General features: G+C 43.0%; 1 long non-coding RNA gene across 1 annotated transcript; it reads left to right on the forward strand.

The window, feature by feature from the left end:
• The first annotated feature begins 830 nt into the window (after positions 1-830).
• Positions 831-73,558, forward strand: LOC127578957 (uncharacterized). Its single transcript, XR_007957604.1, has 3 exons — positions 831-875; positions 4,513-4,570; positions 73,512-73,558. It is a non-coding gene; the product is annotated as an uncharacterized LOC127578957 (long non-coding RNA).
• Positions 73,559-144,179: the final 70,621 nt, after the last annotated feature.

Raw genomic sequence — 144,179 nt, forward strand, 5'->3', positions numbered from 1 at the left:
CTTGTTGGTTTTTTGTCACCTTTACTAGCTGCAAGCAGTGCTGGCTTTCTTTGACTGACACTAGCCAGTTATGATACTGGACTCTTGTTGAAGTGTAGAACAAATGAACTGCACAGTTCGTGCAGACTACTGTCAATGATTGTTGTAATACAGGGGCAGTGTGGAGTCGCTGCTATTTGAATTGTAGTCATTGGGCAATGGTTAAAGCCACATTTTGATCCTCACCTTTGCACTCAGGATATGTACAAATTATCTCCTGCAGGTATTAATCCATAATGGTTTTTCTCACTGTCATTTCTGCATCATGCCTGGCATGGGGGAAGAATATTTGTCACTTCCTCAAAAGATGTTTCAACTTCATGTTTGATATCCTCGTGATCTTAGCCTTAAGAAAAATATAACAGTTACTTTTCCATGTTTCACAGAGAATTTATATTATCTCATGAACTTAGATGTAAGGAAGGGAGCAGTGAGTCCAGCAAAATTCTGTTCAAATTGCTTAACTTCAAAAGCTGTTGATGTAGAATTAACTATTTGTTGAATAGATTGTGAGTTGTTCTCCTATATGTACTGTAATTTATTCAGAGGGAGAGGGATTGGGAACAGTCTTTTTTATTGAGCCATCTCTTATGTATGTGTCAGAACTCACTGTAGACTAATTATTCTAAGTGGATCACGTCCAAAGAAGAATAGAGCCAGTAATGAAAGGCAGCAGACTATAAGGGCTTCCATTGAAATGAGGCAAAGTCACACACTAAGGATTTAAGCAGTTATTTGCAACTGAATGACATGCCTTAAGTAGAAGTGAGAGACAACTGTTATTAAAGATCTGAGCTTTGCTTCAAATATAGATGGAAAGTTATAAGCACAAAGAGGTAAGCATTTCAATGTGTTAATTCTGTAAATGTGACATTCACTGTTAGTATTTTATACAATGCCATTTAGCTGCTGTACTGCTTGAATGAATTTAGCAACAATTATTCCGACGAAATAATATATTTTAACATGTCCAAAGGTGCTTCAGAGAAAAAGTGTTCAGGCAAAAATATCATAATGAGTCAAAGAAAGAAACTTTAGGATGGGTGATTAAGCACTGAGAAAAGTGATTATTTACAAGGTTTAGGGAGAGACTTCCAGAGTGTGGGACAAAAAGTGTTAGATGCATAAACCTCTGTCTTATTTATCTCTAACAATTTGAATTATTATCAAAATACCCATGTGAATTTGCAGTAGTACTTCCATTAGCTTCCATGGTGCATCCAACTGGCAACAGGCCAACACAAAATCATATAACAGTCACTGTTTCAAGATGGCATGGAATTTTGAACTTTGAAGACAATGTTCATTTCTCTGTCTTTTTGGCAATGATTATTGTTTCTGTTCTTCCAGCTATTCAAAGTATTCTGCAAAAATATTCCTGCTTCACATGGATAAATGTGCAATCATTCTGAGTGCTTCTGTGGACTTTTTTCATGACGGAATAACTCATACAGCAAGCAGTACAGGTTCTATGAAAATTACTTGTATGCCATTGCTATTCTTTCTTCTTCCTGATGGCTGTTTTGAATGACAATTGTAAGTGTAGCTGGAGATTAGTTAACCCATCTCAAAGAAAGAGAGCTTGATTTAGTAATTATCTTGTTAGATTTATGTAGATAACACTGTGCATGGCTTGATCAGGGTTTCCACACCACATCCCTCAGCACTCTTTACATGCTTCTTAATATTTTGATTATATTCATTTAAGAGCCTTCTACTTTTTCCGTGGCTGGTCAAACCAGGTTAGTTAGAAATTAAATATTTATTCCAGACTTTGGTTCCACTTCGTCCAGGTCACAATTATGATCATCAGTAAAACTCTGATAATCTGCTTTCTGATTGTTTGGAAGTCTCGATGATTTGGCTTCTGGCATATCAATTGCTGATTCCTATTGTCCCTTCAATGTACTAGGCCTCAGTTCCTGCACTCCCTTTAAACTCAGCAGCGCCCCATCTCCCGAGCTCCACTTAATCTCACTGGGACCCCATTTCCCGTGCTACTGGGTTTGCTGGTTTATTATACTATTGTGTTACATCTAAAACAAGTGATTTTAAAAAGTGTTGGAGAATTAATTGGAATAACATGTAATAGTCTGGAAAATCAAGTAATCTGGCACCACCAAAGTCCTGAGCATGGTGGATTAACAGTGTTACTGTGTAAAAAAAAGTTACTATGTTAACCAACCAAGGACTAAAGTAAATAAATTACATTTTAAAATTCATGTTCTCACTTTGAATGGAATGCAGTGGGGTAATTTTAATATGTCTCTCTCACTATCCCATGCCCTCCCCCAATAAAAAGGTTGGTTTGGGTTGTGTGGGAAAAGGAAATGCTAAAAATTTCAAATCTAAATACAAGTGAACTTGAACCTGCCCACAGTTTTAATGAAGGCTGGATAGAAGGCTTTGAAGAAGATTGACACCTCCATTTTAATGGGGCTTCTATTTTTCACATTTGACTCATAATTTAACCCCTTCAGCAGAGCAACACCCTCAGGAGGGAAAAAGAGTTGGGAAAGATCACCAGTGTAACAGAAAGCAAAGCCCGCTGGGTCTGTGCTGACCATCAAGCACCCATTTACACTAACCCCTTTATATTCTCCCCAATCCCCATCAGTTCTTTCCACAGTTCTACTGAGGAAGTAAAGGGTTAAGAAACTGCGACTGACTGTAACTATACATATAGCTGATGGAAAAATAACTTGCAAGCAAGAGCACGCAAGCTGCTGACTCATGGATAAGCGATAATTACTGTATCTGGAGCCTTGGTTGCAGACCAGTTATGCTGGACAATAAACAATAAAGCAATAAACAACGAGTGGGAAGCTTGTCCAAACAATGAGGGTGAGACCTGTCTTTGAATCTCTTGATTCAATTAGGTTGGACAATAGGTGCGATGTCTGTCTTTGGATCTCTGAGGCCTGACCGAAACTTGCGGCGCTGCATTCATTAAGTGTGCATGACGATATCTATATAAATTTCTGTCTGCTCCTTTGTACAAGAGAGACCTTGGGAAACGACTCTCAAGTACACCACTAATAGTGTACTCAAGTACACTATTCGCAGTACACCGCGAAGGAGACATCTCTTCAGCACTCTCCTTAGCAGTGTACTGCTAGTAAACGCGTTTTATCGAATCAACCTTGTGGCACTATGTTACTTTGCAGCGGACAGAAGTGGGAACTTAAATTCGAGACAACACTACAACTCATCTATGCACTGGGAACATGTCCAATTAACCTACCAAACTGCACGTCTTTGGGGTGTGGGAGGAAACACACACAGTGAAAAGGACAACTTCAAACTCCACACAGTCAGCACGCGAGTCCAGGATTGAACCTGGATTGAACCCAATCTCAAGAGCTGTGAGGCAAACATGTTGAAAAGAAGGTGAACTTTGTTTATGCTGTGAGTTTGCTTCAATTTGTGAAGCACTTCCTGAGTTGGTGATAGAAAAATAAATTTCAAAAGGGAATTGGATTTGTACTTTAAAAGGGGAAAAACTTGTAAAGCTCTGATGAGGAATTGGGACTTATTCAGATAATTCTTATGAAGAGTCATTTCGAGCACAAATGTCCTCCTGTTTTCCATGGCAAATGAAATTTGAATTTGATTAACACATTTCATCAGAATGAAAATTTCCCCCAAATACTCTTGTGGTCCAAAAATTCAGAAAATGTTCCCTGAACTGCATCCCATTCGGCATAATCCATGTAAATGTTACTAAGGGACACATCCACATAAGTAAAGGTTCAACAGATTCACACACTTTAACATAAAAGTATGAATCTGCTGCAAAGGCTGTGGAGGCAGGAAATGGTGTCTGTGATAACTGATAGCATCCAACTTCTTGATGATCTATAAAGTGAAGAGTGGTGTGAGGTAGTTTGATTTGAATGGCACTCTGGGCACTTTGTAAAAGACAGTGCTGCAATGCATTTGGCAAGAGGTAATTGTAGAGCGTTTGTATATTATTATGTAAATAAGTTGTGTGGTCAAAGGAAGTAGTAATGTCACTGCGGAACAGCATCAGTCACTCTTAAAGCTGGACCAACAGATTTTTGAAGTAAAATTAAGGCAAGGAAGATGGTGTAAGCTTACCATTAGTGGAGAAAATTGGGAATAAAATAGGAAACACAGGAGGCTTGAGCACTGTGAGACTACCTGGGGAGGAAAAAGAAGTAAATCATCACTCAGACGCAAAATGGCTTCATAGGCAGACTGGAATCAAAGGATGTGAATCACTTGCTTCTTCGCTGGGATGATGGGATCTTCATTGGGATGATGAAAGTGTGTTTCATGGCTAGTAATATTTCTGAGCTTAAAGGCCATGCTGAGAATATTAATGCTATAATGAGGGAAAGCGAGAAAGCAACATTACTTATGGAATCTGGCCCAAAGCATGTCACACACTTACTAAATTGGTAGTTCCAGAAAAAATCTAAATCTGCCTTGTTTCTCGATGTGTTTCAGTTTGGAGAGAATGATTCAATCCACAGCATTTGAGGCAGCATACAAAGTCAAACTATGAGTGAGTACAATGTCTTATTCAAAGACCTTTCAAGGTAGTGTAACTGTGAAGAATTTTTGGGCTGTGCACTTAGAGGCAGGTTTTCGACACTCTGGGAGATAAAGGGATCCACTTGAAGCTGTCAGACACAAAACGCCCCAAGTTTAATTTGGTGAGTAACGTTGTGATTTTCAGGGAGATGGCAGTCAAGAATGCCAGGGAATTCTCTGCTTTTCTTGCCATAAATACAACAGCTGTCTATAATCAAAGGACAACTCCCAAAGCTTTAGTCCAGAAACCACAACAGCATTATGTGACCACAATGGCATTACTCACTGTTTTAGTTTACTGGCAGTCATCTGCTAAATAACAGTTCTTTTAAAGAGTATAAGCGCTAATGTCAGAAAATAGAATCTATCCAGCAATAGCTTGTAAAACAGAATGTAAAGCAGGCATCATTTTCTTGTATTTATCAATGTGCAGTCAAACTTGTGGGCACTTGTATGATGTTGGAATATACCACTGAAGAGTTGAGGTGGGTCTTTGCTACATGTGGACCAGCAACCTCTGATGACAGGTCACAAGTTACTTCATATTTATTTGAATATTATGCAGTTTTTTGGCATTGAACATCCATTGACTTCTCTGTATCATCCTCTTTCCATTGGGACGGCAGAGAGCAGAGAGTGGGGCAGCATACATGTGTTAAAAGAAGCCTTGAAGAAACCATTGCTCCAAGATTACAGTAGTGTTTACTGCAAGGAATACCACGTGACAAGGACAGCATTGTCGATTGACTAGCTCTGTGTTTAGATACAGTGTGACTCCACACTCTACTCCTGGCTTTAGCAAGGCTATTTATGCTAATGAACTTGGTGTGGCCTAACAGAGAAGGGAGAATAGAGAGCAATGGAACCAGAAGGCAATAATCCATGGAAAAGAAAAGTAATTACCAACTGCGAGAAAGGCTTGGAGTCGCCTGATTGGTTAGCAAGTATGAGACTCAACAGTGCGATCTCGGTGAAGTAGTTCAAACTTACAAGAGGTACTTAGTCTGTACTGGAAATCACTGGATTCTAAATAAACATTTTTTTAGGAGAAAGAAGTGTTTTTGTTTTATGTTGATCTTCGTGAACCCAGCAAAACTGACATGGGTGTTGCCTCTGTGTCCGAGGATCTCATGATTTAGAAAGAGTAAGCACTATAGATCCCAGTAAAAAACAACTTTAATGTTTGTAGCCACAGTTATATTGGGGTCTCAACTATGTTGCTTTCAAGAGACTATATCTTTCACACTTGAGGTCGAGAGCCAGAATATTTAGTGGAATGGACGGAGACTGGTGAGGCATCAATACCACATTACGAAAAGCCTTGTAAATAACCTCAATCTCTTTATTTGCCAAGGTTCACTATGGTATTTGTAGGTCTCATTCCACAGAACCAGAAAGTCTTGTTAAATATTCAGCAGTCTGGTACATGAGCAGCCTGCTGAGACCGAGTAAAGTGTTACTTTCATGGCAAAGCTCACCCAGTGGATCCAAGGGGCGGATCGTCTGTGTATGACACTTGGTACATTTTTATCATCCAGCACTGTCTGTCATTTCGTTAAACTGATGATGGTGTGATAATCAAATTCACTGCTCTTACCAAACCCACCCGACATACTCCTTTATCTACATTAGTCACTTCTTTGTATCAGCAGTTTCGAAAACTAAAAGTGACTTCCTTTAACAAGAAATGATCCTTCTACATATAATATTTCTTTTTTTGCCTATTGTTTTTCTGACATAAATGTTTCACGCTTTGAAATTACAGGCCTGTATTTTATGTTATGCTTGTGTTTTAAACTGGAGAACGTTGACTGATAAGGCAACCAGTCAAGAGAAAGTTAACAAAGAAGATTTGTTTTTAGTTTGGTATTGATGATCTAATAGTACCAGCAAGGATATGGTAACCTTACAACAATTTTCCTGCAGCCAATTTTCATGTGTATGGTTCCCAACCACCCACTGTACAACCCACTATTCTCACCCCCTTTTTGAACTGAAAGCAGTCAGTCAGAATACAGAAACAGAAGGTTTTGGAAATACTCAGTCAGCATCTATGGTGAGTGCAGACCAAATAACCTTTCAGGTAAAAGTCCTCGTTCGACTGGAAAATATTACAAAGGACCAATGTCTCAGCTGAAATGAAGAGGTGGAGAAAACTGTTGTTTGCTACAATTTTTACACAGTTGCGATGAAGGGTGTTAATCTGAAGATTAATTTGTTTAAATATTTCATATGATCAACATTTGCAGTTTATGTGCTAGATTTGTAATTTCATCTTCTCTTGGAAAAACCCTGAGATATTTATATATGTTGTTGGTTTATAGGTTTCTTCTTCTTTGTTATTTTAGAGCTTGTGTCATTCCTACTACATTTTCAGAGGCTATGGGCAATCCATTTGTCTCTGGATGACCTCATTATCCTGAAAATCTCTTTGGTAACAGTAACATTTTGTATACAAAAGTATAGAGAACTCGGGGAAATGTTCTCAACTAATTGTACAAAGAACCACAAGTGGTGAAAGTAGTGATGCAAGCAGCTGATAACAATGTGAGCTGTGAGATGGAAGATTGTGGACTGAGGCACCTTTACTGACCAGCACATAATCTAGGCTGGCATTTACTGGTTGTGCAACCTTACTGTACAACTGACCTCTACCTCTGCGCACAGTCCATTGGTGGCTCTTGAGTTTCCTGAGAGGAGATAAGATGTAAAAGAAATGCTAATTCTTGGTTTAATACATTGTGAAGTAGTTTCCTCCAAGGTTATTAACATACCCAGAGCTCAAAAAGAACATTATTTCCACCTGTGAATCAAACTATTTTGACTCACCTTTCCTCAGTCCTTGTGACTCCTACTCCCTCTGTTATCTGCATCTGAGTAAATTGAAATTTTGATACATGGCTTCTCCGGGTTATGGGAGACGTAACTTATGGAAATCTGACTTTACCCAAATTCTCCCATTAATTTTTAAAGAATTTTTCAAGATAGCATTAATAATAATTATTAATAGATTTTTATAATTTTAATTTTATAATTATTAATATAATAATAAATAACATTTAAAAAATAGATACATTTTTGTGGTATTCATTAACAACTGGATAGACCATATGTTCCATTAATAGGTAGTGTTCTGGTGAATATGAAAGATATTCAATGAAAGAATTACAGGAGATGTATGCAGAGCCATACAATATGGGTAGCAATCGAAAATGGACATTTCTGACTTAGTGAAAAATCGGTTTATGAATGGTTCTCAGGAATGGAACTTATGTAACCATCTGTACTTGGTCTTCTGCATGTACTGGTGAAAGGCTTAATATCAGGAGGTGTGCCAGAGTAGCTCAGAGAAAACACCTCCTGTGAGAAAGTAACTGGTCTCTATTCTTTGGAGAAGTGTGTGGTGGATTTGAGGTGAATCTTCATATCATCATTCTGTTGCTCTCTACACAAAGTCACCATCAACCACTGTACACCTTTCATTCATTGCATTTGTGAACTACAGTCAAGCTCTGCTAATTCAGCGCACTGGGGATATTGGCAGTGTTGGACTAACAGATCTTCCAGACTGTTGGATGTTACTCTATTAATACCCAAACACACCTTTATTTCATGTTTTTATATGTGGCACTGTGAGATGATATATCTTCCAGTGAGCCCCTGAATTTAAAGAGAATGGGAAATATACAACACTCTAGATCCTCACCCCAACCACAAAGCTACACACTGGTGTTCTGGATCCTACCCCTGGCTCTGGCCCACACTCTGCTCTTCTGACTCTGGCCACATGCCCCCTGTATTCTGGACTCCTGGCCACATTCCAGACTAATGACTGAGCCAGATGCTGACCGTCAGGATTTCTGATCAATTGATACTGGATTATCGGAGTTTTACTGTACCTTTGTTCATTACCACTTTACCATCTTATCACACCTTCTACTATCATCACCAAAGCCCCAATGTATGTCTGCTACTCATAAATGACTGCCAGTTAAATCCCAAATTCACTGGTCCTGCTTGTGGATCCAAAAAAGCAAATTAAAAAGTCTTTAAGTTAAAAATATCTCCTTTTTCAGGAAACATGACTGCCCTTTCACTGTGATTAAATGCCCTTTCTTGCATTTCCGCCATTTCTCAGACCTCTGCAGACTAAGCAACCGGTTTGCAGAGCATCTGTGCTCTGTCTGCAATGGCCATCCCGAGCATCTGGATTCATGCCATTTTACCTCCCCTTCCCACTCCCACACCGACCTGTCTGTTCTCAGCTTTCTCCGCTGCCAGGGTGAGGCCCAGTGCAAACTAGAAGAACAACACCTCATATTCCACCTGGGTAGTCAACAACGCAATGGTATGAATATTGCATTTTCCAATGTTCCTGGTTCCATCCACCCAGGGTATCTCCCCTGCCGCCCCCCCGCCTCCCCCCCCCCACCACCATCTGGTTTCATCAGCCCTTCATCTCTCCCTTAATGGTTCCCATTATTAAAGTATCAGATTCCAGCACTTGTAGCCTTTGTGTTCTCGTTTATCGCCCTCCAGTCCCTGTCTCCACCTTCACCCTCCCACCTGGCTCCATCTACCAGTTTTTGTATTTGTCTGCTTCCACACATCAGCTGCCTGTCTCTGTCTCCTAACTCCACCCATCCCGGTCCCCCACCTGGCTCCTTCTGCCCATCATCCCTTATTGGTTCACCTATCGGACCCTGTCTCACCCCTCCTCCGCCCCTCTTCATACAGCTATTTTTTCTCTCCACCCTTGGTCCTCTTGACCCAAAACATCGACAATTTCTCTCCCCCCCCCCCCACCACAGATGCTGCTCGACTCGCTGAGTTCCTCCAGCAGATTGTTTGTTGCTCCAGATTCCAGCATCTGTAGTCTCTTATGACTCCAAATTAAAGAGTTTGTTCATAATTGACACCTTGAGACTGGATACCAACAAATATTAAGTTTACTCCCAGAATAAGAGATTATTTTGGAATAACTATCAGATTTTAACTTATAGGCTTCACAATCCTTTCTACCAAATAAAATGGTCCAAGGTTGAAAATGTTCCATGGCCTGGGTAAAGATAGTTGTAAACTCCAATGTTTGGCCTCCATGTTAATGATTAAACATCAATGATTAGTAAAATGGACACATCATCTTAGCCACTGCACAGGCTCACAACATATACAGAATGTTCTTAGAAGGGAAATGTGTTGCATTCTTAAAGTGGATATAATATTGTAACATAATAATACTGTTGTTGGGAATCAGTTTTGCAGGAAAATGCAGTGAGGTTAGATAAATAGAAAAATAGGGGCTATGTGGGAGAGAAGGGTTAGATAGATCTTAGAACAGGATAAAATGTTGGCACAGCATTGTGGGCCAAAGGGCCTGTACTGTGCTGTAGTGTTCTATGTTCTATGAAACCAAGGATTTGCTGTGATCTTAATTATGAGGGACATAGAGATGTTGAACAGTAAGGAACTATTTTTTTGCAGAGGGTGTAGATTTAAGGTAAGAGGTAGAAGATTTCAATGGGAATTGAGGAAGAGTTTTTTCACCAGAGGGTGGTTGAAATCTGGAATGCACTTCCTGCAGAGATGGTGAGGCAGATTCTCTTGTAACATCTAAGAAGTATTAAGATGAGCACTTGATATGTCATGATAGAGAAAATTGTGTGCTGGATGTTAGAAAATAGGATTATTATAATTAAGTACTTGGAGACACAAGAGACTGCAGATGCTGGAATCTGGAGCATAAAACAAGATTTCTGGAGGAATTCAATGGACCAGGCAGCATCTATAGAACTATAGAACCATAGAACAATACAGGCCCTTTGGCTCACCATGTTGTGCCGCCCTTCAAACCATACCTAAGACTATCTAACCCCTTCCTCCCACATATCCCTCTATCTTAAATTGCTCCATATGCTTATCTAACAATCTCTTGAACTTGTCCAATGTATCAGCCTCCACCACCACCCCAGGCAGCACATTCCATGCACCAACCACTCTCTGGGTGAAAACCTCCCTCTGACATCTCCCTTGAACTTCCCACCCATGACCTTAAAGCCATCTCCTCTTGTTTTGAGCATTGGTGCCCTGGGAAAGAGGCACTGGCTGTTCACTCTATCTATTCCTCTCAATATCTTGTATACCTCTATCATGTCTCCCCTCATCCTCCTTCCCTCCAATGAGAACAGCCCTAGCTCCTTTAGTATCTCCTCATAATCCATACTCTCTAATCTGTTGATGGAAATGGACAGTCAACGTTTCGAGTAGAGACCCTTCATCTGGACTTGGGTACTTGATGACTGGCATGGACAGTGTGTGTCAAAAGGCCTGTTCCTGTGTTGAATGGTGGTATTTGGGAAATCATGGCCCTGACCTCCTGATTTTTCATGGGGTATGTCACAAAAACAGTGAGGAGGTCTCTAGATGAAAGGTAATGTAGAGAAGTGTGAATGGATCCATTTGGGGTTGGAGAAAGAGGTTGAGGCAATATGATGTACAGGGTGCAAATTTAAAGGAGATGCATTTTAATATAAGAAACAGAAGCAGAAGTAGAGCATTCAGTGCTCTATTGCCTGCAACACCATTGAACAGACCCAGAATGCATGTACACAGACTTCTGGAAGGGGAGGACAAGTCAGAAAGCTGTTAAAATCACATATCAGATTTTGAGTTTCATTAATGGAGACATAGAGTACAAATGCAAGGAAGTTCTGCTGAACAGTTATGAAATACAGGATAGGCTTCAGCTTTGTCTCCCATTCTGGCCATCACACTTTGTGGCACCAAGAGCTCGGACAGGGTGCACAGGAATTTTTACTGAAATGGTTCCAGGGATTCCGTTATGAGAAACTGGAGAAGCCGAGGTCCTCAGAACAAAGGAGCTTGATAGAGGTCTTCATGAAAATTTTTGATAAAAAAGGGAAGCTGCTTGAAGTTCCAGAGAGGCTGATAACCAGAGGACATGGATTCAATGAGTAAGGAACCAGAGGCAACACAGCCATTCCTTGATTTCCAAAAGGATCATGATCCTGAGACACGATACCTTAGAAGGCTCTTCAACATCTCGTTAAGTAAATTTTTGTAAATTGCAAAGGTGAAAAGCATTATGGGCATTGGGATCATCTATTCATATGAGCAGAGAGAGGTGTGCTATTGGCTGTCATGAAAAGTAGGTTCATATGTTGAAGACGTGCACTCCAAAGAGTCAATGACATTATTGGCAAAACTTGTGAAGCAAGCATCTTTAAATTGAAGAAACACATGTGGAGAACAAATGATTTACACAATGTGATGTTATGAGCAGAATGCACTGCCTGAAACAGTAATTGAAGCAGATTCATCAGTTGATGTGGAAAGGGGAATGTACTTGCAGGGGAAGTTTTTCAGAGTCCTGTGGAAAGAGCAGGGGAGTGGCTTATTGATGGAGGTCTCCTGAAGAGCCGTGACAGGATCTTTCTGTGCTTTAACATCAGTTCCAGTACATAGGATATCTAGTAAGAAGAAACAATGAAAACAGGAAGGGAAAGGTCTAAAAATTCTACTGTAACATTTTTGTGCAATATACAATTTTTTTCCCAAAACCCTGTTGCTAAATATAGAGGAAGGGTGAACAGCCAATGGTTGTGGATCACATTAGTACAAACAACATGGGTAAGGATGGGAATGAGGTCCTGCAACGTGAATTTAGGGAGCTAGGTCACAGATTAAAGAGCAGGATCTCGAAGGCTGTCATCTTTGTACTTCTTCTGGTGACACATCCTAGTGAGTATAGGAGTTGGAGGAGTGTAGTAGGGAGGGTGTGTTTTTTGTGGATCACTGGGAGTGCTTCAGAGGAAAATGGAACCTGTGCCAGCTGGAAGGATTGCACTTGAACTGGAATGGGACTAGCATCCTTGCAGGAAGATTTGCCAGTGCTGTTGGGGAGGATTTAATTTGGCAGGGAAATTGGGCACAGAATAGATGAACTGTAGGAGAGAGCTATAGTCAAATAGAGAAGTAAAATTATGTTAGTCTAATAAGCAGAGCAGACAGGGGTGTGATAAAACACATGAGAGAAATTCAAGGCTAAATTGCATCTATTCTAATGCAGATGAACTTAGAGTGTTGATTAACACGTGGGAATATGATATTGTTGCCATCACAAAGATGTTTGAGAAAAGGACAAGACTGGTAATTCAACATTGCAGGGTACAGACTTTTCACTCTTAGTGGGGGAGGGAGGCTATAATAAAGGAAGTGGCATTGCAATATTGATTAAGGAGTCCTTTCTACAATAACAATATTTAATTATTGCAACAAAATAATTAAATTCCAAAGTATTTGATAAATATTTTAAGGGCAAGAAGGTAAAAGAGGAAAAGAGTGGGGCCCAAAAAGTAAATAAATGGCAGATGCTTGAAATCTGAGTCAAAACCAAAATATGACGGAAATATTCAGCAGGTTAGACAGCATCTATGGAAAGAGAAACAGTTGATGTTTCGTATCTCGGATCCTTCGCCAGAACTGGGAAAGAGAGAAAAGCAAGTTTGTTTAGGTAGCAGAGAATGTGGGGCTCTATGGGTGGACAAAGGAAATATTTTGATGGTGAGACCAAACAGATTAATGAGGGCAAATAGAGTAACAGTGAAGCGCATTGTGCCTCTTTGCCTGTGTATTGCTTTGTTAGCAGCAAGGCTGTGGGACAAACCCAACAGTTCTGACAATACTAATGGAAAAGGAAAACTGAGCCAAAATGATAGCATACAGATGGGATCTTGAGTTGCAGAGTGACCACATCCTGAAATGTGCTCTCAGTGAAACACTCGGTCTGGTGGATAGGTGGCAGTGACATCAGCTATTGCTCAAGCTGTGTTTCAAGTTTATACCAGCCAGAATAGATAACAAATTATATTTTGATATATTTCAATGTACATTGCAATTTGGGTGAAATTATCTTGTAAACTGCTCAATGTTTGTTGCACCTTCAGTGAAGTTATTCATCCACAGCAAAAGAAGTAAATGGCTGGAGGAATTCAGTGGGTCAGGCATCAGCTGTGGAAGCAAAGGGATGGTCAACATTTCAGATCGAGACCCTGCCTCAGGTTGATCCTCGGTTATTTAAGTAGTGATTGAAACTGGTCGGGAGACTTGGGCAATGGTTTTATTTATGAGAAACATATTGCGGGAAAATGTTCTGATGGGAGTTTGGACCTTTGGCTTAAGGCGCATAATTATTATGTAAATTCACTTATGCCAATACCACAGAACAACCTTGTTCTGTGGCCTGGGCTGCATCATGATAAGACAAAGTATTTTTATTATTCCAGTAGGAATTTAAATGGGTTATTTGCACCTCCGTCTGCTTGTCAGCACACAATATAAATGCTGTCCAGTTGTTCAGAAGGTTATGCAGCTTATTTGACAAGCCACTAAATAATGCTGTCATTATAGACCCCAATGCCTTTGTTGGCAGTAATGCACTGCAAGGAAATTATACATTTGTATCGTGTTCGCTTATTTTAACTTTTGAAAAAGGATGTCAGCTGAATCATTGACTATCTGGAGGCGACAGTGTGGGTGGAGGTGCTGGTGGAGGCAGCTAACAACAAGGATGATAACGTTAATAACAACAGGAACCAAGAGTTTATGGGGAAAGAATTGTCTGATTCCACCCATGAGAAATAGAAATCATATGAGACTGATCGACTAAAGCATGTAATTCAGGAACTAATGACTAATCTAGTGCTGCTGTTGTGGTGGCTGACTTCCTTTCATCCGGGTTAATATTTAAATAATCTAAAAGTAAATAATTCTTTACATCTGTTCAGGCAACGCATTACATTTTGTTGTTTTTACTACTTCGCACAGAAACTTCCACATAGCACCATTCCAATATTTGTGCTGACTACAGAACTAGTCACTTACTTTCTGGACTCGCACAGTTTTAGAAAATAAATGCTTACTTCACCAAACTTTTGATGATTCATATACTTTACAGTGTGCAGTCCAGCTTCACTGAGTGCACCAGTAAAGATTTGTGGTGCATGATAAGGCAGCATCACATCAAATAAAGTCTAAGGCCAAAAACTAGCTAACTTGAAAAATGTACCTAACTATTTTACAGTATAAAATGATCCATTTTCAATCAAGATCCATAATGTGTTGTGACCCTAATTTTGAAATGCACGTCCAGGTTTGTGTGGAAATTTAACATGCTTGGTTCTGAGGTCTCTGAGTAAGGCTATTAATCTAACTCATATTACTTTTTTGCAGAAGGTGATTCAAAGTTGTGAGATAATGTCAATTGCTAAGCATCACTAATTTTTGTGTAATATTGGCAATTGATGGCTTAGAGGGCACTCTCAGAATGTGCACTTCAAACATTCAGTCACCTCAAATTCTTTTGAACCTTCTACTTGATAAAGTATTGATTAGGGAAGACCCTTACAATTTTCTTAGTTTCCCCTGCAAAATCTAAAGTCAAGCAATGGCGAAAGTGATCGATTGACAAATTACAGAACTATTAAATCCAGTCTGGTGATAAGCTCTGTATGTACACATCCTTAAGTTTCTGGCTGATTCTGAGCTGATTTTTAAAATGTATGAAAATACCAAGAGTCTTTTATTGTGTTCCAGTGACTGGCATTAGTACAAAGCATTTGGTTCTTGGGGATAGAAATTCAACGTTGTTCACAAGCACAAAATGGGTAAAATAACACAATGTGTGGCAATTGGCTTCTGAAAAGCAGCTTCATTGACTTCAATGAAATGAGCACAATTTGCAGTTATTATTTCTATGTTCATTTTAAGTTACAGGCAGATGATGATTGTTGTTTCACTCCACGACACATCTAGTTTCCCAGAACACTGAGGGAAACCAATGAATCATAACTGATTAAACTGGGATTTAACTCAGTAAACCACAGTTAATCCAGCATAATTTTTTCATTTTTGAGTTGCCAGATGTGTGTCTGAGTCATTAGTTATGAGCTGTGTAGCTGCCATGTCAGCTTTTTTGAAACTATAGAAATCCTCTTATTTTGATTTATGTGAAGAAGTTTCTGTTAATTTTTATGCTTGGGATAAATACAGTGAACTGTGGTGACAACATTTCTAGAGAAACCTTGGAAACATAAGAAACAGGAGCAAGAGTAGGAGTAGGAAAATTGGCCCATTGAGCCTGCTTCACAATCGTTTAGGTCACAGCTGATCCTTAACACACTTTCCCGTTCATTTCCCCATACTCCTCGACTCCTTTGTGGTTCAAACATCTATCAGTCTCCACCCTGAACATATGTAACAATTTCACCTTTGGAGATCTTTGGGGTAGAGAATTCCAAAGGATTATGATTCTCTGACAGAAGAAACTTCTCTTCACCTTCATCCTGTAATGGAGATGGCTATAATGTCTGGATTGTTGGATACTTTTCTGAATTGTCAAATTTATTTCTAATAGGAGGAAGTACAATTTAATAGGAGGCTGTTACATACGCTGTATCATCTTAAGCATGATACTTCTTCAACAGGTCGGGCAACATTAAAGAGAAGGAAGGAGCGAATATTTCAGATCAAAAACCTATCATTGGGCTGTTAATGACCTGAAACGTTAACTCTGCTTCTACCTCCACGGATACTGCCTGAGCACGGAGTATTTCCAGCATGTTATAGTTTTATCTCAGATTTCCAGCATCCACATTATGATACTTCTTCACCCTGGCTGTTCCATACGCTATAAAATGCTGGAAATACTCGGTGCTCAGGCAGTATCCGTGGAGATAGAAGCAGAGTTAACGTTTCAGGTCAGTAACAGCCCATTGATAGGTTTTTGATCTGAAATACTCGCTCCTTCCTTCTCTTCAATGTTGCCCGACCTGTTGAAGAAGTACCATGCTTAAGATGACACTTAAATTTGCACTGCTCATGGATCATGAGTATTTTGTGTGTGATCCTGGAAGTTCATATATTCTGTGCAAACAAACTCACTAATCACATCAAATCAGCCTGATAATTTTGTTGTTGTGATGAATTTCATCACCTCATTTAGAAAATTCAATTTTTTCCAGGTGAAATGAATAATATTTTATTACCTATCCTATCTGAGATATGGTGCTCAGAGGTGAGCTATCCTGTTAAGTTCTTATTTTTCCTTTCATCCTTTAACCCAATGAGCAGGAGACAGTATTCCAACATAAGTGAGAAGAGCACCACGAGCTATATCTGACAATCTACTTCCTCTTGTCTGACTGCTCAATTCCTCATTGGGTCAATTGCTTTGAATAATTTCACATTTTTCAGCATTAAACCAGGCCTTAAAATTCTGTTCACAGTCAATAGGAACTCAATAGTTATCCAGAAATGAATGGAACCTGGTTCTGCAAGGAAAATGGCAAGTGAGCCAGGGAAAAAACATCATACGCTCATTGGCAACCACATTTCAGTTCTCCAATGACCTGTCCCTCCCTTACATCTCATGGCAACAGCAACAAATGCAATGAATTTTTGCTAAGGACCTTACTAATGGCCTAAAACTCACCATTAATTTCAGAGAGTCATGGAGTCATGCAGCATGGAAACAGGCCCTTTGCCAACCAGGTCAGAACTGGATATCAAGCACTCATTTGACCACTCCCATATTCATTCTCCACTCATTCCCCTGATTCTACCACTCACTAACACATTGAGGACAATTTACAGTGGACAATTAACCTACCATTTTGCATGTTTTTAGGATATGAGAGGAAACTAGAACACCTGGAGTTGGCTGGGCGGCCTCACCCGGGAGATCACGAGAGGACAGCAGCTCTACTGTACTGTCCATGTTACTTATTCTTGACACACCTTTATCCTTTTACCAAATAGTTCACTTTTGGAGCTGGATATTTACAAGCTGCCACTGTACTTAATGTGTGGAGAACTTGGTGATTCCTGACGGACTACTGGGCAAAAATGGCTGTCGGTGGCTTTAGCTTCTCATGGTGGATTTGGGAGACTACATTGAAACATTCATGCTGGCAGTGGTAGCAGAGCCTGATCATGCAAATAGACCCATCCATGTAATCTGGGACAGGGTTAGTGTGGAAAGGAAGCAGATTGGCACTTAAAAGAAATAAACATCAGAGTTACAGGGATTGGGTGAAGGATCACAAGATCACAAGACAAAGGAGCAGAAGTAGGCCATTTGGCCCATTGAGTCTGCTCCATGAGCTAAACTAATACTATTCCTATCTAGCCCAAATTTCCGGCCTTATCCCCATATCTCTTGATACCTTGACTAATTAGATACCTATCTATCTCCCCCTTAAATGCCTCCAATGATCGGGCCTCCACAGCTGTATGTGGCAAAGAATTCCATAACTTCACTACCCTCTGGCTAAAGAAATTTCTCCTCATCTCTGTTTTAAACCTATACCCTCTAATTCTAAGATTGAAGGAATGGGATTGAATGGATTGTGCTTCGGATGGCTGGCTGGCCAGTGATCATATGGCCTCCTTCCGTGCTGTAATGGTTCTTTGACTCTACATCTCTAATGGGGTTATGTAATTCTGGTGGTAAATATGAGATGTGAAATTAATGGAAGTCAACAAGTCAACAAATCAATGAGATTTTAAAAAAATTGGTGCCAGTGAAAGCCAATGGATGGAGTGCACTTGGCGTGGCTTCTGACAGGAGGATAGTGACCAAATGAGATGCCTCCTTTCCAATAAATCCAATACCATGGTCTGCCAGGTGATGCACTGGGGCTGATTAGCCCATGGAGCACCAGGTGACATCATCTGCAGACTTTGGGTTGCATTGAGTGGGTGCTTGAAGATTTCCCTGAAGTTTTGGGGAAGGGGTTTGTGGGTGTTAGAGCAAGGCAACAAGGCCATGGGCTGGTTTTGGGGGTGGGCGTGGTTCTAGGTTGGGGTGGCCTCACCCTGGGATAGCAGAAGTGGGTGGTGGCTGGAATATTGGAGGAAGGCCAGATGGGGGTTATGGTAGAAGGAGAACAGGAGTTGGGAGAGGAAAAGGAAGGCTCAAAGCACTGGACAAAGACCTCACTCTGTCAAGCCTGTTTGAGAGCTGGTGTGCAATGTCTATCTATGTTACAAGAAATCATGCACAGTTATCTTCCACTCCCCAGAATTGGAGTGGAAACAAGTCATCCTTGACCCTGAGAAGATAAGTCCCTGGAAGTAGGTAGCTGGCAAGCCCTACTTTTCTAAGCTCTGACAGCAGACCTGATTTCTCAGTTTAGGGTCCCCACCTCTGAGTGAATTTGATACGAATCATCTCTCTGGAGGTTGTACACATGAGGACTTTAAGCATGGAGGTTTACATTTGGTGGGATTTTCAGTTCATTAATATTAATTGCAACAGGAAAACAGTTCTTATCCATCAAGGGTTCTTCCGAACTAACCTTTGTTTATTGTTCAGTGAATTTTTGTTGAGCCTGAACTTGTTGACAGTTTCTTACTAGGTGGAGAGAAGTGAGGAACAATTGTAGAAGCAATCTGGGTTATGTAGTTAGGTTAATGTCTGATCTCAGCTATGGGAAACAATTAGGAGTGTGTTTCTGCGCCTGTTTAGGACGGAAGTTCAAGACTGATTGTTCAGCCATCTGGCGCACTCAGGCCTGTGAAAAAAAGCAAATTATAAGATTTAAAACAGACACTTGGCACATGGCCTATAAATCCACATCCACCACCACAATGGGCACTTTGCTTACGAATTTTTATTCCACCAGTGAAATAATTCAATTGCTTTATTTTAATGGTGGTATTGAAATAAGTGTGCATCTCATCTCTGCGTTTAATAATGTGTAAACTATAATGTGTAGACTGCTGGACTTTGGTCGTATTCTTTGGTTTTGACTGTTCCTCTTTTACTTCCTCTGGGTTGGTGTCCTGAACAAACTTATTGAACTGCAGCATAAGTAGTTTTTTCTCATTTTAATTTCTAAAAGCAGCGCTGTGGGGTGCATATTGTGCTTTGTATCCGACTTTGAACATGCTACCATAAATGACTTCTGGAAGGCAATCCATCTAAGTGCCACAGGTAGATTTTGTACTTTGCTAGGAAGCCAACAAGATGGCTCTGTGTCAGTCAAAAGTCTCTGCTGTAGGTTAGAACACTCGCCATAATTACACTGGACCTCCACTGAGACTCATGCACACACCAGACCATGCTACATTAAGCTTTAGACCATGTATTTGTCCCATCACTAAATCTACCTGCTTTGTCTCTGGAACACTGCTAGACTACCTCAGTTCATCTGTTGCCTAAAATCTTATCTTTCTTAACTATCTCCAGACTAGGCAATTTCACTCTGGTTCAGGTTGGCTTCCCTCTTTCTACCTGCCAAAAACCTAATATCTGGGTCTCTCATCCTGCCCACTTTGACAATTCTCAGAGACTGGCTACAACCCACCTGCCCCTCCAAATCTCCAGTATCCAAAACTCTTTCTCTGACTTCCTACCCCCCACAACTTAAAACAGCAGTCACTGGATGATTTCTACATTCCACAATGGTGGAGAGCTGAAGCAAAGTCCTTTCAGTGCATGAGGCCCATTTGGTAGCATGCGGACCTCAGACCTCAGGTACAACTGGGTTTTGTTGCAGTTAGCCATATGTAAATCATTCATTTTGCTGGCCTTACACCATCCTATTAAATTTTCTTTTCCAACACTATTTAACTCCTGGGCCTGTGCCTTGCCATTGATGTGAATTCGTGCACTCATCTAAAAGAAAAACCTTTTTATTTTCTCCTAGATCATCTCCTAGGCTGCTTGAAGAAGAACTTGCATTTATAAAACCAACTAACATAACTTCAGGATTCACAAGGCATCTCTTAGCCTCTGAAGTATAATCGAAATATAGCCATTATTGTACTGAATAAGTTATGGCAGACCACATAACGATGTTCCAGAAACAGCAATGAAATAATAACCAAATAAGTTTCCTTCCAGGTTGTGGCATTATTGTGATACAATGGACAATGAAATTTACTATAACTGTAAATGATTTCCCGGAAGTTACCAGCTTCAACTTAATGCAAATGTTTGTTCTCATAAGCAGCGGGCTGAAGGTACCAGTTCACTTTCAGCCAGATATTGCAACGAGGGCTTACTCAGATCCAAAGCCTTAATTGAGTAAGTTCATTTGCCATCATATTTCTGCCTTGCAACAAAAAATAAATGTTATTTCTCATGTCACACATTACTCCTACTTCTGAAGTGTAATATCTTCTGCATCATGAATTAATTTTAAAGGATAAATACTTCATGGCTTGAAGCTCTTTCCATTTACAAACCTTACAAGTCCTCATCCAATGACCCAGTTAAGAATACGCAGTCAAATATACCAATGGATATTTAGGATCAGAACAATATTAAGTGGGGTCAGAAGGGCACTTAATAACCTCTTCTTGATTCAATGGAATATTTAAGCAGCTGCTGCAAATAGTTGCGTATCACTTGATTGAGATATTCACTCCATCTGAAATTGAGACCATATCTCTAACAATACAGCCGACTTGGCATTCTGTTCCTTTACAGACCTAACTTCAGAGCTTGACATCCACACTCAGGCCCTTTTTCTCTCATGATACAGCTACAAAAGAAACTCAACACTGCAGCCGTGTAGCAATGTGCTTCAAATAGATACCCCAAGCTCCCCACCTCTGTGATTCATCAAACAACAATGGATTTCCAATGACAGATATTCTTCGAAGACATGGGAGTGACCTAGCCACGTTTGGTATCTGTCAGTGTAATCACTGAATTGAGATCATCCTCACACTTCCAAAGATCTCTGTTTATTGGCTATTGACTCTGTCAATGGGTTTGCACTCGTTATGCCATTACTTGGTACTTCAGACAAATTCTGAGGAACCCTGCATCTACTGTATAAGCTTTTGAATCTTTTTGCATGATTCCACAATTATTGCAAACATGAACTTATCATGTTGTGAGTAAACCAACAGTAGCTGTCTGCCATTGGCAGCATTGGCCAGACCTCATAAAGCAACCTGGGTGATGCATCTGGCCTGATAACATGGCAGTGTAGACTGCCACCATACAGTGAGTCTCACTGTCCTGTCCTTTCAATAACCACATGAAGCTTATCAGAGGAATGGACACGTATCAACCAAGATAGGGACTTCACACTCTTTCAGCATGTGACGATCCTGTGTGCACTGAAGCTACAGCTGCACAGTCACTTCAATGCCTTTGACTGAGTTTCTCTGGTTAGGTAAGAGTGAGGAACAGAGAGATGAAAATCTGGAGCAGCATCTGCAGTCAGTTACTTTCAATACATTAAAAGGCTCCACTCAGCAGAAGCTGCACAAATGGAGAAAGTACTCTAATGGAACAAAGTATCTGGTTGTGAAGGAAGCTAGTCAAAACAATGAATCAAAGTGTATTTACCGCCAGCCACTTGTGCCTCTTAGTGTTTGTGATTTTCCACGTAGGCTTGAAAACCCACCCCTGCATCATGGGGCATCCCCTGTGGTTGCTGTCTGACTACTGAAAGGTATCTCTCTTGACAATGCGATACAGATATTGACTCAGAATGCCCACAGTGAGCCCATGTCCTTACCAGGCCAGCTCCAGACTGCCCAGTAGCAACTGCGCGCCTGCAGTGTGGGGACGCACTGGCGAGGACAGTGTCTGGGAGCCAGTGGCTGCAGGGTAGATCCTGAGAGAGGGCAGAGTTAAAGAATCACAGAGCTATACAGCATGGAAACAGGCCCTTCGGCCCAACTCATTCACACTGACCAGGTTGTCTCACTGAGCTAGTCTCACTTGTCTGTGGTTGGTCCATATCCCTCTGAACCTTTCCTATCCATGTACCTGTCGAAATGTCTTGTAAATGTCGTAATTGTACCCACCTCTACGACTTCCTCTGGCAGCTTGTTCCATAAACCCACCATCCCCTGTGTGAAAAAGTTGTCCTTTGGGTCCCTTTTAAATCTTTTCCCTTTCACTTTAAATCTATGTCCTCTAGTTTGGCCTCCTACCCTGGGGAAAAGGTTGTGGTTATTCACATTACCTATGCCTCTCATGATTTTACAGACCTCAGAAAGTTAATCCCTCAGCATCCTACGCTCCAGGGAAAAACGTTCCAGCCTATCTAGCCTCTCCTTATAACTCAAACTCTCCAATCCTGGTAACCCCCTCGTAAATCTTTTTTGGACCCTTACCAGTTTAATGACAATTTCAGTTGAAGGAGTCTCAGTGCCTGCACTGCCAACTAGGTTCTCTCAGCACCAGATGGACAATAGAGCGTGTGTCCGCTGTTGCTCAGGTTGTATGAATGTCAGAGTAGACTTGGGAACTCTATCAAGAGCAGCAAAGTAATCCTGGAACCTGGAACCTGGAACACAACTGGCACCTCACTGATAGTAGCGCCAATGTCCTGCTGAGCGGCAAGCTGGTGTCCCTGGGACTGGGTCAGGTAAACAAAGTCCTGTTGGATTGGGGCTGTATGGGGAGAAACCTACTCTCTCAGCCGCCCTGTTTCCTCAGCATTGCCATTGCCTGACAAGGAAGAGCTAATCACTTTCAAGGTCAAAAGTGTGATCCTGTACCAACTCCTGAGAGAATGTTAACATGTTATCCTCCACAGTCCTAGTCACATCATGAAGGCCAGTCTGACAGGGTGTCTACCCAAGGGCCTCCTGAGATGTGCCCCTTGCATCTAATCTCTTTCTTCCTGGTTATAGTATCGAAGATTCTGAACAGTGAATTTTCCAATTTCAGGTAACCATCTCCCCCTGTGTTCATTTCCCATTCCCACCAGTCCGTCCAGGGACTCTGTCTCTTTGTTCACCTTTCCCATTCCTCACCCTCCCATTACCTCACCCTCCTCCACCTGGATCCATCTGCCCATCATCTCCTCCCCTCCCCCAATCTGCTTCCACCTATCACCTTCCAGCCTCTATCTCACCCCTCGCAATTATTTCTATTTATCGGCCATCTTCCCTCCAACTCTCAGTCCTGATGCAGGGTCTTGGCTTGAAATATTGAGCAACCCTTTGCTCCAGATTCCAGCATCTGTGGTCCCTTGTGCCTCATATCCGAACTTCTGCTCTGAGGATACAAGGCAGTTGAGAAAATGACACAGGATTAGCTGACACAATGGGGCGTGTTTGTAAGAGATGAGTTTTTAATGAAGGTTGGACTTACTTGTGAAGATCCAACATTTTGAGAATCCAACTGGTCAAATTGCAGCGGTATGAGGAGCTCTCACAATGCAGAGTCTTACATAGTGTGCCATAACCATCTATCGCTTACTTGGGAGTGCTTTCTAAGTATGTGCTCAGAGCTGCTGAGTGTATTAACGATGTTTATCTTGAACTGTATGTACATAAAAGTGTGTATCGACGTAAGATCCAGGAATGTGTTATTGCCAACTTCAGGTGAAAGCAATGCCAATAATTGGACTAGCTCCACTTCTCTTGCTGCTTGACACTCACCTCCCCACCACTCATCAGGTCCACAGTAGGAAGTGTCTAGGTAAGGTGATGGAATTGGAATTGGAATTGATTTATTATTGTCACATGTACCGAGGTACCGTGAAAAACTTGTCTTGTATACCATTCATACAGGTCAATTCATTACACAGTGCATCGAGGTAGTACAAGGTAAAACAATAACAGAATGCAGAATAAATTGTCACAGAGTGCAGTGCAGGCCATACAAGGTGCAAGGTAGATTGTGACTTCAAGAGTCCATCTCATCATACTAGGGAACGGTCCAATAGTCTAATAACAGTAGGATAGAAGCTGTCCTTGAACCTGGTGGCATGTGCTTTCAGGCTTTTGTATCTTCTGCCCGATGGCAGAGGGGAGAAGGGAAAATGTCCAGGGTGGGTGGGTTCTTTGATTATGCTGGCTGCTTTACCGAGGCAGCGAGAAGTATAGACAGAGTCCATGGAGGGGAGACTGGTTTCCATGACGTGCTGAGCTGTGTCCACACACCCAGCAGTTTTCTTGCAGAGCAGTTGCCGTACCAAGCCATGATGTCTCCAGATAGGATGCTTTCTATGGTGAATTGGTGAACATGTCAATGTGGCCTTGGATGACTCTAGGTGAATCATACAATGGAATTCATGCAGCAAAGATTAAAGTGTACTGCTGAGTCAGTGTATATGAGCAAGCTGGTGCAGTGATAAAGCCATGTCAATGAGTGTGCTTGAGACAGAATGTGATTGCAATAAGGGTGGGGTACAAAAATGTGTATTTGTCAGAGAGAGAAAAGCAAACATGCGGGCAGACAAACAGACGGAGAGAGAAAGACCATTGGATATGTTTGAACCATTGATTAATTGTGTCAGAGTAACGGAGTGATGAGTTCTTGCTGAAGGTCATGACCCAGGATTCCAGCCAGTGAGGAGTGGCTCAGGGTAGGAGTGGAGATTTGAGGCTTTGGCTCAAGAGGCTTCGGCGAGCAGAGGCTGAGGAGGAGCTTGCTCCCAGAGAGGTAAGGCCGGGTAAGTTCCTTTAATCAATTTAATTAACTTAGGAGTGGGTAATGAAGGCAGCAATTAGGGCAGTCGTGTGCTCCGTATGCAGTATGTGGGAAGTCAGGGACAGCACACTTGTCCCTGATGACTACACCTGTAAAAGGTGCATCCAGCTGCAGCTCCTGACAAAGCGAGTTAGGGAACTGGAGTAGGAGCTGGATGAACGTTGGATCATTCGTGTGGCAGAATTTCAGGGAGATAGTCACCACTAAAAGTCATGAGGCAGGTAGCTGGGTGACTGTCAGGAAAGGGAAGGGGTATAGACAGACAGAGCAGAGCACCCATGTGGCCATTCCCATCAACAATAAGTATACCGTTTTGGATACTGCTGGTGAGGACGACCTACCAGGGACAAGTTGTAGTGGTCGCGTCTCTGGCACTGAGACTGGACCCTCAGCTCAGAAAGGAAGGAAGGAAAAGAGGAGAGCAGTAGTGATAGGGGATTCAATAGTTAGGGGGACAGATAGGAGGTTCTGTGGGAGAGATCGAGAATCCCGGATGGCCTGTTGCCTCCCTGGTGCCAGGGTCCGCGATATCTCAGATCGAGTTATCGATATTCTCAGGAGGGAGGGTGAGCAGCCAGATGTCATGGTCCATGTAGGGACCAATGACGTGGATAGGAAGGAGGAGGAGGTCCTGCAAAGAGAGTTTAGAGAATTAGGTGCAAAGTTGAAGAACAGGACCTCCAAGGTTGCAATCTCAGGGTTGCTACCTGTGCCACGTGCTAGTGAGGCTAGAAACAGAAGGATAATGCAGCTAAATATGTGGCTAAGGAGATGGTGCAGGAGGGAGGGCTTCTTGTTTCTGGACAATTGGGCTTTGTTCTAGGGAAGGTGGGACCTGTTCCGATGGGACGTTTTGCACCTGAACTGGAGGGGGACTAACATACTTGTGGGTAGGTTTGCTAGTGCTGCTCCAGGGGGTTGAAACTAGATTCAGCAATCTCCTCCCTCGTCTCACGAAGCAGCCTGGGGAATATTCCGTCAGAACAGCTCCAACACATCCTCTCTCTTAATATCTACATACTCCAGAACATTACCTCACACTGCCCTCAGCATCATCAAGACCCCTCTCCTTGGTGAGTACTGAAGAGAAGTATTCATTGAGAACCTCACCCACTTCCACAGCTTCCAGGCACATCTTCCCACCTTTGTCTTTAATCGGACCTACTTTTACCCTCGCCATCCTTCTGCTCTTCACGTACGAGAAAAAAGCCTTGGGATTCTCCTTAACCTTACTCGCCAAAGCCTTTTCATGTCCCCTTCTCGCTCTCCTCAGCCCTTTCTTAAGTTCCTTCCTTGCTACTCTATATTCCTCATGAGCCCTGTTTGATCCTTGCTGCTTACACCTTATGTATGCTGCCTTCTTCTTCCTAACCAGTTGTTCCACCTCTCTCGTCACCCATGGTTCCTTCACCCTGCCATTCCTTATCTGCCTCACCAGGACAAATTTATCCCTAACATCCTGCAAAAGATCCCTGAACATTGACCACATCTCCATAGTACATTTCCTTTCAAAAATGTCATCCAAATTTACACTCCCAAGTTCTCGCCTTATGGCCTCATAATTCGCCTTTCCCCAATTAAATATCTTCCCGTCCTCTTTGCTCCTATCCCTGTCCATGACAATTCTAAAGGTTATGGAGCAATGGTCACTGTCCCCCAAATGCTCAACCACCGATAGATCTGTCACCTGACCTGGTTCATTACCTAAAACTAGATCTAAGATGGCATTCCCTCTAGTCGGCCTGTCAACATACTGCGTCAGGAATCCGTCCTGGATATACTTAACAAACTGCGCCCCGTCTAAACCTTTGGCACTAAGCAGGTGCCAATCAATATTTGGATAGTTGAAGTCTCCCATTATAATAATCCTGTTATTTTCGCATCTCTCCAAAAACTGCCTCCCAATCTGCTCCTCAGTATCCCTACTGCTACCGGGGGCCTATAGAATACTCCCAGGAGGGTAACTGCTCCTTTCTTATTCCTAACATCCACCCATATTGACTTTAGAGAGGATCCTTCTACATTATCCACCCTTTCTGCAGCTGTAACCATGTCCCTGACCAGTATCGCCGCCCCTCCTCCTCTTCTCCCCACCTCCCTATCCCTTTTAAAACACTGAAAATCAGGAATATTCAATATCTATTCCTGCCCTGATGTCAGCCATGTCTCTGTAATAGCCACAATATCATAGTCCCATGTACTTATCCAAGCTCTGAGTTGACCTCCCTTATTCCTGATGCTTCTCGCATTCAGGTAAATGCACTTTAGCCCATTCACCTTACTACTTTTGTAGCCTGTACTCTGCTTCTCCTTCCTCAAAGCCTCTCTACCTGTCAAATCTGATTTTTCCCCATCCCCTTCTTCCTCTGACCTACTCCTCTGGTTCCCTTCCCCCTCGCGATCTAGTTTAAACCCTCCTGAACCACCCCAGCAAACCTGGCCGCAAGGATATTGGCCCCCCTCAGGTTCGGGTGTAATCCATCCTCTTTGTACAGGTCCCACATTCCCCAGAAGAGATCCCAATGATCCAAAAATCTAAAACCCTCCCTCCTGCACCAACTTCTCAGCCACGCATTTATCTGCCATCTCCTCCTATTCCTACCTTCACTATCGCGTGGCACTGGCAGCAATCTTGGGATCGCTACCCTCGAGGTCCTGTCCTTCAGCCTTCTGCCTAGCTCCCCAAACTCACTTTTCAGGACCTCATCCCTCTTCCCACCTATGTCGTTGGTACCAACATGAATCACGACTTCTGGCTGTTCTCCCTCCCGCTCTAGAATCCTGTGGACCCGATCAGAGACATCCTGGACCCTGGCACCTGGGAGGCAACATACCATCCGGGATTCATGCTCACTGCCACAGAACCTCCTATCTGTTTCCCTATCGAGTCCCCTATCATTACTGCCTTCCTCTTCTCCTCCCTTCCCTTCTGAGGAACAGGACTGGTCCCAATGCCACAGACCTGGCTACTGCTGCTCGGCCCCGGCAGCTCATCTCCCTCAACAGCTTCCAAAGTGGAAAACCTGTTACTGCAGGGAACAGCTTCTGGGGTCCTCTGTTCTATCTACCTGTTCGTTTTCTTTTTCCTTTTCCCTCCCCTGACAGTCACCCCTCTATCTACTTCCTGGACTCCAGAATTACCTGCTCTAAGGGGGGTGACCGTCGCCTTATATACAGTATCTACAAAGGTAATCATCTGATGAGTAGGCTCTTTCCACCTACATTAAGAGGGATAAGTATGAGAGGACATGGCTTTAGGGTGAAAGGGGAAAGGTTTAGGGGGAACGTAGGGGGATCCACACTCAGAGGGTGGTGGGCGTGTGGAACGGGCTGCCATCTGATGTAGTAAATGCGGGCTCACTCTTAAGTTTTAAGAATAAATTGGATAGATACATGGATGGGAGAGGTCTGGAGGGTTATGGACTGGGTGCAGGTCAATGGGACTAGTGGAATAAAGTTTCGGCACAGACTAGAAGGGCCGAATGGCCTGTTTTCTGTGCTGTGGTGTTCTATGGTTCTATGGTTCCAGAACTGGCTGATGTGTTTGCAGGAGTCAAGTGTTTTCACTGAAGGCTGAAACTGCCTGTAACGAGCTAACAACATGTTCCCGATCATAAGTTTTGCCTATGGTACAGCCATAGTAAATCCCTCACAATGTGGAGCTTTGCACAGAGTGTCACAAACATCCAAGTGTGAGACTACCGTGTGTCCTTTGATAGAAGTATTGTCTCTATGTGCAGGGGACAGGTCCTGTGACCTCATCGTTCCAGCAAGTCCAAGAGCAAAGAAAGCAATGGTGTGGATGGGAGAGGGATATAGAGAGGGAGATATAGGGAAAATGATTGACATGGAGAGGCACAAATGGAGAGGGGGAAAGGCAGAGGCACACAATGTGGAAGAGGAGAGTAGCAGGGAAGGGAAAACCGTCAACTGGATCTTTCCATGAATGTACTGTTTCTGGAACACTGTGGTATTGCACAAGGGAGTCCAGCAATGAGGATTTTTAAACTGAGCTGTGGAATATCCTGATCTTTCTTGAGCTTTTTGACAGTGTTGGGGAGACAGACAATACTGGTTTAACACTGAAAAACTGCTGGTCTGCACTTTGTGTCAAATTGATCTATATCTGTCACAGGAGTGAAGACTTGGGCAGAAACACGAAGCAGGCAGAATTAGAATTGCCAAGGAAGACACGGTCCAAAAGAAGCCCATGAAATTGAATATGGGGCCCAGAATAAAACAGATAGCCATTGTTTGGTGAATCGCCCCGGACCCCAGATATTACCATACTTCATGTGCACAGCAGATTCCAAGTAGCCATGAGACACCAGCTAATCTAAAGTTTGGTGAGGGAGTTGAGAGAAATCAGTTAATGAAGACTTTGAGAGAACTCAATGCTACTTGAAAATTTTAAACTCTTTTTTTAAGTTTTTAACTCTTCCTGTTAAATGGTGAGGATGCTAATCCTGGTGCAAGTTTACAATTTTTATGCAATTTTATTGAATTTGTGTCTTTAAGTAATTAGACTCTCAATGAAAGTGCTTTAGAATCTGCTTTTGGACAATACATCCTGCATATCAATACAGCAAACAGATGCCTTTCTGCACAATACACAATAATCAGCCTGGCTCGTTGCCTTCCGAATTTCAAGAACCTGCTTAGAATGCCACCTTGTGGCAGCAGAAGGTTGCATTCCAGCTTGACTTTGGGTTAGAGCTATTGCAATAGTATCAGAGCATCATTTTCATCATAAAAGGCTTTTATAACATAAGAACCCCTGTACATGTAAGGGAATTTAGTTGCTCTTTATAGATCTGTTCATTAACAGTAAATGATCAATTATATTGATTGGTGTTTAAATACATGTAATGAAAATATAAACACATTTGTGTTCCATTTAATTCTTTCACTGTTCAAGACTTTCCCTGTGGTGTACAGAATGGTCAGAACTCCAATACAGTGACAAAGTCAAGCAGGTTCCAAAGAATTTCAGAACTCTTGTTGTAGCTGGGGGAGCCCTGTCCACAACCACTCAGTCTGAGGAAGCTGGGCCATGACTCTTGACATCACCTTGTAGAGTTGCCAGAGAGCCAGAGCCTGCAGGTGAGTGAGCAAATAGGCCGTCCTCCGACTCCTATCTGATGCACATCGTTGCTAGGCACCACTGATATTAAATGGATGCAGCACGAAAACAGGCCCTTCAGCCCACAGAATCCACACTGTCCATCAACACCCTATTACACATTGATCCCATTTTATTCTCTCCACACTCCCATCAACCACCAATCACCTACACACTTGAGGCAATTTAGAGTGGCACATTCTTCCCGGGTGTTCCATTTCCTCCCACATCCAAGGACAACATTTACAAAGCATTAGGTGTGCACTTGAATTTTCCAAGGCAGAGTAGGTAACATAACCAAGTGCTGGTAATTGGGATTAGTGGAGAAAGTACTCGATGATCTGCATGCTTATGTATTGTGTGCCTCTACGACTCAATGCTCTAATTTTCTTCACCAAGAGGCTGGTGAGTCTTTGGAATTTGTTACTCAGGAAGGCTTTGGAGGTTTGCTATGGAGATTGGAGATAACGGGTTAGTGCGGGAGAGTTGTGCTGAGGTAAGAAAAATCAGCTGTGATTTTATTGAATGGCTGAGCAGACACAAAGAGCCAAAAGGCCAGTCCTGCTTCCATTTCCTGTGTTCTTATGTTACTTTGTCTACAATCCTCTCTCTTCTGAAAATAGAGAGCCATCTCTTCCATTCACTTCAGTAAACTTTCCTTCTGCATCCCCAGGGATCCCATCCTTTCTTGACCAACTCCTTGCTTTTGATAACCATTATTATTGCTCTTCGATGACATTCTCTTGGTATCTCTTCCAACCCCTACTCTTTTTTTTCTCAATCTCCCATATGCTTTTGCTAATCCTTGCCTTAATTTTAGAATTTATCAAATCTTGAAATATATTTGTCTCTACATCACCTTATAATTTGTGGATGTCAGTCCTTTTATTCTTTGAACCTTTTCAGTGATCACTCTACCTATCTTGTAATTGAACTTTTCCCACTGTTGATATTCTGTTCTGCCAACTTTTCTATGTAAGTAAACAGAGAGTGCTGGAAACAGAGATAAAGAGAAATAGTTCCAGTTTACACGGGGGTCAAAAGCAGAGGATAGGGATTAAATATGATCAGCAAAAGAAGCAATGCAGACATTGGGAAGTGAGTGATTATGATATGGAATGTACTATCTGAAAGGGAATTAGATGCAGAAGCAATTGTGGTTTTTGTAAAGGGAATTGGATAAGTTCTCAAAGGGAAAATAATGATGAGCCACAGGGAAAGAACTGAGGAACAGAACTAATGGCTGTGCTCTTCTGAAAAGCCAGCATGCTCTTGACTTTGTGTCAAGGGGAACAAATTTTATCTGCAAATCCAGTTGATCCACTCCAGGTCCTCAAAGTCTGCCCAGAAGAAATCACTTACCTTCCAGTCCAGGTGAATCCACTCCAGGTCTTCCAGGTCTGTCCCTAAGCAATCACTTACCAGGTGGTTCTACTCCAGGACTTCCAAGACCGACAAGTCACAGCCACTTACCTCAGGAGCGTATGGTATTACCCAGTCTCTCACCATTTAAAAAATGCTCTGCTTTTCTGTTTCTTGCACCAAAGCGAATAACTCCACATTTTTCATATTATAATCCATCTGCCAAGCTCTTGCTCACTCACTCAGCTTATCTCTTTCCCCTTATAGACTCTTTACATCCTCCTCCCTACTCATAACCCCACCGAAGTATCATAGGCTAATTTGGCAATATGACTTTTGCTCCCCTCAACCAAATTATGAATTGTTGGGGACCAAGCATTGAACATTGCAGTACCCCGCCAGTCACAGTACGCCAGTCTGAGAACGGTCTGTTTATTCTGACTCTTTACTTTCTGAACAATAAACAATTCTCAGAATATAACCGTATATTACCCCAGTTCTTTGTGCTCTAACCTAGCTGACCAGCCTTCTGTGTGAGTTCCTTATGGAGGATGTGATAGACAATCTGGTAATGTGCTACAGGCAACAAAGCAGATTTGACAACTGGATTCTTATCAGGATTGGCAAAGAATAAAGGTGTACTCAGTTTTAAGAATTGTACACAAACGGGGAGGGGAGGAAAAGACAAGGGTAAGTTATGTGATAAGTAAAACTTTAATCCATTTTGGAGTCCCCGCTGCTTAATTAATCTCTTAACCTGGTCAGTGATCTGCCTTCAATTCTTGAGCTCTAGTGTCAGCTGACTTTCTTAAATGCAATTTTATTGTGCTATATTAAAGCTCATATCATCTGTAAACAACCAATGCCCTGCCTATTACTTTTCCTACCTCAGTAAATTGGATCATATTAATGTCACTGGTACTCCCCCCAGTTCTGAAGATAGTCCTTCAGAATAGGACTCCATTGCTGACTATAATCAGAGAAGAGTAATTATGTTTTAGTTTGTTTAGTGTGGCCAGGTGGAGTGGAGTGCAGGCTCAAAACTCCTGAGCTGCCTCTCCCTTGTGCATCTCCATCATTCCCATGAAGCTATCTTCTTCCATGCCAAAGACTGGCCACAACATTCAACTTTGTGGTGAATCTGAGAGATTCTAGGCCTTTCCAGAACTGTAGGCCCATCAAAGAAAACTCTGAAGGAAAATGTACTGTTAGATTTGTGTTTCCAAGGATAAAAAAATGCTAAGTGATTCCCAGACTGCGCTAAAAATCCTGAACATCATTGCTTCATAGAATTATACAGTGCAACAGGAGGGCATTCAGATGGTGCCTCTTTGGAAGATTAATCCCACAACGTTCACCCTTCCCCATGATCCTGCAAATTTTTTTTCTTTTCAAGTATACATCTAACTTCTCTTTGAAAGTCTCTTGCTCTTACCTGTTTAAGATCAGAGGAGGAAAGTTTAGGGGAGGTGTCAGAGGTAGGGTTTTTACACAGAGAGTGGTGGGTGCCTGGAACGCACTGCCAGGGCTGGTAGTAGAGGCTGATACAATAGGGACATTTCAAAAGCATATGGATGTAAGAAAAATGGCGGGTTATGGGCTGTGTAGGAGGGAAAGATTAGATTGATCAAAGAGTAGGTTTATATAGGTTGGCACAGCATGGTGGGCCGAAGGGCCATTCTGTGCTGTACTGTTCTCTGTTCTGTAATTCATTTTCAAGCTGTGCTCTTGGTCTTTATTCACAACTGTCTTCCAGATTTGTTTTCCGAACCATCTGTTTGTGTTAACAGTTTTTCAGTGTTTTATAATATGGTCTGTAAGTAGGGCTGCAGACAAATATCATTTGAAATAATGAAATACGAACAAAACTTGGCAATAGCTAACAACAAGCTGAAACCAATTGAAGAGGAATGTTGAAAATATTACACAGTACCAAAAATACTAAAGTACATTACTTCAGACAGCAAATTATTTTAGGATACACAAGAGACTGCAGATGTCGACTGCCCGTTTCCCTCCATAGACACTGCCTGACCCACTGACTTCCTCCAGCTTTTTGTGTATTGAACAATTGCAAAGGAAAACAGAGCTGAATTGAATTTGAATAACCAGCAGATGGTAGCAGAAACCAAATGATTCTTTATCAGTCTTCATAGTGATATTTGTTCTAAAGTACCAGAGCGATGGGATCTGGGATGTGGGTTTAGTCCACAGATTGTTCTCTTAATAGCTTGTTTCAAATCTTCACGGTGTCAAGTGTTTTTTGTAATGCCAGGCTGAGGCCAAGTACTTCCCTGCAGAGAAGGAAGGAAAGCCAGAGGCAACCTGTGGAAATCTTGTGGATGGAACAAGGGGATGCAGTGGTGATCCATCTATTCTCTTAACAAGGAAATGTCTCTAAAAATGTTCTGGGACGTCTACTTTTTGTGATATTTATTAATGACTTAGATGAGGGGGTGGAAAGGTGGGTTAGCAAGTTTGCAGATGACACAAAGATCGGTGGTGTTGTGGATAGTGTGGAGGGCTGTCGAAGCTTACAGAGGGATATTGATAGGATGCATAGCTGGGCTGACAAGTGGCAGATGGAGTTCAATCCAGAGAAGAGTGAGGTGGTACACTTTGGAAGGATAAACTCCAAGGCAGAATACAAGGTAAATGGCAGGATTCTGGGCAGTGTAGAGGAGCAGAGGGATCTGGGGTTCATATCCACAGATCACTGAAAGTTGCCACAGAGGTGGATAGGGTAGTTAAGAAAGCTTATAGGATGTTAGCTTTCATAAGTCGTGGGATCGAGTTTAAGAGCCATGAAGTAATGATGCAGCTTTACAAAACTCTGGTTAGACCACACTTAGAGTACTGTGTCCAGTTCTGGTCACCTCATTATAGGAAGGATGTGGAGGTGTTGGAAAGGGTGCAGAGGATATTTACTAGGATGCTCCCTGGATTAGAGAGTATGGATTATGAGGAGAGACTAAAGGAGCTCGGGCTTTACTCATTGGAGAGAAGGAGGATGGGGGAGAAATGATAGAGGTATACAAGACATTAAGAGGAATAGATAGAGTGGACAGCCAGTGCCTCTTTCCCAGGGCACCAATGCTCAATACAAGAGGGCATGGCTTTAAGGTAATGAGGGGGGGGGGGGGGACGTTCAAGGGAGATGTCAGAGTGAGATTTTTCACCCAGAGAGTGGTTGGTGCATGGAATGCACTGCCTGGGGTGGTGGTGGTGGCTGATACTTTGGTCAAGTTCAAGAGATTGTTAGATAAGCATATGGAGGAATTTAAGATAGAGGGATATGTGGGAGGAAGGGGTTAGATAGTCTTAGGTGTGGTTTGAAGGTCAGCACAACATGGTGGGCTGAAGGCCCTGTATTGTGCTGTGTTGTTCTATGGTTCTATGGTTTAAATGTGCAAAGCCAGAGACAGGCTGAGGTGTACTTTGCATGGTCAGGCTGCTTATCTAACATTAAGGTTGTTTGAGGAACATTTGATTTCAAATCTGAACTGAGCTTTAGCCCCAGATCTTATCATTTGACAAGACTGAAGATTTCCACCTGCACCACATCACTTGCTTCTGCTCCCACCTCAGCTCTCACAGGAGAATCTAAAACCAGGGGGCTCAGCTTCTGAATAAGAAGTTGTTTACATACGACAGAGGTGAGGAGGCATTCCTTCTCCCAGGGTTGACAATCCTTGGAATTCTTGACCCCAGAGAAGTGTGAATGCTGAATCATTGAATGTATTCAAGGATGACATAGGAGGTTCTTGAACTATAGAGGTATCAAAGATAATGGGGAACACACATGAAGGTGCAGCTGAGGCCAAGATCTTAGTGAATGCTGGACCAGGCTTGGAACCCATATGTCCAACTTCTGCTCCTATTTACTTGGTTCTGTAAATTCTTTTTCCAGGATCTGGGCCACACTGGCAAGGCCAGGATTTATTACCATCTCCAATTGCCCTGGAGGAAGTGGTGATGAGTCATATTCTTGAACTGCTGCATGCCAGGGCAGGGCGACGCGTTGCAGATCTACTCATTATCCTTACTATAATCGTTCTACACTTTTAAATTTAAACTCTATGTCACTAACTATTACTAATAATGTTCTTTTACTCTGTACTGTTATTGTTTTTACCTGTACTACATCAATACACTCTGTACTACCTCAATGCACTCTGTACTACCTCAATGTAACTGCACTGTGTAATGAATTGATCTGTACGATTGGTGTGCAAAACAAGTTTTTCACTGTACCTCGGTACAAGTGACAATAATAAACTAATACCAATATTACTGTTGGGTAGGGAAGCAGAATTTAGACCCAGTGGTAATGAAGAAACAGAGATATATTTCCAAGACAGCATGGTATATGTGTGGAAGGGAAAGCTGAAGGAGATGGTATTCCCATACACTTGCTACCCTTGTGCTTCTTGATGGTAGAAATCATGGGTTTGGAAGGTGCTGTCAACCACAATGTAGATGGGTCACACTTCAGCCTGTGTACCAGTCATGGGAGGAATGAATGTTTAGGGTGGTGGATGGACTGCTTTGTCTTGGATGGTGTTAAGTTTCTTGAGAGTCATTGGAGCTGCATTCATCCAGGCGTGAAGGGAGTATTCCATCAGTCTCCTGCCCTGAGCTTTAGAGATAGTGAAAAAGTTTAGGGATATCAGGAGGTGAATTACTTGCCATAGTTTACCAAGTCTCTGACCTGCCCTTGTTGCTTAGTATTAATGTGCTTGGTCTAGTTTCTGATCAACATTGACCCCAGTACATTGGTGGTGGGAGCCTGGATGATTCTAATGGCTGCTGAATGTCAAGGGAAGGTAGTTTACACTCTCCTGTTGGAGATGGTCAACTATTGTGGCAGAAGTGCTACTTGGCACTTCTTAGCCCATGCCCAGGTGTCATTTGGGTCTTACTACATGTAGGTGTGGACTGGTTCATTTGCTGAAAAGTTGCAAATGGAATTGAACATCAGTGATTATTCCCCACTTATTCCTTTATGATGGAAGGAAGGTCATTGATGAAGCAGCTGAAGATGGTTCAGCCCAGGACATTATAATTTATATAGTTAAAATTTATATAATTCACTGTCCTGAGGCCCTTATATTTGTCACTTGCAGACAGAATCATTCTAATTCTCTTCTTGCGCATCCTGTAAGAATGACATAAGCACCGTGCTTTCTTCTTGTCGATGGTACTCTCTCTGTGCTGCTGACTGGATGAAAGGAAACCTACAATTCACAAGAAATCTTGGAGGTAAGTAATGTGTGTTCCCCTCTAATATTTAAATTTGCCTGTTCGTTATAAGGAGTTAATCCTTGAAGGAAGTGCTTTATAATCTTCAAAGCTTCATAAACACAGGAGTGATTCCATTATCTGGACTGAGTGTCCTTGTAAAGTATTATTGTCCTTGTAAAGTAAGATGCCACACGAAGCCAGAGATGCCGAAGTGCATTGCAGGAGAACATTGGATCCTCCAAGCTTCAGTGCACTTGAGAAGAAAGTCTTGCTGCTCACTGAGAGACGTAGCAGGTGAAGTGGAGATGGGGAAGTAGAACATGATGTGCCCAGAGAAGTTTGATGAGGGTATGGCAAAGCACCTCTGTTAGTTCTAGTTACACATGGGTAACAAAAGCACTTCAGCAGGCATTAGCAAGCTATGGAATTCCAGATTTGTTCTCTCCAACTCCATCACTGCAACTGATCACACCAGAGGCTGAGCAGGAAGTATTGTCCAAAGGGAATTCACATCATCACGCACCTAGCACTCTAGAAAACACAGTAGGGAGTAAACTGTCTCTCTATGGCTGGAGAGTAAATGCTGTTCCATTGTTGACCACAATACAAATGCAGAGAATACTTTGCTATAGTATATATGGAGAAGGTAATCCGTGATGAAAATACATTAGGCTAGAAAGTGATCCACCAGCTCACCTCTGGGACATGGGAGGAAACCGGAGAACCCAGAGAAAACCCACACCTTCACAAGGTGAATGTGAAACTCCACACAGATAACACCAGCGGTCAGAATCAAACCCAGGTCACTGGAGCAGGGAGACAGCTGCACTGTTACAGTGCCAGAATGTCACCTACGCAGTACCTCCGTGTTCCATCAGTTGCTAACAATCTACATCTTTAGTTGATTAAATTATAAGCTCTGGAAATCTTTCTTAAATCTTTCTACCTTACCATCACTCTATCCTTCTTCAGAAAACTTCTTAAAGCTGACCAATTCTGAGCAACTTTTGGTCGCTTATCCTTTGTTTATCTTATTATCTTCCTGCTGAGGTGTATTATGTTAAAGGGGCTGTATAAATATAATTGGTCGTCAAAAATTCCAAAATGCAAGGACAGCATGGCAAGCTTCCAAAACTATTTTTTGAAACAATCATTTTATTAATGAGGGGAATAGGTTGTAGGAATTTTCTTCCCCTTAGCAGAGGTGTAAAAAACCAGAGGGCATAGGGGCTGTGAGGGGACCTGAGGGGGAGACATTTTTCACCTGGAAGATGATTGGAATCTGGAATGCACTGCCTGAGTGGATGGTGGAGTCAGGTACTCTCCCAGTGTTTAGCTGAGCCTTGAAAGTGCTGGTAAATAGGATTGGTATGGATGGGTAATTGATGGCCAGCATGGAAATGGGAAGCCAAAAGCCTGCTTCTATGCTATATATTTGTATGATTCTAGGAGTCTACTATTAATTAAGGAGTCTACTACTACTGAAACAATTTTGGTTATCTATACATTCAAGTATCTGATTCAAGTGTGACTATCAGCATGATTTGGTTTTATGAAAAATATCAGTGGTATTAAATTTAAATCTCACTTGACATTAGCAGAGCAGATAAAAAAATTGCTTTGAAGCTCATTAGATTTGGTTCTATAAATGGAGATAAGCAGACAGATCATGTGTAAGATTGGCGCAATTCATTAGATTTCACAATATGGATGTTTTTCTTTTTTGCTAGGAGTTTTCATTGCTTCCTCACCCATCTTTCTCTTTCTTTTTATTGTCCTCTCCCAAAGACACCAGCTGTACCGACAGTCTGCTGACAGCTTTCACAGCAGCAAGTGGCAATGGTGAGATCATCCTGAGAGATTACAGCTGGTTCACTCCTTCCCCTTCACCAGCAGTCCACCTCAACTTGCACTCATGCAATTCTACCACTCAGTTGGAGATCAGTTTGGAGGACTGCTTTAACCACTCAGAGAAGATTGGCATGCAGAGCTCTAATGACAGCTGTCAAATTTTCACTGGAGCCCTCAGAAGGTTAGAGACTCCTGCTTGTGCTGCAGTCAAAACTGAGATATTGATCAACAGACCGCAGATCTGCAATTAAGAAAAGTTCTCTGGAATTTTAGAGCTGGATTCACCTTGCTCCTTGATATCTTTCTGACAGGTCTAGTACACAAGTCACCTGCATGTTTTCACTCACTTTAGCTGTGTGTATTAGATCAACAAACTTTTTGTCTTTAGACTGTATGACCTTTATTCACCTTTATCCCTGTCAGCACCTCAGTATGTTCTTGGAGGGTGCCTTGACTATCACATTTACAGGATCTTTTTTCTTACTCTCCATTTGAGTTGATTAAAATCTCCATTGCTACATCAGACTATTGGTATCTCTGTGCTCTACCACAATTACTCATGATTCAACAGTTTTCAGTTTCACTTTCAACTGCTCAGGCAATGCAGAACTCCACCCCTGTATGGTACAAGGTCAAGGTAACATTTAAGCTATAGCAAATGCCAACTAATGACAATCTTCAATAAATGAGATACTAATTATTTTTCCCAGGTGTTCAAATGCATTACCATTGCTGAGACCTCAGGTTTACCATTGACCAGAATCTTGACTGGACCAGCTACCTAATGACTGTGGTTATAAAAACACATCACTGGATAGGTATCTTAATATCCTAAAGTCCTTGTACCATCAATGTATTTCAAGGCTAAAAATAATAAGAAACTCAACACCATCCAGGACAAAGACACATCCTTGACTGACATCCTACTCGCTGCCCGAAATCTTCACTCCCTTCACCATTGGTATACTGTGGTTGCATTATACACATCTATGAAATGCACTGCCCACTACTTGGCAAGGCTTCTTTGATCAAACCTCTCAACATCAATTACCTAGAAGGACAAGAGGTTTGGAAATGCCACCTCCTGTAAATTCCTGCCAAGTTAAACATTATTCTGATGCCTGCATCCAGTAAAATGAATAACAAAAACTCTTTCAGTAAGCTGCAAACCCCTCTGGAATAACTTCCACTCCTGGTTCCAGCTACAAAGCATCTCCTCTTCAAAGGTGTAGTCTATCTTTAATCAGAAGAAGCTAGCTTAGCAGGTGATAGCCTCTTAGTCACTGATGATGTACTAAGGTAATCACCAGTGCTGTCGGCATTGTCTGAATGCTGAAATCATATTAAAGAGCGCAATGTCCAGTATTAGTCACACATCATGACTTTGTCATATTTTTCAACACTATCCACTTTAACCAGCTCCAATCTACTCTGATCTTGACAACCCAACAGCAATTTTGACACTCGACAAATTGATCTGAAAGACTGTTTCTTTTTCTGCAATTGCTGCCTGACCTGCTGTGTGTTTCTAGCACTTTCTGTTTTTAATACCAGTCCAGCAGTTCATAAGCTCTCATATATATATCACCAAACTTCAACAGCTTGACATCTCTGGGAGTTACAAACTTAATGCTAATGCTATTTGATTGGTTTAATCGTCTGGTAAGAGGAGGAAAAGGATGAAAATAGTAAGAAGCCAGAGGAGCACGTAGTTGTACAGAAGACCATGTTTGTACCAAAGTTATATCCAAGAAGAAGCATAGATTGCAGCACTTTATGTCATGACATCTTCATCAGCAATGTCAGCAAGCAATGTATTGATATATTTAAAATAAAAACGGGAAATGCTGGAGACACCCAACAGTTAAGGCAGCATCAATGGATAGAGAAGTAGGTTAATAACGTCTTAACAGGACATGTATTGACTTACATACTCTACAAATCAAATCACAAAAATATTTACTTATTTGCACATTTTAGATCAATTGCCCAGGCAAAAGAAATCAGTTGCAGCAACCACATGATCTAAATCCACATCAACAAAAAGCCAGTGTTAACCATTCTTTGTCAGCAGAAAAACATCCTGACTTTATCTCATATTTATTTTAAAACCATTTAAATGTGTTGAATAGAAATTCATCCCTGTTCTATGCACTTCATACAGACCAAAGTAGCACATACACTTCTCAAAGTTGCTTCACTTAAACATAGAACCATAGAAAAATACGGCACGATACAGGCCCTTCGGCCCACCATGTTGTGCCAACCTTTAAACCACACCTAAGACTATCTAACCCCTTCCTCCCACATATCCCCCTATTTTAAATTCCTCCATATGCTTATCTAATAATCTCTTGAACTTGACCAACGTACCTGCCTCCACCACTACCCTAGGCAGCGCATTCCATGCACCAACCACTCTCTGGGTGAAAAACCTCCCTCTGATATCTCCCTTGAACTTCCCACCCATTACTTTAAAGCCATGCCCTCTTGTATTGAGCATTGGTGCCCTGGGAAAGGGGCACTGGCTCTCCACTCTATCTATTCCTCTTAATATTTTGTATACCTCTATCATGTCTCCCCTCGTCCTCCTTCTCTCCAAAGAGTAAAGCCCGAGCTCCCTTAGTCTCTACTCATAATCCATACTCTCCAAACAAGGCAGCATCCTGGTAAATCTCCTCTGCATCCTTTCCAATGCTTCCACATCCTTCCTACAATGAATTGATTACAATGAAACTAAATTTAAATCACTGCTTCATTGGTTTAGAGCAGTGGTTTTCAACCTTTTTCATGCTGCGGCCCCCCAGAACATGTCCTTGTTAGATGGCGGACCCCCAAAGCCCTCAAAGTCAAACAATCAATAATTCATGCATACAACACTTAAAGTACTGCACATAGGCCCTATTGAAATAGTGACTATTTCAATCACTGATAATTACCAGCAGTGTCTTACAGTGTTCAGTTCAATGTGAAGGTTGTGCCTGTTTTGCACTGCAGGGTTTGTCCAAGCGTGGTGGTATGTGTGACAAACATACATGTACGTCATCCTCAATATTCAGTTTTGATCTGTATTTGGTTTTCATGGCAGTGACTGCAGAAAATGCTATTGCGCAGAAGTAAGTGGTTGCAAATGGTAACAGAACATTGACGGCTTTGCCGGACAGCAGTGGATACTCCTGGGAACATGCGAGCATAAGAACGACAACAGTGACATTCGGCTGAACTGCAAGCGCAAAGTCCTGTCAGGTAACAGTTCAGCCAATTCTTCTTGTTCTCGTCCAGTTAAATCAGTAAGCATGCATTCAAAGAGATTTTGAATCCAATCAAACATGCTCCTGTCATCGTCGCCGAAATACTCATGGAAGTAATGTGACAGCTGTTGAATATGGTTCAAAATGGTGCTCGCAATGGCCTCTGTCTTAGTCTTGTTCACTGTCAGAAAGTCAGCCAGCAACAGAAACATATCATAGATGCCTTGCTCACATCTTCCCTTCCAGATACGGAGTTTTTTCTGGAAGGCATTGATTTTGTCATGCGCTTTCAGAACATTTGAGCCAGGTCCTTGCAATGATAGATTTAAGCTGTTCAAAATGTTGAAAATATCTTCAAGATAAGCTAATCAGGCAACCCATGTCTCATCTGTCAAGAACTGTGCCAATGATCCGTTATGCTCATTTAGAAAAATGACCAGTTCATCTTGCAATTCATATACACACTGCACAATGTGGCCTCGTGACAGCCATCTGACTTCTGTATGTAGCAACAAATGCTTATGCTCGGCTTCTACTTCACGGCATATGTTTTCAAACAAACAATGACTGAGCGGCCTGGCTTTTGATAAAGTTAACGATTTTAATGCACGTGGAAAACACATCCACAAGATTTTCATCCATATCCTTTGCAGCCAAAGCCTCATGGTGAATCACTCAGTGGGTTGCTGCTATATGTGGAGCTACTTCTTTCACTCGTGTGACTAGACCTGACTTCTGTCGCGTCATTGCGGCAGCACCATCCGTGCGTACTCCAATACATTGTGTCCTCGCCAATGTCGATTGTACAAAAAAAGTGTCAAGCACACGGAAAAGTTCTTCACCGGTTGTATGCCCTGGGAGCGCCTTGCAAAACAAAAAGTCTTCCAAAGCCTCTCCTTCCCTGCAATATTGAACATAAACCAACAACTGCGCAGCACTGTTCAATGCCGATGAATCAGTACTTTCATCGGGCTGAATCGCAAATCTGACTTGCTGAAGGCATGCTATCAGCTGGCTCTGTATATCTTCCGCCATATCGCCAATTCTTCTGCTTACTGTGTTATCAGACAGTGGAATGGCTTTCAGTTTTTGACTGGATTCTTTTCCCAGTACAACTTCGCACATATCTACTGCTGCAGGCAGTATAAGCTCTTCTCCAATTGTGTGAGGCTTTCTGGAACGTGCTATTCGTAATGCTACCAAAGATGATGCACGAAGACCCTTCTCATTTACAGTGGCGCAGGCTGTCATTTTGCCTTTCTGCTTGAGGTACAGCTCCTTTTGCCGCTCAAAATATTCCTTCGGCTTACTGGCAATATCTGGATGCACTGTTGTTAAATGGCACTTCAATTTCGCTGGTTTCATTGCATCGTTGGACAGTGTTTGCAAACACACAACACAGAGAGGTTGGTCCGCATTTGTCCCCACTGCGATGAAGCCATATGAAATGTATTCTGGATCGTACTTGCGTTGTTTCTCTTTCGGTCACCCTTATCCCCTTCGTCATCAGAATCTTCTGGTTTCTGATCAGCTTTTCCCTGCAGAAGTTTCTCCATATTCGGCAATACACGCTGGACAGTTTAATTACTATTACTGAAAAACAAAATTATCAAAACTAATCTAAAATTTACACGCTTGTGCACTTTTCGTTTAACAGTGACGTCACTGTGGCGTAAGCAATATTATTAAGGCACACCAACAACGTCACTCAGTCTCGCTAACACTGCAGTGCACAACAGAATAGTAGTGAGTAGTGAACACTACTGACTACTCTGACTACACAAATCAAATATTAAGTGGCAGCTTACCAGAAGCGAACACCGTCTAAGTCTCTAAGATTGTCACCTATAACAGATAGAATAGATATGGCCAATTTTCTGAATAGTGGAAAACTGGAGCAAGCAAGCAAGCAAGTCTTTGTAACAGGTCACTTTTCCATTTTTTTCTTGGCTTGCTCGCGGACCCCCTGGCAACCCGCCGCAGACCCCCAGGGGTCTGTGGACCACAGGTTGAAAACCTCTGGTTTAGAGCATATAATGGAGGACAAAAATCCACCCTGTTATTCCAATCCTTTTGCCAAGATTTGCCTTGGAGTATTGTTCTGGTTTCTCCATACCATTTTTTAAAATCACAATAAAAAAACAAAGGCTGACATTAATATAGCGTTTTTCACAAACTCAGAACAGAAAATGTCTGTAAGGATAAGGAGAAAATGACAACATGGCAGGAAGTGGTGGGTGACAATATTGCAGTAATTTTTTCTTTATTGTGGAATTGACTCCCTCCATTTTCTTTCCAATCCTTTTGCACACCTTCAGTCACAAATACTATTTTTTCATACCCTCACTCTCAACAGGGTAATTTCTCTGTCTCCTCACCAATTTGCAACATGATTTATGGGCATTTAGAGAGGCATAGGCTAATTAGGGACAGTCAGCATGGCTTTGTGAGGGGCAGGTCGTGCCTCACAAGCCTGATTGAATTCGTTAAGGATGTGGTGTACATGGATTTTAGTAAGACGTTTGATCAGGTTCCTCATGGAAGGCTCATTCAGAAAGTCAGAAGGCATAGGATCCAGGGAAGCTTGGCTGTGTGGATTCAGAATTGGCTCACCCATAGAATACAGAGGGTGGTTGTAGATGGAGCCTATTCTGCCTGGAGGTCGGTGACCAGTGTTCCACAGGGATCTGTTCTGGGACCCCTGCTCTTTGTGATTCTTATAAATGACTTGGATGAGAATGTGGAACGGTGGGTTAGTAATTTTGCTGATGTCACGAAGGTTGGTGGTGTTGTGGATAGTGTGGAAGGTTGCTGTAGATTGCAACAGGATGTTGATAGGATGCAGACCTGGGCTGAGAAGTGGCAGATGGAGTTCAATCTGGAAAACTGTGAACTGATTCACTTTGGAAGATCGAATTTGAAGGCAGAATGCAAGGTTAGTAGCAGGACTCTTAGCAGTGTGGAGGAACAGAAGGATCTTGGGGTCCATGTCCATAGATCCCTCAAGGTTGCCACACAGGTCGATAGGTTGTTAAGAAGGCTTATGGTGTGTTGGCCTTCATTAGTCGGGGTATTGAGTTCAGGAGCCGCAAGATAATGTTGCAGCTCTATAGAACTCTGGTTAGACCACACTTGGAGTATTGTGTTCAGTTCTGGTCGCCTCATTATAGGAAGGATGTGGAAGCTTTAAAGAGAGTGCAGAGAAGATTTACGAGGATGCTGCCTGGATTGGAGAACACGTCTTATGAGGATAGGTTGAGTGAGTTAGGGCTTTCTCTTTGGAGAGAAGGAGGATGAGAGGTGACTTGATAGAGGTGTACAAGATGATAAGAGGCATAGATTGAGTGGGCAGTCAAAGACTTTTTCTCAGGGTGAAAATGGCTAACACGAGGGGGCATAAATTTGAGGTGATTGGAGGAAGGTATAAGCGGGATGTCAGAGGTAAATTTTTTACAGAGAGGGTGGTGGATGCATGGAACACACTGCCTGAAGAGGTTGTGGGGGCAGATACATTAGGGACATTTAAGAGACTCTTAGATGGACACATGAATGATAGAGAATTGGGAGGGAAGGGTTAACATATGGGAGGGAAGGGTTAGGTTGATATTAGAGCAGGATAAAATGAAGGCACAACATTGTGGGTCGAAGGGCCTGTACTGTGCTGTAGTGTTCTATGTTCTATGATTGCATGGGAATGTTGGAACATTGACAGACCAGTGGCTAAATCTTAGTGACATCGATTTTTTCCAATTGCATCCGTGTAACACTGCAGGAACCCGGCATGCAAAGCACGTGACCAGCTAGATAAACTCAGACAAACTAGATAACCTTAAAGGCAATACTCAGTTCAAGAGAAAGTAATGGTTGTATATGTAAGTTTATCAGTGCAACCGTTACTCACATAGTGCAAAGCATGAATATGAATATGAATATGCAAAGCAAGGGAGGAGTGAGCACATTTCACATGAACTAATAAGGAAGTAAAGATTATGCAGGGTAGGAGGGAGCAGATGATCCCAGAGAGAATAAGCCAATTGGGTAATAAATCACAAGACCTCAAAATTTTGAATAAGTATAAGAACACTAGAAAATGTTTTATAGTGGTAACATAGGCCATAGTATGAAGGTGCCGTTAACAAGGGTAATGCAATCGATATGGGCTAACTTTAATTGACATATAGACTGGGTAAAAAAACAATTTACTGCCAGATTATGGTGGAGGAATCCATGGAACATATAAGATATGGATTTCTAGAAACCAACAAGGGAATGGGCAATTTCTGATCTGGTCTTCATTCCTAGGATAGTTTGACATATAGAATTATGGAACAATACAGCACAGGCCCTTCAGCCCAACAAATCCATGCCGACCACAGTGGCCACCCAGCTCGTCCCAATTTCCTGTGTTTGGCCCATATCCCTCCAGGCCCTGCCCCTGCTTGTACCTGTCCAAGTGCTTCTTAGATGATACTGTTGTACCTGCCTCCACCACTTCCTCTGGCAGCTCGTTCCATATACTCACCACCCTCTGCGTGAAAAAGTTGCCCCTCAGGTACCTTTAAAATTTTTCCCCCTTTACCCTAAATATATGCCCCCTAGTTCTGGACTCTCCTACTCTGGGGAAAAGAGTGTTACTGTCCACCTTATCTATGCCTCTCATAATTTTAGTAATTTCCATAAGGTCGCCCCTCATTCTCCTACATTCCAATGAGTGATGAAACTTTCTACGTTGGCACATTTTCCCCCAGGGGAGGGGAGGGGGGATGGGGGAGTCCAAGGCTAGAGGGCAGAGGTTTAAGATGAGAGGGGAAAGACTTAAAGGGGACCTGAGGGGCATGTTTTTCCATGGAGGGCGGTGGGTATGTGGAAGGAACTGCCAGAGGAAGTGGTCGAGGTGGGTACAATTACAATGTTTAAAAGACATTTGGACAGGAGAGGTTTAGAAGGACATGGGCCAAATGCAGGCAAATGGGACTAGCTTAGATGGGTATCTTGCTCGGCATGGATGAGTTGGGTTGAAGGGCCTGTTTCCGTGCTGTATGACCCTTGCTCTATGACCTATGACCTGGCAGGTTCTCTTCCTCCAATGAATAAAGACCTGGCCTGGCCAACCTCTCCTTATAACTCAGGCCCTCTTGTCCAGGCAACATCCTCATAAATCTTTTCTGCACTATTTCCAGGTTAACCATGTCTTTCCTATAACAGGGTGACCAAAACTGTTCACAGTACTCCAAGTGCGGCCTCACCAACAACTTATACAATTGCAACATAATGTCCCAACTCCTATACTCAGTGTCCTGACTGATGAAGGCCAGTATGCTAAATGCTTTTTTCACCACTCTGTCAACCTGTGACACCACTTCGTACTCCTTGGTCCCTCTGTTCCATTACACTCTCTAGTGCCCCACCATTCATTGTATAAGTCTTATGCTGGTTCCACTTTCCAAAATGCATCACCTCACACTTCTCTGTATTGAAATCCAGTTGACACTCCTCAGCCCACTCTCCTAACTGATCAAGATCCCCCAGTAATCTACGATAACCTTCTTCACTATCAACAACACCTCCTAATTTCGTGTCATTCACCAACTCACTGATAAAGCCCTGTGCTTTCGTATCCAAATCATTCATATAAATAATGAATAACCAGGGTCCCAGCGCCGAACCCTGTGGCACACCACTAGTCACCGGCCTCCATTCTGAGGAACAACCTTTAATCACCACCCTCTGCTTCCTACCTCCCAGCCAATTTTGAATCCACCTGACCAGCTCTCCCTGGATTCCATGGGACCTAACCTTAAAGACCAGACTACCATGTGGGACCTTGTCAAAGGCCTTGCTAAAGTCCAAATAGACAACATCCACTGCCCTACCCTCATCTACCTTTTTGGTTACCACTTCAAAAATCTCAAAAAAATTCATCAAGCACGACTTTCCACGCACAAAGCCATGCTGACTCCTCTGTCTATCCAAATGCTGGTAGATCCTGTCCCTCAGAATTCCCTCCAGTTACTTCCCCATTACTAGTGTCCTTGCTACCTTTCTTAAACAATAGAATGACATTAGCCACCTTCCAGTCTTTGGGAACTTCATCAGTGACTAACGATGAAGCAAATATCTCTGCAAGGGCCTCCGCAGTTTCTTCTCTAGCCTCCCACTTGGTCAGGCCCTGGGGATTTATCCACCTTAATGCACTGTAAGGCTGCAAATACCTCCTCCCTGGTAATACAAACATCCTCCAAAACATCTCTACTTGTTTCCCTTAACTCTTAAGCAACAATGATTTTCTCCTTAGTAAACACTGAGGAGAAATATTTGTTAAAAATTCCACCCATCTCCTGTGGCTTGAGACATAGGCGGCGCTGCTGATCTCCAAGGGGACCTACTCTCTCCTTAGCCACCCATTTTACCCTCAATGTATCTATAGAACCTCTTGGGATTTTCCTTAATCTTACCTGCCAGATCCATCTCATACACTCTCTTTGCCCTCCTGATTTCCCTTTTAAGAATATTCTTAATTTTTTTATAGTCATCAAGGGATTCACTTGTCCCCAATCTCCTAAACCCAATGTATGCTTCCTTTTTCTTGACCAGAGCCTCAATGTCCCTCATCAGCCAAGGTTCCCTAAACTTGTGGCACGGTAGCGTAGCGGTTAGCGCGACGCTATTACAGCGCCAGCGATCGGGGTTCAATTCCTGTCACTGTCTGTAAGGAGTTTGTACATTCTCCCGTGTCTGCGTGGGTTTCCTCCGGGTGCTCCGGTTTCCTCCCACATTCAAAAGACATACGGGTAGGTTAATTTGGGGGATTAAAATGGGCGGCACAGACTCGTTGGGCCGAAAGGGCCTGTTACCACGCTGTAAATACAATTTAAACTTAAATTTAAAAAACTTGCCAGGTTTACCCTTCACCCCAACAGGAACATGCTGCTCCTGGACTCTTGATATCACACTGTTAAAAGCCTCCCACTTGCCATTCATTCCTTTTCCTTCAAACAGATTCACCCAATCAACCTGCTAGATCCTGTTTAATTCCCCCAAAATTAGCCCTGCTCTAGTTTGGGACCCTAACCTGTGGACCTGTCCTATCCTTTTCAATCACTATCTTAAAACTAATAGAATTATGGTCACTGGAGCCAAAGTGCTCCCTGACTGCCACTTCAGTTACTTGCCTTGCCTTGTTCTCTGAAAGAAGGTCCAGTATTGCACCCTCCCAAGTAGGGTCCTCTATAGATTGACTCAGGAAACTTTCCTGGACACATTTCACAAATTCCACCCCACCCAGGCCCTTAACACTCTGGATAGTCCAGTCAATATTGGGGTAATTAGAATCTCCCACTAATACAACCCTATTATTCTTACAATTATGAGCAATTTCTTTACATGCTCCTGAAGGTCCCACTGACTACTGGGACGGGGGACGGGGGGGGGGGGGGTGGTTTGTGGGTGGTGTGTCTATGATACAGGCCCACTGGAGTCACCCTTCCCTTCTTGTTTCTAAGTTCTACCCATATGGCCTCACTGGATGATCCCCCAAGAATGTCATCTCTGTACTGCTGTTACGTCCCCCCTTATCAAATAGGAATCACCCCTCCTCGCTTACCTGTACCTCGGTCACACCTGTAGCAGATGTATCCTGAAACATTGAGCTGATGGTCCTGCCCTTCTCTCAGCCATGTTTCTGTTATGGCTATAACATCCCAGTCCTCAGAGCCAATCCACACTGAATTTGCCTGCCTTACCTGTTAAACCTTGTGTATTGAAATAAATGCAGTTTAACTGAATATTCCTTCCTCTGCCTTTACTTGTGCCCATGGCTATCCTGATTACTAAACTTGCTCTCGCTGGTTACTGTTTTATCCCATGACTTGCTGCTGCTTAGAGGAGAGTAGAGAGGACCTAGATTAAACAATAGAAGGACCTAGATTGAGTTTAGAAGAATGAAAGGTGTAGTCAAATTCTTTAGAGAGGTGAAATACAAATTCTTACGAGGTTTGACAGGGTAGATGCTGGGATGATGTGTCCCGTGACTGGACCAAAGAGCCTGAGTCTCAACATTAGGGGTTGGCCATTTAGGACTGAGATAAGAAGAAATTTCTTCACCCACAAGACAGTGAACCTTTGGAATTCTCAACCTAAGAGCATTACACAAGCTCAGTTACTGGGAATATTCAAGACAGGGACTGATAGAATTTTAGATATTAGGGGAATTGAAGGTTCAGGATTATTGAAGTGGTGCTGAGGCAAAAAAATCCCCCATGGACTTAGTGAACGAAAGAGCTGAAGGGAGGGGCAGAATGACCTATTTCTGCTTTTACTTCTTGTGTTTTTACATTCAAATCTATTCTTAAGCTTCAGAGGCATCTTTGGAGGGATAAACATTGGGTTAATCTGTCTGAAAAAGGGTCATTGTTGAGTTATTGCAAGAATGAATAGGGACCTATATTGTTATGGTCACAAGTATATTGTATTGCTCATGAGTACACTATATTCAAATGTGGGAAACATTCATTAAACCTATTGGCAGCACATGGCCTGTAGTCTGAAGACAAACATTGTGTGCACCATAGAGCTGAATCATAGTGAGTTGAATCATGTAGAGAAGAAGCCTTGATCTGGGGATAACAGAATGCAATAGTCATCAGGTTGATATGTTGCCTATCTGCTCCTCTCACCAGGGATGTTGCCTGTACAGCTGAGTGACTGCAATTTTTTGTTGCTTCATGAACGACCATTGAAATCTTTTCAAGTTGGTTGCCATGGTTTTAGGTTGAAGCTTGCAAGTGAAGAAGATGACTAACATACTCAGCAACTTAGAAATGATTTCTTAAAATCTTGAACCAAAATTCCATGTGAGAATTGAACATCTCCTCATGTTGTCATGTGGCGTAGCATTTAGCGTGACGTTATTACAATGCCAGCGATCGGGGTTCAATTCCCGCCGCTGTCTATAAGGAGTTTGTACGTTCTGCCTGTGACTGTGTGTGTTTCCTTCAGGTGCTCCAGTGTCCTCCCACATTCCAAAGATGTACGGCTTAGTAGGTTAACATGGGTGTAATTAGGCAGCATGGGCTCATTGGGCCAGAAGGGCCTGTTACCGTACTGTAGAAATAAAATGTTTAAAAAATAATAATAAAAGTTTAAGAATGAAACAGTGAGAAAAGAGGCTCGTAGATCATAAGCATTTTAAAATTGTCCTCAGCTCCAAAGTCGGCTTTTGATATCTTTTGCAGTTCCACCAGCAGCTCGCTTGACAGCAGTCTCAGTTGCTGCCTCACAAATTCTGGAGCCTTTACTTCGAGTCTAGATTGTACAGTTCAAGTCCTTGATGTTCAACCTCATGTCCAGCTTTGAACATATGCCAGTTGATTCACATTCTAGGAAACACACTGCTTTTCTCTGGATGCTTGTTAGATCACAGCTGCAAAAGATTAGGTTCAAAAGAAGAAATATCTAAGCCCAGGTGTCTGTTATGTGGCAATGTAGATGGTAGATTTTCACCTAAGCCAATTTTCTCACAGGTCTGGACTTGAAAACGGAGGTCCCATGAATATTAGAAATAGGTCATGAGAACGAGTATGCAGAGTACAGTGAACATTCAGTGGTTGTCATATCTCAAGGGGAAGGGCAGGGAGGTGGAAGGAGTACTGAGGAACCAGTGTTCCATGTTAAATCCCCTGGCTTTCTCCCTGACACCTGCAGATTGGGCTGCATTTATATCTAGACAAACTGAACATGGCAGCTCAGTATGATACTTCAGTCGTTCCTGTCCAGTGTTTTGTAAGGGACCTCAAATAGATGTTGTCCCCCACATTAGTCTCCACAAGAAGCCAATACAATATACAATATAGTGTACTTGTGCCAAGAAAAAGATAGGACTGTTAAAGTTTACAAGTTAAAGTCCTAAATTGGGGCAAAGCAAATTTTGAAGACATTGGACGGGAAATTGCAAAATTTGGTTGGGAGAGGCTGTTTGTAGATAAAAGGGATATCTGGCAAGTGGGAGGCTTTGAAGAGTGAGATGGAATTCAAGGACGGCATGTTCCTACTAGAGTGAAGTGTAATTCTGGCAGGATCAGGGAACCCCAGCTGACTCAGGATATTGAGGAACTGGTCAGGAAAAAGAAGGAGGCGTATGTCAGTTATAGGCAGCTGGGATCAAGCAAAGATGTACGGGTAGGTTAATTTGGGTTTAAAATGGGCAGCACGGACTCGTTGGTCCGGAAGGGCCTGTTACCACGCTGTAAATAAAATTTAAATTTAATTTAAATCCTTTGAGGAGTATCTGAGATGTAAAAGTATACTTAAGATGGGAATCAGGAGGACAAAAAGAGGACATTAAAGCTGTGGCAGATAAGGTAAAGGAGAATCTGCAAGAATATTAAGAGCAAAAGGGTAACCAGGAAGATGGAGCCACAGGAGCCACAGGAGATGGGCAGGTGTTAAATTAATATTTCTCCTCTGTACTTACCACGGAGAAGGTCAAAGAGGCTGAGGAATTAAGGGAAATGAATAGTGATGTACTGGAACATATCCACATTACAGAAGAGGTGCTGGCAGTGTTAAAGCAGATTAAGGTGGATAAATTCCTGGGGTCTGATCAATTGTATCCTAGGACATTGTGGGAAGCTAGGAAAGAAATTGCTGGGGCCCCAGAGATACTTGCGTCATCTTTAGCCAAAGATAAGGTACTGGAGAATTGGAAGGTGGCTAATGTTGTGCTTTTATTTAAGAAGGGCAGCAAGGACAAGCCAAGGAACTACAGGCCAGTGAGCCAACATCAGTGGTGGGAAAATTACTGGAGGGAATTCTGAGGGAGAGGACTTCTGGAAAGACAGGGACTGATTAGGAATAGTCAGCATAGCTTTGTGTGTGGGAAATCATATCTCACAAATTTGATTGAGTTTTTGAAGCGGCGATGAGGAGGATTGATGAGGGCCAAGTAGTAGACGTTGTCTACATAGATTTTAGCAAGGCCTTTGACAAGGTATCGCATGGTAGGCTAGTCTGGAAGGTTAGATCACATGGGATCCAGGGTGAGCAAGCCAATTTGATACAACATTGGCCTAGCAGAAGGAGTCAGAGGGTGGTAGTGAAGGGCTGTTATTCAGACTGGAGGCCTGTGACCAGTGGAGTGCCACAGGGATCAGTGCTGGGTCCACAGTTGTCTGTCATCTATATTAACGACTTGGTTGACTATGTAGTTAACATGGTTAGTAAGTTTATGGTGGTGTAGTGGACAGTGAAGAAGGTTATTTAAGATTACAAATGGATCTGGATGAACTGGGAAAAAGGGCCAAGGGGTAGCAAATGGAATTTTATTCAGGCAAGTGTGAGTCATTGCACTTTGGTCAGTTAAACCAGGGCAGGACGTACACAGTAAATGACGGGCTGTGGAGAGTGTTGTAGAATAGAGAGACCCAGGAGTACAGGTACATAATTCACTGAAAGTGGAAACACCAATAGACAGTGTAGTGAAGAAGGCATTTTGGCATGCTTGCCTTCTTCAGTCAGGGCACTGAGTAAGGGTTGGGACATCATGTTATAACTGTAGAAGTGGAGACCACACTTGGAGTGCAGTTCTGGTCACCAAGCTTCAAGGAAGGATGTCATTAAGCTGGAAAGGGTGCAGAAAGGATTCACGAGGATGTTACTGGGATTGGAGGGCTTGAGTTATAAGGAGAGGCTGGATAGTCTGGACTTCTTTCCCTCGAGTGTAGGAGGCTGAGGGGTGACCTTTAGATGTAGATAAAATCATGAGGGGAGTAGATAAGGTGGATGGTCACTGTCTTTTTCCCAGGGTAGGGGAATTTAAAACTAGAGGACATAGATTTAAAGTAAGAGGGAAAACATTTAAAAAGGACCTGACGGGCAACATTTTCATACAGAGGGTTGTCAGTATATAGAACAAGCTGCCTGAGGAAGCTGTAGAGACAGGAACAATTAAAATGTTTAAAAGACCTGGGCAGGTGCTTAGATAGTAAAAACCTGGAGGGATATGGGCTAAATGCACGCATGTGGGACCAGCTCAGATAGACAATTTGGTTGGCATTGGACAAATTGGGCCGAAGGGCCTGTTTAGTGCTGCAGAACTCTTTGACTCAGTGGCTGTTTTACGGATCTGGTCCTCTATCCAAAACAAAGACAAACCCAGTTTCAGGGTTTGTCGGAGATCCTTGGGATGTAGGATGTTGGTGTAGACCAGCTCCTTTACTTCTTCAGGAGGCTAAAGAAATTTGGCATGTCCCCTTTAAATCCCACCAATTTTTATCGATGCACCATAAAAAGCATTCTATCTGGATGCATCATGGCTTGGTATGGCAACTGTTCTGCCTGTGACTGCAAGAAACATCACGGACATCAGGCTCCCCACCATGGACTCTGTCTACACTTCTCACTGCCTCAGTAAAGCATCCAGCATAACCAAAGACCCCGCCCACCCCGGACACTCTCTCTTCTTCCCCCTCCCATCGGGCAGGAGATACAGAAGCCTGAAAGTGCGTACCACCAGACTCAAGGACAGCTTCTATCCTGTCCTGATGAAGGGTCTCGACCCAAAACATTGACTATTTATTTCCCTCCATAGATGCTCCCTGACCTTCTAAGTTCCTCCAGTGTCTTGCGTGTGTTGCTTCAGATTCCAGCACCTGCAGAATCTCCTGCTTCTATCCTACTGTTATGGACCATTGAATAGTTCCCTAGCATGAGAAGAAGGACTCTCAACCTCAAAATCTACCTCGTTACGGCCTTGCACCTTATTGTCTGCCTGTACTTTGTAACTGTAACACTATATTCTGCATTTTGTTATTGTTTTCCCTTATACTACCTCAATGTACAGATATGATGAAATGATCTGTATGGATGGCATGCAAAACAAGGTTTTTCACTGTACCTCCAAATGTGACAATAATAAACCAATTTACCAATTCAGTCAGATACCTGCAGCAAGAATGCATAACACATGGTGAACCAAACATTGACCAAAAGATTGAGTGAAATCCCTATCCCAAGGTGCTGTCAGATCTGAATCTTTCAAACAGACTGTAAGGTACAGAGGAAGTCCTGAGGTACTTGTTTATTTAAAAGAGAAACTTTTTCTCTGGGCCGTGCTGTGTGACAGTGTCAAGCTATTGCATAACTAACAAGATGACTCCACTGTATTTAGCCTTGTCCTCATTGAGCATTAGCACATGTGAATATTAGTGGACACATCTACTAACAAGTTGTAGACTGCTGATAAACTCAAAAAACTTTTCTCTATCTTTTCTCTATCTCTATCATAAGGGAAAATTGTGTTAATCAAATTATCATGCATATGATTTTTGGATTATAGGTAAAGAGCGCTGAGAGAGAGAGGGGCAGCTGAAGTGTTAAAGTGTTATAAGGGACTCCTTGCAAGGTGTCTGAGGCAGAATGATCTGAGTGGTCAGAAAGCTGAGTTAAGAGATGAAGTAATATTTAGGGTTAAAAGGGTAGCTTGCAAGGCAAGTGTAAACAGGATTGACCACCTGTAATGAGGTAGAATCCAGCAACTGCATTTAAGGGTTGAACCATCTGAAGTACACAGAGATGCAATGGTTTGCAACAATTCATATCATTCCTTTGGTTGCACATTACATCTTAATTCCAAATTTCTACTGGATATTATAACAAACTGCTTTTGCAAAACATGTGACTAACTTGACACTTATGGAGTTCTGCAAGAATATGAGAATAATCTCTACCATAACTAGGCAATTCTTTCCCTGAGCAAAATACAGGAATTAAGATTTTACCCCACTAGAAGAATGAGATATAAAGTTGATCTGATGTATTTTTAAAACAAATTCTATCTAACAATAATAACCAGATCTTAATTCCTGGAAAGTTGGTCATCTTTCTCTAGGGTCTAATTTCAGTCTGGATAAATATTGGTCAGGTGTTTGGCTGCGCCTGTAGTATTAGAAAACTGTGCAGTTGGAAGCCAATTAAAGTGATTCAATGGATTGAGAATTAGCTAATTGGCTAAATTAACATCATTATGATTTGAAATGCAATTTATAAATAACCATAAGGGCTGGTAACACATACCTGAAGGATAAATTTCAGGAAGTATTAACAATGCTTATTCACAGTGACCCACAATGACTCAGCACCTTCAATGGGTGGGAGGAAATACAGATTTCTGCTTTTACCTTTGTGAATTACAACATTTCTATCACTTGGACTTGAAATAATGTGCAAAATAGACCTGCCACACTGGTATTCAATAAACTTTTGTGATGCCAGATGTCACTGAGGCCACCTGTGTAGAAGACTGCCTTGAAACACGCTCACACAGCTCATAACAAAGGACTCAGAACTAGTCATACTAAATGACAATTCAAGATTTTTATTTATTCATTTATTCCTTTCTTCTTTGTCCTTCATGTCTTCAATTATTTTCAAATTTAAAAAAACCTTGCCAGAATGTAACTTCCTGTCACAGTGAATAAAAATTGCTGGAAACACTCAGCAGATCATACCATCTCTGTGGCAAAGGGAAGACTTGTTGATCAGAAGTGAGAAAATCCATCTGGAGGGAAGAGCAGAAACTTCTCCATCTGAGCAGCACCAACTTAAATACCCAAACAAAAACAAAACACTGAAACTGCTGGGAATCAGAAATAACAAAAGAAAATACTGAAAATACTCAGCAGCACAGGCAGCATCTATGGAGGGAGCAACAAAATTAATTGGATGAATCAAACAACGAGTGAGTGAGGATTGTATTTGAAACCTAATATTAGAAGTAGGAATCTAACTTGCTTACAGTTTCATAAGAAATGCTGCAAGGGTGGTTGTGCAATATTCGTACAGAAACCAGTACAAAGCCTTACCAGCTCCCCACCCAAGCATAGGGGACCATCCTGCAGTCAAGACACCCACCTCCACCTCCTCTATTTGTCCTGTCTACAGCCGTTGTGTAAAATTTGCCATTTTTTCCAGTTTTAGGTTTTCTTATTTTCAAAGTTTCTAATTTAATTTACTAAATTAACAAGAAACAAGTCTTTCTAATTTACTCAAGGTACCTTTTATGTGACCTCAACAAACCACTATGAATACAAGTGGCTATAAGCACAATGGTTGCATTAGGATAAAGAAGTAATACGTAACAATGACAATCATTCTCTATTCAATGGAACTGTGGAGGCTCACCCTCTAGGTGACTGTTGCGTGGTCTTCTTTCCTGTTGCTGGGTTCCAGTTACAGCACCATCTCTTCCGCTAAGTTGCAAGCTTACTTTCACTCCAGACCCTTCTCTGTACTGTTTTTTCTTTGATTGTAAATGCCAACTAATAGTGTCCAGAGCTATATTATTACTTCACTCTATGGTACATCTGTATCTTTTATTTGTTATCAATCCTATTCTTTCTTTCTCAGGTTTGGGTACCCTTGATGTGGACCCTTTCATACAACCAATCTCAAACATTGACACAGGAGTCCTTGTTTCAACAATAAGGCCCTTAATTCCCCCATTGTTCTCTAACTTCTAATTCACTTGTTTTGAGAAACATTGCTCATTAGTATAGGAACATAAAATTTAGGAGCAGCAGGCTACCTGGTCCCTTGGCGTTCATTATCATGGCCAATTTTCTATCTTGGTGCTATTTTCCAGCACTATCCCCGTATCCCTGATTGCCTTAATCTCCAAAAATCTATCAGTCTGTGTTTTGAATGAACGCAATGGCTGATTCTCCACAGTCCTCTGGGTGGAGAATTCAGAAGGATCTTCATCCTCTGTGTGAAGAAATTTCTCCTCTTCTCAGTGCTAAATGGCCTACCCCTTATTCTGTGCTCATAAACTCCAAAGCCAGGGGAATCATATTCCCTGCATCAAGCTTGTCAAATCTGATACATGTTTTGTATGTTTTGATGAGATCTCATTTTATTCTTCTAAACTTTAGAGAATATAGAACAACATAGAACATTACAGTATGGTACAGGCCCTTCAGCCCACAAAGTTGTGCTGACATTTTATCCTGCTCTAAGATCTATCTAACCCTTCCCTCCCACATAGCCCCCCATTTCTTCACAAACACTCAATATAGACCCAGTCTCCTCATTCCCTCCTCAAATGGCAAACACCCCCCATTCCTGGAACTAGTCTAGTGAAACTTCGCGGCACACCCGCTATGGCAAGTACATCATTTCTTTGGTTATGAGACCAAAACTGTGTATAACACTGCAGCTGCAGTTTTACCAAAGCCCTAAGCAATTGCAATGACTTCCTTATTGCTGTACTCAAATCCTTTCATAATAGTAGCTTATATATCATTTGCCCTCCTGACCACTTGCTACAGCCACATGTCGGCCTTCTGTACAAACATGTCAAGGTGCCTTTGAATATCAGTACTACCCAATCTCTCACCCTGTTTCTCTGTTATGTGTGCCAAAGTGGATAATCTCACATTTTTCTACATAGTATTCCATCCTTGATATTCTCACCCACTCACCCAGCTTGTCCATGTCCTGTTGAAGCCTCTTTATGTTCTCCTCCATACTTACAATCCTACCTAATTTACTATCATCAACAAACTTAGAAATATGACATTTGGTCCTCTTCGTGAAATCATTGATGTAGATGGTGAAAAGCCACAGCTTACCATTATGAGAAGGATGCATTCATTCACACTCTTTCCTTTCTATACAATAACCATTTCTCAGTCCACATCAGCATATTACCCCCAATTTCATATGGTCATAACAAACACCTTCTGAAATCCAAATACACCATTGGTTCCCCATTATCTATTCAACTGGTCACATTCTTAAAGATATCCAGCATATTATTCAAACTTTATTTTGCTTTTATTATTCTGTGCTGGGTCAGCTCACTCCTATTTTGCTTTTCAAGGTGTTCTGTTATGACATCCTTCATCTTAGGTTCCACCATCTTCCCTACCATTGATGTTAGACTAGCAGATCGGTAGTTCCCTGTTTTTCAGTCCCTTCATTCTTAAGTAGTGGGGTCACATGTACTACCCTCCAATCCACAGGAACAACTCCAGAATTTATAAATAACTAGAGCATCCACCGTCTCCACGGCCAATTCTTTCAGATCTATGAAGATCATCAGATCTTTGGGATTTAACAGCTTTCAAGCTCAACAACTTCTCTGGTATTATTCTTTGACTGATGCTTAGTTCCTTCAGTTCCTCATTCTCGCTACACCCTGAATTCTTTAATATATCTGGCAGGTTTTGTGGTTCTTCTTCTGTGATGACAGGTGCAAAGTAAATGTTTAATTCCTCTGCTATTTCCTTATTCCCAATTATAAATTCCCCTGTCTCCATCTAGAAGGGACACACCTGCCTTTGATAGTCTTTTCCTTTTGATGATTCTCACCATCCTCCTCTTGTATTCCAACCTGCCTTTCTTTTTCAAATCTTTGGTCATCCTTTGCTGCATTCTAAAATGCTCCCAATCCTCAGACCAAATGATACTTTTTAACAAATTTATAAACTTTTTGCTTGGAGTTAATGCAAATGTCAGTTTCGCATTTGTCAACCATAACTTTTCCTGTTGTTTTTATTGCCTCAAATAATTTTTTTTGTAACTTATGCATTATTCCCTTAAATGCCAACCATCGTCATACCTTTCAATATATTTTCCCAATAAATCACAGCCAACTCTGCACTCATGCCTTCATAATTCCCTTTGTTTAGATTTAGGTTGCACCATTATATTACGGTTATTCTTTCCTAAAGATCCCCACCCCCACCAGTAACAAAATTATTAATTAAGCCTTTTTTATTGCACAAAATGAGTTGATCAACTTTCTCCAGTTGATCTGGAAAAGTATCTTTAACACATTCCATAAATCCATCATTTGTAGCTTGATAGGCCAGGGCAGAAGATGAAAATGAAAATATGCAAAACAGAGCAAATCCGGAGTTATAAATAACTATAGAAAAAACAAAGCTCAACGTTCTTTATTTGAATGCATGTAGCATTTGCAACAAGATAGATGAGTTGACAGCACAGGTTGCAACACATGAGTATGGTGCAATGGCTATTTCAGAAATGTGGTTGCTGTGTGACCACAACTGGATGCTCAACATTCCAGTTTATACACTGTTCCAAAAGAACAGGCCAAAGGGTAAAAGAGGACGGTGGTGTTTTTAATCAAGGGAGGTATCAGAGCAGTGCTGAGCAGTGATATAAAAGCAGTGGCTAGTGATGTTGCAAACTAGTATATACGAAGTGGCAAGGGCGAGTGGTAGACCAGAGAACTGGGAAGTTTTTAGGATCCAGCAGCAGAAGACTAAAAAAGCTCATAAGGGAGAAAATTAGTTTTGACAGAAAGCTTGCAGCTAATATAAAAACTAACAGTAAACGTTTCTGTGGAAATATAAATATTAAGGGATCGGCTCAGATAAATGTGGAACCTCCAGAGAATAAGGCTGATGAACTAGTAACCATGAACAAAGAAATAGCAGATTTACTGAATAATTATTTTGCACCCAATGGCTTTTTTAAAAATTTATTTATAGCGTGGTAACAGGCCCTTCTGGCCCAATGTGTCCGCGCCGCCCATTTTAAAACCCAAATTAACCTACCCCGTACGTCTTTGGAATGTGGGAGGAAACTGGAGCACCCGGAGGAAACCCTCTCTCTCTCTCTTCCCCCCCCCCCCAAGGATTTTGAGGTAAGCTGTGGACTACTTCAGGGTAGATAGTTAAAGATCCCAGGGAGCGTTAGAGCCAATGTTTGTCCAGATTCAAGGTGTTCAGGCATTGTATTGTTTATTCCTTGATCATTTGTAACCAATTCATTGTGTGTGTGTGTGTGTGTGTGTGTGTGTGTGTGTGTGTGTGTGTGTGTGTGTGTGTGTGTGTGTGTGTGCTCGCGCACCTCACCCCTGTTGTGATTTCCCCCACGTCTTGCGATCACCCGTGTTTGTCTTTGTAAATAAATTTTCCTTTTTTAAATACAAAGACTTGTGTCTGAAGCCCTCTGCCTTTAAGACCCGAAAGAACCTTTCCTCACAACATGGGGTGGGCACAAGGTGGATGCAGGTAAGAGATGGTGATAGGCAGGTGTGGGGGAGGAGGGAGAGCAGATCCACTGGGGGATAGATCAAAGGTAAGGAGGACAAAAGGGGGGTAGAAAAAAGAGAAATGGGCTAGGAAAGGGAAGAAAAGAAGAGGCATAAATGGGGGTTGTGTGGGGGGGGTGGGTTTGGGGGGTTTGTGGGGATTACTTAAAGTGGGAGAATTCAACGTTCATGCTGTTAGTCTACAAGGTTCCAAGACGGAAAATGAGGTGCTGTTCCTCCAGTTTGCACTTGGAATTCTCCTGGCAGTGGAGGAGGCCGAGGGCTGACATATCTGTGGTGGAGTGGGAGGGGGAGTTGAAGTGACTGGCAACAGGGAGATGCAGATCGTGGTTATGGACGGAGAGCAGGTGTTCTACAAAATGGTCACCTAGTCTGTGTTTGGTCTGGTCCATGTAGAGGATACCACACTTGGAGTACTGAATATAGCAGGTGATATTAAGGGAGGTGCAGGTAAATCTCTGCCTCACCTGAAAGGACTGCTTGGGTCCCTCGATAGAGGTAGTGTCGGGGCAGGTGTTGCACCTATGGCAGGGGCAGTGGAAGGTCCCCAGGGTGGGAGCAGGATGGCTGGGGAAGGAGGAATGAATGAGGGAGTCATGGAGAGAGCAGTCCCTGTGAAAGGCAGAAAGGGTGGGGAGGCGAAGATATGCTCGGTGGTGGAGTCCTGTTGGAGATGGCGGAAGTGGTGGAGAATGATGTGTTGGATACGTAGTCTGGTGGGATGAATGTGAGGACAAGGGGAATCCTATCCCTGTTGTGTCTGTGAGAGGTGAGCGTGAGAGCAGAGGTGTGGGAAATGGCAGAGATGCAGGTGCAGTTCTCCCGACCACATTAGGGCGAAGCCACGGTTTGTAAAGAAGTTGGACATTCCAGATGTCCTGGAGTGGAAAGCCTCATGAGAACAGATGCAGCAGAGAAATTGAGAAAAAGGGATAGCGTTCTTGCAAGAGACAGGGAGGGAGGAGCTGTAATCGAGGTAGCTGGGGGCATCAGTGGGTTTGTAGAAGATCTTGGTGGATAAGGAATCTCTTGAGATGAAGATGGAAAGATCGAGGAAGGAGAGAGGTGTGATGACCAATATCCCCTGTGGTGCCAAATCTGCTACAGAGACAGCTTGCTGACCTCCAGGGAAGACCTACTTCCGTGTGAGTGACTCAAACTTTTCATCGGTTTTGTATACACTCAAGAATTTTACGTTACCTCAAAATGTGTCTTGTTTGTCATTTGATATCACTATACATCCCAAAGGTCTCTGTGATTGTGGGCATCATGTGCCCAGAGAATCCAAATCAAATTTCTTAAGATATGCTTCAGGTGCACAAAGTACAATTGAACAAAATTCACTTGTGTGGCTTACAGAATGTCCAGCTATACAGGAAAATTTCTCGGCCTCCACCTCCTTTTGCCTAAGGTTGAACGAACCCTTCACTATTCTGAAAATACTAAACTTACCCTTCTAACAAAGCTGGCATTATGCTTTATGATTTTTTATTTGGATTGTATTGTTCATGGTGGCCTTTTAAAATTGCAGTTAATTATAATCTTTTCTTTGGTTTTTCATGAATCATGTCTGTGTCACACTCCTGAAAGCTCTGCTTTGGTCTCAGTGAGGGAGTAATGAACAAATCAAATAGAAGTCTAGTCTCTATTTCTAAATCAATAAAGACAAGGGATTCCATGTTGCAAGTCTAGGGGAAAGACTGTGGGGAATGTAGATGTTAAGACTACAAGCAAAGATGGAAACCGGAAGGTGGAGCATGATGGGACTAATGTTCTGAGTTGTGTCTATTTCAATGCAAGGAGTATTGTAGGGAAAGCAGATGAACTTACAGCATGGATCAGCACATGGAATTATGATGCTGTAGCCATTAAGATAAGATAAGATATCCTTATTAGTCACAGGTACATCAAAACACACAGTGAAATACATCTTTTTGTTCTGGGGGCAGTCCGCAAGTGTCGCCATGCTTCCAGCGCCAACATAGCATGCCCAAAACTTCCTAACCTGTATGTCTTTGGAATGTGGGAGGAAACCGGAGCACCCAGAGGAAACTCACTCAGACACGGGGAGAACGTACAAATTCCTTACAGACAGTGGCCAGAATTGAACCTGGGTCGCTGGCGCTGTTAAAGCATTATGCTAACCGCTACACTACTGTGCCTTCCCTAAAGCTGTACCATGCATTAGTGAGATTTGGTTGCAGGAAGGGCAGGACTGGCAGCTCAATGTTCTGGGGTTCCGATGTTTTAGACATGATAGAGGGGGAGGTATTAAAGGGGGAGGGGTAGCATTACTCATCAGGGAAAATGTCACAGGTGTGCTCAGAGAGGACGTACTGGAGGGCTCAACTACCGAGGCAAATTGGGTGGAAATGAGGAATAAAAAAGGGATGACCACGCTAATGGGACTATATTATAGACCTCCCAATAGTCAGCAGGATTTAGAGGAGCAAATTTGTGGACAGTTGTAGGAAATATAAAGTTGTGATAGTAGGTGATGTTAAATTTCCACATATTGACTGGGACTTCCATATTGTAAAATATTTCACTGTGTGTTTCGATGTACCTGTGGATAGAGTTTTTCAAACATGTTCAGGAAAGTTTCCTTAATCAATATGTAGAGGTCCCAACTAGAGAGAGTGTGATAATGGATCTCCTCTTAGGGAATGAGACAGGGAAGGTGACGGAAGTGAGTGTAGGGGAACACTTTGGATCTAGTGATTATAATTCCATTAGTTTCAAGATAATTATGGAGAAGGATAGGGTTGGTCCTAGGGTTAGGATTCTAAACTGGAGCAAGGCCAATTTGGTGTGGATTGGGAGAGGTTTGTTTTCTGGAAAAGAGATGTTTGGCAAGTGGGAGGGTTTCAAAAGTGAAATATTGACAGTACAGAATCGGGATGAATAAAAGGCAAGGCTAACGTTCAGGGAACCTTTCGTTATTGAGGGATATTGAGGCACTGGTAAAGAAAAAGGAGGTGCATATCAGGTATAGGTAGTTAGGAGCAAATGCACTTGAGGAGTATGAGAAATGCAAGAGGACACTTAAGAAAGAAATCATGAGGGCTAAAAGAGGACATGAGTTTGCTCTGGCAGACAAGGTGAAAGAGAATCCCAAGCGTTTCTACAGCTACATTAAGAGCAGAAGGATAGCAAGGGACAAAATTGGTCCTCCTGAAGATCATCTATGCGTGGAACAGAAAGAGATGGGGGAGATCTTAAATGATTTTTTTGCATGTGTATTTACTCGAGAAACAGACACAGAGTCTATAGAACTGAGGAAAAAATGTAGTGAGGTCATGGACCGTATCCGGAGTATGGAAAAGGAGGTGCTGGCTGCCTTGAGGCGAATTAGGGTGGATAAATCCCCAGGACCTGACAAGGTATCCCCTCGGACCTTGTGGTAGGCTAGTGCAGAAATTGCAGGGGCCCTGGCAGAGATATTTAGAATGTCCTTAGCCACGGGTGAGGTGCTGGAGGACTAATGTTGTTCTGTTGTTTAAGAAAGGCTGTAAGAATAAGCTGGGAAATTATAGGCCGGTGAGCCTGATGTCAGTCATGAGTAAATTATTGGAAGGTATTCTGAGGGACAGGATATATAAGTATTTGGATAGACAGGGCCTGATTAGGGATAGTCAACATGGCTTTGTGACTTTGTCATGTCTAACCAATCTAATAGAGTTTTTTGAGGAGGTTTCCAGGAAGGTTGATCAAGGGAAGGCAGTGGACGTTGTCTGCATGGACTTTAGCAAGGCCTTTGAAAAAGGTCCTGCATGGGAGGCTGGTCCAGGAGGTTAAGTGCTGACAGGTTGTAAGTTGTGATCACATCCCTGATTCAGTTTCTCTCTGCATCGTTTTTAACTTAGCTGATCATCATGCTCTGCTTCTTGATTTTATTCCAGAAGGTTAGGTCACTTGGCATTCAGGATGAAGTAGCCAATTGGGTTCAACATTGGTGCAAGAAACCAGAGAGTGTAGATGGTTGTCTGTCTGACTGGAGGCCTGTATGCCATAGGGATCTGTGCAGGGTCTATTGTTGTTTATCATCTATATTAATGATTTAGATGTTAATGTGGTAAACTGGATCAGCAAATTTCCGGATGCTACTGGGATTGGGGGCATAGTAGACAACAAGGAAGGCTATCAAAGCTCGCAAAGTGAACTGACCAGCTGAGAAAATGGGCTGAAAAATGGCAGATGGAATTTAATGCAGACAAGTGTGAAGTGTTGCACTTTGGGGGGACAAACCAGGGTAAGACTTACACAGTGAATGGTAGGGCTCTGAGGTGTGCGGTAGAACACATGGACCTGGGAATACAGATCCATGGTTCCTTGAAAGTGGTGTCACAGGTAGATAGGGTCATAAAGAAAGCTTATTGCACATTGACCTTCATAAATCAGGGCACCGAGTACAGGAGTTGGGATGTTGTGTTGGAGTTGTACAAGACATCGGTGAGGCCAAATTTAGAGTATTGTGTGCAGTTCTGGTCACCTACCTACAGGAAAGATATCAATAAGTTTGAAAGAGTGCAGAGAAAATTTACATGGATGTTGCTGGAACTTGAGGACCTGAGTAACAGGGATAGGTTGAATAGGTTAGGACTTTATCCCCCGGAGCGCAGGATAATGAAGGAAGATCTTACAGAAGTATACAAAATTATGAGGGGTATAGATAGGGTGAATGCATCCAGGCATTTTCCCCTCAGGTTAGGTGAGACTAGAACTGGAGGACACAGGTATAGGAGGAAAAGTGAGATATTTAAGGGGAATCTGAAGGGGAACTACTTCACACAGAGGGTCGAGTGAGTGTGGAATGAACTGCCAGCGGTAGTGGATAGGTCCATGGATATGAGAGAGGGAGAGAGAGAGAGATTTAAAACAAAGAAATGAAAGGAGAAACAGCCAGTGTGATGCTCACAATAAATGGAGAACTTTTAGTTACATTACACAGTTCTTAAAATTGGGATGCCTAATATAACAAAAGCCACATATCTCACATTAATGTAAAATAAACAAAAAAGTGAAATCAAAAATAGCATGGGGACTGTGTCAATGTACTTTGGCGCAAAGTCCTCCAGATACTTGGGCTGATGGACTGACTGATGGGGGATGCCCTTCATATAATCTGGAGTGTGGGTGTCGGGCCATCACTACCTTCTGCCTGGCCCTAGTCTGGCATGGGCTTCATCCTCACTGTGTCTTCAGCTCTTACAGATTGCAATCCTTTGGCACCTCTGTGGTAACGGAGCGCCTCACCTCTTTTGGCCACATCCATGTATACTTTTATCGATATCATCTGCTGCATGCACTGCTTCCACATATGGCTGTGACATCCTTCTACATTGAAATCCATCTCGTATCTCTTGTTACTCCATGTGTTCACCACCTTCAGAAAGCATCTCCCTCCAGACTTCAGCATAATCTTGACTAGCAAGAGGTTCTTTTGAAGACTTTACTTGAGAATCAGTAGCTGTGGTGCCCTTGGAGTTTCAGAAGGATTTTGATACAGTCCTATATTGAAGATTATTGTGCAAAATTGAACTGCATTATGTTGGGAACAATACACTGGCAGAAAGTGACAATTAACTGACAGAGGACGTACAGGGAGGAATAAAGCATTTCTCTCCTGTGTACCTCCTCTCAGACAATCTGCTGATTCTTAGCTGGAGCAATACTCACAATATCACAATATATATAGAGAAAGCAATTGGACCTATAGTACAATTCTTAAAGGAGAAACACTCTTTATTATAGGCCATATATGTTACATGACCTCAGGGACAAGGAACTTCATATTATCCCAGATTACAATAATATCTACACTTTAAAATTGCTTAATTATCTGCCATACTGCCACCTCTCACCCCACCACCCATCCTGTTTAAAGGATGAGGCAGGAAATAATTTGAAACAATAAAGATTGAAGTCAAATGTGAAGGATTTCAAATTGCTGATATTACTGTGCATTTTGATTGTAATTTGCAAAGTATTCAATAACTCACATTAGTTGTCCCTAAATTATAATGGACCAGCCAAGAACTCTGGCTATTTTGCACTGGTGCACATATTCATCAATGATATACTAAGACTTGTTTGGAACAGACTGAAAAAGGAACTAATGGCTAATGTAGCTTATTAGAAAGAAAGAGCCAAAGTGTCTGCTTCAATGGTTCCTTCTAAAGTATATCTGCTGCAGTAATTACTCTGACCTTTATTAATGGAACTAGTATTATACAAGAAGAAGTGAGATAAACTGCAATTATATTCCAAAATCTCCTACTGTCAAGTTTGTAAAGGCGTGAATTTTGTGATTTTGATGTGAGAATTTGGCAGATAGGGCAATTATGATCATTAAAATCTACATGCAAATGTCTCAATGTTTATTATTAGCTGATGTATTAATACTACACTAAGTAATAAAATAATGCATTGCAGAAAGCAGCTGAGGGTTATTGGTGAAAGCAATGCTTATTCATAGAACATAGAACACTACAGCACAGAACAGGCCCTTCGGCCCACAATATTGTGCTGACATTTTATCCTGCTCTAAGATCTATCTAACTCTTCCCTCCCACATAGCCCTTCATTTCTCTATCACTCATGAGTCTATCTAAGAGTCTCTTAAATGTCCCTGATGTAACTGCCCCAACAACCTTTGCTGGTAGTGCATTCCATGCACCCACCACTCTTTCTGCAAAAAAAACTTGCGCCTGACATCCCCCCATATCTTCCTCCAATCACGTTAATATTATGGCCCCTTGTGTTAGACATTGTTGCCCTGGGGAAAATGTCTCTGATTGTCCACTCGATCTATTCCTCTTATCATCTTGTACACCTCTATCAAGTCACCTCTCATCTTCCTTCTCTCCAAAGAGAAAAGCCCTAGCTCACTCAACCTATCCTAATCGGACATGCTCTCCAATCCAGGCATCACTTTGGTAAATCTCCTCCACACCCTCTCTGAAGCTTCCACATCCTTCCTGTAATGAGGCGACCAGAACTGAACACAATATTCCAAGTGTGGTCTGATCAGAGTTCTGTAGAGCTGCAACATTATCTCGTGGCTCTTGAACTCAGTACTCTGACGAATGAAGGCCAACACACCATACACCTTCTTAACAATCCTATCGACCTGTGACCCTATCACCCCAAGATCACCCTGTTCCTCCACACTACTAAGAGTCCTGCCATTAACTTTGTATTCTGCCTTCAAATTCGATCTCCCGAAGTGTATCACTTCACACTTTTCCGGGTTGAACTCCATCTGCCACTTCTCAGCCCAGCTCTGCATTCTATCAATATCCTGTTGTAATCTACAGCAACCTTCTACACTATCCCCAACACCACCAACCTTTGTATCATCAGCAAACTTACTAGCTCACTCTTCCACATCCTCATCCAAGTCATTTATAAAAATCACAAACAGCAGGGGTCCCAGAATAGATCCCTGTGGAACACCACTGGTCACCGACCTCCAGGCAGAATATGCTCCATCTACCACCACCCTCTGTCTTCTATGAGCGAGCCAATTCTGAATCCACACAGCCAGGTTTCCCTGGACCCCATGCCTCCTGACTTTCTGAATGAGCCTTCCATAAGGAACCTTATAAAGCACCTTACTGAAATCCATGTACACCACATCCACTGCTCTACCTTCACCAATGTGCTTTGTCACATCCTCAAAGAATTCAATCAGGCTTGTGAGGCATGACCTGCCCCTCACAAAGCTATGCTGACTGTCCCTAATCAGCCTTTGCTTCTCCAAATGCCCATAAATCCTGTCTCTAAGAATCTTCTCCAGTAATTTGCCCACCACTGAAGTAAGACTCACTAGTCTGTAATTCCCAGGGTTATCCCTACTCCCTTTCTTAAAGAGAGGAACAACATTTGCCACCCTCCAATCATCTGGCACTACTCCTGTGGCCAGTGAGGACACAAAGATCATCACCAAAGGCACAGCAATCTCTTCCCTCACCTCCCATAATAACTTTGGATATGTCCCATCCAGCCCCAGTGACTTATCTATCCTAATGTTTTTCAACAGTTCCAGCACATCCTCTTTCCTTACGTCGACAGCAGTAATATTTACAGAAACCTTTCCCAGTGAAAATCTACTGATGAATATTACTGCATGTTGATATCGGAACATCTCAAGTTTCTTAAAAATTCCAGCTGTCCCCCAGTCCCTTAACCAACAATCAACTTCAATACAGTATATCAATAATCCTATGAAAACAAGGAGAACAAATTAGAAATTCTTCAACATGTGATGTAAGGCTAAGGTGTAAGTTGTAACTTGTGTGCAGTAGAACAGGCTGAACAAGCAAAGTCACACATGAAGACCTTTGCTTTGTGACCATTACCAGTTTGGAGAGGGGAAATTGCAGAAAGAGCAACAGAGTGTGGGATGGTGAAGGGGAAGACCATAAGACCATAAGACATAGGAGCAGAATTAGGCCATTTGGGCCATCGAGTCTGCTCTGCCATTCGATCATAGCTGATGTATTATTCCCTTTCAACCCCATTCTCCTGCCTTCTCCCTGTAACCTTTGACTCTCTTACTCATCATCAACCTTGGCTTTAAATATACCCAATGACTTGGCCTCCACAGCTGTCTGTGGAAATGAATTCCACAGATTCACCACCCTCTGGCTAAAGAAATTACTCCTCATCTCTGTTCTAAAGGGGTGTCCTTTTATTCTGAGGCTGTGCCCTCTGTTCCTAGACTCTCTCACTACTGGAAATATCCTCTTCATGTCCACTCTATCCAGCCTATTCAATATTTGGTAGGTTTCAATGAGATCCCCCCTCATCCTTCTAAATTCCACTGAGTACAGGCCCAGAACCATCAAACGGTCCTTGTACATTAACCATGGGATTATTCTCATAAACCTCCTCTGCCAGCACATCCTTCCTTAGATATGGAGCCCAAAACTGCTCACAATACTCCAATTGTGGTCTGACCAACACCTTATAAAGCCTCAGCATTACATCCTTGCTTTTATGTTCTAGTCCTGGAAGAGTTGGGAGAAGGTCAGACTGCAAAATAAGATTGGCATGGGAAGCAGTTGAGAAGAACTCATGGAACTTAGGGCTGAGGGTCTGGAGAGGAGACCATGAAGCTGGGAGATGATTGGCAACGATGGAAGGGTAGAAAGTCAGAGGCAGGAATAACAAGCAGGAAATGGAGATGAACATCAGTTAAAGGGCCAGGGAGGAGATCAGGAAGTTGGATAAAACATCAGGTATACCAAGGAGGAGATTAGTGGTTGGCATTGCAAGAGATCCAGCAGAGAGTAGGTTATCATTACAGTGGGGCAAATAAATAAGGAATTTCCATGGGGATGATCAACACCATGGATGTGCCAGCAGCCGTCCAGGTAGAGGAAGCCCCTTTAAACCAACTCTAGAGCAGACAGCAAATTCTAGCTTCAGTGTTTGAGCCTCTCACCCTTCCTAAACCCTGCAACTATGTATGGCATGCCTCTTGATGGCATTACAAGTGCTTAGTGCACACCACAGAAACAGCCCCTCCGGCCCAACTTGTCCGTGCTGACCAAGTTGCCCATCTACGTTAATCCCATCTTCCTGAATTTGGCCCATATCCCTCCATACCCTTCCTATCCACGTACCTGTCCAAATGCTTTTTAATCATTGTAGTTGTACCTGCCTCTACTACCTCCTCTGGCAGCATGCACCTCAGATCTTTAAATATTTCCCCTCTCATCTTAAACCTATGTCCTCTAGCTTTAGACTCCCCTACCATTGGAAAAATACAGTGACTATCTACCCTATCTATGTCCCTCATAAACCTCTACACGGTCATCCCTCAGCCTCCTGTGCTCCAGTGAGAACAATCCCAACCTATCCAATCTCTCCTTGTCACTAAAGCCCTCCATTCCAGGCAACATCCTGATGAATCTCTTCTGCACTCTCTCTAGTGCTACCACATCCTTTCCATAGTGTGGTGACCATACTGCACATGATATTCCAAGTGTGGCATTATCAATGTCTTGTACAGCTGCAACATGATGTCTCATTTCTTGTACTCCATTCCCCTGCCTATGAAAGCAAGCAAGCTAAACGCCTTCTTCACTACCCTATCCACTTGTATTGCCATTTTCAAGGAGCTATCCCCAAGGTTCCTCCATGCATAAATACTTCCCTGCTGTTCACTGTAAATGTCTGGCTAGTATTGGACAATCCAAAATGCATTACCTCACACTTTATGGATTAAATCTAATTCCATCTGCCACTACTCTGCCCATCTGCCCAAACATGGACCCACTTTGCCAAAATACCTTGGATCCCCTGTGGTCTAACTTTCTGGATTAGTCAACTGTGCAGGACCTTGTCAAAAACCTTGCTAAAGTTCATGTATACCATGTCTACTGCCTTACCTTCATCAATTTTATGACCAGCCTCCTAAAAAGCTCAACCAGATTTGTGTGGCAGAATTTCCCATACACAACACCACGCTGACATCCCCTAGTCAGTCCCTGTCTCTCCAAGTTTGTTAGTGTGAAGCATTTGGATTCAATTTCTGAATGTGTGCTCAAGTTCAGTGAACAAATTTTGCATATAATTATCGGACGTTTTGCGTCGTGAGAAAGTTTCTGCGCCAATGAAATATGCTGTAATTCTGTTGGGGATTCGAGTACCTCATTGACATTTCCATTGTTCATGTGTTAATCCAGCTCGTAATATCCATATTTCCAGTGGATATTTTGCCATTCATTTTGAATATTATGTTCAAAGAGTCCCATAAAGTTTTATTATTGGGAGTGTGTGATTCACTTCTGACACACCAAAGTCTTTTCACCATTACAAGGCACGTATGGAATACTCTCCACTTGCCTGGATGAGTCAGCTCCAAAAGCAGTCAAGACATTCGACATCATTCAGGACAAAGCAGCCTATTGGATCCACCATGTTAAACATTAATTTCCTCCAACACTGGGACATATTGCTAAATGTGTATCATCTAAGGGTGGCCAGCGGTGCAGCTAATGGAGCTACTGCCTCACAGCTTCAGTGACCTTGTATTGGTTGAAAGGCTTTGGTATACCAGGGAAGAGATTAGTGGTTGGGATTGGGAGAAATCCAGTAGTGAGTAGGTGAGGGCTGAGGTTATATCACTGAGGGGCAAATGAATGAGGAAAATCAACACCTTGGTTGCACCAGCAACCAACACGAGAGCAGACAGCAAGTTCTAGCTAAGACATAGGTTTCACAGTCTTTTTACCAGGGTAGGAGAATCGAAAACCAGAGGGCATAGTTTTAAGGTTAGAGGTGAAAGGTTTAATAAAAACCTAAGAGGCAACTTTTTTCCACAGAGGGTGGTAGATGTATGAAACCAGCTGCCAGAGGAAGTGGTACATTAGGTACATTTAAGAACAGGTATATGGATGACAAAAGTTTAGATGGATATAGGCCAAATGCTGAGAAATGGGATTGGCTTGAATATACATCTTGGTCTGCATGGACAAGTATGGGCCGAAGGGTGTTTTTCCGTGCTGTACAACTCTATGACTCTATGACCTGCTTCAGTGTTTGAGGCTCTTAGCCTTCTTGCTGTCTGTGTGGAGTTTGCACATTTTCCCTGTGACCAAGTGGGTTTCCATCGGATGTTCTGGTTTCCTCCCACATCCCAAAGATGTGCCAGCTGGTGGGTTAACTGGCCACTGTAAATTGCCCCTTGTGTGTGGGTAGGTAGGGGAGTTGATGGCAATATGAGGAGAACAGGCTACAGGGAAATTAAGTGGGAGAATGGGATTTTCCATAAGCCTGCATAGGCTCAATGGGTAAAAATAATGAATTTCTATCTTCTAAAGAGCTGTGGAAATCTACACAAGGCACTGTAGTTACTTCTCTAAACCATTTTGACAATAGCTCCCCAAGCTGCAGTTTAAATTGCCAAGTAGAACCAGCAGTTACCCATAGAAACACTGTGGGTTCCCTTTCAGGTCACACACCATCTTGACTTAGAAGTAGATTGCCATGGATCCTGGAGCTCCTCACCCAACAACATTGTTCACCAGACGGATTGCAGCATAAAAGAAAGTGAATCACACTCAGCTTCTTGAGTTTAATTATGGATGGGCAATAAATGTTGGCCTTGCCAGTGGCAACAACACCCAAAAAATTAGTAAAGAAAACCCAGACACAGATCCATTCATCAGACGTCACGTTAGTGTTAAGGAGTAGGAACTCACGCTGATTTATTCTCCCTCTATCCCAAGGATACCCAAAATCAGTCTCAATACCTCAGCAGTAATCTAGGCTAAGGCTAGGGATCTGAGTTGCTCAGAATGGCTTGAGGTTCTTGGGTTTCACTGGTTTTATTCCGCAGATATTAATTTATTATTTATGTTCAAACATTTTTTGCGAAATGTCAATATTTCATTCAGTTACCAGATGGACTCGTTCTCTGTGTCAGTTGTTCCTGACATCACTGTCTGGGAAAGATTACCTTGACCCGTCTTTTCATTTGTTTTTCTTCATCAGGTTATGCTGCAGTACAGGTCTACGGAAGAAACATTAGAGGAGACCTTATCAAAGGAACATTGACTGAAAGTAAGATGCTGCCACAGTGACATTGAAAGCAAACATCGCAGAAACAGTATTAATTTAAAAGCTCCTGTTACATTGACTTCACTTAAAGATAAATTAAATCAACTCACAGGATCACCACTGTCAGCATGCTTAAGTGCATGGGAAAGTAAGCTCAGTAAAGAATAATGTACAACAGACTGGTAGCTTGTACATTCACTGCCACTCACCATCACTTAGCTGGTCAGGAATGAGTTTGTTGTTTCTGTTGAGATGTGGTGAAGGACTTTTCTGTCCAATATTCCTTCTTTTGTCAGCTTTATGTCAGAGCAGAGAAAGATCCAGGCCAATGTCAAATAGAACACAAGAACATAAGGATAGCAGGCAGGAGTAGGCCATTCAGCCCCTCAAGCCTTATCTATCATGCAAACGATCATGGCTGATCTGTTACCTCAGTTCTGCTTTCCTGCACTTACCACACATCCCTCAATTCCACTAATATCAAAACACTATCAATCTCTGGCTTGAGTATAATCAGCAATGGAGCCTCCACTGCCACCTTGGGTAGAAAATTCTAAAGGTCTTTGACTCTCTAGGTGAAGACATTTCTTTTTATTTCTGTCCTGAAAGGCCAGCCTCTTATTTTGCGACTGTGACCCTTGCCGCTAGACACTTGCCTGTGATACTTGCCTCTCGGTCATATTGTGGAGGGGCTGGGGTCAGGATGTGGGTGTCTAGTTGGGTGGTGAGCCTAAGGAGAATAGTCAAGCTAGAAATAATGTAAGGGAATCTACCCGAGTCTGTTCCAGCACAGAGACATGCATGGCTACTGAGGCAGCAGTTCAATGGAAGCATGATTGTCCCAAGGCTGTTCAGCAATGGCTGCTTCTTGGAACAAAGTGTCCTAATTTCCTGGGCTAAGCTCCAAAGGAAGGTTACATGGGAAATAGTGCCATATTTTGTATGAGTGACATGGAAATCGTATTAGGTCTACAAGGGTGAATTGTACTGCCTGAATGCCCAGTGTGTCCAATAATTGCACTCTCAGATTTTCAGATGAATGGCACTGAAAAGTTGCTACATGTCAACATTTCTAAGCTGAAATCTGTTAATTTCTGTTGACATTTCCCTCTAATACTTGGGAATACACCAGGGAATTATCGTTCATCAGGAACAAGAGCGAAAACTATAAAGAAAATAAATTGGATTTGCAAAGCATATTTCACAGCCCACATTTTAACATGTTTGTTATTAACTTGCTCAAAGTTATGAAACCCAGAAGACTCCAGATTTGGCCACTGAGGCAATGAGAATAAAAAAAAGAATTTAACAATCCTGTCTGTTGAAATAATGATTGACTCTGATGTCCTTTAATTGTGACATTTGAAAAAGCAAGGTCAGCTCCTTCAATCAGAAAAGAAGTGTGGGAGTAATATTGGGCATTCAATTTTAGCTTCAGTGAGTGGTTTAAGATGGAAGCTTATAAACTTTTCGTGTAGCTCTAAATGTGAAAGGACAAAATGCCTATCTGCTAGGACAGGGTGAAAGTATGATGACTAATGCTTTGCAACAGTAAACACCCACACCTGCTACACTTAATGTTTCAGCATAAAAAGTTAGGCTGCTTGGAAAGACCCTCTGAAAACTATTATTCAGTAGCTTGGATATTACTCCACTTTTCCTGCTACTGAACTTCTGCCTCTAACCCCCCTCAGCACCTGTCATACACAATAGTGGGCACGTGCAACACTCTTATCGAATAATTAATCGATTATTAAGAAGAATGACTTCAAGATTATGGCTTAGGAATCATTTGGCCCATTGTGTCTGTGCTGCCTCTTGGAAAGAATCACACATTTCACCTACACTTTTGCAAGGTTCTGTAAGTTTATTCCTTCTCAAGCATTTATCTTTTGAAAAGTGCTTTAATATGTGTCAAATATGATACAGGTTCTTTGATATGTGTCATATGTTATTCAGGTTCTTTAGTATTTGTCATATATCATACAGGTTTTTTAGTTTGTGTCATTTTATGCAGGTTATTAGCAATCTTTGCTGTTTGATGGCTGTGCATCTTTAAGGACCATATCATGTGATTGACTGTTCTCCATTGCAACATTGTTTAATGTGGAACTTGCTCAAAGCAATCGTCTTTGGAAGAAAACCCACAGTAAAAAAAAAGTGCTGGCCTGTCACTGCAATCTTCTTCTCTTTTCATTTAATGAATTACCCTTATTGTTGGTTTGATTTACTGATTATTTTCCAGTGCCTTAAAGAGAAATACTGGGACGTTACTGTAGAAGTTGCTGCTACCATCCATTCAGTTAAGGCACTCCAGATCACAAGACAACATAGAACATAGAACAATTACAGCACAAGTCAGGCCCTTCAGCCCACAAAGCTGTGCCGAACATGTCCCTACCCTAAAAATTACTAGGCTTACCCATAGCCCTCTATTTTACTCAGCTCCATATACCTATCTAACAGTCTCTTGAAAGACCCTATCGTATCAGCCTCTACCACCGTTGCCGGCAGCCCATTCCACACACTCACCACTCTCTGAGTAAAAAACTTACCCCTGACATCTCCTCTATACCTACTCCCCAGCACCTTAAATCTATGTCCTCTTGTGGCCACCAATTCAGCCCTGGGGAAAAGCCTCTGACTATCTACCGTATCAATACCTCTCATCATCTTATACACCTTTATCAGGTCCCCCCAATCCTCTGTCTCTCCAAGGAGAAAAGGCAAAAACAAATCCTCACTGGATCATTGTTTCATTTAGTTTAAATCTGTTCCCTTTGTTTATGACCCTTTCTTCCAGTGCAGTTTCCCAGTACGTACACTTATCAAAGAAAGACATGCAATATTTTGAACATTGCAAATAATAACTCTCCCCTCAGCTGGTACTGCTGGGAAGAAAATGTTTCCTTTTTGTATAACTGAGATCTCTCCCTTCCAGATATTATTTTAAAAGATAAAACAGAAAATGCTGGAAATAGTCAGCAGGTCAGGCTGCAGCTGTAGGAAGTGTGGGAGGATAAGCACAAGGCTCAAAATGCTTCCTGCTTCCTGGAGAGAGTGAGCAAAATAAGAGGAAGAAGGGCTCTCTGTCAGAAGCCACATCTACCTACAGTGTTCAGGAAATGACTATCTTACCTGAACTTTTATAAAACATTGATTAGACCACCCCTGTAATATTGTGGGCAGTTCAGGTTGCTGCACTGTAAGAAAGATGTGATTGCACTGGAGAACGTGAAGAGGAAATTCATCTGGTTATTGCCTGGAATGGAATGTTTCAGTTATGAAGAGAGGTATAGACAGGTTGGGTACATTTTCCTTGGAGTGCACAGGACTGAGGAGTGCCCTGATGGCCCGTACAAAATCATGAGAAACATACATAGCCAATCGTATTTCAGCCACACTGATAGACTGGAGAAGATGCCTCTTTTCTCTTTGTTGCATAGAGAATTGAGAGGAAATTTGATACTGGTGTAAAATTGTGTGGTTTGGATGGGGTTAATAGATTCAAGTTAGTCCCATTTGTAGATGTTCTAAAAACTCAGGGACATTGATTAAAAGTTGTGGTCTAATGATACATTTGGGGGGGGGGGGGCGTGAAGGTTGGTGGGTGAATATTATTTTATCTAAAGGTTATGACCAGGAACTCACGGCTGGTTGGTGTGATGGAACTAGAATCCATCAGTACTTTTAAAAAGGAATTGTAAAGGCATGAGGTAAAATAAGTTGCAGGTCCAAGGTGAAAGAGTGAAGGAAGAGGACTGATTAAATTGCTCAGTGGAGGTCCAACACAAACCTGATGGGCTGAATGGCCCCGTTCCATGCTGTGTGATTCTATTTGTTCTTAGATCTGGGCAAGAGCCACATTGTCAGGGTGTGTTGAGGTAACTGGACCCATCAGAGCAATCTAAAGGAGTAACTCAGAGCCCCTGAAGGTTTGGATAATTACAGGTTGGAGCTGGAAATATTTGCAACATCTTGTAGTTTTGCATTCACTGTTGGATAAGAGAATGCAGTGATTTTTTTTCCCCATTCTAAGAACAAAATACATTGCATTCTCTCCTGCTAGAGAGCAGCAAGTGGAGTGAGCTTGCAGCTTTGAGTATTACAGTCTCCTCCACAGTGAGGGTGCCATTGATTGTATGTACAGTATGTTGCTTTGTGGGCACTCTACATCAACTCTGTGATGCATGAAAATTAAAAGCAATTCCACTCCCATCCACTGTGTGACCATTATGCAAGTCACATTGTGCATCAGTCTGTTGAGCCATCACACTGAAGCCAGAGAATGGCCACTGACGACCAATGTTATTATTTTAATGTTCCACCAATCAGCATCAATTGACTTTGATATTCTTGGACATTAAACTGGAAATTCATTCACAAAACTACAAAATAAATGGCATTGTGGTTAACTCATCAAGTTAACTCAGAGAATGGCAATTCCCTGCACATTTCTGGGTAATGGTGACTATTAGGAAATGTTACCTCATTTATCAACAGAGATTACCATTTTCTCCAGCACTTTTTCTCTTGCGTAAAACTCTGAAATGATATCAACAATAGTGCAACAGACAAAATGTAGTTGCATTTAAAGTTTTAACTTCATTCCTCTGAAATCTGACAGCTTACTTACAGAACAACCAGCTTTTACTAATCCCATTTCTCCTGAAACAAAGCTACTGAAAATGCCAGCACAAACTGTATACATGTCCTCACTGAGATGTGGGACCTCTCCCAACCTCCAACACAGCTTAGCTCGTGCCTGGGCTGCTTTGACCATCAAAGTCAGGCTCACTATCACTCTCAGCTTCGCAAGCTCAGGTTCATTCCAGGCTCCTGCCACTGATCTCTGCTGCACCTCACAGCTTGTTACTAACTGCTACATTAGAGAGGTCACCCATACTCCATACTCAGGAACAGCAGACTTCAACTATTTTGCCTTCAGTCACAGAAGCTGCCAGAACTGACAAGGAGACTTGTCTGCATTGCAGGCTTCTCCAAAATATGCATATATTCAGCGGCTTCACATATCTATACAGAGTCTCCCTGGCAACTTCCTGACAGGAGCAGTTGGATGTATCTCAAGAGAGTATCTGAGACCCCACGCACAAAGGGCATGGCTCCTCCGCGAACTGTTTTCATCACCCTGTCGATGTCTTGCTAAGCCCCGGGAGCACTCTTCCATCCCTGTCCATAATTGCAGCATGCATTTATAGAATTGTACAACACAGAAACAGTCCCTGCTGCTCACCACGTCCATGTCAACCTTTTTACCTATTTATGCTAATCCCATTTGTCCGTATTGGAACCTTATAGCTTCTATGCCTGGCCCATTTAATTGTGTGTCTAAATGCCTCTTAAATGTAGTGAATATATCTGATTCCAGCACTTCTTCTGGCAGTACATTCCAGATGTCACTCACTCTGTGTAGAAATGTTTCCCCTCAATACCCCTGTAAAACACTTTTCCTTCACCTTAAACCTATGCCCTCTTATTTTTTCATATTCCGTAATACTCCCCTATCTGAAGGATTATGCATGTTAAAGGAATATAGTGGTATATTCCTTTAAAAGCTGCCTGCAAAAATCATACCAATGTCAATTTCAATGTGGCATGACACAGATAAACCCAACAGTGCTGTTTTGTGATCCTCGCAAATGAAATTCATTATCTTTGTGAGTTCCACAAACAGTGAAAGCTGGACAAGACTTTGATTGCAGCACCCCTCTCAACCAATCACATGGACCAGTCTTACCCATAAAGGCACTTATTTTCTTTATGATGTAACCTCTTCCCCTAGCTAGAACTACCCAGCTCCCCCTTGAAAGGAATTAATACTCTCTCACCCCAACTCCCCCCACCACCCCGACCATATTTCAAAGACTTGCAATTCTGCTGTAAACAGAAGAATCAAATGATGTCCAATGCATTCCTACTCTTATAAAGTTTTAACTTGTGTTCCTTGGCATGCTTCAAACTTAATCTGTCAACAAGCATGTTATACCATGCTTTAATAATTCTACAGTTTAGAAGAATGAATAGAATCACGATGGCTTTGTACAGGGAGAATAGAACTAAAACTAATGCAACAGGAACTGAGAGACTGAGATTTTGGGTTTTATTTTTGATGGATAAGCTAATCTTTTAAGACCATAAGGCACAGGAGCAGAACTAGGCCATTTGGCCCATCAAGTCTGCTCCACCATTCAATCATGGCTGATTTATTTTTCCCTCTCAACCCCATTCCCCTGCCTTGTCCCCATAACCTTTGATGCCCTGACTAATCAAGAACCTATCCATCTCCACTTTAAATATACCCCATGAATGGGCCTCCACAGCTGTCTGTGGCAATGAATTCCAGAAATTCACCACCCTCTGGCTAAAGAAATTTCTCCTCATCTCTGTTCTAGAGGGACGTCCTTCTATTCCGAGGCTGTGCCCTCTGGTCTTAGACTTTCCCACTACTGGAAACATCCTCTCCACTTCTATTGTATCCAGATCTTTCAATATTCATTAGGTTTCAATGAGATTTCCCCTTCATCCTTCTGAACTCCAGTGAGTAGATGCCCAGAGCCATCAAACGCTCCTCATACATTAACCCTTTCATTCCCGGCATCATTCTTGTAAACCTCCTCTGGACCCTCTCCAATACCAACACAGTTGTGGTCCAAAACTGTGCCCAAAACTGTGGTCTGAGCAATGCCTTATGAAGACTCAGCATTATATCCTTGCTTTCATATTCTCATCCTCTTGAAATGAATGCAAACATTGCATTTGCCTTCTTTAGTACCAACTTAACCTGCAAGTTAACCTTCAGGGAATCCTGCACTAGGACTCTCAAGTCCCTTTGCACCTCTGATTTCTGAATTTGCTCCTCATTTAGAAAATGGTCTACACCTTTATTCCTTCCAGCAAAATGCATGATCATACACTTCCTTATGCTGTATTCCATCTGCTACTTCTTTGTCCATTCTCTCAACCTGTCCAAGCCCCTCTGCAGACTCCCTGCTTCCTCAATACTACCTGCCCCTCCACCTATCTTTGTATCATTCGCAAACTTGGCCACAAAGCCATCAATTCATCATCCAGATTATTAACATATAACGTGTAAAGTAGCAGGCTCAACACCAACCCCTGCGGGACACCACGAGTCACCGACGGCCGACCAGAAAGATTTATTCCATCTTATTCCATATTCAAAATTTGAGATCTGAAATACATAAAGTAATGCTAGAATCCAGGAGAATCACCAGGGTCTGAAAGCATCAGAGAGCCCTAACTTCAGATGACAGTCTAGAGACAGCAATGTGAAATTGATCCCAAGAAACTTGGACGCAAGAGTTACAGTGCACAACTAGCTCACACCCTTCAATTGGAATACAGGCAGTGCCCCACCTTTGGCAATAGCAGGCTAATAAAGGTGGCTAGAACCAGTTCAAGCACACCTAAGGTGGACATAAGAGACTTTCACACAGTTGGTTAGCTCATTTTTATATGTAATATGGTATAATCTCATACATAAATTTGGTTGGGAATGCTTATTTTGTGTGGGCTTTTATTTTAACGTTGTGGCTAAGTGGATGTTGTGAGAGTCACTGACAGAAAGAAAGTTTAAGACAATTGATGTATGAAAAGTTGGGTTGCATTGGGTGTTCCATGTGTCTGTTGACCTCTTTGAACAGGTAACCTGAGTGACCCACTCTTACAATAGATGGGATGCTGTAAAATGTCACAATTATCTGCAAATCAAGGCTTCTTAGGTGCTTTTCTGGTGTTAAGATTTTATGGTGTTAATTTTGGATTCTGAAATCTGAAGAATAGAAAGCCTGGAACATCAGCTTTTGCCCTCAATAACCTGCCATTTTAAACACAGTACATTGTGTGAGTTCATGGTTTAGAGTTTTTTTGTGTTTTATTTTGAAACTCTAGTGTAAAACAGAAGATGCTGGAAGAACTCAGTTGGTCAGGCAGCAGCTATAGAGGGAAATGGACAGTTGATGGTTTGGGTCGAGACCCTTCATCCAGACTGGACTTGATAAGTGGGGAGTTGGAAGGTTGTTGGGTCTAAGGGCTAATGTGGAGTTGGGTTAGTTACAATCTTATTAAATGATGAAGCAGGTTCCAGGGGCAAGTGGATGACTCCTGTTCCTAATTCATATGTTTATATGTATGTCTATTCTTTAAATATGAAAATAAAGGATTTGCGTAGATATTCTGATGACCTAGCTCAAAAATTTGATTTTCAAGGATTAAATCTATTTGGAATATTGCTTTAATCATGATTAACAAAACTATTGTATTAAACAAAAAAGAAATATTTGATGTAACAAAACAAAGACAAAGTTCTACTACATTGACAGAAAATAGAAGGAATTAAGAGGACTCAAAAAGGATGAGTTGTTCATCATTATGGTTTTAAGCTCATTCCTTCATTATCATCATGTTCATTAAACTATCTTATCTTACCTTTTGCAGGAACACTTTCAATGTGGGACTGCAATGTTGTAAGATGACAGGAAGTGATTTTTTGAGGCGTCTTGGATTGGGCAATGTACAACTTTGTTCACATTCTGAGAACGAAGAAGGTAAAAATGAATTTGCTACCATCAGTCACATAGATTGAAAATTATCCCTTATGTTGTGAGTTCTCACCCTAATCTAATACAAATTCAAAATGTTTATTGAAACTTCAATAAATAAAATCAGGAAGCAGAGTTTCTGAAACAATTTTCTACCACAAATGTCATATATCAGAAGAATTGTATCTTCAGGTCTTCCACTTCATTAGATGGCCTACCACAGTATTGTACCACCTGCTTTCCTGTGACCTGAAGTGCAGTGCAATTAGTGACTGGCTTTCTTCAGAAGTAAAGGTTACCTCAGCATGTAGGTTGTTCTCACCATCACCTTGAGCACAGTTAACTTTGCAAAGTCAAATAAATTGTGGCTCTTGAGATATCCTAAAGGTGCGATGCAGCACTATAGAAAAGGAAATCATCCTGCAACCTATTTCTCAATTCAGGAGTAAGTAATTCAAAAACCTATAATCTTGACTGAAATTTCTGCAATAAAAGGCCAAAAAGAATAAAAGGCAAAAAGAATACTTTATTCTTAGATAATTACATGTTTCCAATGAAAATTACCTTGAATTGATAGCAGCCTATAGATCACCTGTCATTCACTTTCTCTTCAGCATTCAATAAGTTTTTGCCTTAAGATTTTTGAGCCTACCCTCATATCCAGCTGTGTTGGGAGTCGTTGAGCGAACTGGAGTAGATTTGCTGTTCTCTTTCCCTTTTTGTTATATCATGTGATACTAGGAATTAATGAAACTGTTCTATTCAAAAATTAATTATTTAATGAATTTTTTGCAGCCTTTTTGCTATTCTTCCTGGCTTTTCATAACCATTGTTCATGTCAATGTTACTGAAACTTGTGTGGAAAACTGTAGACACACACTTCTCATCTCTCTTCATCACATTGTTCCTCAGTGGTCCTCTTCAACAGGTGCAAGCATCCCTTGCTTTCATTGACAGCTGCCTTGTCTACCTAAAACATTGGACTTCATGTGTGGGAATACACCCACAATTGTGTAACAAATAATGCTTAAAGACAGTTAAATAAAATCAGTAAAACACAAAAGTGAACAAGCCTCAGAGTTAAAGGTATCACAAAAGCCCATACAGATAATATTTTAAGATGATTTCATTATAATTTTCATCATATATCGAAGTTATTGTTTAATTTTCCTCAGCTAGCCATCTCTGAGTTGTCAATGATGTTCTAAAAATCTACTTGCATGAAGAAGTTAGATGATTCATGCTTCATGGAAATACATTGTTACATTGGAACATAGACCATTGTCAGATGGGCAAAGCAACATGACAAAGAAAAAATGCAGAGTATGATATTCCTAGAAAATATTTCATCAATGAAAGATGAAGGATGAAAAATGTAAGACGAAAAATGAAGATCAAGGGAATCATTTCCACATACTCTGAACCCGGGAAAGGTTGTACATTTTTCTTCATGTATTGCATGTATCGCTGGCCAATACTTCGAGGTAATATAATAGGAAAGAGCAGCAGTGAAAGGTTGTTTTTTTTGCACTGGAGGGAAAAGAACAGTGAAGCTCCACAAGGATTAGTACTAGGATCACTACTTTGATTAATATGTATGAATGAATTGGCCTTTGGTGTAAAAGGAACAATTTGCAAATTTGCAGATGACACAAACCTCGGAAGCATAGTGAATTGTGAGGAAGAGAGAAAGGCACCATATGGAATGAGTAGATAGGTGGCAAATGGAAATTAATGCAGAGAAACGTGTGATGTTACGTTTCAATTGGAAGGAAAAAAGAAATAATATAAACCATAGGGCACCATTCTAAAAGAGTGATAGAAGTAGAGAGATCCAGTTGTTTATCTGTGTAGTTCACTGAATGTAGCAGATGGAGAAAGTGGTTAGAGTATGCCAGGCTTTATAAGTAGAGGTGATGATCACAATAACAAGGAAGTCATGATAAACCTTTATGAAGTGTGGGTTCAGCCACAATTGGAGTATTGTGTCCAATTTTTGGCTCCACGTTTTCGGGAAGATGTGAAAATTTTCGAGAGTGTGCAAAAGAGATTTACCAGGGATGAGGACTTTAGTTATTTGGAGAAACTGAACAAGCTGGGGTTTGTGTTGCAATAGTGAAGGTTTCAATGAAATCAGATAGGGGCATTGAAAATCAAGAAGCATACAACAGAATAGACAGAGAGAAACATCAGCAGAGGGTCAAGAACAGGGGACATTGAATGGAGGTGATTGGAAAAAAGAATCAGAAACATCATGGGTTCAAGACATTTCTTTCCCCCTCCCCAGAACATACTACTAGCTAACGTCCAGACCATTTAGAATAAGTTGATATAAACTCAGGGCAAGACTGACCTACCAAAGAGAACTGAGGGACTGCTGTGCTATGTCTCACTGAAACGTGGCTTACACCTGCTTTACCTGACTGCGGCATACAACTTGACGGCTTCTCAATTCACTGGATGGAATGTGTGATGTCCTCAGGCAAAGTTAGAGGCGGAAAGGTCTGCTTCTTAATCAACACCTCGTGGTGCTTGGATGTGATGGTCCTGGAAAGTTCCTGCTCACCCAGCCTGGAATATCTAACAGTGAAGTGTTTCCCATACTACCTGCCACAGAAGTTCACTTCAGCTATCCTGGCAGGAACGTGTACTACCTCGATGCACTTTGCAATGAATCGATCTGAATGAAGGGTAAGATAAGTTTTTCACTGTACCTTGGTGCACGTGACAATAATAAACCAATTCCAATACCAATTCCAATTCCAAAAGTGACAGGAGAATTCTTTTTTACATGAGTAGCTGGCATCTGAAATGCACTGCCGGGGATAGCAATGAAGGCAGATTCAGTTGTAGCTTTCAAACTGGGGCTGGATAACCATGTAAAATGAAAGAATTGGAAGGGCTTTGTGATCAGAGTAGGAGAATGGGATGAGCTGGATTACTGTTGATTGAGCGTGATGGGCAGAATAGCCTCTTTCCATGCTCTAACCATTTTGTGATTCTGTGATTAGAGAATTATTGAAGGAGTGTTACAATTGTTCTCACAGATATTTTTCTTGTTTAATCCCCTGAAGTATAGGCATGATCTAGCATCAGCCCTAACCATGTTTATTTTAAATTAATTGCTGTAACTTGACTGTAGTTAACTGCGTAGCTATACATAGACAAGGAGAGAATTTCATTATAAATTAAATTCATTGAAACTTGAGCAAATATCCTCTCTGTTTTATGCTTGTTATATTTTTAAAACACAAAAGTGAATTTGAACACCATTGTTCATTTTTATATCTGATACTGAATTTTAATGATGTTACATTGGAAAAGGGAACAAAATTGTAACAAAATCATAAGGCAGGGCTGACTAGACACAACAGCTTACCTCTGTTTCTCTCCTTCTCTTCCTGCTGGAAGAATCTTCTGTTTGCACAGTGCATGGAACTGTTGATGATGGAAAGGGATCTGCATTTCTGATCTATGTTCTTCATACCTGTCTCTCTTCCTCCTATTCCCTGGAACTACCAAAGAAACATAGAACATAGAACATTACAACGCAGTACAGGCCCTTCGGCCCACGATGTTGTGCCGACATTTTATCCTGCTCTAACATCGATCTAACCCTTCCCTCCCATATAGCCCTCCATTTTTCTATCATTCATGTGGCTATCCAAGAGTCTCTTAAATGTCCCTAATGTATCTGTACCATAACCTCTGCAGGCAGTGCGTTCCATGCACCCACCACTCTCTCTGTAAAAAACTTACCTCTGACATTCCCTTAAACCTTCCTCCAATCACCTTAAAATTATTCCCCCTCTTGTTAGCCATTTTCGCTCTGGGAAGAAGTCTCTGACTGTCCACTTGATCTATACCTCTTATCATCTTGTACACCTCTATCAAGTCACCTCTTATCCTCCTTCACTCCAGAGAGAAAAGCCCTAGCTCGCTCAACCTATCCTCATAAGACTTGCACTCCAATCCAGGCAGCATCCTGGTAAATCTCCTCTGCACCCTCTCTAAAGCTTCCACATCCTTCCTATAATGAGGTGACCAGAACTGAATACGATACTTCAAGTGTGGTCTGACCAGAGTTTTATAGCTGCAACATTACCTCATGGCTCTTGAACTCAATATCCTGACTAGTGGAGGCCAACACTCCATACGCCTTCTTAACAACCCCAATCGACCTGTGTGGGAACTTGAGGGATCTATGGACATGGACCCCAAGATCCCTCCACACTGCTGAGAGTCCTGCCATTAACCTTGTGTTCTGCCATCAAATTTGATCTTCCAAAGTGTATCACTTCACACTTTTCTGGGTGGATCTCCATCTGCCACTTCTCAGCCCAGGTCTGCATCCCATCAATGTCCTGTTGTAATCTACAGCAACCTTCTAAACTATCCACAACACCACCAACCTTCATGTCATCAGCAAACTTACTAACCCACCCTTCCACATCCTCACATTATAAAAATCACAAAGAGCAGGGGTGCCAGAACAGATCCCTGTGGAACACCACTGGTCACCGACCTCCAGGCAGAATACACTCCTTCTACCACCACCCTCTGTCTTCTATGTGCGAGTCAATTCTGAATCCACACAGTCAAGATTCCCTGGATCCCATGCCTCCTGACTTTCTGAATAACCCTTCCATGAGGAAGCTGATCAAACGGCTTAATAAAATCCATGTACACCACATCCACTGCTCTACCTTCATCAATGTGCTTTGTCACATCCTCAAAGAATTCAGTCAGTCTTATGAGACACAACCTTCCCCTCACAAAGCCATGCTGATTGTCCCTAATCAGCCAATGCTTCTCCAAATGCCCATAAATCCTGTCTCTAAGAATCTTCTCCAGTAACTTTCCCACCACTGAAGTAAGACTCACTGTAAATCCCAGGGTTATCCCTACTCCCTTTCTTAAACAAAAGAACAATATTTGCCACCCTCCAATCATCTGGCACTACTCCTGTGGCCAGTGATGACGCAAAGATCATTGCCAAAGGCACAGCGATCTCTTCCCTCGCTTCCCGTAATAACCTTGGATATATCCCGTCTGGCCCTGGTGACTTATCTATCCTAATGTTTTTCAAAAGTTCCAGCACATCCTCTTTCCTCACATTGACATGCCCTAGCATGTCAGCCCATTGTACGCCATCCTCACAAATGTCAAGGTCTCTCTCACTGGTGAAGCAAAGTATTCATTAAGGACCTCCCCTACCTCTTCTGACTCCAGACACATTTCCTTTTTTATCCCTGATCGGTCCTACTCCCATTCTAGTCATCCTCCTATTCCTCACATACGTGTAGAATCCTACTCACCAAGGCCTTCTCATGCCCCCTTCTAGCTCTCCTAAGTCCATTCTCCCTCCTGGCTACCTTGTAATTCTCCAAAGCCCTGTCTGATCTATACTTTCTAAACCTTAGTTAAACTTCCTTCTTCCTCTTGACAGCATATTCTACATCTCTCATCAACCACAGTTCCTTCATTCTACCATCCTTGTCCTGCCTCAGTGGGACAAACCTGTTCAGAAGCCCATGCAAGTATTCCTTAAACAACCTCCACAATTCCATTGTGCACTTCCCCAAGAACATCTGTTCCCAATTTATGCTTCCAAGTTCCTGCCTAATAGCATCATAATTCCCCCTCCCCCAATTAAATACTTTCCCATTTTGTCTGCTCCTATCCCTCTCCAAGGCTATGGTAAAGGTCAAGGAGTTATGGTCACTGCCTCCAAAATGCTCTTCCACCGAGAGATCTGAAATCTGATCAGGCTCATTGCATAGTACCAGGTCCAGTATGGCCTCTCCCCTGGTCGGCCTGTCCACATACTGTGTCAGGAATCCTAAGCCTTTGGGTAAGCTTCTTTCTTCCTCTTGTCATATTCTATGTCTCTTGTCATTCACGGTTCCTTCACTTTACCATCCTTACCCTGCCTCAATGGGACAAACCCATCCAGAAGCCCATGTAAGTTTACCTTAAAAGAGGTGGGGGAGTAGCTTTGCTGATCAGGGACAGTGTCACAGATCCTAACAAACTCCGTCCCATCTATCCCCTTTACACAAAGGATGTGCCAATCAATATTAGGGAAGTTGAAATCACCCATGTCAACAGCCCTGTTATTTTTGCACCTTTCCAAATTCTGCTTCCCGAACTGCTCCTCAGTGTCTCTGGGGTCTGTTGAATACTCCCAATAGAGTGATCACTCCCTTCCTGTTTCTAACTTCCACCCTCACTGACTCAGTAGATGATTGCTCCAGGACGTGCTCCCTTTCTACAGCTGTGACACTGTCCCTGATCAGCAAAGCTACTCCCCCACCTCTTTTACCTCCGTCCATATCCGTTTTGAAACATCGAAACCTCTGAATATCCAGCAGCCATTCCTGCCCTCGTGACAGCCAAGTCTCTGTAATGGCCACCGCATCGTATTTCCATGTACTCACCCATGATCTTAAGTTCATCACCTTTGTTCCTGATACTTCTCGCATTAGAGTAGACACACTTCAGCCCATCCAACTGACTGCAATTTTGCCCTTTCAACTGCCTATCCTTCCTCAGTCTTTCTACATGCTGCATCTACTTCTACAGTAAATGAAGCACCCTCTGACCTATCACTCGGGTTTCACCCCCCTGCTAAACTAGTTTAACCCCTCCCCAACAGCTCCAGCAAACCTGCACGCAAGAATATTGGTCCCCCTCCAGTTCAGGATACCACGAAAACGAGAGGGGATCGCAACTAGTTTAGGATACACTCACACACACACACTAATACACACAAGCACACAGTAACAATGTACAACTTCAGGATATAACACTTCAATGCCCGTCCCACACTAGCATTGGCCCTTAACGCTCCCTGAGGTTGAGTGAAATGGTCCCTGACCATGTGGTGATGCACTCTTACCAATGATCTCTGCAGCGTTGTCTCACTACTCCTGGGGTTGTCAAAAGAGGGAGAGCTAGGGGATTGCAGCCCTTTTTATGGTCTGAGGAGGCTGGGTGGAGCCTCACTATTGTGATTTAAATGAGCCGATGGTGTGGAGGGGGGGGGGGTCAAAGACAAAGGTTCCTGCCAGGTTCAGAGACAAAGGGTACTGGTCAGGAAAGTTCAGAGGCAGAAGGTACTCTCACACCTGAGAGGTGGGTGGAGCTGCACCTTGATTGACAGTAGTATCACTTCCGATCAGAGGAGCAATGCTGTCCTCCAGTCAGCGAGGGTCAGTGTCGTTACTGTCACGTGACAGCCATGTGGATTTCTCACAACATTCCACTTCTCCGATGTTAGACGACTTGCCAATCAAGGGAGGAGCTATCATAGAACATAGAACATAGAACAATTACAGCACAATTCAGGCCCTTTGGCCCACAAAGCTGTGCCGAACATGTCCCTACCCTAGAAATTACTAGGCTTACCCATAGCCCTCTATTTTACTCAGCTCCATGTACCTATCTAACAGTTTCTTGAAAGACCCTATCGTATCCACCTCCACCATCGTTTCTGGCAGCCCATTCCATGCACTCACCACACTCTGAGTAAAAAACTTACCCTTGACATCTCCTCTATATCTACTCCCCAGCACCCTAAACCTATGTCCTCTTGTGGCCACCATTTCAGCCCTGGGGAAAAGCCTCTGACTATCTACCCTGTCAATACCTCTCATCATCTTATGCACCTCAATCAGGTCCCCCTTCATCCTCCGTCTCTCCAAGGAGAAAAGGCCGAGTTCCCTCAACCTGCTTTCATAAGGCATGCTCTGCATTCCAGGCAGCATCCTTGTAAATCTCCTCTGCACCGTCTCTACGGCTTCCACATCTTTCCTGTAGTGAGGTGACAAGAACTGAGCACAATACTCCAAGTGGGGTCTGACCAGGGACCTATATAGCTGCAACAATACCTCCCGGCTCCTAAATTCAATTCCCCGATTGATGAAGGACAATACACCATATGCCTTCTTAACCACAGAGTCAACCTGCGTAGCCGCTTTGAGCGTCCTATGGACTCGGACCCCAAGATCCCTCTGATCCTCCACACTGCCAAGAGTCCTACCATTAATACTATATTCCGCCAACATATTTGACCTACCTGGATGAACCACTTCACACTTCTCTGGGTTGAACTCCATCTGCCACTCCTCAGCCCAACTCTGCATCCTATCTATGTCCTTCTGTAACCTCTGACAGCCCTCCAAACTATCCACAACACCCCCAACCTTCGTGTCATCCGCAAACTTACTAACCCACCCCTCCACTTCCTCATCCAAGTCGTTTATAAAAATCACAAAGAGTAAGGGTCCCAGCACAGATCTCTGAGGTACACCATTGGTCACCGACCTCCACTCAGAATACGACCCTTCAACAACCACTCTTTGCCTTCTGTGGGCCAGCCATTTCTGGATCCACACTGCAATGTCCCCTTGGATCCCATGTCTCCTCACCTTCTCCATAAGCCTCGCATGGGGTACCTTATCAAACGCCTTGCTGCAATCCATATACACTACATCTACTGCTCTCCCTTCATTGATGTGTTTAGTCACATCCTCAAAAAATTCAATCAGGCTCGAAAGGCAGGACCTGCCCTTGACAAAGCCATGCTGACTATTCCTAATCATATTATACCTCTCCAAATGTTCATAAATCCTGCCCCTCAGGATCTTCTCCATCAGCTTACCAACCACTGAGGTAAGACTCACCGGTCTATAATTTCCTGGGCTATCCCTACTCCCCTTCTTGAATAAGGGAATAACATCCACATCAGGGTACACAGAAACCATAATCAACAAAAGGAGGGCAATGGCCAGTGGGTGACAGTAGCCCAACATCCCCCAGTGACCCAAACGGCCACTTGTTTCCCATAAGGTGTCGTGCTGGAGGAGCTGGTCCCTTGGTTCTGAGTTTTGGCCACCGAGTCCCCAGGGTGAGCAGCCAGGTTGGAGGGGTTGCTGGATTTATCAGAGATAAAGGTGCAGCACTCCTTTGTAATCACCGCACATGTACCACCATTCGCAGCGAGTGGATCATCCAGGGCCGTCTGATGCCACCAGGTTACCAGCCTGACTGCAGCCAGCTCCGCTGCCGTCATCGTTTCTCATGGGACAGTCTGGCCGTGCAATACGGAGGGCAGGCTGTCCTCTTGAGCCCCTCCACCTCCGCGATGGCCCTGCTGTCCTTGTACCCGCTGTGTGCTGGGTGCTCCCCCTGTTCATTGAGTGTGGATTCAGGGCACCGTCAAACACTGGAAGACAGCAACTGTACCAGCCCGTGGGGAGCCACGGGTAGGTACTGGAGCCGGAGATCCAGTGGGTCACGTTCGGAGTTTAGAGAGCCCCAGCTTAGCGGCACTATCAGCAGTGGTCATGGGGCATCTGGACACCAGTCTCGCTCAAACTCACAACAGCCAACTGAAAAGGTGGAACTGTACACATCCTGGAGTCTACACCAGTGTTTGACGGTGCCCTGAATCCACAATCTTGGCGTGCTCAGTAACTGTGGAATACTCTGAGGGTTGGGACTCGCATGGAGGTCAAATTGTATGAAGGGAAATACCAGCTCCTAAAACACCCACCCCTTTCGGAATCTCTGGAAGGAATGTGCAGTGGTGGGGGAAACGATGAGGAACTGCCATCCAGCACCCCCAGAACACGGATATAACGAGCCCTGCAGGCGCAACAGGGAGACCGAACCGCGCAACACCAACGCAACAGAGATAAAAGGAAAACTAATAAAAACAAGAGAGTCCATGTAAACAGTCCATTCTGACAAGTATCCAAGGGAATCATCATCGATGGCAAGGCTTCAACGGCGTGTGCCGGGATTCAGGGGTAGATTCAACCGTTCCATATGCTCCACGGTTCCGTCTTTGGAGGTGCTGGCAGATCCGTGGGTAATTTCAAGGGAAGGTTGAGCGGACACCTCATCAATCATCACAGTCAGCAGAAAGAGATGGAGGGTGGAGGGAGTAGTGCCGTCGTCCTGTAGCGGGGGAAACAAACTCATTCCTGGCGGGTCAGGTGTCGGGTATGGAGACAGGACAGGTTAGTTCGACCCAGAATCGCGACCCAACAGGTGTCCCCAGGTCCACACGCAACAACTTCCCCCTTCTGAGGGGGGTCTTGTGGCTGTCGGACCCAGACCCTCCCGGACTCCTCATTCCTGGGGGATTCGGGGTCTTGCAAGTCGGATGGTGGGGAGTAACCCAGATGGCGGGATAATGGAGACCCTCCTTGGCCACTGGGCCATGTGTTCAGCTGATCGACGGCCTGCTGTAGCATGCCCGACCACCCCTGCAGTGTGCGGGAGGGTGTCAGTGTGCATATCGTCTCCTTCAGCAGGCCGTTCATCCTCTCGATCAAGCCCGATGCCTAGGGATGGTAGGGGATGTGAAACAGCCACGAGATCCCCTCCTCTGCCACCCAGTTTTGTACCTTGGCGCTCACGAAATGGGAGCCCTGATCGGACTGAACCTCCCACGGTACTCCATAGATGGAGCAGAGGTACTGCAATCCCTTGATGATGCTGTTCTGGTCGGCCCTTTCACAGGGCACCGCCACCAGGACACCTAAGTACGTGTCCACCATCATTAGGGCGTATTGCTTTCTGTTATGGCGTGGGAGCAGTCCGATATAATCTATCTGCCACACGCGGCCTGCTCCCGTGCTGCGGCGAATATGGCCCGGTGGCCCTGTCGGCCAACTTCGTGGTTTTACCTGTTGGCAGATGTGGCAGTTCACGACCGTGGTCTTACACTGGTCCATTGTAAGGGCGACCCCAAACCGTTCTGCCCAGCGATGTGTACCGTCGGCCCCTAGGTGGCCGCTCTTACGGTGCGCCCATGCAGCTAGGGCGCTGAAGTCAGGTTCATCCGGGGGAAGGGTAGCGCAACATATCTGGGCAGCCTGGTCCACAGTGGCATTATGGATGGCCTCCTGGGTCTTTTTGTGTGTATGGGCATCCATGTGGTGGACTGATATGTGTCTTTGGGCCACTTGGTCCCAGATATAGCGCCAATGTTCCTGGCCCCAGAGGGGGCGTCCGTGAATTTCCCACCCCGTTTCGTGCCACCGTGCCATCCACACCGCCATACTGTTGGCCACTGCCCAAGAGTCGGTATAGATGTGCACTGGCCCGGTGGAGTTCTGTAGCGTGAGTGCCACTGCTGCGAGCTCGGCCAATTGACTGGACCCTCCCGCTCCCTCTTTTGTCACTGTTTTTCCTGTGGCGGGATGAAATGCCGCTGCCTTCCAATGTTGCTTCCCATTTTTCCAGCGGCTGGACCCGTCTGTGAACCAGGCATGCCGCTTCTGCTCGGGATCGAGGGAGTCGAAAGGTTGGCCCCAGGACATGGGGGAGGGCGTGATTTCGGGAATGTCTGGAAGTGATTCCTGGGATTGGGGAAAGGACATGACCTCTTTGTGGAGGAGGCTGACAACTTCCGGACTGGGCTTGGCCCGGTCCGCGATGTACCACTTCCACTTCACCACCGAGGACCTCTGGGCTCGGCCCTCTTTGTGAGTGGAGTCAGGGGACTTGACCCATCACATGATGGGCAGATGGGGACGAAGGATGACGGGGTCAGTGCCAGTTTGGTGTTCTGTGGCGAGGAGCGCCAGGTAACAGGCCAGCAGCTGGCACTCGAAAAGGCAGTAGTGGGCATCAGCCTCCAGCAAGGACTTGGTCCAGAAGCCAAGCCGGACTCTGCGCCCCTGAGTCCTTTGCCAGAGGCTCCATTCAGCGACTGATTCACTACTGGAGACTTGTAATTCAAAGGGGACCCCTCCCTGACGGGGGCAAGGGGCAGGGCTTGCTCCACAGCTTGCTTCGCTGTCTCAAAGGCAGCCTGCTGTTCAGGCCCCCAGGAAAAGGTGGCATTTTTTTGGGAAACCCTATGGAGGGGTCTCAGGATCATAGTAAGGTGCGGATTATGTTGTCGCCAGTAGCCCAGGAGGCTCACGAACCTCTGTGTGTCGGTTTTGTTCTTGGGGACAGCAAAATTCAATATTTTGTTCCAGGAGGGCTGAGGGATCTCTCTCCCGCTGGCGTGCCAGTGGATTCCTAAGGACAATACCTCCTGGGCTGGGCCTTGCACCTTTTCCATATTAATGGCCCAGCCCCGCTCTCTGAGAGAGGAAATTATCCTGTCAAGGTCTTCTGCAACAATGGCCTCGGAATGGCCTTGCAGCAAGACATCATCGATATAATGGGTGGCTACCACCCTCTGGGGAAGTTCAATGGTCTGCAAATCCCGTGCAATTAACCTGGGATATCGTGGGACTGTGGGACCCTTGGAGGAGGCGTCTAAATGTATATTGCCTCCCGTGTCAGGTAAAGGCAAACTGATCCTGGGAGGTATCGTGGAGGGGGATGGAGAAGAAAGCATTGGCCAGATCTATAACGGCGTACCATGACCTGTCTGGGCGCCCTGACACATTCTCCACGAGGGTGACTATATCGGGTACTGCGGAAGCGAATCGGGGGGCAGCCTTGTTCAACTGCCGGTAGTCCACCGTCATGCGCCAGGTCCCGTTCTTTTTCCAGATGGGCCAGACGGGGCTATTGAAAGGGGAGGCTGCAGGCTTAATAACTCCCTCCCGCAGCAAGGCTTGCACAGCCTCTGTGATAACCTGGTGTCCCCCCGGTACCCTATACTGTCGACTGTAGACTACCTGTGAGGGAGGGCAGACGACAACTGGCTCCCATTTAGCCGCCCCGACCACCACCGTGGCTCGGGCGACTCCGAAAGTAAACTTGCCTCGACTAGTGTGTAGGGACTGTCCCTTTTGGACATTTATCCCCAGTATACACTCGGGCGAGTCGCAATTAAAATGGCCACCATTCGGGGGGGTTGGTTCCCGACAGCCATGCGGACCTTGACTTCCTTTCCAAAAGGGAACCCCCAACCCCTCAATCTGCATCTGTGGCCCCTTCCAAATTGCGGGGTTCCCTGGTACAATGGTGTGCTGGGCACCCATGTCGACAAGTGCCATCCACCTCTGTACGTTCCCTTTTCCCCAGTGTACTGCTACAGGTATATGTGGCCTCAGATCCCCTGGGCGCGGAAGGGTGACGGAGCAGACACACTGGGGACCCTGGCCTTCATCCTATGGGAGGGGGCTGGGGGTCTGCCATTCCGTGGGTGAGGGCTCCTGTGGGTGGAAACGGGCCATCTCCTGCCGCAACAGGTCCTGTAGCTGAGCTATGAACGCAGGAGAGGCCGTTTCAGGTAAGGGAGGAGCAGAGCCAACATCAGCTTCTACAGGGGCAGCCCACGTGGCCCAGCAGTTGGGGGCAACCCCTGAGTCAGGCTTGGAGCCGGGGTGGCCCCGGGTCTTTCCGCAGCCAGGCTTCTCCCCGCAAAGCTCCTTCCAGCGTGCGTGGAGAGCGGAGGTCGGAGTTCCATCTATACTCGCACCATCCACCCCTGCGCGCAACAGATCTAAGTACAGCTGCCTGTGTGTGGGACGGGGGGAGGTGTCCCCGGCCCTCGTCTCTGCTCTGCGGACCTTGGTGGGCATCCCCCGCTTCATGTACACCAATCCCTCCAGGAGGGTGATGGCATCCCGTACGGTCTTCCCCCCTATCAGTCCCATGAGGGGCAGGACCACCTGTCTCAATTCGGGGCACACGGTGGCAACTAGGTAGCCTGCTAGAGTGCTGGTTGCCACAGTATTTTCTAAAAGCTCCAGGTCACCTGCCAGCGCCCACTCTCTAATGACCCCTGTGCCCTCGCTCACCGTGCTCCACTGGGGTCTCCCGAATAGGTCCCATTCTAGGAGGGTAGGGTACTGGGTCCTTACTGCTGTCACTACCCGGTTCCACAGCGTGGCATCACTCCCAGCCCTTCCCGGTGGCACCCGCAGGGTGTTGTTGATGCTTTGCTGGTCGGACAGGCTCCCCAGGGCACATGCCTCCTGGTGGGAGAGACTCACATTGGAGGCCCCCCACCCCACAGCTGGAACAACCACACGGCCAGGTACTCGCCCGGCTACTGGTGGTACCGGTCCGCCAGCTGCATTAACTCCTTGATGGAGAAGTCCCAGGTCTCCGTGACCTCGGAGGGGGTCCGTGCATTCTCCCCTGGGGCTGACCTGGGGAGTGAACCTGGGACCGTGTTCGGATGGGTCGAGCCTGCAAGGGCTCGGGGGCACAGGGTGATGGTTGGGCTTGGAGGGGCTCCTGCTCTTCAAGTGCCCCTTCCTCGTCCGTGTCCATCCATATGTCCCCGTCCCCAAGCCATATGTCTAGCTGGTTGCTGCACTGGACCAGGGCTTGGATTTTAAAGATATCTGGCTGCCAGCCGGCTCTGCGGGCGGCTTGTGCCTGCTGTACCTGGACCAGCCGGCAGGCGACCTCGGTAGCCCGGACCTCAAGGTCATTGGCCGGGGTCTGGGCAGTTTGGACTGCCTCCTGGAGTGTGCAACACCTTTGTCGGAGGATCTCTATCTCTCTTTCCCTTACTGAGCAGGTACCCTGCAACTGGCCAGTAATCTCCACCTGGCGCCTCAGGAGGGATGTTATGAGCCAGAGGGAGCTCCCTCTGGCACGGGGGAACACTGACTGCTGGAGGAGGGCCACCACGTGGTGTCCCAGTTTCTCACCATGTGAATCTAACTGCTTCTAACTGCTCAGCCCAGTCCACAGGCTTGCTGTGGTTTGCCAGCAGGCTGGCCAAGCTCCCGAATCCCTCACTCTCGTCTGTCCACCCCGGGATCCTCTCCTCCGTATCTGCGCTAGCCTTGTATCCCCAGTTCCAAATCATTCTCCCCACGTTTGTGTCCAGCCAAAATCCTCAAGACCCTGCTCGCAGTGCCAAATGTTGTGTGAAATCGTTCTTTACTTCTTAAGGATCAAGGGCTCTGAACACGAGCTTTGTAGACCAAAACTAGTTTAATCACAAAGGCAAACACGGGACAGAATGGATGGGAACAGACACACGCTCACTCACGCACAGGATACCACGAACACGAGAGGGGATCGCAACTAGTTTAGGATACACTCACACACACACACACACACACACACACACACACACACACACACACACACACACACACACACACAAGCACATAGTAACAATGTACAACTTCAGGATATAACACTTCAATGCCCATCCCATGCTAGCACTGGCCCTTAACGTACCCTAAGTCTGAGTGAAACACTCCCTGACCATGTGGTGATGTACTCTTACCAATGATCTCTCCAAAGTTGTCTCACTACTCCTGGGGTCGTCAAAAGAGGGAGAGCTAGGGGATTGCAGCCCTTTTTATGGTCCTAGGAGGCTGGGTGGAGCCTCACTGTTGTGATTTAAATGAGCCAATGGTGTGGGGGGGGGGGTCAAAGACAAAGCCTCTTGATAGTCCTCTTGATAACTTTTAAGACAAAATCACAGAGAAGTTGGCAGGGATCTGTGGGGCAGGTGGGATCCTTGTCCAAGCAGATATGTGAACGTGCAGATGGGATACTTAGGCTATTACTACAGGTCTCCAGGAATTTTAACCAAGTGTCTCTGCTGTTCACTAAAATTAGCTATAGTTTCATTCAGAGTGGATATTTCTGCTTTCAGTATTTACTATTGTTAGATCAAGAGGTGGTAATGTAATGCACGTAAGTTACATGGACATGTATGGTAGATAGAACATAGAACATAGAACATAGAACATTACAGCACAGCACAGGCCCTTCGGCCCACAACGTTGTGCCGACATTTTATCCTGATCTAAGATCTACCTAACCCTTCCTTCCCACATAGCCCTCCATTTTTCTGTCATTCATGTGACTATCTAATTGTCTCTTAAATATCCTTAATGTATCTGCCTCCAGAACCTCTGCCGGCAGAACACCCACCGCTGTCTGTAAAAAACTTACCTCTGATATCCCCCTTATACCTTCTTCCAATCACTTTAAAATTATGCCCCCTCACGTTAGCCATTTTCGCTCTGGGAAAAAGTCTCTGACTGTCCACTTGATCTATGCCTCTTATCATCTTGTACACCTCTATCAAGTCACCTCTCATCTTCCTTCTCTCCAAAAAGAAAAGCCCTATTTCACTCAACCTATCCTCATAAGACATGTTCTCCAATCCAGGCAGCATCCTGGTAAATCTCCTCTGCGCCCTCTCTAAAGCTTCCACATACTTGTTGGGGCCCAACACCAGTGCCCCTCCTGATTGGAAGCCCAACCCTACGGAGCACCCGTGGCCGAGTCCCAATACTGAGGCCACCCCTAGATACCCCACTTACCTGCTAGGGCAGACCATTTCTCTTCATAATCTTCAGACCTGTATGGAAACAACTTACCTTACAGGCCAGTTGAACCCATTCCAGGTCTTCCAAGTCTGTTCACAAGCAGTCACTTACCTTCCAGTCCAGGTGAGTCTGCTCCAGGTTTTCCAAGTCTGTTCACAATGTGGGCTACCCCCAGAACACTCTGTGCAAAAGATGCATTTCCATGTGTGTTCAGATGTACATGGGACTAATAAAGAAATATTATCTTATCTTATCTTAATCAGTCACTTACCTACGAGACCAGGTGAATCAGCTCCAGGTCTTCCAGGTCTGTCCTTGAGCAATCACTTACCAGGTGGCTCCACTCCAGGACTGAGTCACAGCCACTTACCTCAGAAGCATGGTAAGAGGGCTGGGCTGCAGGTGAGGCTGAAACAGTGTGGGTACAAGACGCCTCCCCCAGCATACTACTAGCTAACATCCAGTCCACTGAGAGCAAAGTTGATGAACTGAGGGCAAGACTGACCTACCAAAGAGAACTGAGGGACTGCTGTGTGCTATGTCTCACCGAAACGTGGCTTACACCTGCTTCACCTGACTGTGCCATACAACCTAAGGGCTTCTCAATCCACTGAATGGATCATACAGCATCCTTGGGCAAAGTTAGAGGCGGAGGAGTCTGCTTCTTAATCAATAACTCACGGTGCTCGGATATGACAGTCCTGGCGAGCTCCTGCTCACCCAGCCTGGAATATCTAATGGTGAAGTGTCGACCATTCTACCTGCCACGGGAGTTCACTTCAGCTCCCTGATGGCAGTCTACATTCCACCCCAGATGGACATGAAGCCTGCACTCAATGAACTCTGTGGTTAACAACCTTGAGACAGGATACCCCGAGGCCCTCTTCATTATTGCAGGCGACTTCAACCAGGTGAACCTTAAGAGTGTGTTACCAAAATACTACCAGCACGTCTCCTGTCCCACCAGGGGCCCTAACAACTTTGACCATTGCTATACAACCATCAAAGATGCCTTCCGAGCCACCCCTCGCCCTCATTTTGGTAAATCAGACCACCAGGCTGTGCTCCTCCTCCCTGTATACAAACAGAAGCTGAAACAGCAGGATCCAGTACAGAGATTCGTGCAGTGCTGGTCTGAGGAAATAGATGAGCTCCAACGCAATTGCTCTGAGTCAGTGGACTGGTCCATATTCAAGGACTCAGCTTCCAGCCTAGATGAATATGTCACCACCATCACTGACTTGATCAGCAAGTGTGTGGAGGACTGTGTACCAAAGAAGAAAATACAGCTGTTCCCAAACCGGAAACAATGGACGAACTGGGAGATCCACTCTCTACTGAAGTCGAGGACTGCTGCATTCAAATCAGGTGACCCTGACCTTTACAAGAAATCGAGATATGACCTCCAGAAAGCTATCAGGAATGCCAAGAGACAATACCGGTTCAAAATAGAGTCCCGGACTAGCCGTCAGTTGTGGCAGGGCTTACACGCGATAATGGGCTACAAAATGAAGTCGGGCAGTGTAGTTAACAACAGCCCATCCCTTCCTGATGAGCTTAATGCATTCTATGCGCATTTTCAACAGAAGGGGACTGGATTGTCACCACCCACCCCAACATCCTTCAATGCAACTGAACCCGTGGTCACTGTCGAGGACATAAGATCAGTCTTCCGGAGAGTGAACCTGAGGAAAGCATCTGGTCCAGATGGTGTCCCTGGTTGTGTGCTTAGATTTTGTGCTGATCAGCTGGTGGGGGTATTTGCAGACATATATAACCTCTCCTTGCTTCAGTCTGAGGTTCCCACCCATTTTAAAAAGACCACTATCATCCCAGTACCTAAGAAAAACAAGGTAACATGCCTTAATGACTACCGACCAGTGGCTCTGACATCCACCATCATGAAGTGCTTCGAGAGGCTGGTCACGGCATGCATTAACTCCAGCTTCCCAGACAATCTCGACCCATTGCAATTTGCCTACCACAAAAACAGGTCTACAGTGGATGCCATCTCCCTGGCCCCACACTCATCTCTGGAGCATCTGGACAGTAAAGACACCTAGGTTAGACTATTGTTTATTGACTACAGCTCTGCCTTCAGTACTATAATTCCAAGCAAACTCATCACCAAACTCCGAAACCTGGGACTCAACACCAGATTCTGCTCTAATTCCATTTACAAGTTTGCAGATGATACCACCGCAGTAGGCCGTATTTCAAATAATGATGAGTCAGAGTACGGGAAGGAGACAGAGAGCTCAGTGACATGGTGTCATGACAACAACCTTTCCCTCCATGTCAGCAAAACAAAAGAGCTGGCCATTGACTTCAGGAAAGGGGGCGGTGTACATGCACCTGTCTACATCAATGCTGCTGAGGTCGAGAGGGTTGAGAGCTTCAAGTTCCTAGGAGTGAACATCACCAATAGCCAGTCTTGATCCAACCACGTGGATGCCACGGCCAAGAAAGTTCACCAGTGCCTTTCCTTCCTCAGAAGGCTAAAGAAATTTTGCATATCCCCTTTGACACTCACCAACTTTTATCGATGCACCATAGAAAGCATCTTATCTGGATGTACCACAGCTTGGTATGACAACTGCTATGCCCGGGACTGCAAGAAACTGCAGAGAGTTGTGGACACAGCCCAGCACATCATGGAAACCAACCTCCTCTCCATTGTCTGTACCTCTCGCTGCCTTGGTGAAGCAGGCAGCATAATCAAAGACCCCACCCACCTGGGACATTCTCTCTTCTCTCTTCTCCCATCAGGCAGATGATGCAGGCTCAAGGACAGCTTCTATCCCACTGTCATAAGACTTATACAATAAGATGGACTCTTGACCTCACAATCCACTTTGTTATGACCTTGCACCTTATTGCCTAGCTGCAATGCACTTCCCTGCAGCTGTGATACTTTACTCTGTATTCTGTTATTGTTTTTACCCTGTACTACTTCACTATGTAATGAATTGATCTGTTCGACAGTTTGCAAGATAAGTTTTTTACTGTACCTTGGTACAAGTGACAATAATAAACCAATACCAATACCAATACCATTTATAAAAATCACAAAGAGCAGGGGCCCCAGAACAGATCCCTGCAGAACACCACTGGTCACCAACCTCCAGGCAGAATATGCTGCATCTACCACCACCCTCTCTCTTCTATGGGCGAGACAATTCTGAATCCACAGTTTCCCTGAATCCCATGTCTCCTGACTTTCTGAATGAACCTTCCATGGGGAACCTAATCAAATGCCTAACTAATATCCATGTACACCACATCCACTGCTCTACCTTCATCAATGTGCTTTGTCAGCTCCTCAAAGAATTCAATCAGGTTCGTGAGGCATGACCTGTCCCTCACAAATGTCCATAATCAGCCTATGCTTCTCCAAATGCCCATAAATCCTGTCTCTAAGAATCTTCTCCAGCAATTTGCCCACCACTGAAGTAAGACTCACTGGCCTGTAATTCCCAGGGTTATCCCTACTCCCTTTCTTAAACAAAGGAACAACATTTGCCACCCTCCAATCATCTGGCACTACTCCTGTGGCCAGTGAGGACGCAAGGATCATCGCCAAAGCTGCAGCAATCTCTTCCTTCACTTCCCGTCATAACCTTGGATATATCCGTCCGGCCCCAGTGACTTATCTATCCTAATGTTTTTCAAATGTTCCAGCACATTCTCTTTCCTCATGTCAACATGCCCAAGCATATCAGCCTGTTGTACACCATCCTCACAATCATCAAGGTCTCTCTCATTGGTGAATACTGAAGCAAAGTATTCATTAAGGACCTCCCCTACCTCTTCTGACTCCAGGCACATGTTTCCTCTTTTATCCCTGATTGGTCCTACCCTCACTCTAGTCATTCTCTATTCTTCACATACCTGTAGAATGCCTTGGGGTTTTCCTTAATTCTACTCACCAAGGCCTTCTCCTGCCCCCTTCTAGCTCCCCTAAGTCCATTCTTAAGCCCCCTCCTGGCTACATTGTAACTCTCCAGAGCCCTGTCTGATCCATGTTTTCTGAACCTTTGGTAAGCTTCTTCTTCCTCTTGTCATATTCTATGTATCTTGTCAACCATGGTTTCTTCAGTCTACCATCCTTACCCTGCCTCAATGGGATAAACCTATCCAGAAGCCCATGCAAGTATTCCTTAAACAACCTCCATAATTCCGCTGCGCTCATTCCCCAAGAACGTCTGTTCCCAATTTATGCTTCCAAGTTCCTGCCTAATAGCATCATAATTCCCCTCCTCCAATTAAATACTTTCCCATTTCATCTGCTCCTATCCCTCTCCAAGGCTATGGTAAAGGTCAAGGAGTTATGGTCACTGTCTCCAAAATGCTCTTCCACAGAGAGATCGGAAACCTGATCAGGCTCACTGCCTAGTAGCAGGTCCAGTATGGCCTCTCCTCTAGTCAGCCTGTGCACATACTGTGTCAGGAATCCTTCCTGGATGCACCTAACAAACTCTGCCCCATCTATCCCCTTTACAAAAAGGATGTGCCAATCAATATTAAGTGAAGTTGAACTCACTCATGACAACAGCCCAGTTATTTTTGCACCTTTCCAAATTCTGCTTCCCAAACTGCTCCTCAGTGTCTCTGCTGCTATTGGGGGGTCTATAGAATACTCCCAATAGAGTGATCACTCCCTTCCTGTTTCTAACTTCTACCCTCACTGACTCAGTAGATGATTGCTCCAGGACGTGCTCCCTTTCTACAGCTGTGACACTGTCCCTGATCAGCAAAGCTACTCCCCAACTTCTTTTACTCCCGTCCATGTCCGTTTTGAAACATCGAAAGCCCTGAATATTCAGCAGCTGTTCCTGCCCTCGTGACAGCCAAGTCTCTGTAATGGCCATCACATCGTACTTCCATGTACTTACCCATGCTCTAAGTTCATCACCTTTGTTCCTGACACTTTTCGCATTAGAGTAGACACACTTCAGCCCATCCAACTGACTGCAATTTTGCCCTTTCAACTGCCTATCTTTCCTCATAAGTTTTTCTACACGCAGCATCTACTTGTACACTAAATGCACTGACCTCTGACCTATCACTCGGGATAGGTCAGAGAATGGTGCATTTAGATATTCTGTTACATCTCGAAACTTTGGTTGAAGCTATTAAATCATAAGAAAATGAGCTTGAAAATTAGGAGTCTCATTAATATGGATCTCCTGGTGCCTGAAATACTGGAAAACAGAAATGCTTTTGAAGTCATGATTAGAAAAATAAGAGAGAAAATTGACCTGCTTTTAAAATTATATTTGCATTTATTACAGTGGAATCTATATGCTGGTTACTATTTCTGAAATAAAAACAGCAAGTGCTAAAAATGCTCAAAGTAATCAGAATCTGTTAGGAGATTATAAAGCTATATTATAGCTGGCAAATTTACGTTCTTAAGTGTATTGTCTACCATGTTTTTGAGACTGCGAACAGTGGCTGGACTGAACAGACTATGAGACTTAACTTTCTGTAGTGTGTTTAGTTTTTATCTATTGGGTACGTAAAACAATTTTATTTCTGTGCTGAGCCCATGCTGAAAGAGTTAACAACAACTGGCCCACTTTAAACACCAAATTTTGGATTTCCTTGTTTAACTGGATCTGTCTTTAAAATTCCTGTGTCATTGAAGTAAAAGCGAGCACCATTTCCCTCAGACTGAAAATTATGTTGCATTATTTCCTGTTGTCAAACAAGTATGGGTGCAGTTTGAGTCATGCAGTCTGTTACTTGTGACACTGTTGATATTCGTGGCAAATCTAATTTAACACACGTTCATGAATGGTGTCTTTAAAATGCACCAAAGAGTTTTATGTTTCCTCCTTGGAGTTTATGACCTGAATTAAGCTGCCTATCGTCAACTTACATCTGTTATCCTTGGTTTATAGACTGTTACGCCCTGGGGAGAGAGCTTGCCAGTGCATAAGTAGAAAGTAAGACAACTGGATTTGGTTTGGCTAATAAATCTGTGGAAAAAGGAAACTGAATTGATAAAATACATATGAGTTATTTTTAAATTAATTGTTGTTTCCCTAGTTGGAAACAACTGTGCTTTATTAAAATCTGTTGGTGATAATGCTCTCAGCCGATATGTACTTTTTCACAAAATACCAGGTTAGCATTGGCATAATCCCAAATGATTTGGTGACACTTTACCTGAAGTCAGGTACTGAGGAAGAGGTCATTAAGTTGGAGGCTAATAGTTGCAATCAAACATTGAGAGTTTGTTTTTCAGTAACTTTAGCGCAGATGTGAGAGTTGTTTTTTGTGTAGGAAGGAGAGTATTTTGATGTTAATCACAGAAAGCTATTAGAGTCATAGCGTCATACAGCACAGAACCAGGCCCTTTGGCCCAACTGCTCCATGCTGACCAAGATGCCCATCGAAGCTAGTCCCATTTGCCAGTATTTGGCCCATAACCTTCTAAACCTTTCCTATCCATGTAGCTGTCCAAGTGTCTTTAAAAGTTGTTATTGTACCTGCCTCAATCACTCCCTGTGGCAGCTCGTTCCACAGATATACTACCCTTCGTGTAAAAAAGTTGCCTCTCAAGTTCCTATTGAGTCTTTCTCCTCTCACCTTGAACCTTTACCCTCTAATTCTTGATTCCTGGGAAAAAGACTGTGTGCATTCACCCCATCTATGCCCTTCAGGATTTTATACACCTCTAAAAGATCACCTCTCAGTCTCCTACGCTCCAGGAATGAAGTCCAACCTTTCTCTCCAACTCAGTCATTCAGTCCTTCAAGTTCTGGCAACATCCATGTAAATCTTTTCTGGACTTTTTCCAGTTTAATAACATCTTTCCTATAGCAGGATGACCAAAACTTAACACAATACTCCAAGTGTGGTCTTACCAGTGTCTTGTACAACTGCACCATGACCTCCCAACTTTTATTCTCAATGCCCTGACTGATGAAGGCCAGTGTGCCAATAGCCTTCTTCACCACCCTGTCTACCTGTGATGCACTTTCAGGGAACTATGTACTTGTACTCCAAGGCCCCTCTGTTCTACAACACTCCCCAGGGTCCTATCATTCACTGTGAAAGTCCTACCTTGATCTGACTTTCCAAAATGCAACACCTCACATTTATCTGAATTACACTCCATTTTGCCATCCCTCGGCCCACTTACTCAGATGATCAAGATCCCCCTGTAATCTTTGATAACCTTCTTCACTGTCCACTAGACCACCAATTTTAGTGTTATCTACAAACTTACTAATAATTCTTATTAAAATCATTGATATACTGTAGGTGACAAACAACAATGGACCCAGCACCAACCCCCGAGGCACACCACTAGTCATGGGCCTCCAGTCCGAGAAACAACCTTCCACCATCACTCTCTGCTTCCTACCATTAAACCAAAAGCGTATCCAATTGGCCAGCTCTCCAACTCACCTTCGCTCCATCCACCACGACAGCCAGGATCTCCCAGTGGCCAGCCACTTCAATTCCACATCCCATTCCCATAGTGACATGTCTATCCATGGCCTCCTCCACTGCCACATTGAGGCCAGGCACAGGTTGGAGGAACAACACCTCATATTCCACCTTGGGAGTCTCCGACCTAATGGCCTCAACATCGATTTCTCTAACTTCCAGTAATCCCACCCCTTCTTTCTTCCCCCTCCCCCACTCCTTTGTCTTTTCTTATTCCTATGGCTCCCTTCGCCCACCTTGATGACCTGCCCATCTCCTCCCCTCCCCTCCCCTCCCCAACTCTTTATTCCATGGTCCACTGCCGTCTCCAATGGATTCCTTCTTCTTCAGCCTTTTGCCTCTTCTACCTGTCACTCCTCAGTTTATTACATCTTCTCCCCCTCCCCCACCCACTACCTTCCCCTCTCACCTGGACTCGCCTCTCACCTGAACTCACCTCTCTCCTGTCTGCGTGTGCTCCTCCCCCTCCACCTACCTTCTTATTTTGGTTTCTGCCCTCTTCCTTTCCAGTCCTGATGAAGGGTCTCGGCCCGAAACATTGAGTGTTTATTTCCCTCCATGGATGCTGCCTGACCTGCTGAGTTCCTCCAGCACTTTTTGTGTATTGCTCTAGATTCCAGCATCTGCATACCTGCTCTATTATTTACAGCAGCAACTTTGCTGCAACCAGGTAGTCCTAAAACCCATGAAACTGACTTCTACAAATCAGTGAAGCTGACAGAGCTAAATCAGCTGTACTTTCATTTCATCCTGTAACCCTGTTTCAAAACGAGGGGAATATCTGTGTGAATTGTGCATTAAATCAGATACAGGACCTCACTATATGGGAACAGCATTTTCCTTAATTATCCCTAAAGGAAGAGTCAGTAGACCCACTGAAACTCATCAGTTTGTTCTGCTGGAAGGCTGCAACGGGACCTTGCTTTGATTAGTAAATACTGACGCTATGGAGAAACTGCAGGAAGCAGACTGATGCTTAAATACATCTTTCTGCATTTCCAGCAACTGTGGTTTGAACCTAATGATACTTTCCTTGTTGCAAAAATTTCTTACAAAATCTTGTAACTAACATAAAAATAACTTAATCAACTTAAATGTTTTCAACTCTATTACCATAGTAACAATATCAAATAGCTACAAGTATGTGAGGCACAGCACAGCTGTCTATTGGTCCAAAGGTTAAATTTCTGATTCACTTATTCCTCAGATTTTAATATTTTTGACAATAACAAGAGATAAAATTAAAATAGCAGGTAAGGAAATAATCTTGTGGCGTGTTCAATAGAATATCCAGTAGAATACTGCCAAACATTTAGCTAGTTGAACTATGATCCTACAATATTTGCAAGACCAAGAGCACCAAAGAGAAACAAAAGTTCACTTTGATGCAGTTTTCATTATCTAGTAAAAATGAACGTTGTGTTGGGATTTTAGAATGACATGAAAGGATGTGACCTGTTCTCTTAGTCTAACTGACACCTGTGGGCTGTGCATTTGGCTGTGCAGTGTACCTGACTCTTCTGGGCAGTGAGAGGGGAAAGGGATCTGAGAGGCATCTTTTTCGCACAGATGGTGGTGGGTATATAGAATGAGCTACCAGAGGAAGTGGTAGAGGCGGGTACAATTACAATGTTTAAACAACATTTAGGCAGGTACGTGGATAGGAAAGGTTTAGAGGGATATGGACCAAACACGGGAAATGGGAATAGCTCAATTTGATAACTTGGTTGGCATGGACAAGTTGGGCCGAAGGGCCATTTTCTGCGCTGGATGATTCTATGACTCTATTTTTAACAAGTGCTAATACTGTTAGAAATGAGAGGGCGAAGATGCTTCAGGAAATGTAAATGAACTTTAAAAAGGAAATAGAAATATGGTGAAATATTAATCAGCTCAGTAAGAAAGTGAGATTTAAAATAAGCAGAGGGGCAATGACTGTGGTAGAAGGTTGGAGATAGAACTGGGCAGCAGCTGAAGATAGAGGGAAGATTTATGGGAAAATGGAACATCTTTAGTTGGATGATCAAGCAGGAGGTGCGTGAGGCGACAAGTGGGATGACAAATGCATGGTATATAGAGAGGGTGGAAGATGAAGACATGGCAACACTTCCCAACTACAATAACCCCCATCTCACCCCACCCATTTTTACTTGCTTTCTAAATCCTTTATTTTATTTATTCTTTTTTCAGGATCTGGTGGTAGCTGTCAAAGTTGGCATTTATTGCCCACCTCCAAATGCCCCTGAGAAGGTTGTGGTGCGCCATCTTCTAGAACCTCTGTGATCCATCTAGTGAAAGTACTCCAATAGTGTTCTTAGGAGAGGAATTCCAGGATTTTGACCCAATCAGTGATGATGAAATAACAGTGAAATATTTCCAGACCAGGATGGTGTGGGACTTGGAAGGGGACCTGAAGGTGGTGGTGTTCCGATACACCTACTGCCCTTCTTCGTCTTAGTGATAGAGTTTGTGGGCTTGGGAGGAGCTGTTGGTATAACCTGGGTGGACAATAATGGAGTGTTCACTGTAACCAGTATGCACTGTGGTGGATGGAATGAATGTTTAGAGTGGTTGATGAGGTACTAATCAATTGGCCTGCTCTGCCCTGATGACATTGGGTTACTTGAGTGTTGTTAGAGCTGCACTCACCCAGGCAAATGCAGAGTATTCCATCACACTCCTAATTTGTGCCTTGTGGATGACACAGAGTCTTTTGAGTGTCAGGTGGTGAGTCATTTGTCACAGGATACCTCGTCTTTGACCTGTTCTTGTTGCTAATTTGCTTGAGATTCTGACCAGTGGTGACCCTCAGGATATTTTTGTTTGGGGACTCAGTGATGGCAATGCCATTGAATGTCAAATGTAGGTGATTAGACTCTCTTTCATCTGAAATGGTCATTGCTTAACACTTCTGTGGTGGAATTATTATCTGCCACTTATCGGCACATGTCTGAATGCTGTTTAGGTCTTGCTTCATGCAGGCAGGGATTGCTTCATTTGTTGAGGAATTGTAGATGGAATGAAACATTATGCAATGATCATGTCCCCACCACCATCCTCCCTGATACCTTTGATCTTTTCTCTGAGCCCTGATTACCTGCCTATTCCCTTCCCAGAACCACTGGATCCTTCTCTGATCTCTCTCTAGTCTCCTCCCCAAACCCTTTATGATCCCTCCCATGATAATCTCCTTGCTGGTCATTATCTTTCTCCCAGCCTACTCTGATCTTACAAGCTAGTCTGATCTTCGATCATCTTTCCCACCTAACCAGGTTTCCTCCTGGCCTAGAATCCTTCCATCATCTTCTCCTAATCTTGATTTGGCTGCCCACAATGATCTCCAATACCACAATTTTCTCCCCACTAGTCTCATTTATACTAATCTACCTTTTTTCATTCCATTATTGCTTTTGGTACCTGACTGTGTACAAATGCTTCTCCCATGTTTGCCAATATTAAAGCAGTGACAACCAGTCAAAAGCACTCAACAGACTTTTAAGACCTTAATTTCAGTTCTTTCTAAATCAATATTCTTAGCATGGACCAAACCAACATGAAGAAAGTTGATACTTCTATCCACCTACTTACATCGGTTCAATTTCCAAAGTTACCAAAGTCAACTCACCCTTCATATCTGTTAACTTAAGAATCTAGCTTCACTTTTGAACAATATAAATTTTTTATCATATTATTGTCACTTCTCTTTAGAAAACCTCATGATATGAAGATAATAATTAACCGACTCTCATGTTTTATTTCAAACCTGAATGACCTTGCCCCTGTTCAACATTTCTCTTGATCTTCCACTAAAGTTACAGTAGGAGATTTGAAGAATTCTCACAGAAGTTCTGACACTCACCTTTGCAACCTTGCCTTTCAGGTCCTCTCTTAACTTTTAATTATGATGTGTTTGCTGAAAATTTGTTTAGCAAACGTTTTTGATGGTGCTTTTTAATGATTAAGTTATTAGCTTTCTCACCTGTGAATCTGAAGATTGTGGATTCATGTGTTACTCTGCACATGTTCAGATGAACAGTGCCTGAAATCCAGAGCGGTGTGGAGGGAGTGTTACATGGCCAGATGTCTTGAAACACATTTAAATTGTAGCCACTACACAAAGTAGGAAATGTAAGAACCAATTTACAGATACCTAGCCCCTAGAAACAGCAAACTGACAAAGAGCAAATTGTTCTGTTTTATTGATGGGGATTGGTCAGAACACCAAGAAGAGTGTCTCTTTATTGGATAACACTGTGAAATCTTTTATGATTGAAAGGGAGGACCTTTCTTCAAAAACTCTGAAAAATAATACCTTCAAATGTGCAGCCTGGAATTTGTGCTGAAGTCTCTGGTGAGGGACTCCTAACCAAAATCTGAGACAAAGCTGATTGCAGGCTTTTCCAACAATGAACTCTGTCAGTGCTGGATAAATGTCCTGTTCATTTGCAGACAAGGGCATAAGAGTGTATTTCTAAATCCAAAGAGTTAAGTTCCATGGCTTTGCATATAGGCAGTCAATAAAAGGCAGTAATTGTTAAATGTGCATATATATTAAAATATGATATAAAGAATGTTGGTATTATGGCATTGTAAGTTACTTTGGAGCCAAGTGTCAGCCAATATTTATTTCAAGTATGACCTAATCAAACTACCTCTGGTTGATCTTCAATTCCATTGTCATTATTGAAATACCTACCATCAGCACTATTTACCAGAACTTAACAGGGCCAAACAAGTAAATCTTACTACTACAAGAACTGATCATAGACTAAGTATTCTGTGGTAACTGATTTACCTCCTGACTTTCCACCATCAACAAAACATGCAAAACCTGATATGGTATAGTCTCCACTTGCAACGTGTTCAGCTCCACAACATTTAAGAATATCTGGGACAAACTAGCTCACTGACTTGTAATCTTGGCCTCCACGTTCAACTTTTACTCCCTCCACCACCAGCATACATGGTTGTAATGTGTGTCATCTGGCAGAAGTGAAGGAGCCAGGTCCTGGATTTCTTCCACAGCATCTTCCACACCTAACACCTCTACCACCTAGAAGGTCAAAAGAAGTAGGTGCATGAGAACATTACAACTTCCCTACTGTATATGCCTATGGGTTCTGAAACTATAATGAAGTGATGTGTAGAGGGTGCCTGCTTCACACAAGGTTCTTTTCAAACTGTGTCCATGCATACAACGATACAATAATGGTCAAAGTCAGGTAATGCTTATTTTCTTTCCCCTTGAAAGAATAAAAAAATTGATGCCATAATGTCAGTACTGTTTTGAGCTCTGGCAGAAACCAATGTTCATTCACATTCTCCAGTTTACTTGCCTTAACAATGGACTCAACCTTTTTTTTGACTGGTTATAGAGAGTTTTTGTCCACCTTTAGGCCCAAAGATGTCACTTCTTTCTGCAGAAAGGCACATTCTTCTTCAAGGGGTTTATTCTCATGAAGCTTCTTGAGTACCTTTAAGTCTTCAGAGATTTTCCTCCCCTGTGGCAGCTGCAATCAAAACATTATTGGTTTTATAGACAATGTTTGCCTACATCCATGAAGTATTTTACATAATAACTTCATGCCATCAAGCAGCTTGGTATATGAATAAAAAACCTTATGGGTCTCAATTATTCGATAAAACATTAGCTTTCTTTATTCAGTTCTGACAAAAGCTCTTCATGAACTTTGTTTCTCTTTCCACAGACGCTGCCTGACCAGCACTTCTTGTTTTTATTTCAGATTTCTTGTAATTGTAGTTTTTTTATTTTTTTAATTCATGTTTGTGTTTGACAGGTTCAGCTCACTGAAGGTGTTGCTCTGCCAATGCAGCACACAGATCCAATGATGAATGCACAGGGTATTGTTTAACTCTGTGACTTAATTGAGGGTTATCATATAATCCTGGCAAAGCCTTATTTGTTTTAGGTGTTATCCAAAAGCTCTCTGCAGGTTTGACCAATGCATTTTTACCCACATTTGAGTTTGTTCAACACTACCTCTACCTGAGTGTTGAGCAAGTGTGGTACCAGTCTGGATCTGCAATAGTTTGGTTTAGTATTTGGCTTAATGTGTAAGAGGGCTTTGGGGATCATAATGGTGGTATATGTATATCTTTCAACAGATCTAGAAGCATATCTAGAAGTGGCTATGAAGTGCTCAATGAATTACATTCTTCCAGTCAATTTCTTTTTCTTTGAGCAAACCGTATTTCTAAAGGAAGTTGGTCTATTTGTGTGTAGTCACCACTACGAATGCTGGTTTCCTTTTTTTAATCATTATGAGAAACTTTGCATTACCTCTGACCAAGGCTTGTCTGTGACTTACCAGACTCTTCAAGTTCAATGTGTTTGTTAATGGCACTTTGCTGAACTTCTTAGGGTGCATATGTTTGTCCCTAATCAAATAGTTAGTGGCTACATTAGTTTATATCAATATATAGGCTATTGACCTTTCAATTTCAAAATTGCTTCATTGCCACCAGAAACAATTATGCTATTTAAACAACAAACAAGCTGCAGGTCAGGCAACATCTGCGGAGGCAAAGGGGTAGTCAATGTTTTGGATCGAGACCCTGCATCAGGACTGGGAGTGTAAAGGGAAGATAACCAGTATAAGGAGGTGAGGGGGAAGGCAGGAGCTGGGAAGCTGGCATATCTCAGTATGCTGTTTAAGCCTTGCTCTTAATGCCATCCATCAGCTTCAACATTGTGCTAGGCTCGCTAAGCAGGTTCTCTGTTATAAGCGTTGATTTTACATTGAGGACCTATTGGCTGATATTATTCTGGTTTGCAGTTCTGGGTCTAGCCTTGCATATTGAGACAAAATGGTCTTTCTTTTCACAGCTGAAACTTGTTCTACAGGGTAAGTGATTTTGTTGAAATTGAGGGAGAGGGCAAAAATCTGTCTACTCAAAACGAAGCCACACAGGAGAAATAAGAAATGCATTTTCCTTGTTTTATTAATTCTTGTGTATTCAATAATTTAGATTGAATTTGCTCATCTTTTAAGCAGCACATGAACTTGTCCCATACCACGTGATTTAGGAAAACTCCAAAATCATAGCGTTGAGATAGATTCTTCGACATTAAACTTAATTATCATGCCTGACCTTTGGTTTTTGGTTCTCAGTTGAATCTCTCTACAATTTCCAAAGGTGCTAATTTTGCGATCTCTATCAACTCATCAAATGAAACACCTCTCATCTTGCATGGCACAATGAGGTTTGTCAAAGTGGCATATGTATCTGAGCTTATGTTTGTGGCTTTGGAGTCTGCGGTGAAGAAACATTCAGAGTATGAGGAGTAACATAAGGGAAACAGAAAGTTCAACAATGTGTATTGGTTTTATTTGAGATTTATCTCTGACTGCACAAATTTGCACAATTACATGTACATGATAACACGTATGCAGAGACTTCATTCTTGTATACATATGGAACTTCCAATCTCCCCTCCAATATGTAGACCAGCCAGGACTTGTATGGACATAAATCCCTCTTATTTCATCCCCATTGGATGCAGATCCTGGAATCTTCTGTCCAACAGCTTCTGTCTGAGCACAAGCGTTGCAAGGATCATATTTAGAAACATTAAATAAAAACTTAACTCTTCTCCAGATCCTAGCTGTTTTCAATGAAACAGAACATTTTTATTGAATCACACTTGATTTGAATGGTCTTAACAATATCTGCTGAGATTTATAAACTTTAATGATCAATTTCAGATTTTTAAATGGAAATAAAACTGCAGATAGAGGAAATCTGAAATAACAATAGAAAATGCTGGAAACTCCCAGCAGTTCAGGCAGCATATGTGGAAGGAGAAACAGAGTTAATGTTTCAGGTCCAAAACTTTTTGTCAGAATGGGTGTTGAAATCTGTCAGATTTTTAAATCTGTCTTCTTCCTGAAGTGTGTACACCAACCATTCAAATATGCTATGTGATTTAGATATTAGGAACACAAAATCCAGAATCTGCTGCTAGTCTTGCCTAATGTACACTCATCACATTGCCTTGTTTGCAAACCTTAAAAGGTAAATGAAGATTTAACACAGAGAATTTTCAGTACAGAGTATCCTTTCTTTCTACAATTTCAGGAAAGAAGGATACATTGTAAAATTATTTTGTTTTTTGTTGTTCAAAACACTGGCTTTCATTTTATCTAATCTAGGCTATAACATGAATTATTGAATTTGTCACATTCAGTTTGTTTTGAGGATTAGTCTGCCAATTATCTTGAAAATGTCTGGAACATTTTGCTTTTTGTGTGTTGCAGCTGGTATTAGTAAATCAATCTTACGAATGTTTCTTCCCTGTTGCCAGAGTCATTTGATTTTTTTTAAACCAAAAAAAAATCTGCTTTGATGCTGCAGGAATAAATTAATTTTAATATTGGTTTGGTTCATGTGGATGATTTTGCTTTTTTTTAATATAACAGATCCTCACTCCAGAATGGAAGCAAATAATCTGGATGGCAGCTTTGTGCAGCATCAATACAATGCTGAACTGTAAAGGTGTCAGGATTTCTCCATAGCTTTTTACATCTTAAGGCAGAAGGATGTGCGTTCAAGTCACACTCCAGGAGAACAAAATCCAGCTTAAAACCTCAGTGTGGTAATATTGGAATGCTGATTTTCAGATATAACCATAAACCAAATCTCCTTTATATACTCAGTTAAGTTTAAAATATGCCAGGGCACCATTTCTAAGAATAGGAGGGTTCCCTGGTGTTTTGTTCATTCTGCTCTTTGCATCACTCAAATTAATTTTCTAGTTATCATCATAGTGATGCTGTGCACAAATTGGCTTCCTTTTATCTACATGGCAACTGCACTTCAGAGGTACTTAATCTAGGATGTCACAAAGTCATAAAGGTAGTATGTAAATGAAACACTTTTCCTTCTTTGTTTCAACTGAGATGTTAATCTGTTCTGATGAACCTGAGTGATCTGATCTTCTGTGACTCCAGTTTGTCTGCTAGCTGACACCTCCTGGAACTAGCCTACATATGCATGTCACCCACTGACTATTGATATAAGTAGGGTGTCTTGCAGTAGGAAGGAGATCCTGAGGCAGATGAGATATAAACATATCTCCTTGGCTCAGTGGTGAATTACTTACATTCGTCCTACTCAGATAAAGATAAGTAGTTCATCCAATACTCTAAGTTTGAAAATCAGTTCTAGTTTCCCTCTAAGACAACTTGGAAGGAGAATATACATAGGTTTGAAAATTTTGCTCCTGCATTATTTTACAAGTTGCCAATGACTCAGCCGTCCTTCAGACTCTGCCCCACCTGCAGCTTTCTCCAATTATATTAATGGAAATGATTTGAGCTACTGTGAACTTTGGGTATTTACAGACTAAAAATACTCTCAAAACGTTATGCTATGTTGTGTGAAGGCTAATTGAGTTTCTAATACCATGCAACTACATAAAAACAGATAAGCTAACTCTCTGCAACATCAAACCCTAATTTAACATTACTATGAACTCCCTCATATACATTTTCCACAATATAATGGATTAAATAACTGAAAAGTGTTTATTAACAAGTTTTCAGCAAGCCATGAGGGTTAAAATATCCCTTGCTTTTTTTAAAGCAAGTGTATTGTGAGGCCATTTCCCTTTAAGCTTGGAATACGTTCCAGTTTTTCCTTTACTTTTGATAAGATTTCCTTTATTTTTTTCTGGAGTTTCACTTGTTCTTCTTTGCTGCCTCATCAATCATATGCTTTTGCATGAGAATTTCAACTTCCTTCCAACATCAGCATGACACTTCTTAAAATTAAAAAAAATCCTTTAGAACTTTACTTTTGTTTCAGAAGCTTCAGGACAGCCAGTAAACAAATGGGCTGCAGTTTGATCTGTTCACTCTGGGGCAAATTTGAACCAGAAAAACAGACATATGATCAGAGAGCAATTTGAATTTGTTTCTGTGATTTAGGGCTTGGTCTGTGCATGATTATGTCCCATGACATACAGGGAAAAAAAAACTCCTCTTTGCTGTTAGTTTCCTGCCAGTCCAGGCCATGAGATGTGTCAATAATTTGACAAAGTCCTAATCTGTACGCTGTTGGAATGTTAGCCTCCCTCCCTCTGTCCACCCTCTCCCCTCCCCCCTCCCAACCCCATCCTATGTGAGAAGATAACTGTGTTTGCACCTGTTGTTTGTAATGAGACCATAGCATGTGCTGGGGGTATCTGACCTACCTCAGAGTCTGATCATAAACCTTTCTTGGTGTATGTTGGTCTTGATCCCCTTCTTGACTCCTCAGTGAATTCACAGAGGTAGAGAGGTTCAGATTCACTCATTGCATAGTTATCGACAGCCATGATTTCATGTTGAGTCCTCCTCCTTTGTCTGTTACCTGATCTGACCTTGAGTATATCGACTTGTTGTTACTCCTTTGTCCTTGCAGGATTTGTTTCCTGGATCTCTCTCCCCAGCAGTACTGGGAGAAAATCTTCACCTGAAGGACTGCAGTGAATAAGAAGATTGTCCACTATTATTTTCTGAAGGTTAGTTGGAGCTTGGCAACAAATGCTGGTCTTGCCAACAACAATCAGATCCCAAAAAATGAATAAGTAGTATAGAGACCAGAATGGATCGCTATATTCAATATGTGGTCTCACCTCTTCTAAATTCCTTTCAAAAGTAATTAGCTACACAGTTGTATTAGATCATTACATACCATGGCAATCCCTTCACCAGAAGTTTACAAAGGGGATCTCATTGAAAGGTGCAATATTTCAACAGGTCTTGTCAGACAGGAAGCAAGGAGGCTGTTTCACCTAGCTGGAGGGTGTAGAAACAGGATTTACTGTCTTGGGATATGGGGCAAGGCACTTAAAACTGGAATGGGAAGAAATTTCTTCACTTGGAAGGTGGTGAACCTGTAAATCCTTACTGCACAAAGCTGTTGAGACCAAGTCACTGAATATATTTAATAAGGGGAGAGATAGATTTCCAGGCATAAAAACAGGGATGTGAAGAGAGAGGGGAGTTTGGTACTGAGATGGGATATCAGCCATGAGCATATTGAATGGTGGTGCAGGCTTAAATGCCTGATACTCCTGCTCCTAGTTTTCTGTTTTGACGTTTCTCAAGCTTGTTCTGCCATTTAGTGAGTTCAAGGCTGATAGGTGACCATGCAGCACGCACTCATGTGAATTTCCCTTCTTTTGTAATAAAGATAAGCAAATCTCAGATATTTAATTGGCAATTGACACAGATTCAAAAGCAGCTTGCAGAAGAGAACTCTGAACTTTTGGCTTGTTTTGCATGTTAAAAATGGAAGACCTGATATGAAGCAATGTTTTGTGAACTTGTAACACATGTTATTTAAATATCATGAAATGCCCATGCATGCATCTTTCCTTTCACGCCACCTCAATAATGTTGATGAAGCTCCATTGATATTATTGATTCAGAAAAGATTATCACACTGTGTCATCCTTTCTGCAACATTGAAAATCGATAAAGTTATCTAAGAGGAAACAGACCAATTTTCTGAAATTAGCACACACAATTTCACTGCAACTTAGCCAATTAAACAATTTACTTTAATACTAAAACTACTCTTTGGATATAATTGTTTTTGTCCTGATTCTTGAACAAAATCTCATGTGTTATCAGGAGACTGTAATCTGAGTGTTGCTGTGTATTTCCAGGATACTACTTTAATTTTGTTCAACCATTCTGGAGGCACAATGAGCAGCACCATTTGTAGCACAGTGGCACAGCTAGCAGAGCTGCTGTCTCACAGGTGCAGTAACCTGGGTTCAATCCTGACCTCTGCTGTTCCTTGTGTGGAGTTTGTACATTTTCCCTGTGACTGTGTGGGTTTCCTCCGGGTGCTTTTGCTTCCTCCCACATCCCCCAAAATATGTGGATTGTGAGTTTAATTGGCCATTGTTAATTGCTCCTAGTGTGTAGGTCAATGGTAGAATCTGGAGGAAGTGTGGGCAAATAAAATGGGTTAGGATAGGATTAGTGCAAATGGGTGCTTGATATTTGGCACAGACTTGGTGGGCTGAAGGGCCTGCTTCTGCACTGTATTATTCTGTGACTCAGTGACTTTAGAATTTTCCACTTCATCAAAGATTAGCTAAGAACTTATTTTCAAGGCTGCTGTTCTTCAGCTGAATATCGTGGAAAGCTTTTGCTGCCAGCTCCAAGGACTTTGCTAGCTTCTGGTTAACGTTTCAAAGAACTCAATAAAATACACTGTAGTGTATGTTCCCAAATTAAGGGTGTTGCCATTATAATTTTTCCTTTAAAGATGAGCTGAACTTTGAAGGCCACAAATTGGACCGTACTTTTGAAGGACGGAGGTAATTACTTTGAGAGTAATTCAGAAAAAGTTTATTAAATTAATACATGAAATGGGTGGATTGCCTCATGAAGAAAAGTTGGTCAGGCTAGGCTTGCATGTATTGGAATTTAAAAGAGTGAGAGAGGATTTCATTCTCATATATAAGATCTTCTGAGATATTAACAGGATGTGGAGATAAGGTAAAAAAAACTTCTGGAGGAATTCAACAGGTTGAACAGCATCTGTTTTGGGGCAAAATGAATTGTCGTCATTTTGGGTGGAGACCCTGCATCAGGATTGGAGTGTGGATGTAAAGGAGGATGTAAAGGTGGATATAAAATGTGTGGAGGTAAATGTGTGGATGTCATGGCAACATTGCACAAACATTGGCCAGGGAGTTTCTGGAGTTGGGTAGTTAGGGACGTGTCCTGTTATTTAGGTTTTTTTTTAGAAACATAACTATCCACAGAGTTTCTGGAAGAGGAAGCTGATGATAGCACTTCAAGAGGTACAATAAACAATGCTAATATTCCACTGCTCCGCATGCTATCTTTGTGGCTAAGCATACATGTGGTCCTGAGCTGCATCTTGGCAGGTTGGCACCTCATTTATTGGTAGCATGCCCTTCCACAATGCATCTCCTCAATGAAAGAGAAGTAAACAGAGGAAAAGTGGAAATGGAGGGTGAATTCAATGTTAATTGAGGTACAGAAAGAGGAAGCAAAATAAAGGAAAGAAACTGTGCATTGAGAGACATTGATAACAAGGAAAAGTAGAAAAAAAGTGGTAAAATCTCATTTTTTAAAAATCTCATTTTTTAAAAATCCTACAAAATGATTATAGCCTGGAGTGAGACTGTTCACTTATTCACTTTCTTGGTAAGAATGACTGATAATGCCTAGCAATCCCTCCATTAAGGCTGTGCTTTTGCTTTTAATTACTGCTATTTAGTTTCCTTGATGAACTGTTAATGCACAAATCCAGAGAGCTCCTGAAGAGTGCTGTGCTATTGGGGTAAATTGTGGTTTTCATTAAATCTAACCAGAGTGATATAAATTGGTGAGCAATTTGTAATACACAGGGTATCTCACTCTCACCACAAGCCTCTGAATAACTTGTGCATTAATAATTCTGTGCGTCATTCCCACAGCTGTATTTTTTCAGTGAAATCTGGGGCATTGTTATAAGCAGCAAATCATGTGACTCACCATAAGCAATGCCACAAGACCGCTTGGAGGAACTGCATATTTTTCCTTTGGAAAAGAACAAATGCTTCCAAGCAACAAGAGACAAAATGACAAAATGATCTCAGAGTGGAACTGTTGGACAAAATTATCAAAAAAGACTGAACCATCAGGAAAGATTCAGCTTGTTTCCTTGTGTGAGGAATAATGAGATTTATTTAAGGCAAGGCATGGTTTTGCATCTTGCTCACCATAAGAAGATGGCTCCACTGTCTTTTTATCTTAGTTAGCTTGGAAAATCACTGGTAAAATAAAAGCAGTTTGTAAATAAAAACTTTAAATTGAATTCATTTACAGATCATTTATTTGACCGTGTACAACACCTTTGGGAGAGGCAGGTAGACTGTTATTGTATTCTAATTGCAGAACTGGATCGATATTCCAAAACACTTTGAAATCATTGATGTATCCATAAGAACACAATGGGAATTGGGGAAGCTGAATAATCCTCATGTATTAAAGTAAAGAGAGAGAGAGAGAGAGAGAGAGAGAGAGAGAGAGAGAATCACAAAGCAATACAACATAGATACAGGTCCTTCAGCCCAATGAGTCCATGCTGACCATGGTGCCCACACAGCTAGTCCCAATTTCCTGCGTTTGGTCCATATCCCTCTAAGCCCCACCCCCTCCATATACCTATCCAACTGCTTTTGAAATGATACTATTCTACCTGCCACAACCACTTCCTCTGGCAGCTTGTTCAATATACTCACCACCCTCTGCGTGAATAAGTTGTTCCTCAGGTCCCTTTTAAATCTTTCCCCCTTTACCCTAAATCTATGCCCCCTAGTCTTGGACTCCCCTACCCTGGGGAAAAAACTGTTAACATCCACCTTATCTATGCCTCTCATAATTTTAAACATTTCTTTAAGGTCGCCCCTCATTCTCCTACGTTCCAAGGAATAAAGACCCAGCCTGGCCAACCTCTCCCTATAACTCAGGCCCTCTCATCTTGGCAACATCCTCATAAATCTTTTCTGCACTCTTTCCAGTTTAACCACATCTTTCCTATAACAGGGTGACAAAAACTGTACACAGAACTCCCAAGTGTGGCCTCACCAATGACTTATACAACTGCAACATAATGTCCCAACTGCCCTGACTGATGAAGGCCAGCATGATAAATCACTACCCTGTCTACTACCTTTGACATCGCTTTAAATGAACTATGCACTAGTACTCCTTGGTCCCGCTGTTCCATTACATTCCTCAGCGCCCCACCGTTCATAGTACAAGTCCTCTGCTGGTGTGACTTTCCAAAATGCATCACCTCACACTTTATCTGTATTGAAATTCATTTGCCCCTCCTCAGCCCACTTCTCCAACTGTAATCTATGATAACCGTCTTCACTATCAACAACACCTCCTAATTTTGTGTCATATGCAAACTTACTGATCAAGAGAGAGACAGAGGGCGAGGGAGAGAAAGAGATAGTAGGAGATGAAGAGAAAGAGGGAGACAGTGGGAGAGGGAGAGGAAGAAAGGGAGACAATGGGTAGGAAGAAAGAGGGAGAATGGTGAGCAGGAAAGAGAGGGAGAGTGAAGAAAGGGAGAGCAGAGAAAGGAAAAGAGGGAGAATGTAGAAAGGGGAAAGAGGAAGAGAGAAGGAGAGCAGGGAGAGGAAGAGACCAGAGTGGGAAACAGGAGTGAGAGGCAGAGTGGGAGGAGAGGGAGAGTGGAAAGAGAGAGAGAGTGGGGTGCAGAAGAAAGAAGGAGAGCTAGGTTCTGATACAGGGTCTTGACCTGAAATGTTGACTATCCCTCTACCTTCCATAGATGCTGCCTGACCCACTGAGTTCCTCCAGCAGTTTGTTTCTTGCTCCAGATTCCAGCATCTGTAGTCTCCCGTGTCTACGATATCTGCGATAGTTTGCGGCCAGGGTTGCTGTGGGGATGAGTTATTATAATGGGGCAGTTGGAGGTAACAAAGAAGTGTGATGTGTTGCAAATAGCAGGTCATTGGGTGTTAAGGGAGAGGATCTGCTCTCCTCTTCTCTTCTGCTCCCTGGTATGTTCACACTATCCAGCGTTTATCCAGGCAATGTTTCCATTACATCCCTAAATGCTCTTGGACTCTTATCTGCAACAGCACCAACTCACTCTGTCTCAAAGCTGTCTTGGTCCTCTGTTCCACTTTATTCTCTGCCATGTTCAGGGCTGCAGTAGAAGACATTTTCCCTTTCTTTCTGCTGTCAAAGATTCCAAAGTTGAACAGCCCTTGAATTCCAATACCGCTCCAGACCTTTGGCCCCTTCACTTTCTTCTGACACTAACTCTCCCCCAAGTTCCGCTCCACGCTGTTTTCATCATCCCCTTTGATCTTCTCTTCTCTGATCCTGAACAATCACTCCTCAGAAGAGGCCACAGCTTCATCTCCCTATGTCCCCGTTCCAGTGTATTCCGAGCCCAACATGAGGTTGAACTCTTCTTCCACCAGTTCCACCTCTGTGTCCATTTCTTTGGCCAGAAATCTTTAGCCCAGACTGCAGACCTTTTCTCAAGTTTCCTGATCTACTTGGACCCTCCCTCTGGACTTTTACCCATTCATTTGCTAACTGCTGATGGGATATTGATCACCATGGTTTTTTTCACTCCACTCACTCTAACTTATTGACCTGTGAACCAGCAGCCCTCTGCTCATGAAGGACCAACCCTGATATTGTCATCAAGCCTGCCGACAAAGACTTGTTGCTGTAATTTGGTGAACTGACCTCTGTCTTATATAGGTCAAATGTCAGCTCCCAGACACATTCTCATACCTCCCTCTAGACCATGATCCCACCTTTGAATATCAGGCTGTTGTCTCCCACATGATCAAGGACCTAATTTCCTTGGAGTCTAGAAGCAGACTCCACTGCTTCTAGCCTTGTGATCGCCCAACCCTGCACAACCCAGTTCTACCTCCTTCCCAAGATCAAGGTCAGGAACGTTTGGGCAGGACTATTGTTTCAGTCTCTTCTCGCCCCACCAGGTTCATTTCTTCCTACCTTGACTCCATCCTTTTGCTTCTCATCCAGTCTCTTCCTATCTATATCCATAGTAGCTCTGATGGCCGTTTCCACTTTGACAGTTTCAGTTCCCTGGTCCCTGGATGTACAATCCCTCTGCACCTCCATCCCACATCAGGAGGGTCTGAGGGCCCTCCATTTCTTTCTTGATCAGAGGCCCAGTCAGTTCCCCTTCATCAACACACTTGGCTGAGCCTGTTCTCATGTTGAACAAATTCTCCTTCAGTTCCACTCAACTTTTCTAGATCAAAGGAGAACTTGCACGGGGACAAGCTATACTTGTCTTTTTGTGGGATATTTTGAACAGCCTTACTCAGGCCCCCTCTCTTTTTCTGGTATGTCAACAACTGCATTGGTGTTACTTCTTGCACCCAGACCAAACGTGAAAATTTCATTACTTTTGCTGTAAATTTCTACCTTGCTCTCATTTGAACATGGTCTATCTCTGACTCTTCCCTTCCCTTACTGTCAAGAGAAGCTAGACACAAATATCATTTTGAGCGTACGTACTCCCCCAATCTTGACTATACTTCTAAAAGGACTCCATTCCATTCTCACAGTTCTTAGATCTCTGTCACACTTGCTCCAATGATGACACACAAGCGTTTCTGAAATGCCTTCCTTCTTCCTGAACTGTGGCTTCCTCCTGCCATGGTGGACAGTTCCCTTGACTACATCTCCTCTATTTCTCACATCTCTGCTCATATCCCCTCTCTCCTTGGACACAGTAAGGATGGAGTTCCCCTGGTCCACACTTTATACCCCTCCAGTCTCCAGTTAATGGGTCATCCTTTACAATTTTGTCCAGCTCTAACAAGATTCCATCACTAGAAACATCTTCCCCTCACCTTCAAAGGGAGTGTTCCTTTGCAACTCCCTTGTCCGCTGTTCCGTCCTCACCATCCACTTTCCATCCTGTAGCATTTCCCATGCAATTGCAGGAGATGCAACACCTGTCCTTTTAACGCATCTGTTCCCACCACCTGGGGACCTAATCAGTCTTTCCATGTGAAGCAGTGATTTATTTGCATCCCTTTGTATCTAGTGTACTGTATTCAGTGTTCACCATGTGGTTTCCTCTACATTGGAGAAACCAAATACAAGTTGGACGACTGCTTTGTGAGGCACCTGCCTTCTTTCTCCCTGCTTTCTGTTGCTGCCACCGATCTGCCTGTGTCCTCCTGCACTGTTGTAATGAGGTCCAATGCAAGCTTGAGGGACCACACTCATTTTCTATCTTGGGCATATCGCAGCTTTCAGACTTGATATCGAGTTCTTCAACTTCTGGTAACTGCCTACATCAGAACTGGCCAACTTTTCTGTGACTTTTCTGTCTGTGATATCAGGTCAGTTTTTCATTGTTTTCCTCTCCATTACACTTCCTGACCTGATATTTGCAACACATCAAACTTCTTTTATCATGCTGACCCTTTGGCTGAGATCCCTAAATACCTTCTGAAACTGTATCCTGATCCTGGATGCTACATCACTGATGTTGACTGATACTGCAACCACTTCCCATTGATCATCAGTCTGGATAATTTCCTGACTCCCTATGGGTATGACACCTTTCTTTTTCTAACCAGCAAATCCACCAAGAAATCCAGAGTCTGTCAGAAAATTGAATCACCTCTCTTTTGCCTAGACTCCTTCAAGGCTTCTATGACCCTTCCAAAACTTATGCAAGACAGGTTTTTCACTGTACCTTGGTACAAGTTACAATAATAAACCAATACCAATGCCAATACTTAGAAGAGACTTCTACTAGCAATGTCAGAAAATGAGGACCTCTCCTTTAAGAGATGCAGGCGTAGTTTAGTCACTCCTAGTGAACTTCAACTAGAGTTATCCTCCAACAAAACTAATCCTAGAGACACATACTGAGACAATAAACAGCAGAGTTACATAGTTTGGATGCTACAATTAAGATGATGAGATGTGAGTGTGAATTATATGTGCAGCTTGCACTGGGTCAAACAAGCACAAGTAAGTTGCACTTTGTGATCCTCGTGTGTATTTTCCAGGCCTTTCCCTTTTCTCCACCTATAGTTTATGGCTTATTGTGTGCATTAAGCACCTTTGCTGGCAATGTTATCCCAATCTGTCAAACAGTAAGAAGTAAAATTATTGGATTTTCGCTGCTTCAATAGCCATCAATTAGCTGTGTTTACAGCATTAGTCTGGAAATTAAATTAATCAAGCTCTTAAAGGCCAGTTATTCCACAAGGAGGCAGAAAAACTGTCCCTGAAAGCAATGTATTTAAGATACCTCTCAGATGGGGGTTAGTGCATTATTTGTGATTTTAAGATTTCACTGTCCCAGGTGGAAGAGTGAGAATTGCCTTTGGCATTCTTGGTTAAATGTTATTATTTTCTTGCAGAACACAAGATTGTTACTGGGGAAATTGTCAATATTCCCCTGTCCCTTTGGATTATTTCCTGCATTTACGGAAATGCATGTTGTTCCCATTTATGATATCTTTGGGGAAACCTTTTTCTGGTCTGTTCTTTGGCTTCCTCTAATGTTTTTGCTTTTGAGAATGACTAACCTTCCACAGATGTTATGATTCATAGGACAGGAAGGATTAAAAAAAAGTAATCTTTCTTCCTCACCTGTGGTTTAGCCAGTAATGTTGTTGCCTCAGGTTTTGTGAGTTGAAGCCTCACTTCAGAAACTTGAGAATAAACTTATGCTGGCACAACAATGTGGTACTGAAGGTGAACTGTACAGCTGGAGGTGGTGCCTTTTGGATAAGATGTCAAATCAAAGTGTGGCCTGTCCTCACAGGGGATTATAAAAGATCTAAAATGCAATCCTGAAGAAGAGTGGGAGAGTTCTCCTTGGTCAATGATTAGCCTCACAGTGAGGCCACTGTCCCCCAGAACTCTTCCGTCTGGGCAATGCTAGCCCCTGAAAATGGTGAAGGAGTCATGTTTGGTTCATGGAGACATGGTGTTCACCACAAGGAAATTCCTTTCATGATTAACGACGATCCATTTATTGAAAGAGTGATAACCTTGCAGATTGATGAAAAGTTCTGGATTTGTAATGGGGGCCTTATGGGCATGTGAGTGCAGTCAATTGTGCTCTTGGCAAATCCCAATGCCAAAGATATTACCTATTCCACACTGAGATCAACGTAATAAAATCTTTCCTCTGTAAGTAGAGAGTCTGTGTGACCTCTCAGGTACAGTAATAGGCAACAAACTGGGGCTCGAGTCAGAGATCTGCAGTGGCTGCTTGGAAAGATCCTGTGGCAAAGAAGTTAGAAGTCATCATGATTTTGACATCAGTGAAGGCATGCAGTCCAATGTGAGGGATGGCTGGAGATCTTCCTACAGAATGTCATGTAGCTTCGTGATCTTGAAAACCTTTGAGCCTGTTCATGTATTGTTCATCGGAGAAGTCTTGGCACAATGTGATTTCTCTGAGGACAGTTTAGGAGTAGGTTTTTCACTGAAGGGTGTATCTTACCCATCTTGAATGGTCAGCTATTGTCATAACAATGCCTCTGGGAAAGGAGTGCTGCCAGCGGTGGTACTGAGATGTCCATTGAATGAATATCTCACCAGGTAATGCTGGAGAAAACACGCCCTTTTATTTGTGGACTTTGTATGGACTTCAGAAGGTGTCTTAGTAGACAGCAATGAATGCTGAAGTTGCTCCCAAATAGCACAGAGTGTACCTTTAAATAAAAAGGAAAGCAAAAAATGAGCAGCACATGGTTCTAGTTCCAAAAATGGATCAGTGGCATGATGACTGATTGTGCCACCCCAGACTTGAGGGGCATTGCTACATGATTAGGCTGAGAGAAGCTCAGCGAACCAACAAAAAAAAGGTCTTTTCCTCACCAGTCTACTTGTTTGGATTGGTTTGGTTTTGTTTATTATTATTGTCAAATGTACTGAGATACAGTGAAAAGCTTTTGTTTGTGTGCCATCTGGACAGATCATGCTATATATAAATATGTTGAGGTAGTATAAAGAAAAACAGAATGCAGAATATGGTGTTGCAGTTACGGAGAAAGTCCAGTGCAGGTAGACAAATAAAGTGCAAGGGCATGGATGCCATAGATGTATCTGACCATGGTGGTATTGCTCGGAGTTACCACTGAAACCAAAGCACTGAGCGGTTCCAGCAGTTCAAAAAGAGCCACTATAACAAATCTATCTCTCTAACATTATCAGCAAACCAGAGAACTGACCTTGAACAGAGAGGAACATGCCAGGAGCAGTTCCAGACATGCCTAAAGATATCAACAAGAAGCATGCAATAATTAGAGCCTTCACCACATGGCTCACCGTCACCACCTCAGGACAGTTAACAATTTACAATAAATACCATCTTTTCTGAATCTCCCATTCCTGAGTGTAAATAAATTGAAAAGAATTGTAGAGTCTGTGCTTTATTGCTGCTTTCGCCACTGATTTTGTTGAGTGCCTCCAGCAAGCTCCCAGAATGCCAAAAGTTTAATGTCAAACCCAAAGTCTTTCCTCTTAACACATCTATCATCCTTGGTTTTGCCAAATGTCATGTTAACGAACAGCTTTCAATAAATAAGTGGCAATTTTAATTTAAAAAAGGAAAGATTGCCTCTGGTTACTTTCTCGTTTCGACTGACCATGTCAACATGTTCTATCCTGAAGACTTCACACTAAAACTCACAACTGCAAATAAGCAGGCAATTCTTCAGAGTTTGTCAATATATAATTTTGTTTGTTTAGGATTAAACACAGCTCTGCTTCAGCAGCAGCCAGCTTTCTTCATGATAACTCTGAAAAGGCTGTTAGCAATAATTATTTCCCCTGCGAGCAGTAACATATTGTGCTTTACAACCTATAATACTATAAAAAAACCCCGCATATCCTCTGTTTACCAAGTTCTTTTAAGAATCTACTAGCATGTAATGACTAAATGGAGATGAACACATAAAGTATAATGTGACAAAATGTAAATGATGTTTATTTCAAAAGTAATGTATTTTGTTCAACAAAATGATGATAACCCCATATCCATGTCTTATAATGTACCATTTTAATTTTACTTATTTTGTAGAAGTTGCATTTTGAGTTTGTTTTATACATTTTATACACTTCATGAAGTTCCAATCTGGTTCTCCAAGAATATCACAGATATCACAGCCTAGTAATTTCTAGGGTAGGGACATGTTCGGCACAGCTTTGTGGGCCGAAGGCCCTGAATTGTGCTGTAGTTTTTCTATGTTCTATATAAAATGATGTGCAAAATGTCATTTGTTGAGGTGTATTAGTTAAAGAGGTGTTACTGAGAATCTGCCATGAAGCTCATACCAATTAAAACTTGCTGCAGAATTCAGTCAGCTGAGGGCAGATTTGAAGTACAATAATTTCACAGCTTTCATTTTGATACTCTTCGTAGGATTAGCCTACTTACCAGGCAAGAAACAATAGATAATTTAAAAAGAGCATGTATTAAATTACTGGTATTCTACCCAAATAAATTTGTTAGGAAATCCAATGTTTACATTCAGACCCTGAGTTAGTCATTGTTATTAGCAGTTGCACTGTTTTCATTTTGGTAAATCCGTCCTCAGCAACCTGAAGGACCACAATCTACGAAGTTAATTTACTACTTTCTTTGGCACCAGAAGTGATTTTAAAACCAGTCTACCAGGCAATGGAATTCGGGCTAATAGCTTGGATACCTGATATTTTGATCATCTGCAAACCATCCAGACTCCATCATTTTCTTTCTTCATCTGCTCTAAGTATGAAGACTGAGGTCTATAGATATGGCCAGGAATCTACTGTAGCTTTTTCACCAACAGAAGATGGCAAATAGAGAAATGTGAACAAAGGAAGCCGTATACATATTTTTTCCTTTGCTTCAGGTTTGCTCCTCTGGGCTGCACAAGGAAAGTTTGATCTCCTCCATCCTGGGGAACATCCCAAATCCATCAGGACCCACCTCTGATCCTCTTTCTAAACTACATGCCTACTAGTGAGCCTCTGTTAGGCTAGCAAACATCCGTAAACTAAACTTCTGCTCCTGTCTTGTGGCTTGCCATTGCTTGGTGACCAGTGGTATGGAGATCCTGCTCAGGATTGAAAGCATCTGGGCCTTATGCTGCAGAAGTTGGGCATGGGTTTGCTATTTGCCTGACTCCCCTGTTTCCTTCCTACCACTCACATTTAAAACCAGGGCTAATATTTTGCTCAACCTCTTGCTCCTTGTGTTAGGAACAGAAGAATGGGAGCTGACCTTTCAACCCCTGTGAACGTTCATTTAGATTATGGATGACCTGTGTGGTAATCCTCTTTACTTTGCTATGTTTCTTCACTGTCCAATGTGTTATCTTCTTTGAAGTGTTTTTAAGTGTTTTCTGCATGAAAGAGAACTATATACATGAAAATATTTGTACATTGTTCAAATGAATGAATCACGAGCAACTGATTGAAATGCATGTTTTGATCAAAAGATTTTATTCTTCAAAGTGATAGTTAGATTCAGATTCTTCATTGAAACTTTCCAACATTTATTTATAAATTCAAGAAAATGTCCTCATTACAGTTTTGTCTCCACTTCAAATATGTAACTCTACTCCAGGTTTTCCACTCTTCTCTCTGGCCTTCTCCTTTGGTAGTTGACAAAATCCAGTGGGTGAAGTGAGACGGCTATAAAAATAATGACTAGCAATTTGTACTTACCAGATTTCTCTGAAACAGCAATGAAATGAACAAACCATTCCTTTATTTTTACCAGGGTGGTGTGTTTTGAAGGATGATTACTTGCTTCCAGCCCTCTTCTCCTAAAGTACCAATGGATCTTTCTCATTTACCTGAGCAAGGAAAGCTTTAACAAATCTCTCAAGTGAGAATACCACTGTCAATGCAGTACTCCCCAGGCCTGCTCTACTTGGCTGGTCTAAATTATGTCCTTGACTCTCTTGTGGATTTAAACTCATAACATTCCAAGGCAAATGTGATCCCATTGAGGCACGTTAACAATTCATGTAAAACAAAATGTTGCTCCATGAAAAATAATTTTCATCACTGGTTACATGGACTGAATGCCACTTATTTGGAATCCACACTCCAGCACAAAACACCTCCCTGAGAACAACTAACAGGAACTAACAGCAACAATTCTGATTAGACCATTACAAGTTTTATATCTGCGGTACTGTGATAGGTCAGTATGGTGGGAGATTAAGGGGCATGTGAGTCGCCTAAACAATTCTGGCTATGTGAGAGACTGGATCTCATGGTAAATGAGAAGTTAAGGAGTGTCCATTTAAGTGTCCATGAAGTCCTGCAAGATTGTTATTTGCACTATGACACTTGTTACAGAATATGGAAACAATGATAGTGCCCCCATTATGACCTTAGCAAGTTAAATGCCCCAGTGATATCAACAAAGCTAAGATGGGTGCCCTGTCTAATTATCCAATAATTCTTGTCCACCAATCGCAGATCAGCATGCAGGTTGAAGTCCCGCCTAGCCCAATGGGAAAATGCAGCTCTTGGGATTGTTCAGCAACTTTTTTGTACATTTCATGTTAAAATTGTTCAGGAATTTTACAACTGTGTTTCCTTAAAAAAAGTGAAGGAATAATTTGAAATATTTGATTCTTTCAGAATTTCAGGATGCTCCAAGGAACTTTTGAAATATAAGCCCTGTTGTAATATTGGAAACACAGATGCTGCATGATCTGCTGAATGTTTCCAGCATTTTCTGTTTCTATTTCAGATTTCCAGTAGCCACAGAACTTAACTCTCGCCAAACGTCATCAAGTTTACCGGTTAACATCCCATTGATTGTATAACGCCAGGTAAAGACATAATCAGACCCTCTACAACAGACCTGAATGTGATCCAAGCAAAAACTCAGCGGTGGAACACTTTGTAAAACAACAATTCAAAACTGTCAGTGCAGTATATCGTAAGATGGGCCATGGATACTCCTGGGGTTCTGGTAAGCTCTACTTATGTAGTAACAGTTATAGGAGACCAGAAATTGAAACAAGGGTGCTTATTTACTCTGAGCAAGGAAATCACCACAGGTGATAAATATGAATGAAATCTCTATGTCCTCTGACCAAATGTCTCATTTACATATTAGATATAAACATGCCACAATCACCAAATGCCATGGCTCAAAATACTCTCATCCTATTTTTTCCTATTTTCTGAAAGAAATCTATTTAACTTGCCTTTTTTTTGAAACAATACTGATTATTTCTATCATCCTCCCAGGAACTATTGTCCTTGACTAGTGGTCATTAAAACAATAAAATTAATTTTAATCCCCTAAGAAAAGTATGTTTCAGTGGGGAATGCGGAGGCGGAGGGAGGAGTTTAAATTTTAAAACCTCTAACACACACATGAACAAACCTGCTCACTTTAGATGAAACAGAAGTGGGTTAGGGGACTGGAAAACAATCTGCATTAGGCCTATGTGATCACCACTACTGTTCATCACCCATCATGTGATCACTGACTAACCCTTGCTGACTTTCACCTCCTCCTTCAACCTAACATTCACCATCCTATCCAGATCATCCTTTCGTGATCACCAGTTCCAAGTTGTGTATGACCCACTGTCCCTTCCAATGATCTCACACCAATAAGGAGCAAAGCCTATCGATTGGGCTGACATTCTAGTGAGGACCCTCTCACAAAGGAAGACCCACAGATTTAAGGATTTCCTGACCAGAATGCTTCCCTCCTTATGTGGAAATCTTGAAGGATTAAAATCCATTAAAATCAGTAGCATGATTTCTGTGAGCTTTTTTTTTAAACTGAATTAATGTCTCTCTTAAATATAGGCCACATCCTCTTGTTCCACAGAGCAGAAAAGGGTGAAGTGACTAACAAGCAATGAACAATGGAAAATATGATCAACAATATTTATTTTATTTACAGCGTGGTAACAGGCCCTTCTGGCCCAACGAGTCCGCGCCGCCTATTTTAAACCCAAATTAACCTACCCGTACGTCTTTGGAATGTGGGAGGAGACCGGAGCACCTGGAGGAAACCCACGCAGACACGAGAGAACGTACAAACTCCTTACAGACAGTGACGGGAATCGAACCCCAATTGCTGGCGCTGTAATAGCGTCGTGCTAACCGCTACGCTACTGTGTCGATGTCTGATTCTTTTAGAATTATGTAATTTTATGAGTGTTTAATTTAAATGGTTCTTAACTGCATAAATTTGTGTAAAACACATTTGCCATTGGCTTGAGCTTAGCAGAGGAGCTTGAATCTCTAGGTCAGGTCACAAGTTTGCTTCTGGCTATCACAAAGTACAGTTGATCCAATTTATGTACAATAAACAACAAAAACATGTTTTTAATCATCACTGGTTTTTGTTGAATTGATTGATGTTTATTTTCAATTTGAGCTTCATTACATTTGGAAATTCAAATCCTTAATACTTAACTTGCTTTTCTATTTCTAGATGGTTGTGTGAGAGGTGATATGATATAAATCAAGCAATGGGAACTTTTATTCTTCAGTACCACTTTAAGTTAATGGTGGGGCAAGGATAAGGGAACAGAGTTCAACCTAGAAATTTATGACAGTTATGAGGAAATTCCCCCCTTCTAAAAATTAAAGTCAGACCAACAAGAAAGAAGTTTTAAGACCTTTGGTCAACAGTTTTGAAAGTATAGTGCTGGCAGTAGTAGAACCACAGAACACTACAGCACAGAAAACAGACCGTTCAGCCCTTCTAGTCTGTGCCGAAACTTTATTCCACTAGTCCCATTGACCTGCACCCAGTTCGTAACCCTCCAGACCTCTCCCATCCATGTACCTATCCAATTTATTCTTAAAACTTGAGAGTGAGCCTGCATTTACCACGTCATTCATTCTTGGCTTTCAGTGGAGAGAGGGAGATTGTTCTTAACAGTGCTGAAGAATCTGCACATGTCATGGTTATCTGCTGGTTGTTGAACCTCCTGCAATCTTTTCACCCACCATCTGTTCTTTTAGTCATGGATTTAGAGTTGGACCTTGACCAACAAATCTGAAACCCTGCCCTTTGCACCAACTCCTTAGCCATGCATTAATCTGCCAAATCATCCTATTCTTACCCTCACTGGCGCGTGGCACAGGCAGCAATCCAGAGATTACTACCCTTGAGGTCCTGCTTTTTAGCTTCCTACCAAGCTCCCTATATTCTGTCTTCAGGACCTCATCTCTTTTCCTACCTATGTCATTGGTACCAATATGTACCATGACCTCTGGCTATTCACCCTCCCCCTTCAGATTACTGTGGACCCGATCCGAGACATCCCTGATCCTGGCACCTGGGAGGGAACATACCATCCAGGAGTCTCTGTCATGTCCACAGAATCTCCTGTCTGCCCCCCTTACTATGGAATCCCCTATCACTACTGGTCTCCTTTTCTCCCCCTTCCCTTCTGCACCACACGACCAGGCTCAGTGCCAGACACCTGACCACTGCGGCTTTCCCCTGGTAGGTCGTCCCCCCTAACAGTATCCAAAGAGGTATGCCTGTTGTTGAGGGGAACGGCCACAGGGGTACTCTGCACTACCTGCTTATTCTCCGTCCTTCTGCTGACAGTCACCCAACTACCTGCTACCTGCAGCTGAGGAGTGACTGCCTCCCTGTACCTCTTATCTGTGAACTCCTCATTCTCCTTTAGGAGCCGAAGGTCATCCAGCTGCAGCTCCAGTTCCCTAACATGGTCTGTAAGGAGCTGCAGCTGGATGACCTTTGGCTCCTACTGGATAACGAGGAGTCTTTTTAAGAGTCTTTTTACAGGCACTAATTATGGTGGACTTCAGGGCAGTTAAAGGTGCTGTGGACACCTCAGAGTTTGTGTTTGTTAAGAGTCACCAGCCTGTCTGTGAGGCATTGCCTGAGCTCTCTTCATGGAGTCATCCTGCATGGAAACAGCTCCTTCGGTCCACTGAATTCCCAGTGACCATCAAGAATCTAATTACACTGATGCTATTTTACTCTATCAATTCTATTCCATTCCCCACAGATTTGGGTGCTTTGGAGAGAGTGCAGAAGATGTTTACCAGAATCCTGCCTGGATTAGAGGGCATATGCTATGAGGAGATGTTGGACAAACTTGGGTTGTTTCTCTGGAGTGGTGGAGGCTGAGGGGAGAACTGATAGAAGTTTATAAAAATATGAGAGGCATGGACAGAATAGACAGCTGGCATCTTTTTCCCAGGGTCAAAATGTCTAATACCAGAGGTCATGCATTTAAGGTGAGAGGGGTAAGTTCGAAGGAGATGTGCGGGGCAAGTTTTTTACACAGAGAGCGGTGGTTGCCTGGAATGCACTGCCAGGGGTGGTGGTGGAGGTAAATATGATAGAGGTGTTTAAGAGACTCTTAGATAGGAACATGAAGGTGCAGAGAATGGAGGGATATGGACATTGTGTAGGCAGAAGGGACTAGTTTGGTAAACTTTTAATTACTAATTTAATTAGTTCGGCACACCATTGTGGGCCGAAGGGACTGTTCCTGTGCTGTACTGTTCTATGTTATAGATTCTACCACTTCCCTTCACTCTAGGCGTAATTTACAGTGGTTAACTGACCCATCAACATACACATTTTCAGGAAGTGGGAGGAAACCGGGGGACTCAGGGGAAACCCTTATGGTCACAGGGTGGATGTGTAAACTCCACATAGACAATGGTCAGGATCTCTAACTGCCGACGGGATATTAACCGTCTCAACTTCATCACTCCCGTTACCTATTCCAACCTCACCCCCTCTGAATGCACTGCCCTCCACTCTCTCCGTACTAATCCTAATCTTACCATCAAACCCGCAGAGAAGGGTGGTGCTGTTGTAGTCTGGTGGACTGACCTTTACATTGCTGAGGCCTCCTCTTCAGACACCTCCTCTTACTTATCCCTCAACCTGGACCCCACCAAGGAGCATCAGGCCATTGTCTCCTGCACTATCACTGACCTCATCACTTCTGGAGATCTCCCCTCTACAGCCTCCAACCTCATAGTTCTCCTACCCTGCACTGCCCGTTTCTACCTCCTACCAAAGATCCACACACCCAACTGCCCCGGTAGGCCCATTGTTTCTGCCTGCTCCTGCCCCACTGAACTTGTGTCCTCATATCTCAACTCCATTTTGTCTCCCTTAGTCCAGTCCCTTCCCACCAACATCCGTGACACTTCGCATGCCCTCCATCACTTCAAAAACTTTCAGTTCCCTGTCCCTGACCACCTCATTTTCACCATGGACGTTGAGTCACTGTACACTTCCATCCCCTATCAGGAAGGCCTTAAGGCTCTCAGTTTCTTTCTTGATAAAAGACTCAATCAATTCCCCTCCACTGCCACCCTCCTCCATCTGGTTCTCACCCTCAACAACTTTTCTTTCGGCTCCTCCCACTTTCTCCAGACCAAAGGTGCAGCCATGGGCACTCACATGGGCCCCAGCTACGCCTGCCTTTTTGTTGGCTATGTGGAACAGTCCACGTTCCAAGCCTATACCGGTAATGCTCCCCAACTCTTTCTCCACTGCGTTGACGACTTCATTGGAGCTGCTTCCTGCACCCGTGCTGAGCTCGTCAATTTCATCAACTTTGCCTCCAACTTCCACCCTGCCCTCAGATTCACTTGGTCCATCTCCAACACCTCTCTCTCCTTTCTGGATCTCTCTGTCTCCATTTCCGGAGAGAGATTATCCACCAACATCTTCTACAAACCCACCGACTCCCACAGTTACCTTGACTACACCTCTTCCCACCCTGTCACTTGCAAGGATGCCATCCCCTTCTCCCAGTTCCTCTGCCTCCGCCGCATCTGTTCCCTTGATGAGGTTTTCCACTCCAGCACATCTGAGATATCCTCCTTTTTCAGTAACCAGGGTTTCCCTTCCGTCACCATCAATGCTGTCCTCACCCGCATCTCCTCCGTTTCCAGCACATCTACCCTCACCTTATTCACCCCACTGACATAACAGGGACAGGGTTCCCCTTGTCCTCATCTACTATCCCACAAGCCTCCGCATCCAACACGTCATTCTCCACAACTTCTGTCACCTCCAACGGGATCCCACCACCAGGCACATCTTCCCCTCAGCCCTTCTCTCCACTTTCCGCAGAGACTGCTCTCTCTGCGACTCCCTTGTCCACTAGTTCCTCCCCACAGTTGACCCTCCCGGCACTTATCCCTCCAACTGCACTATCTGCTACACCTGTCCCTACACCTCCTCCCTCACCACCATTCAGGGCCCCAGACAGTCCTTCCAGATGAGGCAGTGCTTCACCTGTGAATCTGAGGGTGTCATTTATTATTTTTAAGGTAAGATAAGATAAGATATTTTTATTAGTCACATGTACATCGAAACACACAGTGAAATACATTTTTTTGTGTAGTGTTCTGGGGACAGCCTGCAAGTGCCACCACACTTCCAGCGCCAACATAGCATATGCCCACAACTTTCTAAACCCTACATCTTTGGAATGTGGGAGGAAACCGGAGCACTCGGAGGAAACCCACACAGTCACAGGGAGAACGTACAAACTCCTTACAGACAGTGGCTGGATTTGAACCCGGGTCGCTGTGCTGTAAAACGTTACGCTAACCCGTTACACTACTGCACCATCTGGTGTCCTGGTGTGGCCTCCTCTACATTGGTGAGACCTGACGCAGATTGGGTGACCGCTTCATTGAGCACCTTTGCTCTGTCCGCCACAAAAGCAAGGATCTCCCGGTGGCCACCCACTTCAATTCCACATCACACTCCCATACTAACATGTCCATCCATGGCCTCCTCTACTGCCAAGTTGAGGTCAGACGTAGGTTGGAGGAACAACATCTCATATTTTGCCTTGGTAGTCTCCAACCTGACAGCCTCAACATTGATTTCTCTAATTTCAGGTAACCACTCCCCTCTTCTCCACCCCTTTTTCTCCTTTGTCTTCCCTCATTCCTGTAGCCCTCTTCCCCCTTCTCTTTCCCCTTCCCCTGCCCTCATGATCTGCCCATCTATTCCCCACCTCCTTCCCTTTATTCCATTGTCCACTGCCCTCTCCTATCGGTTTCCTTATTCTTCAGCCCTTTGCCTCTTCTACCTATCACCTCTCAGCTTATTACTTCTCCCCCCTCTCCCACCCCCACCTTCCCCCCTCACCTGGACTCACCTATCACCTGCCTGCATGTACACCTTCCCCTCCCCCAACCTTCTTGTTCGGGCTTCTACCCTCTTCCTTTCCAGTCCTGATGAAGGGTCTCGATGCAAAAAGTCGACTGTTTATTTCTCTCCATAGATACCACCTGACCTGCTGAGTTCCTCCAGCATTTTGTGTGTGTTGGTTAGGATTGAACCTGCGTTGCTGGTGCTGTGAGGCAGCAGCTCTACCAGCTGTGCTATTGTTCTGTCCTTGGGTCATTGAGACCTTCAACTGTGATTTTCTTGTGGCATCATTTCTTTTGCTGCCCTTGTTTAGGGAGAAAGACCAAGATAACATAATGGATTAGGCAGTAGTCACTCCAAATGTGACCAGTACCTCTGATGGCATGCACGATGTAGACCTACATGCAGTGTCTCTCTCTGATGATTTATAATCCAACAGCTGTCTGTGCCTGGACTGGGTTTGTTGTCACGTGGACTTGGCCTTGTCTTACCCCACAGAGAGCCAAAAGAGGAGGTAAACTTATCAAGGACAGAGAGGCAGTCAGCACCTGCTGGTAGGAACACTTTGGAAACCTCTTCAACCATGACACTGTCCTTAGCATCAATGTCCTTGAACCATCCCACACCAAACCATCCAATCCAGTCTTGCTGACACCCTGACCGATAAAAAGTCTAAAAGGCTGCAGGCTGTGAAAAAAAGGTTCTTGCTCAAAGCTGCACCTCACCTTCACCAAGCTTCCCAGGGATTTAATCTACAGCACAAAGGAAACTGTTCAATCTATGTTACCTCCATCTCAGAAGCAAGGTACTTCACATGCACATCAGTCACTGAGCTGCAGGACATAGAAGATATACACATAAGCTGTCAATTCACTCATTGAAGCCAATAAAAAAATAGGTTTTACATCTAACATCCCCAAAACATAGGTCTTTTATTGATCTGCCCCCATTGTAACAACATCAGCTTTCAAGAATAAAGATCCTTGACAAAACTCTGGAAAATGTGCACCACTTCCTGAGATTCGGAAGCCTCTTCTCAGAGAAGGCAGACATCAGTGATGAAATTCACCATTGCCTTTACTGCACCAGCACAGCCATTGACTGTGTGAGGAAAGTAGTCTTTGATGATCAACTTAAACTCAACATAAACTCACGGTTTATAGGGCAACAATGATCCCTGGACCTCCCGTATACTTCTGAGACATGGTCTATCTATACACAACATCTCAAAGCACTAATGCTGTCTCCACAAAATCCTCCAAATCCACTGGCAAGATAAGTGCACCAACATCAGCTTCCTCTTCTCCACCAATAACTCCAGCACTGAGGCCCTGATTGCCCTTGGTCGGTTCTGATGCAGCCCACACGACTTGTATGTGTGACACCAGACTTACGGTTCAGAAATTCTACTCTGAGCTTTGTCACAGTTAGAGGTTACCAAGTGGACAGAGGAAAAGATTAAAGGATATTCTAAAAGTCTTCTTGATAAAGTGTAACATCCCTATTGACTCCCAGGAATCTCTGGCCCATGACTGTTCAGAATGGAAATGGATCATTGTGAGTGGCACCCAGAGCCTTCAGTTCCTTCATCAGGAACACATAGAAACCCAGTGTAAACAGGAGTGCAGCAGCTTCCAAACTACCACCCACCTGTCCCAGTAAGCATCTCCTGCCCAATCTGTGGAAGACTCTGTGTATCTCACATTGGCCTCATTAGCTACCTCAGAACTCACAGAAATGGAATGGAAAAAGGTCATACTGGATCCTGAAGGGCTGCATGTGATGAAAAAAATTAGGGAAAGCAACAGCCAATTCATACACAGCAAGGTTCCAAAAAGGTCAATGAGATAAATGACCCAATAGGCAATGGTTAAATACTTGTCAGATTAGCAGAGGAGAACTTCCCTGATGTTCTTTGGGTGGTTCTAAGAGATCTTTTAATTGACTTGAAAAAAAAGAAGTTTTCATTTCATGTATCATCTGAAAGACAAGGGCCTAGAAAACAAAGGTGCAATAAACTGGTGCTGTGTGGTGGGTGAATCAATGTTTTTATTCAGAGCACACCATTGTAAAATTCAACTGTGCAATAAACTAGAATTAGCTGCGTTCAGACTGCAATGGTGAAGTGAGCAGCAGGAAAATCCAGGTGACAGACCTAGGTGATGGGCTGTGGAGGAGGTGTGTGTGGGAAAAGTCTGGGGTGAGGAAGGTTGTGGTATTAATCAGTGGGTATTTGAAGCCTCAGCATTGGGTCAGAGTTTCAGGAGAGTGGGTTTACTTGGGTTTTTAATGAGCTGCTCACTCACAAGTGAAAGCCCCAAAGGAAACATCCAGAACTTTCCACGATATTGGATGTCACTGCACGTGACCAGGCATCTCCACTGATTACCACATCAGATGCACAGAGGACACAGAAGAAAAGTTAAGAATTTAATGAGCCACCATCAGAGAAAATATTCTGTATAATGCACAAAAGCATTGTGACGTGTATCAGAATTTCTCTCCCGGCATTGAGATATAACCTGAAATTACATGCTGAATTATCTCTTCATGTTGTTAGAGTGGGCTTGTGCCAATATCCAGCTAACTCAGGGACATAAGAACCATAAGACAGCACTGAATTTTTAAATGTGGAATTTTGTAGATGAAACCTTTGTGATTGTTTAAGAAACAATTCAAATTATGGGATTGTAAAACTTTAGTCAGACCACACTTGGATGTCACTGCACGTGCAGTTCTGGTTGCTGCAGTATAGGAAGGACGTGGAGACTGTAGAAAAGGTGCAGAAGAGATTTACCAGGAAGCTGCCTGGATTAGAGAGTATGAGCTATAAGGACAGGTTGGACAAGCTTGGTTTGTTCTCCTTAGAGCATCGGAGGATGAGGGGAGACCTGACTGAGATTTTTAAGATTATGAGAGGCACAGATAGGGTAGACAGTCAGAATCTGTTCCCCGGGGTAGAAATGTCAAACACCAGAGGACATGTGAGGGGTAAGTTTTTTACGCAGAGGGTGGTAGGTGCCTGGAATGGGTTACCAGGGGTAATAGTGGAATCGGGCAGTTTGGTGGAGTTTAAGAGGCTTTTAGATCAACACATGAATATGAAGGGAATGGAGGGATATGGATGATACACAAGAAGAGGACATTTAGTATAAATTGGCATCAAGGTCAACACCACATCGTGGGCTGAATAACCTGTCCAGTGCTGTGCTGTTCTATGTTCTATGTTTCTAAATGGGTGAATTAAATGGACCAAATGATTTCACTCCGTGGAATTATGTTGAACTTTTGCTGATTTTTCCTGTGACCTGATTGGATAAAGTGCTAGAAGTCAGAAAGGGATGCACCATATGCTGGGAGTACAATGAATTTGGTTTGCTTGGGATTATCTGGTTTCAGATTTCCCCTCAAGCCATTCTAAATTTATATTTCCTTACCACTAGCAAAGGAAATTCTCCTGGATGCTCACTATAACTAATGTCACCAGTGAACATCACAGAGGAAGCAGGCAGTTTGACCTTGATTGAGAGTCTCCAGGATGTCTCTGAAATTGAAGCTTTCAAAAGAAATATCGGAAGTAATTTTAAGTCAAGAAAAAGACTGATTTTAATGACAATTTCTTCTCACACTCTTCAACTTGAATGATTGCAAGACTTGATTCAAACCATGCTGTGTTTCAATCTCATGCAGCTGCACTATTCCCAGGAGACCTGATTCTGACTGTCTACCCTATCTGTGCCTCTCGTAATCTTAAAAATCTCAATCAGGTCTCCCCTTATCCTCCGATGCTCTAAGTTTGAGATTGAATTGTATAAAATACTTCAAAGGAAGTGATCTTCAGTGAAGATTGCTGACCAGATGCATTTTAAATTACAAGTCATTAATTTCAAGCCTTACTGGTAGGAGCTACAGTCCTTATGGTACAACAATGAAAGTCTAAGATAACCAGGAGAAGTCAAGCAATTGCATTTATACTTTGGTCACCTTTAAAATAATCTTATATTGAATTCATAGGTCCATTGATTCTGCATGGAAACAGACCCTTAGGCCAAACTCATCTATGCTGACTCAGATGCCTATCTATGCCAATCCTATTTGCATGTGTTTGGCCCATATCCCTCCAAACTTTTCCTATCCATGTACTTGTCTAAATGTCTTTTAAGTGTCGTAATTGTACCTGCCTCTACCACTTCCTCTGGCTGTTTGTTCTATATACCCACCACCCTCAGTGTGCAAAACTTGCCTCTCAGGTCCCCCTCAAATCTTTCCTCTCACCTTAAACCTATGCCCTCTAGTTTTAGACTCCCTTACCCTTGGAAAAAGACTGTGATTATCTACCCTATCTATGCCCTCATAATTTTATAAACCTCCATAAGGTCACTCCTTAATCTCCTTCCCTCCAAAGAAAACAGTCCCACTCCATCCAATGTCTCCTTGTAACTCAAGCCTTTGAGTCCGGGCAATATTCCTGTAAACCTGCATGCTCTCCAGCTTCATCACGTTCTTTCTACAGTGTGGCAACCAGAACTGTACACAGTACTCCAAGTGCAGCCTATCCAATGTTTTGTAATATGAGGTCCCAACTCCTATTCTCAATGCCTTGACTAGTTGACCTCGATCTTGTTGTAACCTTAGACAACCCTCTGCACTCTACACCATACCACCAATTTTGTTGTCATCTGCAAATTTACTAATAATACCACCTAGATTGTCTTCCAAATCATTAATATATATGACGAACAGGAAAAGACCAAGGATTGATCTTTATGGCACATCACTGGTCACAGGCCTCCAATCTGAGAAACAACGCTTTACTACCACCCTCTGCCTCCTACCACCAAGCCAATTTTGTATCCAATTTGCTATCTCACCCTGGATCCCATGTATTCTAAACGTCTGGACCAGCCAACCATTCGTGTCCTCTCATTTGACTGAAAGCTCAGGCTTATTCCTTTCAGTTTGCAAGTGTGACCCAGAATGTAATACATATTGAGTATGCAAAAGGCTATGTGATATATTGTTGTGACAACCTCACTGCTGGTCGCCTCACTACAGGAAGGATGTGGAAGCCATAGAAAGGGTGCAGAGGAGATTTACAAGGATGCTGCCTGGAATGTGGAGCATTCCTTATGAAAGCAGGTTGAGGGAACTCGGCCTTTTCTCCTTGGAGCGACAGAGGACGAAGGGGACCTGATAGAGGTGTATAAGATGATGAGAGGCATTGATTGAGTGGCTAGTCAGAGACTTTTCCCCAGGGCTGAAATGGTGGCCACAAGAGGACATGGGTTTAAGGTGCTGGGGAGTAGGTATAGAGGAGATGTCAGGGGTAAGTTTTTTACTCAGAGAGTGGTGAGTGCATGGAATGGGCTGCTGGCAACGGTGGTGGAGGCAGATACGATAGGGTCTTATAAGAGACTGTTAGATAGGTACATGGAGCTGGGAAAAATAGAGGGCTGTGGGTAAGCCTAGTAATTTCTATGGTATGGACATGTTCGGCACAGTTTTGTGGGCCGAAGGGCCTGAATTGTGCTGTAGTTTTTCTATGTTTCTATGTTTCTAACCACTGCAGTTACTTCAGTGTTGTTCACCTTTGATAATGGTTTGAAGTTCTTTCCATTTCACTTACCTTTCTGAACAGCAATATAGAAGAAACTATTGATGTTACACTGGTGAGAAATTTGGGGTGTCATTGCTCAGGAAGGAGCGAGGCAGTAATTAAGGACGAGGGGAATGAGACTCTCTTGGTAGAGAGAAAATGATGGCAGACAGAGAACAGCATATATTCTGGTGAGCTGGAAATATATGAGTGGTTGTAGCTATTGCTTTGTCCCAGTGGAGGTGTTCCAGGGAACAAATAATATTTTTGAGATCACAAGAGGGGATAGAGAATAGAGTACACAGCCATATGTGAAAATAGGAAGGCAATGCTGCAAAATGCTTGTGAAGTTGTTTGTGTCATGGATAATGGAGAAGTTTTCTTATGAGGATATTTTAAAAAACTTTAAGGGGACATTTTTATCCACCACCTGAAATTTTTATGAGTTACACATTTGATATATCCAACCAGGAGAAATGGTTACTGATTATGCTTTCAGGCTAAAGCCACTGGCAATGTGATCAACTTCAAGCCTCTTTTATATTGGGTGTGATGAAATGGTGTGTGGTCTGACTAGTGAGAGAAATCAAGTGGGATGGAATGCAGACTGGGATGCTGTAAGCACAGTGGGCAGTCTGATAAGTTAATGGCATACCTGCAGCAGTAGATACACATCTCTGGCAGGGACTATAAATTCACTGTTAAAATAAGTGCCAATTAGTTGATATGGGTGATATCACTTGCTTATGGGATGCAACATTAATGAACTAATGCAACTCCATTGGGAAGCTGCAGCACTATTTGACATGTGAATTTTGGGTAGATACTGCCTTTCTGAGTGAGGTGATGTGCTTGTCCAATAGAAGAAGATAGTGAGAAAGCTGTGATTTATTGCAGCCAATTACCTGAGATGGCTGGAATGGATGGCAAAGCACTGCACATTGGCTGGGTGGGTCTGTAGCATTGGTACAATACAACATGTCTGCAGAACATCATTTCATTTTGGCATTGTTGGGTACGAGAACCACACTCGCATTTGTCTGGAAGCCAAGCCCATTTATTGTGGGCTGACTCCATATGCCCTTAATCCACAGGTGGAGAAGGATCTGTGCAACCTGCAAATGAACATGGTGTGGGTGAAGGTCCAATATTGTGATTGAGCAACTTGATTAGTGATGGTTCCCAATGCAGAAAAGGACAGTGGGACTGGGGGAATGACAATGCCACCCTGAACAAAAATGCTGATAATCAGCAGAAGCTCACAGGATTTGCTTGACGAGTTGGTGGGTTCTCAATATTTTAGTAAGGTGGGTCCATCCTGTGCCAACACATGTGGATTTGGGCAGTCAGAGCAACCTGGCAGTTAATGCAGACAATTACACTAATCTACCACATGAGATTAAGTTGAGTCACTAATGGACTAAATGCTGCAGGGAATCCAAAGATACCTATGCTTTCAAACTGACATTGCCATTGCCATTGCCATAGAGACCAAGGAGGAACACTTGAAGTTTCAGGAGGAAGTGATTAGTAGGCTGAACCACCACAATGCCTGTATGAAATGGAACAATATGCATATGTAGAGCCTGAAATTGTTTATTTTGGGCTTCAGGGTTGACTAGAATGGCAGAGATTTGTCTGGGAGAAGGTGAAACTGGCACTGGATTCTAGAGAGTCAACTAATATTTCTGGGCTTCACTCTTGTCTGGGGGTGTTTAAGAATTACTTAATTTTTTTTAACTGGATTTGACCTCCACAATGAGTGATTAATTAAGCTTCTTTTGTTAATCAACTCAATCAAAATTTATTAATTTGCACCAGTCTCCCATGTTCACCAATTTTGCCTGCCAATCAAGAAATTGTCTTTCCAGCTTCTTAACCTTGAATGTAAAGACAGGGTTTGACAGGAGTCAGTTGCTGCATGTGAAATGGATGGTTGCTTTTTTTACAGAACTGCTTTCTATTTGTTTGGGCAGACCTGGGAAGTAGAGAAGTACATGGGGATCTGATGTTACTTTGG

Source organism: Pristis pectinata, chromosome 16 (assembly GCF_009764475.1).
Source record: "Pristis pectinata isolate sPriPec2 chromosome 16, sPriPec2.1.pri, whole genome shotgun sequence".
Classification (NCBI taxonomy): domain Eukaryota; kingdom Metazoa; phylum Chordata; class Chondrichthyes; order Rhinopristiformes; family Pristidae; genus Pristis; species Pristis pectinata.